Source organism: Gavia stellata, chromosome 32 (genome assembly GCF_030936135.1).
Source record: "Gavia stellata isolate bGavSte3 chromosome 32, bGavSte3.hap2, whole genome shotgun sequence".
Taxonomy (NCBI): domain Eukaryota; kingdom Metazoa; phylum Chordata; class Aves; order Gaviiformes; family Gaviidae; genus Gavia; species Gavia stellata.
Window position 1 is genome coordinate 6221114 of NC_082625.1, and position 137308 is coordinate 6358421.

Consider the following 137308-nt stretch of genomic DNA (forward strand, 5'->3'; position numbering starts at 1 on the left):
TGTAGTCAATTGTATCCCCAGGACAGGCTCTGTCTCCCTCAGCTCTCAGCATTACATGACCTGACTTCAGGCCTCCTGGCTCCGTTCTTCTTCTCCCCTCCAACAGCTCCTGCTGCCGTCAGCCACCATTGCCCAACATCTCCCAGCAGCAAGTGAACGGGGGCTGAGCCCTGCCGACCATCTGCTCTTGCTGTGCCCCTACCCGTGCCTAGCGCTCAGCCAGGAGATACCCGCGCACCACCGCAGCTTGTCCTGGCCCCAGCTCCCCGGCACCCTGGAGGGGTGGCAGCGGGGCCTCGCATGTGGGGGCCAGCAGCAGTCATAGGCACAAGAAGGAATAAGGAGCGAGCCATGGGGTGATGCTTGTGGCTCACCGCTCCTCTCCAAAGGATTTCTCTCCATCTTCAAAAGCTTGGTGCCTGGCTTTACTCTGCCGTTGGGAGTTTGCAGATGCTGTCGTTCAACCTGCACAGGCAGAGGTTGATTCATGAGCAAACCTGGGCTCCCCCCTGCCTCCTGAGCCCTCCACAGGCTTTACTGCAGGTCTACAGCGTGAAGGTATGCTGAGAACCCTGCGAAGGTAATAGATTGCTGCTCAATTTTGCATGAAGACTTTGTTATTCATACAGGAGATCCCAAATGTGGGCAGGACTCCTGATCCGGGGAAGCATTAAAGGTTCTAAGGGGCTTGCAAAGACCAGGAAATACTCTTTCTTATTTCTGGTTTTCAGAGATTTTGTGCCATTTCCCATTGTCACAGGAATAGGTGATGAGGGTATGGGCTATCTCTTAATATAATTTGTTCTTACAAAGTTTACACAAAGCCAGGTTCTGTGAATAGAAGCTCACACAGCTCTAACCTTCGAGAAGCAGCTTTGCTTCTGGGCTTCAGGCAGGATACTGACTGTCTTACTTCACTCAGTCTAGTCTTTCACGTTTTCTACCACGGCTATGCAAGATATGCATTTTAACCAGAACTCAAGAAGTAATTTTTGTGCTAGAGCCCTGGAAATGTTGGTTAGACTGAGCAAGCATCACTTCGTTAAATTTCAGTCCCTCTTCTGATACCGTATTTTAAATTAGCTGACCTGGAAAGTGCTAACAGACCTCCCCCATCAACACTTTTTTGAGGCAATGTTTTAAACATGTGGATGAAACTTATATATGCATCTAAAAAGCTGTCTAAGGGGAAGCATATAACGGAATTGAAGCCTTATTAAATAACCTTGTTACTGAGTACCTAAGTAAAATCCTTCAGAGAGCGCTTCTTGCCTGCGCCTCACTCCCCTTCTTGTCAGCACCAAGAGTGCGTTATTGCTGCAAAGTGGGTGTTCGGTCCCTTGGATAATTGTGGAGCCTCTTGCTCTGCATTTCCTTGTGCCTCCCGTGACCAGAAGCAGCGGGGTACCTTGTGGCCAGTAGCAAGCAAGACACTCTGTATTTTAGGACTGTTACAGAAAAAAAGTCTGAATAATGTTTATTTCTTGATTTGCTGCTTAAATACAAAGGTTTCTGTATTATTTCCTCGCATAGTATTGCAAAGAAACCAGCAACAGTACATTCAAAGTGTGAAGCATAGTTTCCAGGATTTACAGCTGCCTAATTCCCATGGGATTTATTCCCATTGGTTAGCACTGGGTGTATGCTGGTGACCTGAGTGACATTGTAGCATGAGACTTTCTGCCCAGACACTCGCAGGCTTTTCTCGCCTCCTAACAGGGGATTAAACAAACCTACAGTGATCACAGCTGCGAATTCAGAAGGTAAGAGTGTGTGCGTGGGGGGGAACGTGCCAAGAAGGGGGAAAAATGTGCACAAATAAGGCAGAGGGAGAGATGGGAGCTGGGAGCACATGAATGCTTTAGATCCTCAGCCAGTCAGGATTCCTCCAGTGTTGAAAGGCTAGCATTTATTAGTATTACTTTATCATTCATGGTTTGATAGTCTTTAAGTAAGAAGAGACTGTTGTAAGTTGTTTGACCAAATTTATACAAGTTAACAGGTTTTGAGTTAATCTGGGGCAAGGAGAGGTTGTCTAGAGCTGATCACTTAGCAGAGGTGCAAGGAGAGAAAGCATCAGAGGAACCGGTTTCTTGTGCTTAGCTTGGCCGGAGCTGGAGGAGAGGTCAGTTCTGCTGGCATCCCCATTCTGGAGCCTCACCCTTCGTGTCACTCTGCCTTGACTGTCAGCAGTGCTAAAAAAATATTATGAAGCAGAGCAAAGGAGGCAGGATGCTGTTCCAGAGCTACTTCTTATCGCAGTGCTAAACGAGCGCTGAGCAGATAGTGCAGGTATCCTGGCAAATGTGGCACAATTCATGGGAGCAAAGCAGAGCAGCAGCCCAGTGAGCAGATAAACACACCGCTGGCAAGGTTTGCTTCCCAAGCGCTTCAGCATGGTCTGCTGCGATGAAGAGGAGTGGAATTTTCCAGCTGGTTAGTCAGACTGCATGTGCCACACTCCCAGCTCCCCACCGTGGCTGCTTGCGGATGCCCGTTTTGCTGTAGGCTATGAACTGTGAGATTTCTCAGGGGCTTCTCCTAGGTCAGGAACAATCACTGGAAAAGTAGATCAGAGAGCTCACAGAGGAGGTGGCCTGATAAGCTGGGAACGTGCCTTCCCTTTGGCTCAGTTTCTGTAATGAGCTGTGAGACAGTTTGCGTTGGCTCTGTTGACAACGTGCAGCCAGCACCACTCCAAGCTTCTCTGTGCAAGGACTTGGGCCCTGCGTGCCTGCCTGAGCTCAGCCTGACCCCCACAGGCATGTGGGGCCACTGCTTCACCCATCTGCTTTATCAGCCATGATAGGGGATGGGGAGAAAACTCCCTGGCTGGGAACCAGCAAGGATGCTGGGTTAGAGGCAGAAGGGATCCTGTGCAGTGTGATTGCCCTTACATGGCTATGCTGTGTGCTGGCAGGGGACAGTCAGCTCGGAGCGCCCTAAATGCGTGCAGAGACCTTCTGAATCACAGCCCAGTATTGCCACAGGCCCAGGCACCAAATCCATGCAGTCTCGGTGGGTGGAAGGGTGCCCAGCAGACCCTTCTGTAGCACCAAATGGGGCAAAACTATAACTGGGACACCAGCTCTGGAGAATTGCTTGAAGGGAAGGCCATGCTTTCCCCTGAAACACTTCAAAGTGATCAAAGATGTAACAGGAGGGGAAAAGCTTATGAAGCTCAACCTATTCAACTGTTAATGTGAACGTTGGTTGGTTGACTTAGCACTGCATTAACGTACCTACACCTATGAAAGAGTGATCTGGCAGAGATCTTGCTGACTGGACAAGATCCAAAGATAGGCAGATAGCTAAATACAACTTTGATATAAGATACCATTCTCTGCCTACAAAGGCAGATAGGCAAGGAGATGCATTTAATACCACCTGCAGTCCTTTAGAGGAGATTCTGTATCTTTCTGATACAGTTTCCAGGAGATGCTCTACATTGGGAAGATGTGAAGATTCCTGCTGGATCTGGGAACCTTTGAGTTCTCCACTTGGGGGTCTTACGGCAAGGCTCTACCCCAAGGTGAACAGATGTTTTGTCAAAATTAAGAGCCTAGGAAACATGACAGAAGGGTGTCATAAAAAGAGTGAAATAAAGTCTCAAAAGAACAGAGAGGGAGAGCATGCTTTTCTGAGAGAGAACTTGAGAGAATGAAAGACAAAGTCCATCAGGAGTGGCTGAAAGCAGCTGGTTTTAGGGGATTCTGCAATTCAGTGAAGGGAAGCCAAGGGTGAAGATTTCCTCTGGAGCTCTGCTTTCTCTGAAGTCCTGTAGTTTTGAATTCTTCTGCTTCCAGAAAGCCAGTGAATAACTGGATAGACTCCCAAGGGAAAGCAAATTGCAGAATCAGACCCCAGAAGTCAACACAACACCTGGGTCTGTAGTCTAAGATTTCATTTGGGAGGAGAAGAGGAGGAACCACGTGAACCTACACTGAGGGAAGCGACGATTTGAGGGGGCATCTGGAAAAAACTTGGAGGTGCTGCTGTCCCAGTGACTGCTGCAGGATCATCCACCTTGACTAAGCTTTTCATACGCCAGATCTCATTTGCATTTTAACTTCTAAGACTCTCTCTGCAGGTGCTGCCTGCATGAGTGTTTGCATATCCACATGGATTAAGATACAGCCTCTTGGTGTGTCCATGTCAGTATTACCGTTAACATTAGTAAGTTCACTTCAGCAGCTGACTGCTTCTTCCTAATTATCATGCATCATTTCCAGGGTCAGGTAGACCCAGGCTTATATAATTTGCCTGGAATTGTGGTGAATTCATCACTGCCAGAAGAGAGTAATGCAGGTTCAGAAATTTTTCTAAATAGTATATTCTACTTAAAAGAAAATTAATTAACACAGGGCTATTCCTGTCCTAAAAAAGGAGGTCAGACTAGATGATCACAATTGGTCCCTTTTGTCCTTGTAATACATATACACATATACAGTGTAGGGAGCTGTTGGAGAAGAGCGCAACGCCAATGGTAATACCATCCAGAGAATGCCAAAGAAAATGGGCCAAGTTAAATTTGGACAAATATATCATCAGAGCAGCAGAAGTAAAGCATTTCCATCCTGTTTTCCCAGCTCAGAGAAGGCAGACTTAGCCTGCAGTAGTATCAGACCAAGCTATTTGAAACAACAGTAAGGCTTTTTGACTTTCTCCAGTTTGTACAACTCGCTAATACAGGATGCCCAAAAGAAAGTTGCATGCTGTTGTTGGAAAGCCATGCAAGCCATTCCCCTGAAGTAATTAATTGCCAGTTTAGACATTTCAGGTTATTAATACGGAGCAGAGTGTACATGAAGGTGCTGTATCGCACTGTCTCATCCACAGAAACAAACCACGCTCAGAACGAATAATTGTGTCCACTGGTGTTCAGAGGACTGCTGCTGCTGCCAAGAAATATTGTTTGCTATTTTTGTATTGCTTGGCTACATAAAAATTGCAGTCAAACAATATGGTGTACCCTACATGCAGCTCTGCAGCTTCCTCTCAATACAGCTGCTCTTTCAGTTTTGGCCTTCCTGCTGCCATGGCTACCTATGGGATGCCACCATCCTGCACTGAATATTAAATTTCCCCCTCCGTGGCTTCCCAGGGACCTGCTAACATCACTCAAGCCAGAGACTGTTCCAGAGTGATTACTTCCAACCTAATAACCTGTGTTTCCTGAGACCTCAACCCTCGTTCTGAAATCGGGTGGGATTCCCTTCTCCCCAGCCATTCTTGGTTGCCCCATCGTCACCCAGCCGTGGCAGCAGGGAGGCTGGGGAGCGGGAAGAGCAGCAGGAAAGAGCTGCTGGAGAGGGAACAGAGCAGAGAAAGGGCAAAGGGAGAAAAACTCTGTAAAGGTGAATATCCCCAGAAAAGGCCCTGGACCATGGAAGAAACTACCTCAGATTTGAGCCTCGCTATTTGAAAAGCGTCACTCAGAAGGAATCGAGTGAGATCAGACAAGGCAGGAGATGACGGGATAAGAGCAGATCACATTCATTTCACTCTATGATGGCCGTTCAGCTAACCTGCCAGTCTGAATTGCCTCTGGCTGGGCAGACAGCGTTCTTCAGAAATAAGGGTGTGGAGAACGGGACAGGGAAAAGCCCAGCCATCGTATCTACCCTGGCTTCTCCCTCTTCCCAGGGCAGCTGTGGCAAGGCGCATCCATCCTGTGCTGTATTGAACACTACCCTTCTCCACAGCAGCAAATATTCTCATTAAATGAATTTGCATGTGAGAGTTTCAATAAGAAATAATATCTTTGTAAGGGCAATCCCTGAGAGTGATGCCATCCCTCATTCTGGTAGGATGCATTTCATAGTGCTTCAAATCGTGTATGAAGATGGGCCCTGAGAAATGCTTCTCCCTGCTGTGAACTCGCTTGTGAGGTTGCAGTGCACATCTGTCCCTAGAGCAGCCAGAGCAATTGGGCACATCTGGAATTCAGCTGTCAAAACTTATGAGTAAGTGACTGTGAGAGAACTGCCCAGAGCAAAAAGAAGCATCTCATAGTATGCGTAAAGAGTTAGTTAATAGCTAAAACGCCAGTACAGCATAGAAGAAACAGCTCTGGTACTTTACGTTTTATGACTGACCTACTGCAGAAGCAGAAAGTGATTTTCCAGCCATCTTAACAAGAACGCGAACTGCATGCTAATACACAACCAGGCAGCTGATGGCTGTTAGCATCCGTGCTGAAACTACTGCACACAGAAACTGCAACAGTAAACAGGGAGAGAGCTGCAAAACCTGGGAGCATGAGAACTGGGGAAGCTGTTTGCGCCGTGCAAAGCACAGCCCAGCACAGACTGCCGGAGGCAGAGCAGTGGTGGGAGAGAAGGATAGATGCAGTCTGCTCATGGAAGGAAAGAGATGAAAAAACATGGGCATTAGAACTGCCTCAGTGCTGCACAAACAATGGAAGAAAGCTGCATTCCTGTCATGCATAAAATATAAAATAGGGTAGAGTTAAATGTACAGATACAATAAGGCAAGCCAAAAAAAGGTCTTTAGAAAGTACTTACTAATGGCATGAAACCTAAATCAACCCTCTTTCAAATACATCACACAGAACAACTGCTAGGCAGTTTGCAGTGCCAGTAAAAAAGCACGGGCCTGGAAGGAAGAGTCAGAGGTGGATTAGGGCAGGGAAGAAAAGCTAAACAGCTCCTCGCACCTACTGTCACGCTGGGGGAATCTAGGTCTGGGTGAGTTTCCACCAGGCAGCCTTTTGGGGAGGGAGCAGGGGATTCATTCTCCAGTGGAAGCATCAGTAAAGTTTGTCAAACAGTTTGACAAAATGGTCAAAGACCATTTTTAACACTTCAGGCATCACCAGAGCAATGACCTCTGGCATCTGCGGTTCGCACTGGCTGGGCCTGCATAGTGTTAGAGAAATGGTACAAAACAAATCACACAAACTTCCGAAGCAGAACTCCCCCTAGAAGTGTGCAGCACAAGTTCCCTGTGCACCTGGGAGGAACAGGGAGCATGAGCTGGGATTCAAAATAGCTGAAACATCTCAATCACATACACGCTCAGCAGAACCAAGGAGAAAATGAGGGCACTTTTGAACGACAGAAACTTCAGGAGCTCACAGAAGTTTGTCTCACTCATCAGTTGAAACTACTCAGTCAAAAATTAGGGGTAATAATTTTTGTCATTAGATATACCATTTTTTAACTATCACTTCCTTTGTTTCATTGTCCCATCAGAAATTCTAACCACAATGTCCTGGCAGGTGCTGTCAGCGAGAACTGCATCACACGCTCTTTCTCTTTTAGACCTCCTGGCCCTGTTCTCCTTGGCCTTTGCTCACCCTCTGCGCTGCATTGAGGGTGATGCACCATAGCAGCTTGGCTACAGGGGGACGCTGCAGAGTATCATGAGAGTCGCAGTCTACCCAACAAGGTAAAAAAATGATCATGAGAGGCACTCACATGAAGAAATATTATAGCTCAGGTGGGAGTAGATTTACATCAGTCCGATCCAAACCAAAACAGTTCTTTTCTTTCTGAATTTTCCTGAACTTCATGTGTTGCAAGAGTTGAAATTTTGACTTTTTGTTCCAAAATAGGGCAAAAATAAATGTTGAAATATTGGCATTTCCCATAGGAAGGAAATTCCATTATTTGAGCAGCTCTGTGAAACACGAAGGAGATTCATTTGCAGAAACTCTGCTAACTTGGAATGAAGGTCACAGCTGCATAATTGGACTCTGCTCCCTGGGCTAAGTGAGCAGTGCAGGATACAAAATTAATCCCAACCCCCAAATTAAGGTTACTGTAACAAGGAGAACAAGACCACAGAATTGCAAAATCCAGGGAAGGAAGGGTTGAAGGATTGCTTAACATACAAGAAAATCACATCTTTCCCCACGACAATTAGCAACTGGGAATATCCCAGTGGCTTTCTACACAAAAAACATCCATGTTCCTATGACACGTCTAGGTAAGGATGGTTCACATACATCCTCCCAGTCATCTGCATGTTCAGGTGATGGAGCTGTGCACACTCACACCTGTGATTCATTACAGCATGCTCCTTAATGGGGTTTTTTTCAGCAGTTCAGACAAATCGAGCCCTTTCAAAAGGCTAATGCAGTAAGTGCTTATTGGGAGACAGTGGAACCATGGGACAGTGGACACAGCCAACTGCTTGGTTTTTTCTAACGCAGCCCTGCAGCCTCAATGCCTCATCCAGGTTGTGTATAGCAAACCGAATTTGCCATAATTGCATGCTAACAGAGATTCACGTGTGGGTTTTTTCCTTATCATTACCTTATGAATCAACACTTAGCCCATCTTTAGGTGTTTTGCTTTTTAAAGATCCAATAGATAATCAACATCTTACTTAAAAACCAAAGAGATAATAAAGAAGCAGTTGTTCTACTGGACCTGCAAATCTCTCTTTTAGAAACACAAACCCTCTGTAAAAATCTGTCTCAAGAGTTCTTTGCCCAGAACGTCACTTGTTTAGGACTGAGGTCTTTCCAAGTTGGACAGAGATACATCCTAAGGGCATGTTTAAAGAAGAAGTGGGTGCAAAACAAACTGCCCTGTCCCTATGTAACATTTTTAGTCTACTTGTGAGATTAGCATAAATCATTTTGAAAGGTGCTTTGTGGAGAAAATCACCAGAGAGCTGATTTGGGAAAGTTATTCCAGGCTGTTTCCCAACAAGCCCTTCCTTTGTCTTCAAACGACTGTGCAAGGATAGCATCAGAAGACCATTTACAAGGTGACTAAGTGACATGAGGCACAGTTGTCGTGTCTTTTCTCATTGCCTCTTACAAGGGTGACATTGTGAGTTCCATTTTTACCCGTTGTTGATAACTTAGAGTATCACGTGGCCTCTGTGCAACGTGGATGATCAAGTGTGCCTGTCACTCTTGGAAAGAGGAAAGACTTGGGGGGGGTTAGCTCACCCTGGGGATTGTTCCCCCAAGGATTGCTCCACCCTGGGAGGACTCTGCCTGGGCATCAGGCACCTCCATCCCAAGGGAGCGGAACTCTTCACCTCCTCCATAGCTTCAGACTGCTGGTCTGTGTCCTATTTAATAATTCAAAGGTGTCTGGAAATTGCCACAGGTGCAAGTTGAAATGAAACATGGAAAAAGTTGCTGAAGGAGAAGGTTTAAGACGTTTGTCACTGTAAGTTTATGGCTAAAAAAGGCCTAGGGTTATTAACCTGTGGATTAAAAAACTGTGTAGGACTTAGTACAGATCCTAGGAGCAAAGCTGAACCTCAGGCATAGGAAGTGGAAAAGGACAATTATCCACTGTTAGCCAACCATTTCTCCCTGAGGTAGATGCAGGGAGAAATGCGCAGTGGTTGATTGATGGCCAAGTGCGTGGCAGCTCTGCCCCTCTCTGGGTAGTGTCAGAAATGCACTTGTCCAGGCAAAGAGCGCTCTTGTTTGCTGCAGGTCTCCTGAGCTTCCAGCAGACAGCTAACAGCGAAGTCGGGTACCCTTCTGTAAGAAAAGCTGCTGGCTAAGCCACCCAGAGAAGCAGGGGCATGAGGAGTAAGAGCTGCCCTTTCTCTGGGACTGCCCCACCGCAGCCGAGGTTGTGGACCCAGCAGAAGGCGCAAAGGAGCTCAGCTGTGTACCAGGCTGCGCTGCCACAATCCCCCTCCTTTTCCATCTCTGGCTGGGCTGGCTTTCAGCCACATTTCTGCAGGAGTGTTTTGGGTGCATGGTGGAGGCAGAGTGCTGGAGTCTATTCTCCATAACCAGAGACATTCATTTTGGAATAAAATTATCTTCTTGTGTAGCCCATTCCAATATGTGCTTTGCTAGAAAGACGACTGAAACTTTGCAGGGTACAGGGCTTGGGTTTCCAGTCCCCAGATGACACTTGCATGACCTGAGACCTCACTGAACTCGTGCAGCCTTCGATAGGAAGATTAGTGCCATTTCCCCCATTTACATGTGAGCAACCGAGTCGCGTGAAGTCCAAGCAATTTGTTGGGTGCAGCCAGTGTATCCTTGTCTCCTGATGCAGCAATGGCCTGTGTCCGTGCTGATTTGGCAGATGGAGCAAGTTAAAACAAGGGAGAATGCCAGAGGTAGTCAAGACCCCAGGCTTCAAATAGCCTGTCCAGCAAAGTCCTATCTAATCACCGTCCTGATTTACGGTTGGACTCGACGATCTTAAAGGTCTTTTCCAACCTAAATGATTCTGTGATTCTATAATTAATGATGTCTGCAAAAAGCCAGTTGTTGTTGGGAGCTGCTCGTTGTAACCTGGGCTGAAGAGGTCTAGCTCTCCTCTTCCCACAGAGTCTGATGGGGACATAGGGCTCAGAGCGATTGCAGTTCCAGGACTCTCTGTTGGATGTGCCTGACACTTTGGCTTTGACTTACCTCTTGCTGGATGAGTTCAAACTCTGTGGCAAGTTCTGGCTGCAGACACAATGCATCGCTGTTGGTATGCTGAAGCTGGAACATGCAGCAAAGCCCCTGTGCTGCTGCCACCTGAATTAAGTAGAAGGCTACTGTCAGGAAACAACTGGTGTGTCCCCTGTGAGTCACATATCTGGTAGGAGTAGAAGCAGAGGTGCTGTTGTAACTCGGTGCTGGGGCGTGTTTTCTGGACATAATTTTTCACTCTGCCCCATTCAGAGGCCAGCAGTGGCAGTGCAGTGCTCACACCTGCAACCTGACTTGTGTTTTTTGGCGTAGTACATTAATGGAAATTGTAAATGCAGGACTTCTATCAAAGAAACTGCTGCAGGAATCAATATTCAAGAGATCAATGAGTAAAGACTGTGAAAGTTTGCCTGCTTCCTTGAAAGCAGAGTCTGGCTCCCTGACAGGCTGTATTGCTAACGTATTTCCTTTGCACACTCAGTGAATTGATTCCTCCTGGTCACTTGCCTAATATGCCAATGGGATATTACGGAGATTTGGCTGAGGCACAGACACATGTCCATCCCCTCTGGACAAACCGCAGGGGTGTGTCTGGATCTCTGAGGTCCTGCTTACACAGACGGGACTGGTGAAGGACCTGCCCGTTCAGGGTATCCAGCTGTTGTTGCTGGATGGATTTCTGCATGCAGCCACCCTTGGGGAAGGAACAGACTGAGGGGCAGGAGTGGGATGGGGATGAGATCTGGTTCTCATTTAACAGCTTGCCCTGCTCTCTGTTACTGCTAACTCTCTTTGCAGCTTATGTGAGGAGGCAGAAGAAAGTGCAAAACCACTGGTAGTGTTAAATCCAGTATGGGCTCTATGCAACATCATGGTGACAGGTGCTTTCTGTCCTCTCGTCTCCTGCAATCATCGAAGATTTCTTCAGTCTCCTCCTACATGCCACTCCCCCACCCCCTACTGCCATGTATCCTGAGCATATTACAGTCTTCCTTTCCTCTCTCAGGAGGTACTGCTCAGAGCTCTCTGCTAACACTGCACCTTTCTAAGGAGAAAATCCTGCATCCTGCCTTTGAGCTTAAAGAATTAAAGAACAAAACAACTCAGAATAATCCCCCAAGACGAAAAAGACCTGCTGCCCTTCCTGCTTGACGACTGGCACTTGTTCCAGGTGAGTGGTTTTGTCAGCAAATCTGAATGCATGAATAAGAGCGGTGCCAGCTCCAGGGGCTGAAGCAGGACAGGAGGATGGCAGGAGATTTCCTTGGGCATATGCATGAGAGAGCAGCAGGGATAGCTCTCACCCTGCTTAAGGACAGGGGACTGCCCAGAGGGGAGTGCTTTAAAAGTGGGACTGTATGTGCTGGGCTGGGGTGAAATGCCTGGTGGGCAGCTGGAGAGAGACAACCTCATCACAGGACATTAGCATGAGTTGGGAGCAATGGGGAGAACGCACTTGTCCTGCCAGTATTGGACTTAGGCTCCAAACCAGCTGATCACTTTTCACTGTAGAGCTTAGCTGGGCTGAAATTCCTGCCCATTGCAGATTCCCCTCCCCTTAGCTGGTGCTTTATCACAGAGACAGGTCAGTGACTGGACCCTGGGCAGATCCGTTCTCTTCCTGGGTCCATTGGTGTGGTGGGAGTTGGCTGGGAGGGAGCTGGCTGCCAGGTGGTGAGTGGAAAATGGAGATGCCCTAGCACTTCACTGTGCAGAAAGCCCTGCCAGGGGCTGCTATAGCAACACAAAGATGGCTAAGTTCACCCCAGTTGGGCTTGTGAATGGAAATTTTCAGCAGAGGCACTTTGGCTGCATTCCTTTCAGCTTGTACTGCCCTTCCCAAGGGCAAGCAATGGGCCAGGCTGCGAAGGATCCAACAGAATGAGGGGTGAGGATGCCTCCAGCCAGGGGCTCTGTGAGCCCTCTCTATTCTGGTCCTCAGGACTGAAAAAACCCAACTAACAGCACAGTGGCTGAATTCAGTGCTCCTGACCACAGGCACTGAGCTACTGATGGGGGAGAGTGAGGCGGGAGTGGAGACATCCACTCCTTCTTTGCTATCCTTGCAAAGACGGTCCCTGCAAAGCACCTGTTTTACTCAGCTGGTGGTGGAGGGACTGTAGCTTCCTACTCTGGAGTGCCAATGATCCGCACATAAGCGAGTAGGACACGATAGCTCCTAACTGCAATTGTCAGGCCATTGAGCAGAGTCCGGAGGGCGAAGCATGGCCCTGCCTGCCTTCCCTTGAACAGCCTGGCACATCCCTTCCTCACAAGCACTGGGTCTTCCCTCCCTCCACGCAAGGATGGTCTATTTAACTTCTGCCCTCTCACTAGGTGACCAGCACCAGAAGCTGTCCACCTTGGAAAGATTAGTACAGCTTTCTCAGTGCCCCCTTGCCTTGCCCCTCTGTATCTGCCTAGCTTGTGCAATGCTCTTCCCAACCCCTCTCCTCCTGCAGAGATGCCTCCCTCTTCTCCTCCTCGGGGTGCTTCCCTGCTGCTACCTGTGGAGACTTCCCTCCTTGAAAATCCTGCTGGTTTTGATGTTGAACATAATAGCAGAGTTTCCTTGGAGACAAGAGAAACAGTGGGCTCAAAAGTGCTGATTATTTCACAGTCTTTGGCTGGCTTTCAGCAACGAAAAAAAAAGAGAGAGTTGTGTTAGCAGAGGGAAGAGGGAGCCTGGGGTCGCCGTTGTCGAGGCGGGGGACCCCTGACTCTGACATGCTTTTCCAGTGTCATGCCTTTAGCAGCAAGGCTTACCCGAGTGCCACGCTCTGTGCCCATGGCAGTGGTGTGACAGCACACGCTGTACTGAACACCGCTGCTTTGGGATTGTATTGCCACTTTTCCCCCGGTCCCTGGAGGCTGGTAAACCTGGGAGAGACTCTGAGGTGGGCATTTCTAATTCGGCTGACTTCTGTCAGTCCCAGGAGTAAAACTGACTAATTAGATTAACCCGTTGTGTGTTCTACACAGACATTAGCAATAGTGGGACAACGATGTAAAGCACCAACATTTCAATCATTGTCTCCCATCCATTTGTTCTAAGTAGTGACAACTGGGTTTGTCCCAGCCGAGAGCTTGAACCTTCTGGAGACTGGAGCTCTCCTCTGCTGCATTGGCCACACAGTTTTTTGCCTTCCTTGGGGTTGGTTATGTGATATTCGGCTGACAACTCTTGGACATGTTAACAATCAGAAAGCCATGCCAGTGTGCTATACATAGGTGCAAGGAGCAGGGCATGGGCTGACTGCTGATGGTCTGCCTCAGGAGAGAGCGAAGTGCAGGGCAAGAAGGCAGATAAAGTCTTCACTTGAACTTTGCGTTTACTTTCTCCAACCCCACACACCATGGCAAGAGTGCCCTGTAATGCCATATCCTGCCAGTGGCCAGGACCTTCCTTGTCCCAGAGGAGTATCTCACAGAGGATCCACTTGACCAATAGCTCCCCCTCTGCTGAGACACCCCTGGGGTCCAATGATCTGTCCAATAGCCACAAACGGCACTTGGCCACTTACTTCCATGAAGTAGCATTTTCTTGTTTATCTTTCAGTGTGGTGCAAAAGTGCTGTGCAGGGGCTAGAGGCTGAGAGAAGACCATGGCCCTGTACTAATTATACTTATAAATCAGCTCCAGGACACTGCCAGGGCCGGGGTGTGTCAGTGCTGTCTTAAAAGTCCTGTAAAGCCTTGTCTCACAGCGCATCAGCAGAAGATGGAGGGATCACAGCATGGCTGAGGTTGGCAGGGACCTCTGGAGGTCATCTAGTCCAACTCCCCCTGCTCAAAGCAGAGTCAGCCACAGCTGGTTGCTCAGGACCGCATCCAGCCAGCTTTTGAATATCTCTAAGGATGGAGACCCCACAACATCTCTGGGCAACCTGCTCCAGTGTTCAGTCTGCCTTACAGTTAAAAAGCCTTTCCTTATGCTTAAGAAGAATTTCCTGGTACTTCAATTCATGTCCACCACCTCTCATCTGGTCACTGGGCAACACTGGGAAGGGTCTGGCACCGTCTTCTTTACACCCTGCCTTCAGGTATACATTGGTAAGATCCCCCTGAGCCTGCTCTCCTCCAGGCTGAACAGTCCCAGCTCTCTCAGCCTTTCCTCATGAGAGACACTCCAGTCCCTTCATCATCTTCGTGGCCCTTCCTTGGACTCTCTCCAGTGTGTCCATGTGCGTCTTGTACTGAGGAGCCCAGAACTGGACACAGCACTCCAGGCGTGGCCTCACCAGTGCTGAGCAGAGGGGAAGGATCATCTCCCTCGACCTGCTGGCACAAACATAGCAGAGTTTCTGGACCCTGGTGCTGGTCCCACCTGGGACCTCCAGAGAGCTCTGGGGTCCCAGGGGTGATGTGCTGGATGTAGGCCCTAAGAAAAGGCTGCACTGTTGTTAGTGGTTTGCAAGCGTTTAGTTTCATCTGGACCATGTCAAGTAGTCAAATGCATTTCCTCTTCACCCAGCACGACCTAACCCTGACCATTGCCCGGACAAAACCAGACCAAAGATCTGTGGTTTCCCTTCATGCTCAGAAAGCTCGCAGCCCCCTGACCCCAGAGCCGGTTGCATGTGACTGGCGTGAGGGCAGAGCCATGCGCAGGCATGGAGTAGATTTATTTCCTGTAGGCGTAAATGTAGTTTCTGTTCCTGTTGAGATGGAGTGCTACAGCATGCGAAGCTGTCTTTGGACAGTGAGTTTCCCCCGCTGGTTACAAACATAACAGTGAAAAGGGTTCTCTGTTGGCAGCACAAACTGCTCTCGCTGGCAGAAACTCAATGCATGGCTGCTACACCGAACTGACCTTCTCTGACCAGCACCACTGCCCTGACCTCTTGGGAGCTGTTTTCCACATGGAACTGGGCCCTCTCTTAGTTGTGTAGCTCTGCGTACAGCCCACCTCCTCCAGCTCCCCCCAAAATCCTGTCCCCAGACGCAGCCCTACGGACATACAGCATTGGGCACTACATTGTACCAAACACTCCCCAGTTTCAGACGCCGTTCCCCTAGGGCTCTGCAGGGCTACCCCACACACCATGAAGCAGGTAGAGCGAGAGTCCACGTGCCTGCCCAGTGTGCAGACCAGATTCATGGCCCATGCATTCCTGCGGAAAGACTCCCCTTAACCCCCGCTGACAGTCTCACTTGTGCGCTGCTCAGGAGGAACTTTCTTGTGGGCTCCCATGGATGCAAACTGCCTCAATACCGAAGTGAAAAATCTTTCGCCACATGAAAAAAAAACTTAAGAAATGCTTACAGCCTGCTTCTTGATGCTGCTGTTTGAATATCTGAGTGCAGGATCAGTTCAGTGATGGCAGCTTTTAAAAGTCAAACAGTGGTTGTTTTTTTTCTGAAGCTCAGCCTGCACAAAAAAACAAAGCAAGAAGAAATTGAAGGCTTTCACAGTTGCTGTTTTAGAATCTGAGTTAAACACAAAATTCCTTCAGCAAACAACTTAAAATTTGCCCCAACAATTTCTTTTATTTCTGTTGTTGTGACGTAGCAATATTTAAGATGTACATGTGGATTTCTGACTACTAAACAAAAAAACAGTTTTGAGCATTTAATGTTGCAACATAAAAGTTGTATTATTCCCCACAAGCATAATTCATGCCTGGGCACTTTCACTTTACTGCAAGACAAAGTCTGAAATGTCAACCCTATACCCTCGGGGGCCAACTCCAAATATCTGGCCTCCAAGAAAGCCTTGTCAGGGAGCAGCGTGGGCTGGTAGCTCCCAAAGGGACTGGGAGCCGAGCACAAGCAGATGGCCGGCAGGGCAGGGTCTGGCCAGCAAGGACGTAGCCACGTGGTGCTGGAGCAGTCAAGCAGGGCAGGGCAGGGGATGCCACTCATCCTCTCAGAGACGGGAGTATGCTCTATATTTGTAGTTCATCATAAGACCATTTTCTTTTCTGTTCCCTAATTTCTTCCATAAAAATTCCTAGCACTGATTTTCTGTCAGCCTGTGCTTTCATGTGATATTTCCAATATCTTTCTGAGTCACTAGAGTCTACAACTAAGAGTTATTCTTCCTGTGTTTACTGCTTTTCACTTATTTACATAGTAGTTCATCTTCCAGGTCACTTGTGAGCAAATGAATAGCTCAGCACTTCACACGGTTTCTTATTGGACCTCACAACTGACATCTCTCTATTGGCAAAAGTAGCCATGAAATTCTACCCGTTTTGGTTTTGTCTGTCACCACAAGCGATCATAAAGGCATCTTCCCTTCCATCCCATGATATATCCATTGCTTTAAAAACCTTTCATACAGGATCCTTGCCAAAAGTTTTTAAAAAAAATTTGGTTGATCTGACACTGAGGTTATATCCTTACCAAGGTGTTTTTTTCTTCAGCTGGATGCATTTGAAGATTGCATTTTCCTTCTACTGTTCTCCCTAGGTCTCCATTTTAACAAGCTGGCTTCTTCTCTGGGAGCGGGGCATGTGTAGGGACATGGGGGGCTGTGTGCCTTTAAAGAGTCTGTAGTCAAAGCATACATTGAAGATAATATTTCAAGAAGTTTCTCTGCTGTGTGCAATATTTTACTCTCAGTTTCTAAGCTTATTGCTGCTTGGTGCCCGGTGTCTCAGGGGGTAAGCCTCTCCCCACGTGCCACCAGGCTGCAGCGGAGCGATGGATGCAGAACAGAGAGCTCAGCCCATCTGCCGGGGCTCTTTCATCACTGTCTTTACCACCACACTGGATGGGCAGATGCGGGTTTGTGCCTAGCATTCCCCATTGTGCAAATGTCGGACAAACTTGCAAAAAACCACTCGGTATGTTGTAGCATATGGCCTTATTTGCATCCCCTTGTCACAGATCTGAGAAGAGCTAGGATACCCTTTGGAAAATGAAAGGAGTTTCATGTCCTGACATTGCTTATGTCCTTTTTATGATAAAGCGGTATTTAAGGACAAGGGTGCACATGGGGGCCAAAAGTATGCAATTTGTGACAAGGGGTTGCAAATCTGCCCTGATGCTACCACACTTAGCCCTTCAGCTAAACTGCCTCCTGGTGAGTGTGCGATGGCTAGCTCCTCTTTCCCTTCAGCCAGGATTTTATTACCTTCTGTCTTTAAAGCATGCTCATGGGAAGGTGCTGCACACTGGATCGTTTCAGCTTTTCTGATGTTGGCTGCTTTAGCAGAGACAAGGCATAAAGAGAAGGGGTCTTCTTCAACGTGCAGTACAAGTTGGAACAGATGCATCTTAGTTGATTCGGAGATTTCCTGTTTTCTAGCTCTTTGTAGGTCCTTAAGCACTATTGCCCTCCTCCCCCCATACTGGAAATCTTCTGCATGGGTCGATGGGAAGATAACCACACAAAAATCTGCAAAGACCAGGACAAAAAAATATAGTGCAAAAGTCTTCCTTCCCCATTTTTTACTTTCACCGTGTTCTGACTGATGTCCCTAAAATAATCAAAATTCCACTGTTTATGTGAAACCTCATTGCCAGGAACTATGCATTAGTTTTGCAACACTGAACTTTCTTGCAAAATATCCTGTGCTTCCTGGATCTAGCCTTGAAGTTACCTCCAAAAATGCTCTCTCAAATATCTCCGTGCTTCTGGCAGAGTGGAGCCTGGAGGAGCAGCCATGGACGGGAGAACCTTCACCAAGAAAGCAAAGCCACCTTCGTCTTCACAAGAAGCAAAATCCAAGCCATTGACAGATCGTTAACCTGCAAGAGTATTTTAATGACTTACTGCAGCAGTCTGAGAACTTCCAGCTGATGCAATAGAGAATATTTACACAATTTCAGGCCAGCGATGCAGAGGGAATGTGCTGTGGAGGGGGCCGCTGTATTGCAAAATATGCAGATGGAGAAAGGGAGCAAGTCAGCAAGAGGGTGGGGGACATCACAGAAGCAAGTTCTGCTGGTGAGTTCCTTCTGTGCGATAAGTTTTGCTCTGAGAAGGCTGCTGAGCATATGGTGGAACATGGGATCTAATGACTAATCCTGAACTTTCCCATGTCAAAACAGAAATTTCATTTTGTTTGCACAAAAATACGTTTTCCAGTGCACGTGGATGGGGAGACATCTGGAGAAAAGAGCAGGTGAGTCCCTTTATATGCGTGGGTTCTGCTCACATTTTCCCTATACAGGAATTCGTGCCGTTAGTGTGGTATGGTCCAACTCTAAAAAAGGCAAGGTTTGGAGGAGAGATGAGTCTGCGTTTCCGTAGTCCTGGTTCAACGAGGGTCTCCTCAGGTCACCATGGCGAATGGGAAGCCTGGCTTGCGTGTAGCAAGCCCAGGATGGATGATTTCAGAGCTGTCAGTGTGACTGTTTTCACTTCACTGACGAGATGGGAGCTTTATGTGTCAAAGTAAGGTAGCACTTCACCTTACCAAGGTGTGCTGAGCTGTTTGATGAAGAGTGAGTGGTTTGGGTGGTTGATAAAGAGTGAGTGGTTTGGGAGTAAAAAAGAGAGTCTTTGGGGTCTGAAACTTTCTTTGGTGATTCTGCTTTTAGAAGTGATTGCCTTAGGTGGTAATCCGTTCTGCCGTAGGAAGTTGCACCGCATCCCCGCTGACTGGAAGTTAGCCAATGTTATTCCAATCTACAAAAAGGGCGTAAGGGAAGACCCAGGGAACTGCAGACCTGTGAGTCTAACCTCAGCACCTGGAAAAATTATGGAGAAGATTACACTGAGTACTATTGAAAGGCTTTTAAAGAGTAATGCAATCCCCAGGCACAGTCAACATGGGTTCACAAAGGGGAAGTCCTGTTTAACTCATTAGATACCCTTCTAGGATAAGGTCACCCAGGCAGTGGATGAGGGGAAGGCGGTGGATGTCGTCTTTCTGGCTTTTAGCAAGGCTTTTGCTGCTGCCCCTCAGAGCATCCTTCTGGACAAGTTGTCCAAATGTGGGATGAGCGGCTTGATGGGGCGCTGGGTGAAGAAGCGGCTGGCCAGCAGGCCTCAAAGGCTTGCAGTGAATGGGGCTACATCCGGCTGGCGACCAGTCACCAGCGGTGTTCCTCGGGGCTCAATCCTAGGGCCAGTGCTGTTCACTATTTTCATCCATGATCTGGATGCAGGAGGTGAATGCCCCATTGACAAGCTTGCTGACACTCCCAAACTGGGCGGTGCCATTGACTCTCTTGAGGGGCAAAAGGCCTTGCAGAGGGATCTAGAGGCATTGGAGCATTGGGCAATCGTCAGTGGCACGATACTGAACAAGTCCAAGTGCCGGCTTCTGCACCTGGGAGGGAGTAACGCCGGGCACAAGTCTAAACTGGGAGGGGAGTTGATTGAGAGCAGCCCTGCAGAAAGGGATCTGGGGGGGCTGGTCAGCAGCAGGCTCAGTATAGGAGCCAGCAGTGTACCCTGGCATCCAGGAGGGCAAACCGCATCCTGGGTGCATCAAACGCAGTAGAACCAGCCGGTCATTAGATGGCATTGTCCTGCTGTATTTAGCGTTGGTGCGGCCTCACCTGGAGTATTGTGTGCAGTTCTGGGCCCCACCATTTAAGAAGGATGTGAAGGTCCTCAAATGCCTCCAGAGGAGGGCAACCAAGCTGGTGACAGGGCTGGAAGGCATGTCCTCCGAGGAGCAGCTGAGCACTCTGGGTTTGTCTTGTTTGGAGAAAAGGAGGCTGACGAGTGATCTCATTGCTCTCTGCAGCTTCCTGAGGAGGGGACGTGGAGAGGGAGGTGCCCATTTCTTCTCCCTGGGATGCAGGGACAGGATGTGTGGGAATGGTTCAGAGCTGCGCCAGGGGATGTTTAGACTTGACGTTAGGAAACATTTCTTTACTGAGAGGGTGTTCAAACACTGGAACAGGCTTCCTCAGGACGTGCTCAATGCCCCAAGCCTGTCAGTGTTGAAGAGGCATTTGGACAATGCCCTGAATAATATGCTTTAACTTTTGGTCAGCCCTGAAGTGGTCAGCCAGTTGGACTAGATGATCATTGTAGGTCCCTTCCAACTGAAAGAGTCGAGTCTATTCTATCCCTCCAGCCACACACAATTACTTTTCTCACCATAAGGGCAGTAAGCTCTGGGACAGACTTCTGGAAATCCTGCGGACAAAAGAAGATAAGATGAATCACAAAAGGGATTACTCAGTGAGTCTGTGGTGGCAAAGGGTGAGATCTGAGAGGTGTCCTCTTCCTTGTAGGGCCAGTGATGCCAGTAAGTGGCAAGACAGGAGGATACAGGATATGTGAAAGTCCTGGCTCACTGGAACGTGACAGCTAATGATTTTGTTTGTCCAACCCTATATCTGAGAGGCCACTAAATAAATAATGCAAATCTATTCTGGGGCACAGGGGATTGAATCCATAGTTTCTTAACCTACTGTGGAGTTCAGGAGGCAGAAACTCAATGAACTAAAAGAATATGTACTTTGCAGTTTCTGTCTCTCATGCATAGCTGTGAAAAGTAGGAGGACTGGCAGTGAAAAGGAGGAAGACAGGCAAAGTTTTCACCCAGTCTGATGTATATTGGCTCCATTTTACTGTGTTTGCACGGTAACGTTTTGGTAGCGGTGGGGCTACAGGGGTGGCTTCTGTGAGAAGCTGCTAGAAGCTTCTCCTAGGTCCGATAGAGCCAATGCCAGCCGGCTCCAATATGGACCTGCCGCTGGCCAAGGTCGAGCCCATCAGCGATGGTAGTAGCGCCTCTGGGATAACATGGTTAAGAATGGGAGAAACAGCGGTGCAGCAGCAGCCAGAGAAGAGATGGGTGAGAATATGTGAGAGAAACAACTCTGCAGACACCAAGGTCAGTGCAGAAGGAGGGGGAGGAGGTGTTCCAGGCGCCAGAGCAGAGATTCCCCTGCAGCCTGTGGGGAAGACCATGGTGAGGCAGGCTGTGCCCCTGCAGCCCATGGAGGTCCACGGTGGAGCAGATTTCCACCTGCAGCCCCTGGAGGACCTCATGCTGGAGCAGGTGGATGTGCCCTGAAGGGGGCTGTGACCCCATGGAAAGCCTGTGCTGGAGGAGACTCCTGGCAGGAACTGTGACCCTGTGGAGAGGAGCCCACGCTGGACCAGGTCTTCTGGCAGGACCTGTGGCCCTGCGGGGGACCCACACTGGAGCAGTCCATTCCTGAACGACTGCATCCTGTGGAAGGGACCCACGCTGGAGCAGTCTGTGAAGAACTGTAGCCCGTGGGAAGGACCCATGTTGGAGAAGTTCATGGAGAACTGTCTCCCATGGGAGAGACCCCACGCTGGAGCAGGGGAAGAGTGTGAGGAGGAAGGAGCGGCAGAAACAACGTGTGATGAACTGACCACAACCCCCATTCCCCGTCACCCTGTGCCGCTCAGGGGGAGGAGGTAAAGAAAATCAGGAGTGAAGTTGAGCCTGGGAAGAAGGGAGGGGTGGGGGGAAGGTGTTTTTAAGATTTGGTTTTATTTCTCATTATCCTACTCTGATTATGATTGGTAATAAATTAAACTAATTTCCCCAAGTCGAGTCTGTTTTGCCTGTGACGGTAATGGTGAGTGATCTCCCTGTCCTTATCTCAACCCAGGAGCCTTTCATTATGTTTTCTCTCCCCTGTCCAGCTGAGGAAGGGGAGTGATAGGGTGGCTTTGGTCAGCACCTGGCACCTAGCCAGGGTCAACCCACCACATCCATCAACAGATAAAAGCAGGATGATGTACTAAGAAAGTGAATGTGTGATCAAGCTGGAATCAGCGGACCAAAATTCACAGAATGCTGTTTGCTAATCCAGAAGCTTGGGTGACCATAGCAGCACTGCAAGTTTCCTGCAGCAAAAGCCCAGAATCTTTGCCAGTAGCCTTCACATAGCTTAGCCTTGGGAGGGCTTAGAGTGACTTGTTTGGGCCACCTCAGGAGTCTCTCCACTGCTCTGAACCTCATGAAGGCATTAGCACCTTGCAATGATCTTGCAATGTTGTGCCATGAACCAGTTCCTTTTAAGGAAATGCCTTCAATTCATGATAGGCATTTATCTGGGTCCAAATGGCAGACATTAAATGTGTATTTTATGGAGGATGTAATCCCAGTTGTGATGGTTTCTTTGACTTACATTTAGATTGCAAATGGAGTAGCTCTTATTTGACCTGCAACACCAAAAAAAGGTCTTTCAGCACCTGCTGAAGTGCTAAGGTGACTTTGTTCTCCTTTGGTTTCATCTAGCCTTGTATTTTCTTTGCAAACTCCTGGGAACAAGAATAATTTTCAGCCCTTGTATCTGTCAAGACACAGTGACAGTAGGAAAATGGTGCCTGCATAGGCAGGCAATAATCCTCCTAATGATAAGAACTGTTGGATTGCTGGTGCCTTCTAGCACTCCAGAGTGGACTGCTATGCCTGTGTAGCCCCCTTGTTCTTTTGTTCTGAGAAATATGGGAATAATAGTAAAAAATAAACAGTTAAAGAACAGTAGACTGCTCCAGGCCTTGCAGCCAGTAGGTAATGGAGCAGAACCGGTCCTTTCTTTACCTCTTTGGAGTAGGTTTGATCTCGATCTTAGTATTTGTCATGACAGGACAGCAGGTTAACCCCATCAGTGGAGTTTGACAAGAGATACTACTTGAAAGTCCTGTTGTGCTTCAAAGGAAAGTCAGTAAAGCATTATCCTCAGGCTCCACAGAAAGCAAAGGGATTATGTTCCTTTCTGCAGAAAGAGACGGTGCTGCTTGCTGTCATGGGGAAAGCTGTTTTGGTAGGGGCCTGTTCATCTAGGAGGCATGTCAGAAATGTTGTCTGCTGTTTGGTCTTGTTCGGAACAGTTTGTGTACAGGAATGATTTTATCACCAGGTGATAAAAATTCATTCCTGTCCAAACTGATAAAACTCCTAAGAACAAGCCTGGGTGGTTGTGGAGCCCTTTCTGGCTGCCCAGGCCACCACAAGCCGCTCCTCACTGCAGGTTTGGTGCTACAGAGGCCAGAGCTTCTTCAGAGACACCAAAGCACTCATGACAAGACCTGGGTAGCCCTTTAGATGCTTTGCCCCAGGGTCTGCCCCTTGCAGAGGGGCAGAAGAACTCATTAATCAACTCTAAATAAACCTGCTCAGGGACCCAGGGAAATGACCTAAAAATGAAGGCAAGGTGTCGGGTGCTGCAGCTTATGCTTTCCCTCCTCTGCTTCTCCCTGCCCAGCGTAGGCAGAGCCGTGCCTTGGGGACCGAACAGCTGTACTGACCATGAGCGAGCAGAGTCACGTCAACAGCCTGTTCCTCAACGAGGACGCAGCCAAGCGGCTCAATGCCGAGAGCCGGGTGCAGCGCTTCCAGCAGGCAGTGCAGAAGCGGGCAGCGCGGGCCAAGAAGCGGATGCACAGCATCACTGCTGACAGCGCTAAAAGCTTCTTCAGGAGAAATGCCTTTGTCCTCTTCACCATTGCCGCAGTCTTACTAGGTATGGAGCTGGTGACAACACTGGGCACCATTTATAAACGTGGGGAAAAGTTTGTTTATTCTACAAAGATTTTATTTTATCATAATGATTTGGCTAGGGAGGTGAAGCTGACAGCTCAAAATGCTGTCCGAATCAGAAGTATCTTTGTGTGCAAGGACAACAGACCTTGCAGAGGGAGTCCTTGTTGATCCTTACGAACAGTCTACAACAGAAAGGGTTTGATGATCCAGCTCTACCAATCCTCATAAAACATCACCCAGGTTTGTTCAGAGGCTTCTTGTGAGAGCAGCTACAGGCACAAGGGCTCTTCAGATTCATCCCACAGCTTTAGCCTGACAGTACCAGAAGGGGGAACTGATGCACAGGTCTGTGATACAATGGAAACTAAATCTGCCCAGCAGATAGTGGACTGTCCCTAGCTTTTGATCCAGGCTATATGTCTAACTCACTGGCTGAACTCAGCTTTAAGAGGTGGGTGGACAAAGTCTCTGAACTGTGTCGTCACATTTAGGTTAGGCTGGGAGATCATATCTCTGGTCACAGCATTTTTGTGTTCATGAGCTTCCTGGGAACAGACTCCAGAGGTGCAGCAGAAAGAGCAACAGGGAGACCTGTGGTTTAGCACAAGGCTCCTGTGCATATAAATTTGTCAGAGGGAGAGAGAGCATACAGTGAAAACTGGATCATAGCCTTTTAGAAAAAGAAAGAGCATTTGCTCCTTTGGGGAGAGGAGGAGCTGAAAGGACATGAGAAAGAGAAAAGCCACGCTGTAGGACTGAGGGATAGACCACTGGATCACACTGTCCCATTTCCTTTCTCATCCCTTGCTGATCCACAGGGATCATCCTGGCGTTTTCCCTCCGGCCCTACCAGCTGACCTATCGCCAGATCAAGTATTTCTCCTTCCCCGGCGAGCTGCTGATGCGTATGCTCCAGATGTTGGTTCTTCCTCTCATTGTCTCTAGCTTGATTACAGGTGAGAATTGCTTTCTGCTGCTTTCAGTCAAGGCAATAACCAGCAAACACAGATAGCTGTTGTTGGAGTACCCCTTTGTGCCCCAGCTAGAGGTGCTTGGATTAGTTTGGTTAATAGTGACAAGCCTGAACCTGCAGCTGTAGTGAAGCCCTGCTGGCTCAGTATCAGGGAAGAAAAGCAGAAGGCCTTGTGCTTTCTCATAAGACTAGGGAGGACACAATGTGGTGTTTCCAATGCCCAACACTTGAGCACTAACAAGGATTTCATCCTACGTAACCTGAAATGTCAACAAGTTTGTTGCCCAAGTCAGCTTCAGATTTCCTCCAGCCTAAGGAATGTTAATTTGTGTCAGTCGAAAAGAGCTAGAGTTGATCACCAGATGGAGAACTTGTATCATCTAGGTCCTCATAGAAGACATGCCAGCCAGCCAAGCTTTTAGACAGCGGAAGGGATTCTGAAACACCTGCGGAAACATCCCACCATTAGGAACTTAAAGGTCCAATGTACTGGGAGGGGATTATTTCCCTTCTGAGAGCTTTAGGAGGAAACTGCTATATTCCCAAACGCAGCCTAAGACCCACTAATGCTATGCTTCTTCATAACCACAAGCCACACTCTCTCATATCGACATCACCTGGAGCTCCGAAGTGTGCCCCTTGTATGCCACGCTTCCTAGAGGCCCCAGCTCCCCTTCCAACTCATGCAACATGCCCTACACACTTTGAATCCTCCTTAGGCTTCCCCCTTCCCTGTACGACAATAGACCTTCTCACCTTATCTCTATGTGTGACTCCCCAGGAATGGCCTCACTGGATGGCAGAGCCTCAGGGAAGATGGGGATGCGGGCTGTGGTCTACTACATGGTGACCACGATCATAGCAGTCTTCATTGGCATCCTCATGGTGATCATCATCCACCCAGGAAAAGGATCTAAGGACAAGCTTCACCGAGAAGGCAGAATTGAGCAGGTGCAGACCACGGATGCCTTCATGGACTTGGTGAGGTAGGTGAACAAGATGGTCTCATGTTGAGACCATATCAGTGAGATTACATTCCTCCACGGAATGCCTTTTGAAGTGTCACAGCTTTAGGCATACACTCTGATGGAAAGAGGTTTTTGGCTGAGTCTTGCCCAGCCTACTACTTGGGGACGAGTGGCTGGTAAGCTCCCCCCGCAGAAAAGGACCTGGGGGTGTTGATCGACACCCGGCTGAATATGAGCCAGCAGTGTGCCCAGGTGGCCAAGAAGGCCAACGGCATCCTGGCTTGTATCAGAAATGGTGTGGCCAGCAGGAGCAGGGAGGTGATCATGCCCCTGTACTCGGCGCTGGTGAGGCCGCACCTCGAATACTGTGTTCAGTTTTGGGCCCCTCACTACAAGAAAGACATTGAGGTGCTGGAGCGTGTCCAGAGAAGGGCGACAAAGCTGGTAAGGGGTCTGGAACACAAGTCTGATGAGGAGCGGCTGAGGGAGCTGGGGTTGTTTAGCCTGGAGAAGAGGCGGCTGAGGGGAGACCTTATCGCTCTCTACAACTACCTGAAGGGGGGTTGCAGAGAGGTGGGTGTTGGTCTCTTCTCCCAAGTGACTAGTGACAGGACTAGAGGAAATGGCCTCAAGTTGCGCCAGGGGAGGTTCAGGCTAGATATTAGGAAAAAGTTCTTTACCGAGAGAGTAGTGAAACATTGGAATAGGCTGCCCAGGGAGGTGGTAGAGTCACCCTCCCTGGAGGTATTCAAGGAGCGTGTGGATGTGGCATTGTGGGATGTAGCTTGATGGACATGGTGCTGTGTGGTGTTGGGTGGGTTGGTTTTTGGTGTGTTGTGCCTTGTTGTTGTTGTGTGGTGGTTGGCTTGCGTGGGTTGTTTGTGGGGTTTTTTTTTTGGTTTTTTGTTGGTTTTTTTGTGGGTTTTTTTTTGGTTTTTTTTTTTTTTTTTTTTTTTCCCCCAGGTTGGACTTGATGATCTTACAGGTCTTTTCCAACCGTAGTGATTCTGTGATTCTGTGATACTTCTGGCTCAGTCTAGCTAACTGGCTTTGCCACTCTGAGATTGAATGCTTGGCCTGGAGCTCTGAAGTCCAGCCCAAGCATTCACAGGTATTAACACAAGAGGCCAAGGTGTGCTCAGCAAAACAAGTCATGAAAACTACCCATGTGTAGCACTGTCAAGTTTAATATGTAGTTTTTAACCCAAAAGCAAGCAAGGAAAGAAATGGGATTGAGACCTGAGAAGTGTACAAGAATTCAGTCTCATGCAACTTATCCATTGATATCTCAGAAGGTGTCATTTTTCTGACATCGTTTCATTTCCTGCTTGTTTTACCTAAGAGTCTCTCCAGTTTGGGAAGAAAGAAAAGAGCAGCTCACAAAATACCAATTTTGCAAAATAATCTGAAAGGCTCAGCAAATGGTGGGGCTGCAAAAAAGTTCTGTAAAGGAAAGGCTGGAAGCAGGATTAGCAATGACTGCATGCCCTTCAGAAATTCACCCAGCAAAGGCTACTCCAAATATCCATCTTCACTGACCCAGGGAAATCGAGGAAGTGGTTTCTAAGACATTGTCCCTCCCTCCCTTGCTATGACCTTACACAATGAATTGGAAAGATGTACCATCTCAGGCAGTATGAAGCTATGTTTCTGAGGTACAAGATAACAAAAAGCTCAAATGACAGCTATAGAGATGAAGCTGAGACCAAGGCGGTATATTAAAAATTGTAATATGGTATTGTTTTAAGGTTCGGTTGGGTCTGATGATGCTTTTACAATGGACCCATATCCCAGTGCTGTTTGTGTGTAGTCTGTTTCCACAAACCTTCTGGAGTCTGAAAAGATGCAGCGGGAGTCTGAAAAGATGCAGGAGGGTGCCTGGCTCCAGATCAGTATATTCCCATCTTCTGTCAGTCAAACAGAAAGGGCCCATCTGCTCTGTAGCCTGAGCTGGCATTGTAACAGCTGTGACCAGAGACACTGCTCCAGGACAGAGGCATTGACCAGGAAGCCCATGTTTTCTCACTAGTCAAACAGGTCAATAACTCTTTCCTTGTTTTATCTACTGCAGGAATATGTTCCCACCCAACCTGGTAGAAGCCTGCTTCAAACAGGTATGAAATCCCACCTGGCCTATCACTTGCCGTTGTGTCCTATGCCCTAGACCATGGTCCAACATACTTCTCTGAGGGATGGAATAGTGATTGCTTTATACTTCCTTCACACTTCCCCAAGTCTGACTGCTCCAGGAGGCATTGCAGTCATTAGTCTGTATTATAGCATCCCCCACGCAAGCTTTTCAAGCTGTCTGTAGATGAGGGCTTCAACCTCTGTCCCATCCCACACTCAGAGTCAGGAAGGGTTTGTGTCATCTCAGGTAGCAGGCTTGGACTGGCAGTGAAATGAGAGCAGATTCTCCAAGTATTTGTCTCTTCTGTAGTGCTAGCGCCCTTGTAAGCAGTATAAAGGGTTATCAGAGAAGCCAGAATTTCTCGGTCCTAGGGATATAAGATGCTCCAATGCAAGAGCCCAGTGTGTTGTCCTGAGCTCCTTGAACCAGTGAGTGCATCTGATAATCTGTGTCTTTTCAGTACAAGACGCAGTACAGCACCAGGGTCTTCACCAGAACCGTCCTCCACAGCAGCAATGTCACAGCAGGTGTGACAACCACGCAGATCCCTGTGCCTGAGAACTTCACCAGCATCCTGGAGAACGTCACTCATGCCCTGGGGACCGTCTCCGAGGTGCTGACCTTTGAAGAAGTCATTCCCATCCCGGGCTCAGCCAATGGGGTGAACGCGCTGGGGCTGGTAGTGTTCTCCATGTGCTTCGGTTTGGTGATCGGCAGCATGAAGCAGAAGGGACGGGCCCTGCGGGAGTTCTTTAACTGCCTCAACGAAGCCATCATGAGGCTGGTGGCCATTATCATCTGGTGAGGAACACGGCCGGTTGGAGCAGGAGGTCTGCAGGTGCAGTTTCCGCTGACCTGATGAGAAATGGGGTAGCTTTAAGGATGACATGCACAGGAAAAGCAGATGGGCACAGCTCTCCTTTGGCTCCATCAGGCTGGAGGGAAAAGTCTGGATGGGATATTTGTTCACATTTCATTTCCTGTTTTTTTGTTTTTACCTTAGAAATATCAGGTACACCAGGACTTGCTTTCCTTGAGGCTGCTGGAAACGTCCTTGGAAGACCAGAGAGCTGGAGTGGAAGATTTCTTAGCCTTACCAACAGGGGTAGGGTGTGAGGCTCTCCCACCAAAAGCTTTCCTTCCAGCTACGTTCCAGGAGTCTGACTTAGCTATGAATCACAATAACCTACTGCCACTTCCCTGCTACTCAGGCTGGCACCTGTATGCATTAGCTCTGAGAGCTGAGCTGGGTTGACAAGGTCAACTCGAAGTTACTGTCTTTCAATTTGAGGTCTCCCAGATCCCGACTCCTCTAGAGCTCAGCTGCTTGTTGCTTTCTGTATAAGGCTGCCTGTGCTACATGGTCCAGATAAGCAAGGCATTGCTGAGACAAGTCTTCTCTAGAAGGCAGCATTTTTACCAAATGTTGTTATTTTAAGCTCTTTACCCATCTAGAGCTCAAGGTCTAAATAGGAGTTTGTGGTAGGTACTACAAGGCAGGAGATGCAGGGCTGGCCAAACACATGCAAATGACTGACAGGGAGAGGACCTGTCAGCCCCGCACCCTCTCCCATTTTAGATCACTCCAGCTTCCTTTCCCTGGTCTTCTAGTCACAGTCTTGTATCTCAGAGCAACATCCCGGGCACAAGGGAACAGGCCTCACACAAAGACACGAAGGGGGAGAACAACCCTGAGCTCACAGCAGAGCGCTGGGGAGCCCCAACCCTTCTGGGATCCTTTCCTCCACGGATGAGCTGGAACCTGGGGCCTTGCTTTCCTAAGAAGAGATGAGAGTTGCCCAAGGGCACGGAAGAGAGAGCACAAGCACAGTGGAACAAGTAGGCCTGCACACTACTCCCAGAGACAATTTCAAGATGCCTTCAACACCTCCTCCTTCAGTTCCCCTTTACAGTGAAGGAAGGCAGGGTGTTGATGTATAGCACATTGATTACACTCAGGAAACTGCCTGTGCGCATACAGTAGGTAGTGTCTGGAGAGAGCTCCTGACTTACCAAATCCTGCTGCTATAGGAGGCAGGACTGTCAGCTGCAGCCCAGCACTCCTTCCTGAACCCACAGTCTGCAGAGTATCTCCCAGGAGCTTGTTTTTCCTGGGGAGATCTGGTCACTGGCTGCAGCCGAGAATGTCTTCTAAGAAGAAGGTCAGAGGAAATGAAATATTTGTGAAATCCTTTCCTGAAACTTTTCCAAACCTCCCAGGCTAAGTTGGAGTTTGGCATGTGGACCTCTGAGCCTTGTGCATGAATTGCATGTGAGCTCTTGAGCTGTAGAGGCCAAGCCCTGAGAGGTGTGGCCATGGAGCTGGAACTTTCTTTGGTCCAGTTATTTGTCCATTGTTTAGTTTAGTGCCCATGATATTCTCCATGTCTGTGTTATGGCTTCCTTTCTGTGGAGCCTCACTGCTGCTCGTGAGATGCATTGTTATGGAGGGGGAAAAAAGCCGTAAGGAATGGAAAGGATAGCAGTGTACCTCAAAATGGGTTTTTATATAAGCCATGGCTGCTTTCACAGGTGTTGGTGTGCCCAGCCCTTGCTACACCAGCTGTGGATTCTCTATATGTTCCTATTCCCTAAATGTGAACGTCTGAGGCTAGCAAGGCTGATAACCCAGAGCCTATAGGACACTGTTGCTTTGACTCCCTGATTCCCTGTTTCTCCTGTACTTCCCTGTGCATCTCAGTAAAAAAAAGAGCCCAAGCTCTGTTAGGAAAGGAAGGGACTCTGAAGACTCCTCTACATAACCTCCCATATCAATTCTACAAGGAGTGTTGTGGAAACACGTAGGGAACACAGAAGGAGGAGGAAACCTCCAGCAGTGCCCAAGCTGTGCGCACAACAGAGTGCTGGGGTCCCCGAAAGTGCAACAAGTTCTGTTTTTTGACCGTATGGTAAACAAGTCCCAGCTCTCTCCAGGTTTCCAGAAAAGAAACCAGCAGTATCATCCAATGATTAGGCTCAGTGAGCACTTCTGGTGTATTGGGGATTAGTCCCAACAGCATACAGTAAAGCTGGTGTGAAAGTGTGGGTGCCAGTTCTGAGCATCAGCCTTGTGTTTCTGCCACAGGTATGCTCCAGTTGGGATCATGTTTTTAATTGCTGGCAAAATCCTGGAGATGGATGACCTAGCAGTGATGGGAGGCCAGCTGGGGATGTACACGCTCACCGTCATCGTTGGACTCCTCATTCATGCCCTCTGCATCCTGCCACTGCTCTACTTCATCGTCACTCACAGAAACCCCTGGGTATTCATTGCAGGGCTTCTGCAGGCCCTCATCACAGCCCTGGGCACCTCCTCAAGGTACGATGGCTACATAGGAGTAGGGTTGGGACTGGTGTGGATACTCTGGGGCTGCTTCTCAGCACTCCGTTACCCTCAGTGCAGCACTGTGGTCTCACAGTTTCTAGCACTAGCAGCTTTTTGCACTGGTCCAGCCAAGCTCATTTGAGAGTGGAAAGATTCCCACCCCCCTGCTCTGAATCCCTAGTCAGGTGGCCACCCCTGACCATCAGTGCATGGCCCATATTCCTCCTTACCAACATGGCGGTGACTCTGCTTGCAGCACTGAAATGCTGAGCTCAGGACAAATATCAAATCCCACTGAATTGCAGCGTTATTTCCCATGCACATACCTCTCACACACATGTACTCACACACATTTGCACATTTCTCTGTCCCAGGCACATACACTGTATGCAGTTGGCATTAAACTCACGGGAGGCCTGGGCAATGGCATAAACACCCGTGTGTTCAGTAACTCACACAGCCATGCAACACAGCCAAAGCAAGGGATTGTAGGTAGATGTTATATCACTAAGAAATGCTGTGTTTCTTGCTATATTAATTTCCTGGCAAGCACATAACAGACTCCCCCACATGCATTCTCAACACTGAAACACACAGAATTTTTCCTGCTGATGTTCTCTTTCAGAAACAATTATCTGCTTTCTCTGCAAGATATATTCTCACACATGGGTCATTCTCGTCTTATGCACTGAGGGGGGTGAGAAAGGGCTCCAGTTTTATTAATAGCTGGAAAAGGAGTTTTGGTCTTGAGGCTCTGTCCTATGTACCCTGAATCCTCCAGCATCACCTTCTTTTGGTGTTATACCAGCATCATCCGCCTCAGGGTTACACAGCCCCTGTCCCAGCCCCCTGAGGAAAGCCATGTCTGAATGTGCAACTGCAGCGTGCACCATATCTGAGGAAGCCTTGCTTAGACTGTTCTTTCTCCTAGCAGCTTCTGGCCTCTGGCTCACATGGCAGGGTGAAAAAGCAGGTGGGTAAGGTCATAAACCAGGCAGAGGCTTAGTCCCTCTTCCAAAGTCAGCATATACCCAATTCATGTTGTTTTGTAAATTCCTTTCAGCTCAGCGACTCTGCCCATCACGTTCAGGTGCCTGGAAGAAAACAATGGTGTGGACAGGCGCATCACGAGGTTTGTTCTGCCCGTGGGAGCTACAATTAACATGGATGGCACTGCTCTGTACGAGGCCCTTGCAGCCATCTTCATTGCACAAGTCAACAACTATGAACTTGACTTCGGGCAGATTATCACAATAAGGTGACTTTTGAAAGAGTTATGGGACTACAGGGAGGGCTTCAGTTTTGTTGGCTTATGTGACGTGTGGTCAGGTTCCTCTTTTGCTCAGAAGATACAATGAGAAAAAAAAAGTATGGAAAAGAAGGGTGTACTACATCTCCAGGTGTAGAAGCACATGTGATTTGGGCACCACGTCTTGGAGGCTCCACTTGAGCCCTTATTGCACTTCCAGTTCTGGGCCATCCCTTAGCTAGAGCTGCAGTGTGCAGTCTGTTACGGATGGGTGCCTAGCAGGGAGCCTGGCTGCTGTGCTGGTGTCCCATGTGTCACCATCCTGGCTTGGGGATCAGGGCAGAAAGGCTGCCAAGATGTTTTGTAGATGATGAGTTTGAGCTACATCCTGACATTTTTGCAAATGTGACTACCTCTTTTCTTCCCTTTGCTGATAGCTGTGCTTTCCTGTTCCCTCCAGCATCACTGCCACGGCAGCCAGCATTGGAGCCGCAGGTATTCCCCAGGCAGGACTGGTGACTATGGTTATAGTTTTGACATCGGTGGGGCTGCCTACTGAAGACATTACGCTGATCATTGCTGTGGACTGGTTTCTGTAAGTTCTCTGCTCAGCAGCATGCACTGCTCTGTGCTCCCTGCCAGTGCTTACAGAGTTCGTCTGTGCTCCCAATGTCTCTGCTAAAAGCAGTCTCAGTAACCTGTATCATTAAGCTTAAAACACACCTGTATCCATGAGACCTTTATTTACACAGCAGCCCTTTCTGCACATGCTGGAGTCTCTACCACGTACTGCAGTGACCCAAGGCATCAGGGGTCACTTGCAGATCAGCCTGGTCACCAAGTAGAATGTCCTTAGTTTGCTTTATCTTAAAAGGCACCCAGAAACTATGTCCAGATCATCAGGGACAGGTTGTGCCAATAATAAGCAAATTCACACTGCAAAGTGATGGTTCTGCGCTACAGGGCACAGGAGGTGGGATGAGACTGGGCTGTACAAAGTTGAGGAGTGTTTAGATGGGTGCAGCTAGTCAGCTACATTGCTCCACTTCAGCTTTCCTTCCCTTTTAAACCTTGGGACAAGTGATTTCACGGGAGTGCTCTTAAGAACTAGATTGAAGAATGCATTTGAGCACAGTTCTCGCTCAGTCTTCTCAAACACAACAAAATCCTGACTCAGGGACACACTGTCAGTGTTTCCTCTGTTCTTCTGTATCTTGTATTGCTGGTTTGTAGCCAAAGCAGCCAAAGTCTGCTCCCAGCCATGGCTGAGCAGTTGGAAACAGAGTCTTGCCCAATACCTCCACTTCTCCTGTGAACTGTGCATAAGAACAGACCTGGCTGGAAAAGGCCCTGTCTCCTAAGATGCCAGGTTACCTCTTGTACTTACCCAGAAAGGTTAGTTTCAATCAGGTACCAAAAGTCTTATTTGTTGTTTCCGCTGAAGGATATGATCGGTTGATGGACTGGTGTTAGCTTCAGCACTAATGTAGAGTTGTGGTTGCAGGGAATACTCATTGCAAGGGGTGTTTTAGATTTGTTATTTTGCATGAAGAATCTGGTGCCTTGTCTTAGTGTATACTGGCCATGCTGAGGAAATCTGGCTCCACAGCAGCACTGTCATAGGTTTGCACCAGAACTTCTGCACTTTTTGTAAAACAAAACGCAACTCCAGTGTAACACATGTGGCAAGCCTCATCTGAGTCTGCAGAAAGGCCTTAACAGCCCTTTGGAAAGGAAACCGTCCTTGGAAGTACAACACAGCTAAGAGGAAACAGTCCCAGAGGTTCCTCGAGTGTGTGGAAGATAACTTCCTCACACAGCTGGTAAGCGAGCCTACAAGGGAAGGTGCCCTGCTTGACCTGCTGTTTACAAACAGAGAGGGTCTGGTGGGAGAAATGAAGGTCGGAGGCCGTCTTGGGCTTAGCGACCATGAAATGATAGAGTTTTCCATTTTTAGCCAAGTAAGGAGGGGGGTCAGCAATACCGCTACCATGGACTTCCGAAGGGCAGACTTTGGCCTGTTCAGGACACTGGTTGAGAGGGTCCCTTGGGAGATGGTCCTGAAGGGCAAAGGGGCCCAGGAAGGCTGGACCTTCTTCAAGAAGGAAATCTTGAAGGCGCAGGAACAGGCAGTCCCCATGTGCCGTAAGAAGAGCCGGCGGGGAAGACGACCGGCCTGGCTGAACAAGGAGCTTTTGCTGAGGCTCGGGGAAAAAAAGAGAACTTACCACCTCTGGAAGAAGGGGCAGGCAAGTGAAGAAGAATACAAGGACCTCGTTAGGTCATGCAGAGAGGGAATTAGGAAGGTGAAAGCCCAGCTAGAGCTCAACCTGGCCACGGTCGTGAGGGACAACAAAAAAAGCTTCTATAAATACATTAACAACAAAAAGAGAGCCAAGGAGGATCTCCATCCTCTACTGGATGCGGCGGGGAACATTGTCACGAAGGATGAGGAAAAGGCTGAGGTACTTAATGCCTTCTTTGCCTCAGTCTTTAACAGCCACACCAGGTATCCTCAGGGTATCCATCTCCCTGAGCTGGATGACAGGGATGGAGAGCAAAATAGGCTCCCCATGATCCAGGAGGAAGTAGTTAACGACCTGCTATGCCACCTGGACACTCATAAGTCTATGGGGCCTGATGGCATCCACCCAAGGGTGCTGAGGGAGCTGGCAGAGGAGCTTGCCAAGCCGCTCTCCATCATTTATCAACAGTCCTGGTTAACAGGGGAGGTCCCGGACGACTGGAGGCTTACCAACGTGACGCCCATCTACAAGAAGGGTCGGAAGTAGGATCCGGGGAACTACAGGCCTGTCAGCCTGACCTCGGTGCCGGGGAAGATTATGGAGAGGCTCATCTTGAGGGCGCTCACGGGACACGTGCAGGATAACCAAGGGATCAGGCTCAGCCAGCACGGGTTCATGAAAGGCAGGTCCTGCTTGACCAACCTGATCTCCTTCTATGACCAGGTGACCCGCCTAGTGGATGAGGGGAAGGCTGTTGATGTTGTCTACCTGGACTTCAGCAAAGCCTTTGACACTGTTCCCCACAGTATTCTCCTGGAGAAGCTGGCGGCCCGTGGTTTAGACAGGTACACTCTTCGCTGGGTAAAAAACTGGCTGGATGGCCGAGCCCAGAGAGTTGTGGTGAATGGGGTGAAATCCAGCTGGCGGCCGGTCACAAGCGGAGTCCCCCAGGGCTCAGTTTTGGGACCGGTCTTGTTTAATGTCTTTATTGATGATCTGGATGAGGGGATAGAGTGCACCCTCAGCAAGTTTGCAGACGACACCAAGTTGGGAGGGAGCGTTGATCTGCTTGAGGGTAGGAAGGCTCTGCAGAGGGATCTGGACAGGCTGGATCGATGGGCTGAGGCCAACCGGATGAAGTTCAATAAGGCCAAGTGCCGGGTTCTACACTTTGGCCACAACAACCCCAGGCAACGCTACAGGCTTGGGGACGAGTGGCTGGAAAGCTCCCCTGCAGAAAAGGACCTGGGGGTGTTGATTGACAGCCGGCTGAAGATGAGCCAGCAGTGTGCCCAGGTGGCCAAGAAGGCCAACGGCATCCTGGCTTATATCAGAAATGGTGTGGCCAGCAGGAGTAGGGAGGTGATCATGCCACTGTACTTGGCGCTGGTGAGGCCGCACCTCGAATACTGTGTTCAGTTTTGGGCCCCTCACTACAAGAAGGACATTGAGGTGCTGGAGCGTGTCCAGAGAAGGGTGACGAAGCTGGTGAGGGGTCTGGAGCACAAGTCTGATGAGGAGCGGCTGAGGGAGCTGGGGTTGTTTAGTCTGGAGAAGAGGAGGCTGAGGGGAGACCTTATCGCTCTCTACAACTACCTGAAAGGAGGTTGCGGAGAGGTGGGTGTTGGTCTCTTCTCCCAAGTGACTAGTGACAGGACAAGAGGAAATGGCCTCAAGTTGCGCCAGGGGAGGTTCAGGCTAGATATTAGGAAAAAGTTCTTTACTGAAAGAGTAGTGAAACATTGGAATAGGCTGCCCAGGGACTGGTGGAGTCACCCTCCCTGGAGGTATTCAAGGAGCGTGTGGATGTGGCATTGTGGGATGTAGCTTGATGGGCATGGTGCTGTGTGGTGTTGGGTGGGTTGGTTTTTGGTGTGTTGTGGGTTTGTTTTTTTTTTTTTTTTTTTTAAGGTTGGACTTGATGATCTTACAGGTCTTTTCCAACCTTAGTGATTCTGTGATTCTGTGATTCTGTCCATGTGGAACGACAGTAACGTTCTTGTTTTGTGACGAGTCCAAAACTTTTCAGTGAGAAACTGGGAATGCAATAGAGCAGGAATGAATATGAAGCCTGTGCTCAGGGCTGACAATCAAGGAAGGCTCTCTGGGAGTTATTTTTCTGTCAATGTTGAAGTGTCAATTATTAGTGACTTGAAAAGTAGAAAAAGTTTCATTGAAGATGTTTCTTGACATAGTCTTCATTCCCTTAGCTGTTACTAAGAAGCTATATTTCATTTTTCTCTCTGATTTTTCAGGGACCGTCTTAGAACGACTACCAATGTCCTGGGGGATTCTCTGGGAGCTGGCATTGTGGAGCATCTCTCCCGGCATGAGCTAGATGCGCAGGACTGCGAACTTGGTAATTCTGTGATAGAGGAGAAAGAGCAGCTCTCCTACCTGGTTTGCCCTCAGAATTACACCCACAGGCACCCCAGAAGTGAGACAGCACTGTAAAATCGGGCAGCAGAGTGCAGGTTAATGCTGCAAAAAGCCAAGACTTGAAACAGAAGTCCATAGTGGAGGACAGAGAAAGATCCACTCTCCAAGATGCACACTTTTCTCCCTCCTCTGCCACATGCAGTCTTCCCTGATCCCATTTCTCCCTCATCTCTTTCTGACTGGCATTAAAGAGGAGAAAATTAAACTGCAAAGAAAGTTTTATTCCACAAAAGCCTGATTTAGTCATTCTTACGGGGTCCAAGAGTTAGACCTGAGTAAAGAAGACTCAGTGAATGAGCTGGACTAGGCGCTCCTTTGTTTCTGAGCTAAAGTGTGAGCACAACTAAGTGGCAAGGTGGGTCGGGGACACCACCACCTGTGGACTGGCACCAAAATGTTGCCGTGATGACTCCTCCCTGCAGGATACAGCTGCAAAGCCTTCGCTTGGTCAGTGGCTTCCCCCAAGCCCATAAAGCTTTTAGCGTTGGCCATTTGGAGATATCTGGAGAGCCCCAGCTGTTCAGCTCTTCACGGGCAAGAGTGTTTATGATAAACACAATGTCCTCCTTGCTCACAGTCCTGGTGTTTACACAGATATGTGGATGATGCTTCCCGAGAGCTTCTCACGCCTCTGGCAACCCTTCTGGCTGCAGATGTTAGAGTCACCCAGCTCCTGAAAGAATGTGGGACCGTACAGCAGGGACAGGGCTTACTGTGCTGGCTGGTAGCACAAATAGGGGTCAACAGGCTTTTCATTAGTGGAAGCTACTAAAGGATTGTGAAAGCAGTGAACAATTAAAGAATTTATTATATGCATTATTCAGCCTCTGAAACAGCTCTCCCCTCTACCAAGCTCTTCTAAACACCAGTTAACTTCATTTCTCTTTAGCAAACTGTTCTCCTCTTGGTGAAACCAGAAGGGGAAATGCAAAGTTTAAGAACAGTTTGCCCACCTGAGCAGCTGGGTGGTACCTCCATGCCAGGAATGATTCCCTGCCACCCCAGATTTGCTCAGAAAACAGTTTCACTCCTCATCATAAGACTCCTGAGGAAACTGTTCCTTTGCTCATCTTCAGCTATTTTCAGAAGTGACTTCCCTTCAATCACATTGCTCCAGAATGTGCTTCAAAATATCTCGGTCTTTCTCCAGCTCCTTATCTTTTATAGGCAGCACCCCATCACTTCTCAGCACTTGTACAACTTTGCCGGAACCCAAACTTAAAAATTCAGGATAAACTTCTCAGTTCTTATCAAATGGAGCTCAGCTTCTGTTTAACACACTTGGACATAAGCCCACATGACATCTGAAACATCTCAGAGGTTAAAGCAAGAAGTAGGGACTTGCTTCATCCATGCTCTATCCACCTTCCCTGGCATGGCCAGGAACACAGCCTGTATCTCTCGCTCCAGTAAAAAGGACCAGCAGGGCTTGCTGCATAATCTCCACGTCCATGACCACCCAGAAAATGAATGTCTAGACACAACCAGGAAGATCAAAAGTATCCACAGATTTAGGGCCCCTACATTGTAGCTGTCCTGCTTTAGAAATGGCTAAGCTCAGAAACACCAGCAAGCAACCTCCCAGTGCACAGCCGAACTATCTGAACTGGGCAGCTTTTACCTGAGGTCTGCTCATTATTCCAAACCCAGTATATCACTTAAACCCCTCTACCCTAGCTTTCCACACTGATCCTTTTCATCCAGAAGCCCTAGCCATACACTTAGAGGTGCACCTAACTTGACCTCAGGAAGGAAGACCTCAGAGGCATCAGTTGACGTCAACTTTGCCAACCACAACCGCACAACTGCCCACGCTTAGCTCCCCAGCACTAACAAACCTTCCTAAAACACACTTCTTGAGACGTCCAAAGCCAGATCCTGAGGCTCTTCTTGGTCCTTCAGGAATTGCAGGATTATATATTGGTGCTGCCACATTCCACATCCTGTAGGCAGAGTATTCTATTTTTATGGGCTGGACAATTGTTGGGAATCTGAGATAAGCAGACAAATGCATCTCTTTCACATAAAAGTGGATAACAGAGCAGGGTAAATAGAAGTGTATTATAGCTCCATTTAGTAGTAGTTGGCCCCAGACCCTAAAGCAGCAGGCTGTTTCCTGACTGTGGGAGGCAGGTTGCTTATTCTAACAAGAGATCTGCTCAAGCAGGGGGCGAGTGAGCAGGGTAACAAATTATTATCCTCCTCTTTGCAGCATTTTTTTATCTTGTATGAATACTATTATAATGTCTGCTCTTCTCCTTTCTAGACTAAACAGACCCAGTATACCTTCACAGGTAATAATGATTCACATTCCTCTCCTCTGGACTTTTTCCTCGCTGTTCCACATCTTTCTTAAAGTGGAGTAACTAAAATTGGACACGACAATCCAACTAAAGATTTATTAGTGCTGAGCACTGAGGAAAGACTATTTCATGTACATTAAGATTTAGATCTTAGACACAAGTTACCATAGTTTAACAGCATGCTATGCATCAGCTGATCAAGATAACTGTCCATGATGCATACATACAGCAAATTCAAGTCTGTTCATCTTATCTTAAATCTTAGTGAGGTTAGACTCTTACTTTGATGAGATGGCTGTATCTAAAGACTGGATCTTAATCAAAGAGTTTTAAGATACACTGCATTAGCTTGTATCTGTAGTGGGCTAAGACAGCACTAGCTTATCGTTAACACAGCTCAGCTGACATGAGTCTAAACCTTCATAAAGAACAGACCTGCTTATAAAACCCAGTAAAGTGCTTTATTTTTTCACAACAGCATGATAGCATTGACTCCACTCCCGTGGTAATACATGATAATTCCTACATCATTTTAAGCAGAACTGCTGCCTAGCTAGTAATTTCCCAGCCTGTGTTTGTGCAGTTGATTGTTGTTACCTAAGTATAGTAATTTACATTTGTCCATATTGAACTACATCTTGTTTTTCTTTTTTTTTCAGACTATTTGTCCAATTTTTCAAGAAAGCATTGAATTCTAATCCTGAAGAGACTTCCTGTGTATAAAGGGCAAACTGATGGATGAATTGGAAGAAAAGATTGTCGAATTGGACTCTAGCTCAAATGGGAATTAATTCTGGGAAGTCCTATGGCTTGGGTTGTACTGTCAAACGAGATGATCATACGGGTCCCTTCTGGCTTTGTAATATATGCACATGCTTTCTGATTTAGAGATATTGCAAAGAGTCCTTCCAGCCCGATCATTTTTAAAAGCTATCTGGAAGGATCCTAATGATACTTCAATAAAACTCAGCAGGAGTCTAACCTGTTTTCAGTTGCTGTTAGCAGACATGTAAACATATCATAAAAGGGGCTCTCCATACCACATTGTGTCAACATGATCTCAAATGTTCCCACAAAGTAGGACACTCCAGTCCTTGCCACTTGTGATTTCCTGCTTTCAACACAAGATTAATGGAGCACAACAAGTAGAGGCCTCATTTTCAAATACTGCAAACCAGTCTCCCATGGGGAATTTCAGAATTCAGCTGATTGATAGTTTTTAGCTCTGGTGTTTACCCATGTTGTTAACCAGTTTATGATTGGGATTATCTATCTGTTTACAGTACCCGAACAGTAAAGTATTGTCAGGAATTTGCATATATATATATATACACACCTCTATATATATATGAAAGGGGCATATGTGCACAAACATACATACATATACACAGAGTTAATTTTTTTGTTGCTAATCCAAGAAGGAAAGGCAATATAAACTCTCACTCTGTAAAGCTGCATGCTTCGTTTTGATGCCCACCTTGATTTACCCAACTAATCCCATCCTTAAAACAACAGAGGCTATTTTACTTCATTCCAGTAACGAGTCTTGCAAAGCAAGGTTTACCAGGAAGGAGCTCAATCCATGCTGATTTTGAGTTGTACCTGCTAGTGACGTAACGAGAACTCAATGTGTAGAGAAAATTCTCCACTTCGTCTTTGACTTCCCTGCGCGTATCCCAAGGACCCACATCCCCACTGCATCTAACCTGGCAAGGAGCCAGGCTTTAAGAATACAAAAGTGTTTGTACTCCTTCCAAACCCAACGCTGACCTTGTACTAACTCAGCCTTCAAAACTGGGTAACTGAAAGTATTAAATAATTTTATCAACCGCCTTTTTGAATTATCAGATATTTGAGAGTTTATGCAGTCTTTTCTTTACTGCAGTCCTGCTGCTTCTACTTGCATAAACTTTCCAAGTGTCTCCTATTTGCAAACAGATTTCTTCCTAATGATTAGATGGGCAATATTTGGGATGAAACAGAGAGCTATTTCAGTGCATACATACACGAGGAACTCTTGGATTAGGACACATCTCTTCAAAATTAATTTTGAGAGAGAAAATCCATGAAGAAAATGGATTTTCAGATGATAGGCCATGTGTCACATTATGCATGTGATACGTGCACATTGTTTCAGGAGTCAGATCGGCCCATGAAAACTGCCCTGAAATTGTATATCCTTCTTTTGCTCTGCCCAAGGAAGAAAGAGATAACTGGAAATCAGTGCTGTACAGTGTGTTCATAGCATTCTGGCAGTTTGACTATGTTAATTCCCGAGGGCTTTTTCTTCATGCTGTGAGTTTCAGTGTTAATAAAGATAGTTTGCATATTTGAAAAATAAAGGGAATTTTTTCCACAATGCTCTTCCATGATGTTTTTTTCTATTATTTTTCTTCAGGACCATGACCTTACAAAGTTAGGGACGTTACTTTTAGCATTATGCATTACACTTCCTTATCTCCATGTGCCTATGTCATAGGTCAAATACTAAATTCAGATTTTTACAAGGTCTTTCCCTAAAGCTTTTTCTTTGATGCCATCTTTTGCATATGTCCATAAACTGGCAAAGCTGCACGAGGCTTCCTTCACATGCAGTACAGAGCACACAAGCACATACTTCAATCTAGGAAATCCACCCCAAACAAAGGCTATGTGGAAGAGGTCTCCGAGGCTTAAACAATAATGACTTTACATTACTCGCTGAAATGTTGCATTAATGGCATGGTATTTGAGCAAAGTGAGAGCTGTTAGTTCTTCTCCCCTTGATATCCCTTTTTCTTTAATTCTGTTTCCTGAGGGACCGGAACTGAGGTTAATAACACAGCTGATAGGGCAAAGGCATCACCAGTCAGGGCCCAGTCCCACAGTACCCAAGAAAGGCAAGTAGCACAGACTCAGGGATGATGGCCAGGTCCAGCCAAGCGTCCACACCATAAGACAATAGCATGGTGATGAAGCAGGTCTGAGGTCAAGCCAGGTCTGGTGATTGCCGGGCAGGCACAAAGTGACAAGGCAAGGTTTGACAAGGTCAAGCTCTAAAAAAATTAGTCCCGGAACTGGGGTTCAGATCAACAGGGTCCATAGCCAGGCACCGTCACAGCTGTTGCTGAACTAGAGACCTGTACTCCTCCAGTGATATAACTCAGGCTACAAAGGCCCAGGGCTGAGCTTAGAGCTCCTGGGCCCATGAGTGCGGGAAGGGGCCCCAAGTGAAGCTGGCCAGGGCTGTAAAGGCCTATTAGTGCACCTGGGGTGCATATGCAGACAAGCCCACACCTCCTGCCCTCCCAGCCATGCACAGTCTCCTGTGTGGTACAGGTAGTTTGGCTGAGGGATTTCTGGAGATCATCTAGTCAAACCCCTCTGCTCAAAGCAGGGTCAACTAGAGCAGGTTGCTCAGGACTTTGTCCGCTAGGATTCTGAAGATCTCCAAGGATGTAGGTTCCACAACCTCTCTGAGCAACCTGTTCCAGTGTTCAATCACCCTCACAGTAAAAAAGCTTTTTCTTTGTTTAAATAGAATTTCTTATACTTCAATTTGTGCCCTTTGCCTCTTATTCTTTCATCAGATATCACTGAGACAAGTCTCAAGGTTCCCTTAAATTCCATTTAATCCTTCAACAGGCTGGAGAAATGGGCTGACAGGAACCTCATGAAGTTCACCAAAGAGAAATGCAAAGTCCCACACCTGGGGAGGAATAACTCCATGCACCAGTACATGCTGGGGGCCACCCAGCTGGAAAGCAGCTTTGCAGAAAAGGACCTGGAGGTCCTGGTGGACACCAAGTTGAACACGAGACAGCAGCGTGCCCTTGCAGCAGAGAAGGCTAATGGGGGCTGCATTAGGAGGAGTGTTGCCAGCAGGTCGAGGGAGATGATCCTTCCCCTCTGCTCTGCACTAGTGAGGCCATGCCTGGAGTGCTGTGTCCAGTTCTGGGCTCCTCAGTACAAGACGCACATGGACACACTGGAGAGAGTCCAAGGAAGGGCCATGAAGATGAAGAAGAGACTGGAGTGTCTCTCATGAGGAAAGGCTGAGAGAGCTGGGACTGTTCGGCCTGGAGAAGAGAAGGTTCAGGGGGATCTTACCAACGTATATAAATACCTGAAGGGACGGTGTAAAGAAGATGGAGTCAGGCTCTTCTCAGCAGTGCCCAGTGGCAGGACAAGAGGCAATGGGCACAAACTGAAACACAGGAGGTTCCCTCTTATCACACGGAAACACTTTTTCACTGTGAGGGTGCTGAGCACCGGCACAGGCTGCCCAGAGAGGCTGTGGGGTCTCCATTCGTGGAGATACTCAAACACTGTCTGGTCACTGTCCTGCGCAACCAGCTCTTGGCGACCACCAATGTCTCGGCCTACTGAGAAGGTTGGGGCAGCGGCCAAAGACACACTCGCCGGATCCCCTGGGCAGGACCTTTTCTCCAGTGGCAGTTTCTTTCATTTTTGGCCTTTTGGCCGCACACCCCTTTCCCTCCGCGTCTCTCCACTCGTTTCACGCAGGATGGTTTGGCTCCTGCGCACCCGCTACGCCCGGGCGTGGGGCGGCGAGGCTCAGCGGTGACCGGGCTGACGCAACGGCCGCGGTGAGGCGTCACCTCAGGAGGGCGCGGGAGCCCGGCCACCGCCTCCCCCTCAGGAACCCCTCCCAGCCACCGCCTCCCCCTCAGGAACCCCTCCCAGCCCCCGCCTCCCCCTCAGGAACCCCTCCCAGCCACCGCCTCCCCCCTCAGGAACCCCTCCCAGCCCCCGCCTCTCCCCTCAGGAACCCCTCCCAGCCCCCGCCTCTCCCCTCAGGAACCCCTCCCAGCCCCCGCCTCTCCCCTCAGGAACCCCTCCCAGCCACCGCCTTCCCCCTCAGGAACCCCTCCCAGCCCCCGCCTCTCCCCTCAGGAACCCCTCCCAGCCCCCGCCTCTCCCCTCAGGAACCCCTCCCAGCCCCCGCCTCTCCCCTCAGGAACCCCTCCCAGCCCCCGCCGCGCCTCCGCACGCGAGCAGCGCTCGGCCGGGGCGCGAACCCGCAACCCGCAGGAGGGCTCGGACGTGCGCGCCGCCACGAGGGCCCGGGCCGGGGGGCGTGTCTGCGCGCCGCGGCGGGCGGAAGTGTCGCAGGGGCGCGCACCGGCAGCATGGCGGCCGCCCGCTGCTTGCGGCTGTGCGGGCGCTGGCGGCCGGTGCTGCTGGGGCCCGCGCGGCGCCGCCTCTTGGCGGCCGCCTCCTCCGCGGCCCCCTCCTCCGCGGCCCCGCCGGCGTCCGCGCCGCCGGCCCGCGCCGCCTTCAGCACTGGCCCGCGATGGCACCAGCGGAGCCCCGGCGGCCTGGCGGGGGGCGACGCGCTGGAGGGCGGCGGCGGCGGCGGCGAGGACGGTAGCGGCGGCGGCGGCGGGGCGGACGCTGGCGGGGCCGGGCCGGTCATGACGGCGCTGACGCCGCTGCTCGTCCCGGAGCATTTCCCCAACGTCCCTCTCATCGCCGTGACGCGCAACCCCGTCTTCCCGCGCTTCATCAAGATCGTCGAGGTGAGGGGCCGCCGAGCCCGGCCCGCCCGCGGGGCGCTCCCGGGGCCGGGGGCAGCCGTCGCCGCCCCAGCCAGCCCGGCTCGACGGGGCGAGCTGACCGCCATGGCGAGGGGCCGGGGCCGGGGGGCGGGCGATGGCTCCGGGGCGGTTTTGCAGCTGGTTGCCGAGCGTGGCTTTGCCCGGCCTCGGCTGAGAGCCCGTGGCGGGGACAGTCCTTCGGCCGGGTTTCCCGGTGGGCGGCCTTGGCCGTGGGCACAGGCGCACGGGCTTATCTCCCAGCTTCTGGTGATACCGGGGGTGCTTTTCTCCTCAAAGCCACGATCTTTGTCTTTACGGGTTTCTTTTAATCGTAGGGTGCTGGGGAGGGTAGCAAGGGGTATAACGCTTCACACCTTCTGCGTCTTAGGCTGTATTTCTAACTCTGTAGCCTGAACGTACTGGAATAGTGGTTTCTTTTGGGGTGGTCACGGACCTCAGGTTTCCCAAGTATTGCATCAGAGTCAGTAACGCTGTTTCTAACGGGGAAGGTCAGGGAGTCGGGCAGAAACTCTTCCGGCGTTTGCTGTCTTCTCTGTGTTCTTTTGCTGAAGGTTAAGCAAACGCGTCCTTGGTTTAGTTTCGTGGGCTTGTGCCATGGCACTGAGAGCTGTATTTGTGAAGGCGGTGAACTGCGAGCTGCAAGAAGAAAGCCTGAATTCAGCGTAGAGCAACGCTGCTGTGGTGGGAGAGGGTGCTGAGAGATGGGGATGGTAATCTCAAAATTTTGAGTGTGATCTTTCCCCTCTGCACCTCAATATGTATTTTTAAGAGCCATAAATTTGATCATTGATAAGTGACTTGAGCTCACAGGCCATAAATACTTTTTCCTCCTGAAACACAACCATTTTGGAACATGTACTCATATTTTTGCTGCTCACTAGTATTTTACCACTCCGATTTTGGAGTAAATGTAGCAAGAACTGAATGAATAGTTTCCTGTTCCTGTAGTGTTATTTATCATAACCTTATTTCTACTGTAGTATTTTTCTGCATGTCCAGATCTAATATGTGCAACTTTTAGTGTCTTTATAGATGTGTCGGGGGAAGGAGAAGATTATAATTACGATCTTTAGGCATGCAATCATATGACACTTTTATGTATAAGTCATTAATTTCAATACATAGGTCAAGTGTCTTCATTAAGATAATTGTTAAATGCTGTCTCTTATCCTACAAGTTCATTGTGCTGCCTTTTAATAATTTATTTCCTGACAACGTGAAGTCTCTACAGTGAGTATGGCATTATTAACTTTTTTCTTTCTGTTAATTGCCAAGCAAGCATAGTTTTGCAAGACATTGTGCAAAATTAAAATAGGTGTGCCAAGATTAGAATAGGCCAACAAAGGTGGTACTGCTCATGCTGCTCTGTCAAGACCGTGCTGTTTATTGTCAAAAATATTAAGCAATGCAGCTTATGTCCATCACTTTGAAAGAACACTCAGTGGTCGGCAGTGTGAGTTCATGCAATAGCAAAATTCACGAGGAGGTGTTTTCTCGGTTGCTGAGGGCTCAGCCTGCTGTGACAGCAATTACAGTGGTGCTGGAGGTCTTCCCCGGGGCAGATGTGTGGCATCTGGGGAGCAGAGGGGAGTATGAAAGTAAAGCAGGAAGAAATCCTGGCTGGGACTCAAAGCAGGTAGGCTGGTGGGTGTAGGAGAGCAATTGAACAGAGGGGGCATTGGAGAAGAGGATTTAAACTAGAGTGGGTGGGCAGAATTCAGGCAATTGATGGGGAAGATTGGACTAGCTTCCCAGTAGGAGCAGAGAGCTGGGACATACAGGTATGGAAGGGGAAGGAAACAGTGATAGCAACAGAAACTCTTACACAGTGTTGTTCAAGTGACTGAGAGATTTCTTGCTCACAAGACTTGTAAGGATTAGGCTGTTTCTCCCCCTGCCTTCGAGCTTGTTTTATGTACTCAGTGACTTGTTTTAAATACTCAAATTTCATGTTTCTCTAATATTCTTCCACTTCCATAATACTGTCCCCTAATGAGGGCAAGATTAGAAAAATCCGAGATTAGACTTCATAATTCAGTCATAGGGTTTCACCCTGCCTTGCTTTACACACTGAGGGTGCAAAGCTTACAGAAAATCCACCTCTGACTTCATACCTGTTGTTGTCCTAGGTAAAAAATAAGAAGCTGGTTGAGCTGCTGAGGAGGAAAGTTCGTCTTGCCCAGCCTTATGCTGGTGTTTTTCTTAAAAAGGATGATAAGTAAGTCGTTTCTCTTGATCTTTTTAAAAATAAGCTATTTCCATTACTAGGCTGCATTTCCATTAAAAGCTATGATCTGAAATTCCCTACCTTGGATAGTATTACAGAAATTGTATGTAGGCTTGGACCATCCTCTTACCATGACAGCTTTCATTGCCACCGACATAACTGCTAGGAGCTTGAGACTTGCTTTAGAAAAGGCTGATATTATTTGGGAGGGAGATGAACCATTCAGGTGGTTGGGTGATTTGGAAAGGGGCTACGTGGTGGTAACAGTGGGGATAAAGTGAAGTGTTGTTGCTCCTGAGTCCAGTTTAAAGTTCTGCAACCAGCAATTGTTTCTTTCGTTTTCGATCTTAACTGCTTTCTCAAGATTCTGAATATCTACTCCAATTTTTTTCCTCAATAGCAATGAATCTGATGTGGTGGAGGATCTGAATGAAATCTACCAGATGGGAACTTTTGTACAGATTCATGAAATGCAGGACCTTGGAGACAAGTTGCGTATGATAGTCATGGGACACCGAAGGTAATTACTTGTGCTTCCACTGCATCTTACCATACTTCTTCATAAACAGATATATCCCTTTATTGTTTTCACCACATAGCTGCATTTTACACAACTCATGCATGGCAAGCTTTTGCTTTGTTACCACAACGTATACTGATAGTGCTCCGCTGCTCCAGCCCCACTATTCTGTGTACTATTACAGATGCAACAGACTAGCCCCAAAAAGGAAGAGCTAGTGTATGTCATTCTCATATAAACTGTAATGTGATGCAAGCAAGCATTCATTAAGCTGAAGTTTAGCAGTTTCTTTGACAAGTACAGCAAGGTTTAGTAATGGTGGAAGAAATTCTCTGGAACTAATTCAAGCCAGTATTCTTGCTTTTAAAAAAAACAAAAATGTGGTCCAGAACTGTAATTATGTCTTGTCTACATAATCTTGTCCCAGAACTGCATTGAAGAAAATAGGATTATTGTTGGGGAATATAGGTTTAGCTATTTGTGCCAAGTATTTTGAACTAAGACAATATAAAATTGTGGTTTTAAAAGCGTCAAATAATTAATTTCCATTAGAAGGGAAAATACAAGGATAGAAACGTGGTGGGGGAGACAGATTCAGGGTCGGTTTTGCTTTGAAGCATTGCTTTTATCCTCCCACTCACTTTGCTTCAGTTGCATTTTTCTGGACAGCAAAGAATGGGCGGTACTTCTCGAAGCTGAATTTGCCTGAGTTTCCAAGTCAGCTCCTTTCCAAATGAAGTCTTAGACCTCCTGCTGCATTATCAAAGCACAACCCTGTTTGGTTAGATTTTGGAAATAGGCAGCTATTAGTTTTGGTTTACTTGGAATAGAAATATTTCCCTATAACTTGGAAGGTGTTGAGAATTGGTCTTTACTTATTTGGTTCAGGCACAGAGCACTGGTCTGTCATGTCCATAGGAACCACACTGGATATCAGATCTGAGGGGCATGCTGCTTTTATGGGGAAAAATATAGAAAAGGAAACTCTTATATCAGCAGCCAAAATAATGAAATGTGGTGTCCTGCAAGTGTGGGTCCTCTCATTTCTAAATCCCTCCCTTAGCCCTCCCCATGCACCTTCTAGCATGCCTTCTGGGTCAGGGCAGCAGCTTCTGTAGTCAATCCAGAGATATTTCGTAGAGTCATAGAATGGTTTGGGTTAGAAGGGACCTTAAAGATCATCTAGGTCCGACCCCCCTGCCATGGGCAGCGACACTTTCCACTAGACCACATTGCTCAAAGCCCCGTCCAACCTGGCCTTGAACACTTCTAGGGAGGGGGCATCCACAACTTCTCTGGGCAACCTGTTCCAGTGCCTCACCACCCTCAAGGTAAAAAATTTCTTCCTAATACCTAATCTAAATCTACCCTCTTTCAACTTAAAGCCATTATTCCTCGTCCTATCACTACATGCCCTTGTAAAAAGTCCTGCTCCAGCTTTCTTGGAGGCCCCCTTCAGGTACTGGAAGGCTGCTAGAAGGTCTCCCCAGAGCCTTCTCTTCTCCAGGCTGAACAACCCCAACTCTCTCAGCCTGTCCTCCATACAGGAGGTGCTCCAGCCCCCGATCATCTTCGTGGCCCTCCTCTAGACCCGCTCGAGCAGGTCCATGTCTTTCTGATGCTGGGGGCCCCAGAGCTGAACGCAGTGCTCCTGGTGGGGTCTCACAAGAGTGGAGTAGAGAGGGAGAATCACCGCCCTCAACCTGCTTGCCACACTTCTTTTGATGCAGCCCAGGATACGGTTGGCTTTCTGGGCTGCAAGCACGCACTGCCAGCTCATGTTGAGCTTCTCGTCAGTCAACACCCCCAAGTCATTCTCCTCAGGGCTGCTCTCAATCCATTCTCCACCCAGCCTGTATTTGTGCTTGGGATTGCCCCGATCCACGGGCAGGACCTTGCGCTTAGCCTTGTTGAACTTAATGAAGTTTGCACAGGCCCACCTCTCTAGCCTGTCGAGGTCCCTCTGGATGGCATCCCTTCCTTCCAGTGTGCTGACCAGACCACATAGCTTGGTGTGTTGGCAAAGTTGCTGAGGGTGCACTCAATCCCACTGTCCATGTTGCTGACAAAGATGTTAAACAGCACCGGTTCCAATACCGATCCCTGAGGAATGCCACTCGTCACTGGTCGCCACTTGGACATCGAGCCGTTGACTGCAACACTTCGAGTGTGACCATCCAGCCAATTCCTTATCCACCAAGTGGTCCACCCATCAAATCCATGTCTCTCCAATTTAGAGACAAGGATGTCATGCGGGACAGTGTCAAATGCTTTGCACAAATCCAGGTAGATGATGTCAGTTGTTCTTCCCATAGTCACCAACGCTGTAAACCCATTACAGAATCACTAAGGTTGGAAAAGACCTGTAAGATCATCAAGTCCAACCTTAAAAAAAAAACAAAAAAAAAACCAAAAAAAAACCCCACACACCAAAAACCAACCCACCCAACACCATACAGCACCATGCCCATCAAGCCACATCCCACAATGCCACATCCACACGCTCCTTGAATACCTCCAGGGAGGGTGGCTCTACCACCTCCCTGGGCAGCCTATTCCAATGTTTCACTACTCTCTCAGTAAAGAACTTTTTCCTAATATCTAGCCTGAACCTCCCCTGGCGCAACTTGAGGCCATTTCCTCTAGTCCTGTCACTAGTCACTTGGGAGAAGAGACCAACACCCACCTCTCTGCAACCTCCTTTCAGGTAGTTGTAGAGAGCGATAAGGTCTCCCCTCAGCCTCCTCTTCTCCAGACTAAACAACCCCAGTTCCCTCAGCTGCTGCTCATCAGACTTGTGTTCCAGACCCCTCACCAGCTTCGTCGCCCTTCTCTGGACACGCTCCAGCACCTCCATGTCTTTCTTGTAGTGAGGGGCCCAAAACTGAACACAGTATTCGAGGTGCGGCCTCACCAGCGCCGAGTACAGGGGCATGATCACCTCCCTACTCCCGCTGGCCACACTATTTGTGATACAGGCCAGGATGCCGTTGGCCTTCTTGGCCACCTGGGCACACTGCTGGCTCATCTTCAGCCGGCTGTCAATCAACACCCCCAGGTCCTTTTCTGCAGGGGAGCTTTCCAGCCACTCATCCCCAAGCCTGTAGCATTGCCTGGGGTTATTGTGGCCAAAGTGTGGAACCCGGCACTTGGCCTTATTGAACTTCATCCGGTTGGCCTCAGCCCATCGATCCAGCCTGTCCAGATCCCTCTGCAGAGCCTTCCTACCCTCAAGCAGATCAACACTCCCTCCGAACTTGGTGTCGTCTGCAAACTTGCTGAGGGTGCACTCTATCCCCTCATCCAGATCATCAATAAAGACATTAAACAAGACCGGTCCCAAAACTGAGCCCTGGGGGACTCCGCTTGTGACCGGCCGCCAGCTGGATTTCACCCCATTCACCACAACTCTCTGGGCTCGGCCATCCAGCCAGTTTTTTACCCAGCGAAGAGTGTACCTGTCTAAACCACGAGCCGCCGGCTTCTCCAGGAGAATACTGTGGGGAACAGTGTCAAAGGCTTTGCTGAAGTCCAGGTAGACAACATCAACAGCCTTCCCCTCATCCACTAGGCAGGTCACCTGGTCATAGAAGGAGATCAGGTTGGTCAAGCAGGACCTGCCTTTCATGAACCCGTGCTGGCTGAGCCTGATCCCTTGGTTATCCTGCACGTGTCCCGTGAGCGCCCTCAAGATGAGCCTCTCCATAATCTTCCCCGGCACCGAGGTCAGGCTGACAGGCCTGTAGTTCCCCGGATCCTCCTTCCGACCCTTCTTGTAGATGGGCGTCACGTTGGCAAGCCTCCAGTCGTCCGGGACCTCCCCTGTTAACCAGGACTGTTGATAAATGATGGAGAGCGGCTTGGCAAGCTCCTCTGCCAGCTCCCTCAGCACCCTTGGGTGGATGCCATCAGGCCCCATAAACTTATGAGTGTCCAGGTGGCATAGCAGGTCGTTAACTGCTTCCTCCTGGATCACGGGGAGCCTATTTTGCTCTCCATCCCTGTCATCCAGCTCAGGGAGATGGATACCCTGAGGATACCTGGTGTGGCTGTTAAAGACTGAGGCAAAGAAGGCATTAAGTACCTCAGCCTTTTCCTCATCCTTCGTGACAACGTTCCCCGTCACATCCAGTAGAGGATGGAGATCCTCCTTGGCTCTCTTTTTGTTGTTAATGTATTTATAGAAGCTTTTTTTGTTGTCCCTCACGACCGTGGCCAGGTTGAGCTCTAGCTGGGCTTTCACCTTCCTAATTCCCTCTCTGCATGACCTAACGAGGTCCTTGTATTCTTCTTCACTTGCCTGCCCCTTCTTCCAGAGGTGGTAAGTTCTCTTTTTTTCCCCGAGCCTCAGCAAAAGCTCCTTGTTCAGCCAGGCCGGTCGTCTTCCCCGCCGGCTCTTCTTACGGCACATGGGGACTGCCTGTTCCTGTGCCTTCAAGATTTCCTTCTTGAAGAAGGTCCAGCCTTCCTGGGCCCCTTTGCCCTTCAGGACCATCTCCCAAGGGACCCTCTCAACCAGTGTCCTGAACAGGCCAAAGTCTGCCCTTCGGAAGTCCATGGTAGCGGTATTGCTGACCCCCCTCCTTACTTGGCTAAAAATGGAAAACTCTTATCATTTCATGGTCGCTAAGCCCAAGACGGCCTCCGACCTTCATTTCTCCCACCAGACCCTCTCTGTTTGTAAACAGCAGGTCAAGCAGGGCACCTTCCCTTGTAGGATCGCTTACCAGCTGCGTGAGGAAGTTATCTTCCACACGCTCGAGGAACCTCTGGGACTGTTTCCTCTTAGCTGTGTTATACTTCCAGCAGACATCCGGTAAGTTGGAAGTCCCCCACAAGAACAAGGGCTTGCGACTGTGAGACTTCTGCCAGTCGCTTGTAGAACGCTTCATCGGCTTCTACGCCCTGGTCAGGTGGTCTATAACAGACCCCCAGCAGGATATCCGGCTTGTTGGCCTTCCCCCTCATCCTTACCCATAAGCATTAAACCCCGTCACGACGATCATCGAGCTCTATACAATCAAAGCACTCCTTGACGTACAGAGCCACCCCACCGCCTCTTCTTCCTTGCCTATCCCTCCTGAAGAGCTTATAGCCCTCCATCGCAGCACTCCAGCCATGCAAGTCGTCCCACCATGTTTCTGTGATGGCGACCACGTCATAGATGCCCCGCTGCACGATGGCTTCTAGCTCCTCCTGTTTGCCGCCCATGCTGCGTGCATTGGAATAGATGCACTTGAGCTGGGCTATCGAAGAAGCTATTGTAGAAGGCCACCAAATTTGTCAGGCACGATTTGCCCTTAGTGAAGCCATGTTGGCTGTCACCAGCCACCTCCTTGTTTTCCATGTGCCTTAGCATGGTTTCCAGGAGGATCTACTCCATGATCTTGCCAGGCACAAAGGTGAGACTGACTGGCCCGTAGTTCCCTGGGTCTTCCTTTTCTTCCTTTTTAAAAATGGGGGTTATGTTTCACCTTTTCCAGTCCGCGGGAACTTCACTGCACTGCCACTACTTCTCAAGTATGTTGGATAGTGGCTTAGCAACTTCATCCACCAGTTCCCTCAGAGGCATCTCATCGGGTCCCATGGACTTGTGCACTTTCAGGTTCCTTAGATGGTCTCGAACCTGATCTTCTCTTACAGTGGGCGGTAGGAGACTGACGGTATTCTGACTGGCCAGTTGGCTACTGCCAAACTGTTTTCTGGTTGCCCTGCGAGGGGATGTTCTTCTACCCAGCAACTGATTTCCACCACCAGCAATCCCACCCTCCATAAAATGTTTTCGAACTTACTTGTCTGTGACCGTTCTGTTGGCAAGAGTAGCCAAAATTAGTCAAAAGTTGCTAATGGCAGACAGTTGGAGTAGTTGAGGAGGTCTTATTTTTTGAAGGAGATCCCATGGAAAATCAGGCCTACACCCTGCGCATAACAGCAGTTATCCTGTGAGCTGGGAGCCTGCCACACCACAAGATTTTTTTGGACTCCATATTCACAGCCTAGTAAGACAACTTTGTCAAAGGCTATTGCAGTTCTTAAGTGTTTGTCTAGCACTCATCTTCGGTGGGGAAACCTTTTAAGCCAGTGCAGAGGCCAAGATTTTGATCCCTTTCTGGAGAACTGTAGGTCGTAATTTGTATTGGAAACATCTGACATGAGGTTGTATGCACAGCAGGCAAAATTCAGAAAAGTTTAAAAACAGTAACAGGGAAACTAATTGTTTGGAAGGTGATTATGCCATGTGATGTAATCCCTTTTAGGGATTAATAATTATTTGTTGGGGAATAATTGTGGGTTTGATCTCTTTCAAAACCATAATCTAGGAAATCTCTTTGTGTAAGACCAAAATTTCAAATGTCTAGGTATGGAGTGACTTCAAGGTCTGTTATACACATGGTATGTAATATAATACTTAGTATTACAGTAGATAATGCAGCAGATGTGGTTTAAACCAGAGAGATTGATTGCTGAGAATCAGAAGACTGAAAAAGCAGAACATTATATTCAGAATTAAAGTGAAACAGTGAACTTCTTTTCAGGAGAGACAAGAAGAGGGTGTGAATCTGCATCAGAGTTGTTGGTTCACGTAGCTAGAGAAGCTAGCTCCTGATCAGACATGCTAACAATAGTGCCTTATTAATTGTTCTGTTCATGTGCTGCAACTTGTCACTGAGAAGTCAGTCTGTGATATTGAGCTTTGTGTGCATGTGTATGTAGACCAACATTATTTAGATTATTTTTATCATTAGAAATCTGTTTCTATAGTTCTGCAAGTGGTTTAAGCTAACACAGTTTATCATAAAGGTGGTGTCAGCTGCCCTTGGCCTGTCGTTCACACACCACTAGGCTAATTCAGTGGTCAGTTAATTTTTTTTTTGTATGGCAGCTTACTTATTGTAAATTTACTTAGTAAGTCCTGTCAGTATCAACCACTTGATTATTACTGTTTTACTAAGTTAAGCCTTGTTTTGACAAAATGAACCAAAAGCTAAATCTTGTCAAAACACATACAATCAATCAGTCACCTTTGTCAAAGTTTGAAATTTTAGTTTACTCAAAAAACAGCTTAAACTTTTTCCTTTTCATGCTGAAGAGCTGAAATCATATGTAACAGGAGAATTGATTGTAGCTGGTTTCTTCTGGCTTTCAGGATTCGTATAAACAAGCAACTGGAGGTTGAGCCTGAGGAGCCTGAGAACAAACAGAAAGTTAGAAGGAAACAGAAGCGCTCTAAGAAAGAGGCTGAAGAGGAGCCTGGAGCAAAGGACCAAGCTGTGGAAGTGGTACTGGATCCTGTAGCTGCTTCCTCGCAGGAAGTTCTCATGGTAGAAGTAGAGAACGTGGTTCATGAAGACTTTCAGATCACAGAAGAGGTTAAAGTGAGTGAATTAATCATGCAAGCCTGGACTTACCCTGTAGAGTTGCACCTATGTTTCTTGCTCAAAAGGAAGAGTTCTAAAATCAGGCTTTAATTTCAGGCCTCAGAAACCAGTTCCTCCTTCTCACGGTCACTGCATGAGGGGATTATATGAAAATAATTATTTTTCATTACAACAGCTCAATTCCTTAGAACTGGTCACTTTGAAAAGTTGCTGAATGAAGAGGTTGGGCTGTGCTCAAATCCTCTATCAAACTGAGTCTTTGCTCCAAGGTGACTTGAGTGGTCAACCTGATCATATCTTCTGGCCAAGAACCAGTTAAGTTCCGTGGATGCAGGAAGCCAGCCTGTAGCCCTTCTTGCCTTTCCTTGTCTCCCAGGAGGAATAACTGCCCCAATACCATGTACCATTACCGCACACCATAGCAGATGGGTGGCCAGGGGCTGTATTTCTGTGCTCCTGTGCTGGAGAGGTTAGGGAACGTCATATTTGTACTGAGGCCTTGTCTGTCCTTTTCCAGTCTTTTTGTTGGTTAAATCTTTGTTGTGTTTATAGGCACTTACTGCAGAAATTGTCAAAACAATCCGGGACATCATTGCCTTGAACCCCTTGTACAGGTATGTATTTCCCATGCTGCCCTCCTTTGGGAACAGTGTGTTCTTAGGCTGGAGTACCCTGAGATTTTCTATTCCACTTGTCCTTTTGCTGTAATGAAGAAGAGATATTTGCTGAATTGTCACCTAGAATTTTGTTTTGGGATGGAAGCTTTATCATCCATCATTGGAAACGGAGGGGAGGTTTTGAAAACATGATGTGAAGCTTAGATATGAGGTAGGACGATAAGTCCTATGGCAGGTAATCTGGGCCTAAGTGAAGCTCACTGCAATAAGTATCAGGATTTCATCCTGAAATGGTAATATGAAAAGGTAATATGAGCATAGTAAGAGTCTTAGCATACTGGCACACAAAAATTTTACATAACTGTTAAGAGAGCACTTCATGTATTTGGTTTTATTTATCAGCGATCGTTCCTTTTATCAAGTGATTTACGTGTTTGTTACTGAGTATTGGCTTAGTCAAATTAAGAAAAAAAGGTTATTTTGCTATGAAACTGAGCTGTGTTTCATTTCTTTACTCTGTCATAACAAGTAAATAACTCTATAAGGATACTCCCTTATGAATGTAAAAGTTTACTGAGCATTTTGCATTTTATTACCATTTTTTCAGAGAGTCTGTACTTCAGATGATGCAGGCTGGACAACGTGTGGTAGATAACCCTATCTATCTGAGTGACATGGGTGCAGCACTGACAGGGGCAGAGTCGCAAGAACTTCAAGACATCTTGGAAGAAACCAGTGTAAGATGAAGCTTTTAACTAAAGCTGTGCTAACTGAATCAAAAGTATGTCTGTCATATGTCATGGTTTCTTTACCAGCCTCAGTACTTCAGGACTATGTTTGATGATAGGTTAATATCAGTGACTAGGTTCCTGTTGAAGGATATAGTAAGTCGTTAATAACTTACCTTAAGGGAAAGGCTGTATCTTTGGTGGCAAATAGTCTTTCACACATTGGTTGCATGCTGTGGAATTGCTACCCCATTTGTCTTTTTACATCTGCAGGTGCTGGAGAGTTCTCCCAGACAACCTGTTGGAGCTTCTTATTCTCCCTTTCTCACGGGGAGTTGCCAAAAGTACAGTGTCTGAAACCTCATTTTGTGTCTATCTTTTCCAGATTCCCAAACGGCTTTACAAAGCCCTTTCCCTTCTAAAGAAGGAATATGAGCTGAGCAAACTTCAGCAGCGTCTTGGAAGGGAGGTGAGTTTTTCAAGTAACGCATACCTTGTATGTATTTATTTCATGTCCACCACTGTGATGCTTAGCATGGCCGGTGAAGAATTTTAAAGCAAGACAATGGTACACACTCTAAAGGGAGGTTATTTTAGAGTTAAGATTTTATATTCTTCCATTAGAAATTTGATTTTTCATTGACATTGTAAAAATAACAAGACTTGAGGCTACGGCACCTGCTGTTAAAATGTGTCCAAGTTGTAATTTTGTGCAAGCAGGTAAATCATAGAGGACTGCGGTTTACAAAGCATCTGTGTAAAAATATCCAGCTTAATTCTGTATATAGCACATAACAGTGTAAATAGCACAATGTTATTTTAAAAGACTTTCTGCTAACCACTGTGAACTGCAGTAGTTCCTGACTTGTAGGTTTTAATCAGAATACAATAACTGCATCAAAATGGTAACTAAGTATATGAAGTACAAAGATTTGTGTATACTGAGCCAAAAGTCCCTGGGTTTATTAACTCCCAACAGTTGAGGCTTTTAAAATTCATGTTAAGTGCAAAATGCTTTTGGACCATGTAGGAATTGTTGGAGACTTCTTAAGCAAATTGCACACATGCGTCCCATCTGGTCCCACAGACTGCATCCGAGGATGCTGACAGGGCTTATCAGTGTCATTATTTTGTTGTCTCAGTCATCCTTAAAACACTGTGGTGATGGGGAGGTTCCTGGTAAGTGGAAAAAGGTAAATGCCATGCCCATCTTCAAGAAGGAGAATCAGGGAGACTACAGACATGTCAGCCTGCCCTCAATCCGTGGGAAGATTATGGGGAAAATCATCTTGGAAGCCCTGTAGAGGCAAATGAAGGAGGACATGATTTGAAAGAGCCAGAAGGGATTTTCCAAGAGTAAACTGTGCCTCATCAACCTGATCGCCTTCTCTGATAAGAAGGCCTAGAGCACAAAGGGAGAACAATGTTGCATACTTTGACATTGGCTGACCACAACGGCAGCCCTGCTATAGTAGTCTTAACGATCAAATTGGGATGTTACAGACTGGAAGGATGTAGTGCAAGGTGGGTGAAAAAATTGGCTAGACTACTGGGTTGTGATCAGCACTATAAAGTCTAACTGCAGCTAGCTAATAGTGGTGTTCCTCAGGGAGTCAGTAAGAACCTCCTCAAGTTCAGCAAAGAGAAATTCATAGTCCCACACCTGGGTTGGAATAACCCCATGCAACAGGACAGGCTGGGTGCCAACTGGTTAGAAAATAGCTTTGTAGAAAAGGACTTTGAGGCCCTGATGTACAGGAAGCTGACCATGAATTAGCAGTCTGTCCTTGTGGCAAGCAAGGCCAACTGCATACTGGGCTCTGTTTGCAGTTGTGTAGACATCAGGTCAAGAGAAGCTGTTATTCCCCTCTATTTGGCACTAGGGAGATCACATCTGACTTACTCTGTGCAACTTTTGGTCTCCCCAGCATAAACAAAACATTGAAGTATTGAATCATGGTCAGTGGAGACCACCGAGATGTGGAGGGAGCTAGGAGTATGTCATAGAGTCACTTTTTATATTAGAACATGCTGCAAATGATTTCTGAGTAGTATTTTCAGTTGCTGAGAAGGTCATAACTGAGAAATACTAGGAAGCATTTGATGTTTGATGGGTTGTACCATGAACAGAATCGTTACTGTATTTGTTGCTGTGTCTAGGTTGAGGAGAAGATCAAGCAAACGCATCGCAAATACCTTCTCCAAGAGCAATTGAAAATCATTAAGAAAGAGCTAGGTCTGGAAAAAGAGGACAAGGATGCTATAGAAGAGAAATTTCGGGAGCGACTAAAGGAGCTGGTAGTGCCAAAACATGTCATGGATGTGATTGATGAAGAGTTGAGCAAGTTGGGCTTGCTGGATAATCACTCATCAGAATTCAAGTGAGTGCATGGCTGTGTCTTCTGCTATCAGGGTTAGTTGGGAGAATGAGAGAAATCAATACAATTTTGTGAAGCTCTTACCTTAAGAGTTTCTTTTCTTTTTTTGTCATAGTTGTTTTCCCTGAATGTAGCATATGATCACATCCTAGCTATAGGATTGTTCTCCAAATCTCCTACATTTTACTATAGTTTATCTCTTTTGATAATTTTAGGTCTTCTTTTGCAGCCTAATGCTGTGGATAAGAACTGTGCAGTTTGTTCCTCCTTGTGAAATGTGCAGTGATCACTTCAGCCCTTAATTTTGGCTCTTCTCTCTTGTACTTAAGTATTTTCATTAGATGTGAGAGAAGAGAAGCTAGTTGCTAATGCGTTGCTAAGCTACCTGAGGTGGTCCCTGAAGTGTTGGGGCAGGGTTGGAATTGCAAAGGAGTGAATAGCTTTTACCGCATAATGCGTGACATGGATTGTCAGAAACTGAGATTGCTTTGAACATTCCTTTTCTGTTGAGGCGGTGTGTGCTATACAGTACAGTAATCAGCGTACTCAACAGCGCTTTAATGTCCTGGATCTTTGCTTCTAAAACAAAGTATGTTTTATGGAGTAAAAGACTGTGTTTGAGGGCAGACATGTCATTTGGATGAGAAACATCTTGATAATCATATACTGGGAGGAGGAGGGAGGAAGCTAGGAAAGACACACTGGGCTTCACAGCCAGCATAGTACCTTCCCTTTCCCTTAGAGTAGTAACAGTGGTAGCAAGTTTGCAAAGGAAGTACTGGAGAGAAAAAAGCCAAAGCTGTGTTGGTGTGGCGATTGCTATAGAGTGAATCCTGGGGCCAGCCAGATGAGCATGGCAAGGCTGTGCTTCTCTGTGCTCATGGCTGCTCACAATTTACTGTTTACTGCATCTTGCAGACCTCACTGTACGTTTGAATCCCTGATCTGAGTGTCCAAAGTTTTAGAACAGACGAGTGCTGCTTTTACGCACTTGTGTTCTCCTCAGTAGCAGTCTGTTTAAACTGATTATCTCTACTGTTCCACACTAACATCCTTATCTCCCAGTCTTAAATCTTTCTCTATCGTGTTGTACATCCAGCTGATTTTCCTTGCTTCTGAGCCAGGAATCTTTCTTCTTTACATTGTCTTGGTCCACTGGAGAAACAGAGAAAACTGGTTTTCTACCTTTAAGTTTCGTGACCTGATCCAAACAGTTGACAGTAGTGCAGAGCTTACAAACAATCCTGCTAGTCTTCAGACAGGAACCAGCCCCACACCAAAAAGTCATACAGGGAATTTGTGTGCAGAAATCTAGGCCTTTGCATGGTATGTTGAAGGTTCTTTGTCTCAGGAAAGCAAAAGCTGTGAAAAAAAGCTTTGATTTTTTGGGGGGGGAAGGGACAAGGGAATGAAGACCATAACGAAAGGTTGGCAATGACTGCCTGGATAATGGTGTTCTTTTCATAATCTCCCTTCCGTGAGTAGTTTATATCCCACTTGTTCTGGATGAGGTTATTTTGGAAGTCAGTGGAGGAAGGCATGAGCTGGTTGTTGTCAAATCACTGTTATTTGTGTGTTTCTGTCAGTGTTACACGGAACTACTTGGACTGGCTGACATCCATCCCGTGGGGTAAGTGTAGCGAGGAGAACCTGGAGCTGACCAGAGCCCGAGCAGTTCTGGAGGAGGATCATTATGGAATGGATGATGTCAAGAAGCGAATTCTGGTAAGGCAGGAATAGGCAGTGTGTCCCATTTCACACTCTGCTTAGCATCAGGTGTTTTGGTTGTATTTCAGATTGCAGCTCTCCATTGAATTTGTGTTAATTCATGGATCAAACAGAAAGCTGAATGAAAGAACAGAATGTTCTGGTGATCAGTTAATGTGTTTAATTATTCGGGGCAATGAAGGTCATATTCTGATTTCAAACAGCAATATGCTGTTTTACTGCTTAATGCTGAGCAAGTGAATAAGTGTCCAAGGGAAGCAGTCTCTGGATTTTAATCAATTCATTTATTAAAATGGTTCCACTTGACTGGCAAAGCTACTGCCTTTCCAAAACACTGAACCTCTACTCATACCTCTAAAACTAAGAGGGCAGAAGTTAGCGAAGATGCATGTTTGCCTCACAACCTTTACCTATCCACAGAGTTGTGTTGGGGGTTTATAGCTGAAGGGTTTATAGTTTGTGCAATACAGCTCTCATATAAGCAGACAGGGTAGTTTCCAGTGTTGCCTTATTCCACAGCTTCTGTCACTTTTGCCTGAGGATGTTCCATCTGTGCTTGCTGTTGTTAGGGAAGCTGTTTTAGATAAGAGTAGATAACTGCAACAGGTTGTAACAGCTTGCTGTGGGAGCTGCCTTCCTTTCCAGGGGACAGGAATAGGCTCCTCCTTGTAGCCAGCCAGTGCGTTCAAGCAGTGAAAGGCAATCCCAGTGCTGGCAGGATTTGTATCATGCTGGGCAAGTGCATCAAAGTGCCTGGTGGAGGGGAGACAGGTGCAGATACTGACTGTGCATTAACAAATCACGGGGAGGTGAGAGCTTAGCAGATTTGGTGAAGCTGTTGAGTGTAGCTAGCCTTCAACTTGGCCTTTTCTTTCCAAAGAGTGTAGTAAAGCAGTTTTTCATACTGTTCCCACATGCTGTATATAGCAGAGCTTTGCCTTACTTCGGGGACAGCACTGATGGTACGTAGGCCACCTCCGTCATTGTTGTGCACAGAAGCCATATAGGCATCTCCTAAACTAACAGTACGATGTTATATATAATGAATAGTAAATTCTTAGACATCCTGGGATTTTGCTTTTATTAAATTGCTTTGTTCCAGTCTCTTCTAGAAAAAGACAAAGGTTGTGAAGTATCTCTGAGAACCAAAGGGCGCCTCTTTCCCTAGTAGTGCCCAAGACTTGTGACTAAATCCCGCTGTCTGATGTATTGTTTCGAGTGATTTATATTAAGCCTGTTGTTGCACACTTGCAAGCAGGTAACCCCTTTTGAGTATCAGTCTCTTATCACAGAATCACAAAGGTTGGAAAAGACCTGTAAGATCATCAAGTCCAACCATTACCAAAAAAAAAAAAAACCCCAAAACCACCAAAACACACCACCACACAACCCACCCACACCACACAGCACCATGCCCATCAAGCCACGTCCCACAATGCCACATCCACACACTCCTTGAATACCTCCAGGGAGGGTGACTCCACCACCTCCCTGGGCAGTCTGTTCCAGCACTATTCATGCTGACTGGGCCCAGCCTTTATACAGAAATAGATTGAGTTGCATCATACAGGCCTGTGGCTTTGATTATTGATGTGATTAATTCCACATGGAGGAGATTCCCCAGTTGTGGCAATGCAAGCAAGGTTGATGATTTTAAGGTACTGAGAAATACCTACACAGGTTTGAGCCTTAATTAGATTGGTGCTATTGTCCTTGTGTAGTATTGCTGTGAAGTTCAGTGCTGTAGGTGGAAGAGATCAAGGCTCCTCTTTGCTAAATAACTGGCTTGTTACAGGAGAAACACATCTCTCTACCCACTTGCACAGTGATTTCTCCACTGTAAGCGTATGAGCAGTTGAGACTTCAGTTCTTAACCGCGATCTTTTGATTTCTCAACTGCTGAGTGTTATTTGAGGGTTGCCTAGCATAGGGGTGTGAAAAGGTGCAAGTTTAAGTTAGCAAAGAAGTGGTACAGTAGGAGATGCTCACATGTAGCTTGAGAGACTCAGGTGAGAACTAGGGAAACTGGGAAAACTAGAAGTCTGTCTTCCCACTCCAAGACAGTGAAGAGAGAGACTGCTTCTCCCAGTGAGATGAGTGCAGAGCACAAAACCCAGGGACAAACAAGTGCGTAAATAACCAGAGGGAAAAGAGGTGCACAACTATCCTTACTTAGCTTCTCCTCTTGCCCTTCCCAACTCCTTTGAGGACCAGTTTTGTGTATGATGCTTGTTTTGTAATTGTTGCTTGACCTGACAACAAATATGTTTTGGTGTTGCTGCAGTTGCCCTCTGTTCACTATTGATGCTTCATCTGTTCTGCAGGAATTTATAGCAGTCAGCCAGCTGCGAGGATCAACCCAGGGGAAGATCCTATGTTTTTATGGCCCCCCTGGGGTTGGCAAAACCAGCATTGCCCGCTCCATTGCCAGAGCCCTAAACAGAGAGTACTTCCGCTTCAGTGTTGGAGGGATGACTGATGTAGCAGAAATAAAAGGACACAGGTCAGAGTAACTTAAGCAGTTTCTCTATCCAGCAATTTTTACTAATGTTGTCAAAATAGGAACCTAATTGAAGTTGGACAGTGTGTGTAATTTTCATCTCTGTTCTGCTAACCCTTGCTGACAGGAGTTGGGATATAGGAAGAGGTGAAAAGGATAGCAAAGGGCAGAGTTTGGAACATAATCATATTCATGTCTTTAAGTGCAGTTGCTCCCTGCTTCTTGTGTATGCTTATGGGAGATCTTTGAAAAGCTGTGTGAGCTACCCAAAAGCATTGGACTGATGCCAAATGCTAATTCATGTCTGTCTATCAATGCCAGCACTAGAGAATGGTGACAGTTTGAACAGGGTCATTCAGGTGTTCAGGTGAGATTGAGACTTGGTTTCTGAATAATCAGGAGGGAGGTGCTGCATGAGGAAAACTTGGGAACCAGAATATTCATGGGGAGAACAAGATGACGTTAATACAAAAATCAGTAAATCCAACCGTGCCATGGGTTTATTTTCCTTCCACATACACCTGAAAACAAAACTAGCAGTGTGAATTGAACCTGTGAGATTCTGCCCTATATGACACAGAAGCAGAGAGAAATATTTTATATGCTTTTCAGGATGTTCTCTGCTCTGTGCCTCTTGGCATTCACTCTGTTGTGACCCTGTTACTCTGCTTCTGCATGTTCCTGGATGCCAGTTCCCTCTGGCAGAAAGATTGTGGTTTGTTGTTAGCAGTTTGTTCCTTCAGTGTATCTTTTGATTTACACTGATCTTCCTTTTTTGTCCCTACCAAGTGAGGGAATGAAACATTCAATTTTCTAACATTTCTTTACTCAAAAAACAGGAAGTCACTATTCGAACATCTCTGTTCTCAGCCTTACCTCTTTGCTTCCCTCTAATTTAAAAGCGGTTAAAACTAAAGATAAAAACTGCAGTCCAGGAGTATTCTGCTAAAATTCACATCTGATCTCTACTAGACAGACTAGATGGGTCTTGGTGCTTAGTATGGTGATGGAGAATGCTTTTGATAGATGTAGAAGAAATACAGACTTGTTTCCCAGCAAGATATACCTGTTCTGTCAGCTGCATGCTATGTTGTGTGATGTGCGCTGTACTTTACAGTGGTTCTCTAAATACAGTCTCTGGTAAAACAGGAGGACATATGTTGGAGCAATGCCAGGAAAAATCATCCAGTGTCTGAAGAAGACCAAGACAGAGAATCCACTTATACTGATCGATGAGGTGATGTATCTGGTCTTTCTAGTTTTTGCTCTTAAAAACATGTATCAATTCTTGACCCCAATAGGAAAGGTGAAGCAGTAACTCTCCTAAAAATCCCAAAGTTTTTTTTATTTAAATGAGGCTGGGCTCTCAAGTTCTTCAGATGACAGTGATACCTTAGACCCTTTGTTTTCTCTTCCTGTAACAGACTTCAACGTTAATATTTCAGTTGTGCCCTTCTCATTAAATTGCAGCTGTTTGGATTGTGAGAATCCTAATGAAGCTGGCTGGATATTCAGAGGCTTCAGCTCTCGTGTTCCCTGCCTAGGCGTGGGTACATTGTTGTGCACAAAAACACTATTGCCCATGTGATTATTAGAGAGAGTCACTCTCTAAGCAGGTCTAAAGCAAGACTATGAGGAATAAGATGCTTACAGTCAATTTGTGGTCTGATTTGAGAATAATAAATGAGACAGGGCTACCAGCCTACTGCTTTGTGGAAAGGCAAATAAGGACAGGATATAATAGCAGGTGTTCACAGAATTACGGAATCATTAAGGTTGGAAAAGACCTGTAAGATCATCAAGTCCAACCATCAGCCCAACCCCACCGTGCGCACTAAACCATGTCCCACAGTGCCACATCCACACGTTCCTTGAACACTTCCAGCGATGGTGACTCCACCACCTCCCTGGGCAGCCTGTTCCAGTGCTTCACCACTCTCTCAGTAAAGAGATTTTTCCCAATATCCAGCCTAAACCTCCCCTGGTGCAACTTGAGCCATTTCCTCTTGTCCTGTCACTACTCACTTGGGAGAAGAGACCAACACCCACCCCTCTGCAACCTCCTTTCAGGTAGTTGTAGAGAGCAATGAGGTCTCCCCTCAGCCTCCTCTTCTCCAGACTAAACAACCCCAGCTCCCTCAGCTGCTCCTCATCAGACTTGTGCTCCAGACCCCTCACCAGCTTCGTCGCCTTTCTCTGGACACGCTCCAGCACCTCAATGTCCTTCTTGTAGTGAGGGACCCAAAACTGAACACAGTATTCGAGGTGCGGCCTCACCAGTGCCGAGTACAGGGGCATGATCACCTCCCTACTCCTGCTGGCCACACTATTTGTGATACAGGCCAGGATGCTGTTGGCCTTCTTGGCCACCTGGGCACACTGTTGGCTCATCTTCAGCCGGCTGTCAATCAACACCCCCAGGTCCTTTTCTGCAGGGGAGCTTTCCAGCCACTCGTCCCCAAGCCTGTAGCGTTGCACGAGGTTGTGGTCAAAGTGCAGGACCTGGCACTCGGCCTTGTTGAACCTCATACAATTGGCCTCGGCCCATCGATCCAGCCTGTCCAGATCCCTCTGCAGAGCCTTCCCACCCTCGAGCAGATCAACACTCCTGCCCAACTTGGAGTTGTCTGCAAACTGACTGAGGGAGCACTCAATCAGTATAAAGGTCTCTCTAGCCTCCTTGTGTGCCATGCCTGGGAAAGACCAGCAGCAGATGTCTTGGGAATGGGATGAGGGACCAAGAAACTGGGTAATGAGTTGCAGTGTAATGTAACCAATGAGTATCTTGATTTGAAAGGTAATGAAACCTGTAGGTCATGGCACTTTTACTTAAGTGGTGTGTTGGTGAGGAGCCTTGTGTTGGCCGTAGTAACAAATTGCATTATGTCCCAATAGTTAACGCTACTTTTTAGGGAGAAAAAGCAGTGGAGAGCCCTGTCATGACCTCTCTTTCTGAGGACATGAACAATTATGGACGAGACAACAGCCTTGGACATGGTCCTGGGCAGCCGGCTTGAGGTGGTCGTGCTAGAGCAGTGGGGTTGGACAAGATGACCTCAAAGTCCCTACCAGCCTCAATCATCATTTCTGTGAAAGCAGCAAAGGTCACTAGCTGAGCTGTGACGAGCGGCTGTGTATAGGCACTTTGCACCTTGGGCAGAGTAGGGAGCGTGTCTTAGCTTACATATTAGGGAAGCGGCATAAGCTAGGACCCTGTCTGTAGTCCTCCCACGGGGGAGTAAGTATTCTGATCTGTGACTATAGCTTAGCTTATCTTAACGAGTAGTGGCCCACTAATCCACAATAACTCACTTGCTTTTGATTGTATGCACACTCCCTGAGACTTCATAGTGCTTCTCTACAACACTGTTAAAGTCCTGTGTCTTGTCCGGTGTGTCATGTGGTCATGCGTTAGGATAGTGGGGACTTGGGTGAATGCACAGAAAACTTACAGACTGGTAGTGGCTGTTTATGAACAAACACATGAAGATTTTCAGATGGAGCTTTTAAAGAATCTTTGCATGAGAATTTATTGTGGTGAGAAACTTTTTTTCCCATAGGTGGATAAAATAGGAAGAGGATATCAAGGGGATCCATCCTCAGCCCTTCTAGAGCTGTTGGACCCAGAACAGAACTCTAACTTCTTGGATCATTACCTTGATGTTCCTGTGGATTTATCAAAGGTATTTCTCTCTTCTGCAGAGGTTGTAGAGCTGGAATGTATGAATGTGTATCAATGCAGAGATTTCCTGTCCGTGAAAAGACGCTGACGTTTTAGTCAGTTGGAAAGTCAGACAGATGTGATTGAGACACGAGTAGTATAGGGCGGTCTCCGCAGGAGTTGGCTTTAACCAAAGTGTCTGTATATACTTAAGAGAACACAATCACCAGCATACATTCTATAGGCTGTATGCTTTACGGTGTCCCTGTAGAGCTAGGGACACAAAGATGCGTGGTCTTAGCTAGAAAAGGCAGGCATTTTTCCACTGTGTAATGATTGGCAGAGTTGCTATCAAGTGAGGTGGCCTCATGCTGCTGTCAAGCTTTTCAAAATCATTGTCTTTGCACACTGTTGCACTTTTTGTGCAGCTTACATTAATTGCAGAATTGATGGATTAGAAATATATAGCTATAATTTGGTCACTTCTGTGCTAACTTCATAGAAGGTAGAAATAACTTTGAAGTGAGATCTAGATCTCCGCAGGCAAATAGTTTCCTGGTCCATATCGGACCATTCCAATTTCCCAATTTGTGCTGTGTGTATTTTTAAACATTTATTTTGGGGGTAGGGAACATCCTACTACATATTTCTAAAATCCAAAACTTTTCCTGTAATAAAAACTAGATTTCACAGAGCAGATGATCTTGCTCCAGCCCTTCAGACAGACAAACACAGAACTGAGGAACTATTGCTTGGAGTAAAGCAGCAGGTTAATGAAAATGATTAATAGGATCTTGTAATACTTCCAGGTACTTTTTATTTGTACTGCCAATGTAACGGAAACCATTCCAGAGCCACTGCGGGATAGAATGGAAGTGATCAATGTATCAGGATATGTAGCAGAAGAGAAACTTGCAATTGCAGAGGTAAGAGAAACCACTGATGTGCTGTGAATTACATCTGATAAAATGTTTTTGGCAGATTCAGGCTTACATATTTACATCCAACCGTGTCCAAAAAAGTTAGGCACGTGGCATTTTGGACAGAGTTCCTCTGATTTGAACACCCAATTAAAGTAACTCCAGTGTTCCATAGGCTGTGGACTCCAGAAAATGGCATTGAGCTAACAGCAGAATGAAGTTGAGTGAATTGGAACCACCGGGCTTTTGTCACAAATACTAACAGAAGGATGTGGGGGATGATTTCTTTCAGAGGTACTTGGTCCCTCAAGCACGAATTCTGTGTGGCTTGGATGAAAACAAAGCCAAAATCACATCGGATGTCCTGACTGTTCTCATCAAGCAGTACTGCAGAGAGAGTGGGGTGAGGAATCTGCAGAAACAAGTAGAAAAGGTGAGGGAAAGTTGTGTGTAACCGTGACCACTGTGCTTCAGCCTTCTCAGCTTTTTCTACAGAAATGAATTACTGTCTCACTCAGGTATTGAGGAAATCTGCCTATAAAATTGTGAGTGGAGAAGCAGAGACTGTCCAAGTAACACCTGAAAACCTGCAGGACTTTGTAGGAAAGCCCATCTTCACTGTGGATCGCATGTATGAAACCACTCCTCCAGGAGTGGTGATGGGTCTGGCCTGGACAGCTATGGGTGAGACAAAATGACTTTGGGGTTAATTAATGTCTACACTTCCATATAATTTTCAAAACTTGAATGTGATAGTCAAACTGCATTTTCCCTGCTGAGTCCAGTGAAGTTCTACTGGCACCAGTAAAACTAACTTCTGTGGCCTTTTAGATCCTGACGACTTCTTCCCTGAAGAAGGGACCCTTTCTTAATTCCCTTACCCAGGCTCATTTTAGCGTCAGGCCAGCATGTTTTCTCTTTATCCTCCATATCCCATGTGAACCACACACATTAGGAACAGCAATGACTAAAAGCATAAACCTTTTCAGAGAGGACAAGACCTTGTCTGCTTCCTTAAAAGCAGGAGGTGCCGTTCTGACTTAGGGCACAGCTGAGGCATGCTGTATCTCTCCAGTGATGTCACACCACTGACTTGGCTTTCGATATGTTCTGGCATTCAGTTGGGGTGGGTGCAGTTGCCTAGTTACCGTTCATTGGATTACTAGTCTAGTAACTCGGGCTTATGTGCACCACAGTATGGAAATCCAGCACACAGCAAAGGATATGACCCCTGCATACTCTAACTGACCTTGGGCAGAATTGAAGTAGTTAAGAGGGAAATTATCAGTATGGTGGAAAAGGTAAATAGATGTCTGATGCTGGGAAGCTGAACTGGCTGTAAGTGTGTCGTGGTATGAACTCATCTTAATTTTTGGCTAGGAAGAGCCTGAAACCATTATAAGAACTGATCATTTCCCCTAAACAGGGGTTGCATCTATATTGGTGGAGTGTGAAGTCCAAAGAAGTGATGAATGGAGACTGTCAGCACAGTGCTGTTGAGATTTCTAGCTAGCCTTCCCGAAGGGATTCAGAGAGCAGGTTTCAACTGCTCTTTACCCAAGAGTTAGCATCTCATCAGAGAGCCCCAGTTCCAAATTCCTGACATTGCTTCTACATCACCAAAACCTTCTGGTTTGATTTTCCTTTAACTTTTCTCAGGATGTTGTTTTTTTCTTTCTTAGGAGGTTCCACTCTGTTTGTTGAAACATCCCTGAGGCGACCCAAAGACAAGGAGAACAAAGATGGGTCCCTTGAAGTAACAGGGCAACTGGGAGACGTAATGAAAGAGAGTGCCAAAATAGCTTACACATTTGCAAGAGCCTTTCTGATGCAGAAGGACCCCAACAATGACTTTCTCATGTCTTCCCATATACACTTGCATGTGCCAGAGGTAAACTGCTGCCGAATTTGCAGAGCATGCACAGGGCTCCCCTAGAGCTGCTCCCCTAGACATGAAGCTGGAAAGCACTTCATGTTGTGCAGAATGCCCTCTTTTAGCAGTATAACCTAGAAAAGAAGACATTTTCCTCACGATCCTGTGGCAGCATTCTTCTGAGCTATTTTTCAGTTCCTTTCTGCGGCAAGCATGTGGCAAGAATACAGGGGCTTGGATAATGCTGTACGGACTCCTAGACTTTTGTTGTAGCTCTTGGCCCTGTTGTGCAGATGAGGAAACCATGGCATAGAGATAAGTCATTTGGATAAAAACTTCCATGCGGCTACAAGGAAACCAAAGTTTAGGTCTCTGTGTTACCAGGCCTTCATAAAGGCTTCAGGTTACTTACACATAATTGAAAATACTAGTCTTGGTCTCTGTGCCATGGTTTCTACTCCATCTAATGGCAATGATTGCATTTTCCCAGTGTTTGGGACTGAAAATAAATGCACACAGTGCTCTGAGGGGCTCATACACTGTGTAACAGGCTTTGGGCACGTGCTTTACTGAAGGCAAAATTTGTGCTATCACTGTGCCCAAGCTTTGCTTCTGAACTATTGCATGCTTTAACTTAGTCCACAGTCTCCTTGTTGCAGCTTGCTTTGTGTCTGTCCAGGTACTGGTTGTTATCTGTGTGTTCGTTTCCTGGAGGATCAGAAAACAGCAGACATTATCTCTGCCTCTACCCCCTCTCAAACATTAATTTCTTCTGCTCTTACCTCAAAGATCTGTTTGATCTTGCATAAATCCAGACTGTCACTAGTTTAGGCATGGATTTTGTTGGGCTTTCTAAACTGTATGATCTTTTCCACCTTGAATGATTTTCCATGTTGTCCTCCACTATTTTGTGACTCTTGATGCTCTCTTCCCTTGTGATGCTGACCTCTGTTACTTGTTTCCATGGTTGGCTTAGGGCAACAAAAAGCTTAAAAGGATTCATGCTCTGTTTTTTTGCTCACGTTGCTTATTCAGAGTCCTGAGCCTGATGAGTATTATGGTGGCATCAGGCCAGAAACCAAATTGTAGACTCATGGATTGTTCCTCCTGAATAAGGTGAGGACTGACATAGTTGTTAATAGATCAGCCAATTCAAATAGCAGGATTCCATCAGTGACGCTTTCGCAGAAACCTTTGTGAGACCCCCCGAAATTGGGGCCATGTTAAAACGGCAATGACAAAGGCATTGTCTGGCTTTGCTACTCATTGAATGAGCTAAAGGCAGGGTGTTTGTGCTTTTTTTTTTTTTTTAAAACAGGGAGCAACACCAAAGGATGGACCAAGTGCAGGGTGTACCATAGTAACCGCTCTGCTATCGCTGGCCATGAATTGCCCAGTGAGGCAGAATGTGGCCATGACTGGAGAGGTGTCATTAACTGGAAAAATTCTTCCTGTTGGTGGAATCAAGGAGAAGACTATTGCGGTAAGAGCTCTTATCTTGTCTCCATGCATCATCTGTTGAGAATGAGGCCTGGATTGGGCTCAGCAGTGACTGGGACAAGCAGAGTGATTGCTCCTGTAGTGGGAAAGGCGGTGATTCAATATGCGCTGTGGAGAAGCCTGCTGGGGAACCTGGGAATCTTGCCTGTGTCTCTGCTGTGAGGAAGGAGATGAGACCCCAGGCTTTGTGCCAGGGTGTCTGTGGTGATCTAGTTACTGGACAGTGTAATTAAGGGTGGAAGGTATCACCTGGCTGGTAAAGCTGTCTTCTCTGTCACAGGCTGGTGTGGTCCAATAATCTGTGCTGGCTTGAAGTGCCTGTTTAAGGAGGGCATCCAGTATAGATTTGATGGTGTCTATAAGGGATCATCCTTAACATTAAGGCTCTATTCCCTAGTTCCAGCTTGAATTGTCTGACTTAAAATTTTGTAGAGATATCCCTATGTTTTTCTGTTTTAGATGGAAGGAACTTACTTTTAGTGTCTTGCACTTTTCCCTGTGAAGTTTCTTTGTACATCATAATCAAGTTAACTTAATCCTCTTTTTTTTTTTTTACTAAGCTATATAGACTGAGTTCTCTGAAGCACTCTTGCAAGCACTGGATTTATAGTGGTGCTTGCTTTTTTGGTTTCAACCCTTTGCAGTTTTCAGAATTCTTTTCCAAGCATCGAATCTCTCTCTGTATTTCATCTGCACAGCTGCTGCCTACATCAACCTTGCACCACACACATTTTTCTGTCTTCAAGAATGGTATTAGTGCTTTCGGTAGCTTGTTGAGCTGGGGCTTCACATCAGTGTTCTGTCCTCAAATCCGTTTAGGCTACAGCCTTGTGCAATGATTCCTTTTCCTCGTGTGGCTTTAAAATGGCTAATTTTGCATTCTGCTTTGTGGTAGTCATTACAGAAGGACTAGCATATGATAGGGATGTCTGTGGCATTGATGAATGGCTGCACTTGCAGGAGTGTGAGTGGCCACACAGGGGTAAGTGCAGTATCACCCATAAAGTGAGTGGGTACAGACCTGCCACTTGATGAGTGCGCTCCACTCACTGCACTCCTTCCAGAGCAGATGTCTGTATCAAAAGGTTCTGTAGAATGGTGCTATGGGTCATGCACATTGATGTGGTGGGTTGGTCTGATAAGCTGTTTCTAATTCTTCCTTTGATTCTAGGGTTTATCCTCACCCAAGTTAGAACAGACTTTTAAGTCTGTAAAATAGTATGAGTTGTTCTAAACAATCCCCTGATGTGCTGACATAGTCCTACTAAAATACCTCCCACTTCAGCTCTCCCTGCAGCTGAGAAGGTGGGACTGGAGAGTGTGTCTTCTGGGGGCTTGGGCAGACCTAGAACATGATCCATCCATAGTAACATCTCCTATAAGTAATGCCCTTGCTGCTCTCCAAACAGAGTAAAGCCAGGTCATGCTCCTAAATAACTGTTCTTGTTCTTGCTTCTAAAATGGGAGAATGTGTTTCTAGTAGACTGATGGATTTCTAGGACTCAGCAGACTGCTTACCTTTCTTTTCCCCATAGGCGAAGAGGGCAGGTGTTACCTGTATCATTCTGCCATCAGAGAATAAAAAGGATTATTACGACCTTGCTGGATTCATTACAGAAGGACTAGAAGTGCATTTTGTTGAGCACTACAAAGAGGTATTTGATATAGCATTTTCAAAGCTGGATTCTGCTGGAGGATGATGTTCAACAACCTGATGGCTGGAAGGTGTCTGTCCCTTAATGCTCAGCTCCCACCCAGAAATGGGGTGACCTGGGGGCAATCCTGAAGTGGGACATGGAGGTATTGCTGCTGCGCAGCTGCTGAAATGAATTATGGCTTTGGTAGAATAAAGTATTTCTCACTGTTGAATTATGATCCGTGTTAAGTATTTCCAATAAAAATGTGAAATTTTACCTAAGGAACGTGCATGCCATCGGCCACCAGCAGCAGAGCTAGTCTAGTCTCTTCCAATTAAAGCTTTCTCAGTTATTTCACTTAATTCTGAATAATGCTTATGGAAACCAAACAGAGCTGGGGCTACCTTTTACATATATAGTGTTCCTGATGTACTACTGGTAGTTAAAGTAGCTCTGAGAAACCTCTCGCTGTCTTGGCTTATAAGCCTGTCCTAAGCTGAAGGGGAAACTGAAATTCTAGGACAGTTCAGCAGAGCTAGCACATTCAGCTGCAGGGGGACATGGTTCTCCAGATTAATCACAGGTCAATACCATCTGAAACTCCAGGCTTAGAGAGCAAGCAGACCTGGACAAAAGAGCAATGTGCTCAGTATCAGCAGTTAGCACTGCACTCTCCACCGTAGACTGTCTGCCACTGCAGCAGCTGTATGATGTTTGCTGAGTGAAAAAAAGGAATTAAATGTCTTTAGCATAACTGTTGTACATCAATAAACACAGGCTTGGGCCAGAGAACTTGAGTACTTTGTCTTATGGCACATGCTAGAAAAAATTAATTTAAATAGGGAAAGAGTAGTTACCTGACGTCTTGTTGAAATGCATTTCCTTGTGCAGGAAGAACAGCACTTGTCCTGCCTCGCAGCAAGGTAGCCCTTAGTGGAGAATAATCATTCTGCTGAAATTCAGGGAGCTCTTACTGACTGCAGTTCTCTCATGATTTGGGAACGCTACAGAAAGTAGGGCACGAATGGAGGGTACAAGGGGAAATGCATGCGCCAGAAAGCTGCACAAAGCTGAAGTGCCATGGAGAAGGAATCCAAAGTTGTTACTATTTTTAAGAGCAATTTTTGTCTACCAACTCTCTAGGTTTGGAGACAGACTGGGAGGTGGAAGGTATCACAGCCTTCACAGGCTTAGCTATTGCTCCCACAGCCCGAGAAAGGCTAGCTCTGCAAGGTCTGGAGGAGGAAGATTTCCCCTCTAGACTGTATCACAGGCCAGTACCAGGAACTCCAGTATCGGCACCTCCAGCTGCAGGTAAAATAAAATAGCAATGCAAATTCTGGATTACTGCAGTGGAGGGCCTTGCCAGCAGTCCCTCAGCATCCCCAGGAGCACCCCATTCCTACAGGCTGAAGCAGATGTACCATCACCAGTCACTACGCTGTTTTTGTGAGAAAGGACTTTATTGAGTTACAGGCTGTACAACTCAATCCTTCTTTGCAGCAGCTTTCCTCATGGCTGCCAGGACGTTACTGAGTTCTTCCCGCTTTCGCTTGGCCCGAATGTGAGTGCCAACCTGCAGGGGAGAGAGGCGTGCAGTCAGCATTCATCCCAGCAGAGAACAGGTAAAACCTCTTGGCTGCTTCAGGCATTCACTGAAGACGCTTTACTCAAAACACACGCAGGATGGTAAGGTCCTGGTAGACATGGACTCAAACCCCATGCACCCCAGCTGGCCAGCTAGGAACTACTTGCCATCACATCTCAGGAGTACTTCTACTCAAGAATTATTTGGGGCAAGGGAGAAGCTGCTTTCAGCTCTCACAGATGCCCTCAGTGAACCCCATTTCAAGTCACCTGGTTAATGGTACCCAACCTCCATCAGTATTGCTCTCTTCTTCCCCCCACCAGATTTGCAAATAAAGCAAAAATAGCAAGGCAAACCTGGGTTACCATAGCTCAGGGCCTTTTTGGCAAAGTACCTTTACGTCCATCTCCCCCTCTCCCACCCACCCCAAGGAGCATTCCCTCCACTCCCTCAGTAAGTCTCTAGACCAGTAACTCCCCAAACAACTGAAAAAATAACAGCATTAATTAAAAAGCAAAGTATCCCTAGTTAAATATAGTAGAGTTTTTGCCATCCTCATGAAGATGTCGGAGTGACCTACCCGTTTCTTTATGAACTTCAGAGCACGTTTATCTTTGGAAACTTTCAGCAATTCCATAGCACGTCTCTCATAGGGTGCAAAGCCACAGACTTCCCTGATCATGTCTCGCACGAACTTGGTGTGTTTGGTCAGGCGCTATAGCAAGGGGGGGAAATATACGGATCACAATGAATGTCGGTGCTAATTTACCCAAACTAGACCGCAAAGGGTTGTGGCGAGCTCTGGGCTAAGGCCCCAAAACCAGCTTACGCTATTAGCATGTCCCAAGGAAGTATGATCCCCCAGTAGGCACTACGCAGCACGGCGGTCTCGACAAGACGTGCTCGTCTGTTTTAGCCACAGTGTGGGGTATTTTACACATTTGCATGCACCAGCGTTTTTAGAAAAAGCAGGACCATTAGATATCCAGGGTGTGCATTGCTACGCATCTCAAACACATCGAAGCACAGCTTTTATTCAAAGTGGGCTGAAAGATGCAAACTGAATTAATCTCCCATGTTTAACTCACACATTCATTTAACCTGGATAACTCCCAGTATTTATCATTATTGGGCAGTTTTGTGGGGGACACCTGTTGTTGCTACCAAGAAGCAGACTAGGAGGGACTTCAGAAGTCACCCAGCCTATTTTCTATTTCACTGCTAATTCGATTTAAGTGGTGGTTGAAACACATCTATCTTAATTCTTCCACTACAGACTGCTCCACTGCCAATTCCCCTCTAACCAGCTATTTCACTCCACGCCCACCTTTGCAAATTTTATGTTTTGCATGATTTAAGCCCCTGCTCCATGTGTAACATCACCAGCTTTCTCAATCCTTAAAGCCCTGTGCTTTCCTGCAGGTTTTCCGGTGGTCCCAGTCGCTGCAGTTCAGGGCCAGAGAGCGCTCTGCCGCCCCGAGCCCCCAGACGGAGAAGACCCACCAAGCACGCGTTTTCACAACCCACCAGAAAGAGCCATTCACTGCCCAGACCCGCTGCTGCTACAGAGTCACCCACCTTGCATCCAGCCAGTCTGCGCCTCCGGGTAAGCCTTAGGGTGAGACGGTAAAGCAGCAGCCGGCAAGCGCCCACCCCGCTTCCCCGCTGTCACGCTTACCACAGCCACGCCATCACGGGGCGGCGCGTGGGCTCAAGCCCACGTCCCCGTCTCCCCTCGGCACCCAGAGAAAGAACCGAGCTGCAGCACTGCCCCTCTCCCCGACCACGGCCCTAAGCTGCTGCGAACCGCAGCTCACCCCTTTCACCCGCCCCCGGGGCACGGGGACGGAGGCGGATCGGCGGGCCTCCTCCGGCGGCGCCGCCGTGCCCCGTTCCACGCCGGACACGCGACCGCGCGAGGAAAAGACAAGGCGCGCAGCCCAGGAGCAACAGGCCCCTGTCCGGAGCTTCCGCCGGCCGCAGGCTCCGGAAGGGCAGCAGGCCTGCGCCAGCACCGGCCCAGCCCCGTGGCTGCCGGCAGACCCTCTCCCGGGGCCCGGCCCCCATTTGCCTCATACTCACCCCGCGGCGGCGGCACTGCCTGGGCTTGGTCACGTTCTTCGTCACCTTGTAGCCCTTGTTGAGGCCAACGGCCATAGGGTAGCGGATGGCCATGTCTGCGGTGAGAGAGCGCTCAGCCCCGCCGCGGATGGACGCGGATCCTCGGCCCCGGCCCTTGCCCTCACCTGCCGCTCTGCTGATGGCGCCGCACCGGAAGGCGAGAGCGCGCGCGGAACGCTGGGACGGCGCCTCTTCCGGCCCGCCCACGCGAGGCCGAGGGCGCTCTATCTCGCGCCGTGTCCATAGAGGCGGGAGGGGAGGGCGTCCCCTGGGGGCGGGCTCTGCCCTCGCCGCCGGCGGAGGTACCGAAGGCCGCGACCCCGCGGGGGGGCCTTGTGCGGCGTCCCCGGCCCGTGGGGATCCCAGCGACACGGCGGGTCACCCAGCACCCGCGGGGAGGGCCCGGCGGAGCCGCTGGTTTAGTATCAGACGGGGCGGATCAGGCCGAAGCCAGGATTGCCGTGGGCAGGGGGCCTGGACGCGCCCGCCCCCAGCAGCCGCCCAGCCAGGGCCCTCTGAGCGGCCTGTCCTCGGAGAGGGCCGCTGTTGTTTACCGGCGGTGGTTTGTGAAGACACGAAGAGAAAACAAGTGCAGGAGGAATTCGATTTTTGCATGAAGCCCCCGGGAATACAGGCGTCAGACCCACCCCGTGGCTGGCCTCGGCGCCTGGAGACCACCGCCGGTAAGGGCAGCGTCAGCAGAGCGGCCCCGCTCTGTGGCTAAGCCAAGCTCTTGTGGAGTGTCCTCCCACAAACTGAAACTGTTGTATTGCTTGGCCATGATTTGGCCATGTTGGATAGGGGAAGCAAAAGAAGCAGCTTAAAAGATTTTGTTGAAATGAAAGAGATTGGGTTTTCTCGCCTGGACAAATCCTTACCTCTGAGAAAGAACTGAGGCGAACGTGTTGTTCAACCCAATGAACTTTTTCCTGCTTTCAAAGGCAATTCCATTTAATTTCTTAAGATTGAAAATAGTGACTTGAAAATACAAATTTAATTGAAAAATTGAAACACTTGAATTTTTAAACAAATTACAGAATTTTACATTCTTGCTGTTAAACACACTATAGAACTAGTCTTTGTAGAACTTGTTCCTGCTGTACCAGGGCAGTTGTCGAACTAACACACAAGGTCTCATCGGACTCTCTGTCACCCAGCTCAGGGCACAAATTCAAGCAGTGAGGAATATTCGTCCCTTAGATCGTGAAACGGGTCTAGCTCTAATGCTTTTCCCCACAGGAGGGCGGAATATTGACAGACATTTGCAGGGCGAAGATGACTGTCCTATACAGACAGAAGGAACCTCTATCTGCTTCACTCTAACATTTCTGGAAGTCAAGCAATAAAACTTAGGAATGCCAAATTTTTTATCTGCACCTCTAAAATCAACCCGACTTTGATGTCATCTTTACTAAAGAGAACTATCATATGGGGCAGCTAAAGGTCCACCCATCCACAAGCTCTGGTTTTCCTTCAGAAGGAGCTGCCACACACCCCAGGCTGGAGGAGGTGTTACCTCTCCTGCCACTGCCGTTGTGCCTGGAGCTCTCTGCTTACATCAGCTCTGGGTGTGCAGAAGAAGGGGGTCCTACCTGCTTTGTCTCTGTGACCACCATCAGGCACGGTGCCCCTGAAATAAACACTTGCACGGAGGAGGAGGCTGCTGCTTTCTGCTGCCTGGTCTGCGAGCACAAACCACGCAACAGAGCGTGCTGCAGACATGAGGCTCTTCCCCACTCACCCTGGCTATTGCTTGTTCCACTCATGACATCTTCTTCTTTTCCACTCAATGTACAAACACATAGATGACAGTTCCCAAACTCTCCTTGGGTTTCTCCTCATTTTACCTTCCTGTTCTTCATTAAACACCCCCCCCAAAACACTGCCTTTCCCCCAGGAAAAGATTCTTTCAGACCCTTTGCCTCCCATCATTGCCTTCACAAGTCCCTACTAGAAAATCCAGTTTTTCAGTTTCCAGAAGCTTTTGCCCCATTCCAACAGTGGTAAATGCCTTCTCCCCCATGCCTGGTATTTGCAAATGGTTTGCATCTCAGCTGAATTTCCCCCTTTCTTTGAATTCTGCATTAAGTCCCCACACTCTTTGCCTTACTACTTTCCCAGAGCCGTTACAAGCAAAGACCCTATCAGGTGAGCATGGGAGGGAGAAAAAGGGGAGATAAGGTAAAGGAAACCACGTGACTGGGGCTGAATGGGAAGCCCCAGGTTGGGACTGACTGCTCTGCTGAGAAGGACATGGGGGTCCTGGTGGACAATAGGCTGAACATCTGCAGCGTGCCCTGGCTGTGGTGAATGTACTGGGCTGTAATACCAGAAGTGCTCCTGGTAGGTTAAAGGAATTGATTGTTCCCTTTGCTCAGCATTCATTAGATCACATCTGGAGTACTGCGTCTAGGTTTGGGCCCTGCAGTGCAAGAAAAACATTGATAAACTGGAATGACTTCAGAGGAGGGCCGTGAAGATGTTTGAGGCCTGGAGCATATGTCCTGTGAGGACGGTGGAAGGAATGAGGCTTTTTCAGTGTGGAAAAGCAGAAGTGAGCTGAGGTAGATGTGAAGCAGCCACCTAAATTTCTGATTAACCAATGGAGAAGAATGAGGATAAGAACGATCCATCCAAATGTGCCAGAAGTCGAGCAAGCACAGCAGGAGGCCAGGCCAGCTGAATGGGGAATTCTGAATTGAGTTTAAATGCAAAAATGAAGAGCGTGGAAGATGGAAGCAGCATTGAGCTACCCAAAAGACATACACAAGCATTGCATGGACATGCAGGGACAGAACTGGAAAAGCCAGAGTTCAGCTGGACTTGGCTGAAAACCAAGGGAAGGAGGAAGAGTTCAGCATGTGAACCCCTTGCCCTTCTCCCATCTGTTCCAGGCTTATAAAGAGAGAGCCATTCTCTGCCACAAGACAGATGAGGTTTGTCTTAGTGTCCCTCCTCTTTTGCAAGTATAGAATCAGCACAATCCATGATCCACCTCACAGAGGCGCAGGATACACAGCCGAATGATGATGCCTCGGACCCCATCGTCTTCTGAACCTGAAGCTCATTCTGCTCACTGCAGAGATATGGGCTTCAAGGCAGGCAGCCAAGTCAGGTCCAAAATTATCTCCACCCTCTTTCAGCTAGCCCCCTGCATGCTGTCATGGCCAAAAAGCCACACACTTTCTGAGATCCACCACTTGCAACCATGGAAAGACAGAGCTCCCTTCCCTCCTGCTAGGGGAGCCAGAATTCCTGGAGGGTCACTGTGGAGCCTACAACAAGCTGTTGTGTAACATTGGATTAAAGATGCTCTCACAGGATGTGCTCCCACAGCTGGCACAGTGGTGGAGGCCCTTACCCAGTAATTCTAAGCATGAACTTAATCGCCTCCCCAGAAGTGAGGACAGTCAGGAAGTTGTAGCCTGCTGCTGTCCAGCAGCGCTTCACCTTCCTGTCTTACCCCTCCTTGGCCAAGGCCTTGCAAGATGCAGATGTTTGCATTTGCAAAGATCCAGCCATGTTTTTCTACCTGCTGTCTTCTAGCAAGCAGCGTGGGTCACTCTGTGAGCCAACAGACCTGGGGAGGCTGGTAGGTCAGGGCATCGGGAAGGCAAGCAGGAGACAGGCTCAGCCTCATGCATAAATACAGGCCACTTTAAATTCAGAGGCTACTGTCTTATGTTAATTAACAAAAATATGCATAGCAACCAGTGTGAAAGCGTTTCAGCACCATTGCCATTGACAGCCAGAGGCCTCTCCTTTGAGCTGAGACCTTGTTGCTCTCAGTGCACTGGTTTCTTCTGGAAGTGCCCCTTCCCCTGTGCTTCCTGGCTCTGCCGCTGGAGGCTTCTGGACCTCAAACACCTGAAAGTCCCACTCACTTCTGCAAGGCTCAGGGCTGCTTGATTCTGCACTGAGGTCTGCTCTGTGTTTCATTAGTTCAACTTCATGTGTTCACGCAGGGTGTTAACCCAAGTGATGGAGCCCCACTGTCTTCCAGGAAACAATTACTCACAACAACCAGCAAAAATCCCTGCACAGGGTTCATCATACGCAATATTTCTGCAACTGAGGCCCTCACAGTCAGGGATGGAAATACCCCCATGCACCAAGATAGAACAGGGCTCTGAAAAGAGGAAGTGGGGACAGCAGAAGTGATAACATCTCCCTCTGCCAGCTAAGAAGTGGCTGTGGCTGTCAGACACAGAAACTTGTGATTATGAGCAAGGCCCCTCTCACAGGCACGCAGTGCCATGCTGGCACTGCTTGGGTACTTGGTAGTAGTTGCCACCATTGCTCCCCAGTGCTCTTTCGAGGGGGCTAGGGAAAGGGTCCATCCAGCCTCTGTTGGTGAGATGCCAGAGGTGGGAAGAGTCCCTGGTGTGTAACGGGGCTGTCCAGGGAGCCATCAGAGCCAAACGAAGGTGGCCCTTCCTTGCTTAAGCTTCTTGGGAGGGAAGTGAAGGTCGCTGCAGAGTCCCTGCTGCTACATCTTTTAATAAAAACAGGCCTCTCCCGCTGGAATGACTCCGCTGCCTTTGGACGCTTTGTCTCTCTCCTACATAGTGTTTGCCAAGCAAGGCTCAGCGCAGGGGAACGTCCTGCATCAGTCCCAGCCCAGCCAGGCTAACCCCTGGCTGCCTTCTGCCAGACAGTTACTGTGTTGCTCACTGTCTCTCTCACAAAGTTTTAAAGCCCTTCTTTGAGGCAATCAGAGACTCTAGCCACTTTCTTTGATGGTGGTTTATTAGTTAGGTTTAAGCATATTTTTAAACAAACACAGCTTTGCACATCACAGGGCAATTTTCACATTGGTCCTTGGTTCTTCCAGCTGAAGTAGTTTGAACCTGGCTTTAAAAAAAACTCTGGTCTTGGTAAGTAAACTGGGGTCCAGACGATATCCCCCAGAAGGATTTTGTAACTTGCAAGACTTTGCACAGCAAAATCAGAAACCCACAGCCTCTACCACCGAAACCAGGAGAGGAAATAGTAAGCTAAATCCTTCTCCTACATCACTCCAGAAGCAAGGGCACCAGCTGCTCCACTCGAGCTGTGGTCTCCCCTCTGGAGCAGCACGTGTGCATGGGCATACAGACATGCACAGAGAAGCCACAAAAACTGCACTCTTGAGGGAGGAAAGGCAGACGACCCTGCAGCAGTTCCCCTATCACTACGTGTAACACCAATGAACAGGGAAGGCTATGTGTATTTCTAATGTTATGTTTTGTGCAAAGGCTTCTTTTACAGCACAAGTGCACCGCTAAAACTGTCACCCATGCTGCCACAGACCAGCATCTGTTCCTGAGTCCACCTGCTCCAGGAAAAACTGGAAAACAACCCCTCCTGTTCCTTGGAGCTTCTGCTGAATGACGGTTTTCGTCCACCTGGCCAGTCCAACTGCCTGCTCTGCCTGAGCAGAGGAACCATCTGCAGCTGCCTGAGCAGGCAGGCTGCTTCCAGCTGCTGAAGGAAAGGATTTAACCCTTCTGGGGCTGCACTGGGGCTTGGAATTTTCCGTCTGGACTAATCTACTTCACCTCTGTTGCCATGCAACGGAATGCTTTAATTTTGTATCCACTTCTGCAATTACAGGTGCTTCAGATTTGGTTTTCCTTGCAAGTTGTTCATCACTTCCAAGTGAAAAGGATGTGCTTGGGTAAACAACCTTTATTTCTGTCATTGAGAAGCAAATTTCCTGCCTTCCTGTAGGGAACCACATAGAGGAGAATCTCACTTTCCCCTGCAGCCGCTGTACTGGTGTATCATGCGCTGCTCCTCCCCTGTGCATGCACACCTTTTAGTACGACCATAGTGACTTACCTTCCTTTCCTACTTGCTGCTGTTGCTGAGGATGGAAAAGTTTCACCCTTATCAGGTGGGAAAGGGCATTTACAGCCCTATGGATTTCCCTCAGAATCAGCCACTTTGGACAGATGCAACCACCATTTGTGTTACTGCTGCCTTTTACAAGACAGCCAACATTTTGCAATGACTGAATGCCAGATAAGATACGAATGGCTTCCACGGGGATAAGCCCATGCCCCAGTTCCTTGGTGGGCCAGTTGAGTGTCACTGCAGGCACAAGGGAGAAGGCTGGATGATGTGGTTGGGGCAGCGAGGGTACATTGTCCCTTGGGGCAGCACTGGGAGGCCAGACGAGCTCAACCCAATCGTCAGTCTGGGCCGGTGGGGTCTCGGGCTGTCCCAGCCATGAGGAGCCTCCCAGAGGGAGGCAGAGGCCCAGACTGGCATCTCAGTGGAGCCTGTGAGGAGCCCGGGGTTCAGATGGAGGTTCGGAGCTGGCCCTCATTTCTAGTTCAGCAGGTGCTTGGCCATCTATGGCTTTCCTTTACCTGGGCATGATGTTCTGGACTGAGAGGAGTGCTGCTGCAGGCCCAGGGTGCAGCTCTCGTCTGTGCAGTAACAGAGCACGGGAGAAGGGGCTGCCAGCACAGAAGCCTGCGGGGAGGCCCTTGGGGTGCCGAGGTCCCGGCTGTTGAAGAGGAGGGCAGAGGGGAAGGTGGGGTGAGGTGCTCAGTCTGCAGCATGGACAAGAGACACGGGCAGCAGTCACAGCCAGCGAACAGGATGATTGCTGCGAACTGCTGTGCCTTGTGCAGGTGGATGGGTGTAGGTGCTGCAAGGGAAGGAGACATGTCCCAGGCTGTGGAGCGCCTGTGTGAAGGACCCTTTACCTCTCTGGCACAGGCTTTCCCACAGCCCTGCAGTGACCTGTGCATTTACCTGAGCACCCTGGTGCTTCTGGTAAGAGAAGCTAACTGGCACTGTCTGTTGTTGGACACTGCCTGCCCAGACCTGGTCCCACTAAGCAAGGGCACGTCTCTTACCCACCCCAAGAGGGCTTTGACTGGCATGCCCTGGCGGAAGCAAGAAGGGCTCCCCAGCATAGAGGTCCTTCATTTCTCCAGTGACACCATTCCAGAGGAGCAGCTGCGTGTGAGCTGGCTCTCAGCTGTGCTGTCTGCTTGCATTGTATCCCACCAGACAGCTACGAAGCATTTTTACATGACTGATCTCATGACACAGCATGTTTAGCAAAGGTTTGGAGCTCTAACATTTCCCACTCCTTGCTTGCATGGATGGATTACCTGCCTCCGCTTTATCCTTGGAGACTGGGGACATCTGCAGAGTCCGGGGCATACCTGTGACCTCCTGCAGGGCAGGGAGCAGCCACTGGTCACAGAGGTCCTCAGGCTGAAGGAAGCCAGAAAAGCAGTAAGAATGATGCAGGGGGAAGATGGGGGGAAGATGGGGGGACTGCAAAGGGGAGTCCTTCCCAAAGTTCTTTCAGAGGAAGACCCACCAACAGGCCAAGGATTGCAGGGACAACCCTGCAAGACCGTTTCCTGAGAAGGGAATAATGGGGGTATCCACCTTCCAAGGAGGTGTCAGTCCTTCTTTGTATGTATGCCAACAGGAGAGTCAAGTAGAAAGAAAATGTTGCTATTTCTTTTACATAAGAAGGCATTTTTGACAAGAACGAACAGGAAAATTGGTCATGAGTTGGTTGGTGTGGCCAGGGTGCTGCCTGTTGTTGACACCAAAGGAGAAATGTGCAGGGTGGGGAGGAGAAAAATATTTGCATGAAAAAGTAAACAGAATTCAAGAGATTTGCGTAAAGACAGAGCAAACGCAAAGGGCTAAGCAGCCATACTGCCCGGGGTGGCCCATGTAAGTGTAGATTAGTCACACAGGATTTTCTCCTTGTGGGAGTTCTGCTTTCTGGTCATGCAGCCAAAGAAGTCCTGACGTTGGCTGAGGACCTCTGGGCACCTGAGGTGCCCAGTCACTACACTGGAAGGACTCCCAGCTCCTTGCCAGATGTAGGGTGGAAGTATTCCCCTCTCTGGCCTCAGGCCAGTCCTACAGACCCAACACCTGCCACTGGGAAACTGGGTGGGGTGGCCACTGAACCAGAACCACTGAGCCAGGTATCATCAAAATGTATTTGCTTAGTGGGAGGGGTATAGTGGGTGGATGATGATTTCTATTCTGCAACACGCAGACATGACAGGCTTGCACAGATCAGAGCTTCTGCCCCTCCAGACCAGGTCAGATCAGCACAATACAGGCACAGGAAAGAGGATGCTCACTTCCAGCCATCAGCATGCTGAGTCCTGCAAGTGGAGGTTCATCTACATGATGTCAGCCATGCATGTGGTGTTCCCCTACACGGACGCGTCACTGACTTAACTCTTTACTGCTTTTTAAATTAAATTGTCGGTATAAAGTGCCAACGGCCTCACTAACCATGTAACCCCACACCAATCTCTCCACCTTCCTCCATACCTGAGGGCATTTAGCAGTTTGCAGTTTCTTAGCACTCGTCAGCCTCCCACTCCAAATGTGTTATAAAAATGCAAACCCAGCAACAGTTGCATAACGGTTTATCAACTGCTTCTTTATTATTCAGCAGATACCAGATTAATCTCACTGGTTAAAGCTGAGCAGACAGAGTCCAGGTCTCACACATCAGGCAGGTGTTTTCAGGTAGACCACTCCCCAAGACAACCACCAAAGGGGTGCCAGACCCCAAGCAGGCATCAAGAACATATCCACATGTGCCATGGGGGTTGCACGCATCTGCCCTGGGCTGTGTACACTGCAACAGGGGGAGTATGCCTGGGGCTAGCATCTCCGTTAATGGTGTGAGCAAATCCCCAGAGACTGATGAAGCCCCGAATCATTTATGATGGCGGTATCACAGACCCCTTCAGAGCACCTGCCAATGCTACTGAGAGTGACAGAGGCAGACCCCATGCTGGTAAACTGAAGCAATCTTTCCTGATGTACTCAGGGAGAACCGGCCTGGTCTCTTTGGTGCATGGGAAGAACTGTCAGCTAGTGAATTCATGTCATTTATTATTTCTCTGCAGGTTGGGAAGCTCAATACTTCAAACTCACCAGTTATTTCTCTGGATTCCATGGAGTTATATATAATCTTTGGCACTTGAGAGAGCTCAGAGGTTCAGTCAGAGCAGGCCCAGCTTTGAAATTCCTGCACTTGGGCAACAACATCTCTCCAGCCCCCACCATGTAATGGCCCTGATCTTTCCAGTGGGCAAAACTGTCTGCCATTCTGTCCACACCACCACGCAGGGCCAAGCAGAAGCTGGTTTTCCTTTTACATGCAAGGTTTCTGCAGATACCGTAAAACAAATTAAATCCTACAAAGCTATGATATTCTCATACCCAGAAATTAGCAGTGTTGAGGGAGCCTGCAAATATCTCCGTCAACCTAAAGCTCCTCCTAATTTGCTGTAGCTTCTGCTCATTTATTCCATCCAAGCAAATCTCTTTCATGGCTGCCCAAAACATCCGATTCTTGCACCTACCCACTCACACCCACCCACAGTGCGTTGGTGGTAGAGGAAGAAGTGACGTGATGCTGCTGACCTTCAAAATTCAGTGCACGGCATAGGCTGCAGGAGAGTGGGGTAGGGCAGAGTCTCTCCTGGTTTTTACAGTCAGGTACCAAACTCAAGACAGCAAATGGCTTCCTGTTGTAGGTCCATGGTCAATCAGAGCTGTCCCTCATGTTAAGGACATGCAGCTCCAACACAAGTAATAACTGAGCGTGTGCTGCGGCACTTCACTGCTATCACCAGCTGTGGACTGGAAAAATGTTTTCCAATGGGACAGGTGCATTGATAGGACCTGAAAGCCAGGTCCATTGAGCTACTCCATGAAGCTCAAGACACACAGACATTAACTGAGTAATCTTAACGGTCATCTTAATTTCATCGCAAGATCATTATAAAGCTTGATAAATTATCCTTTGTAAAATACTTTGAGGTCTTGGGTGGAGCGCACTTTGGAATTGCAGAAAGCATTCCTTTCATCTCCTTTATTAATCATGTAATATGCACAAGAGAGATTGATCCCATGCACATACCTCTTTATCTCCACAGACCTGGCTTCTCCCCTCTCACATACATTTAGTCTGTAAACTTTACCTTTGACAGAGGTTCTCTCTTAAGGCATCTCAGCACTCCTAGATGTACGCTCACGTTGCAGTGTGTGATGGGCTGATTATCTTTCAAAGGGGAGCCAAAGGTTGCTGCTTTCACCTTTCTTTCCTAAAAACTGAGCTTCTCACACACTGGGGGTTTGTTGGTTTGTTTAACAGAATAAAATTGAAATCTTAACCCATCTCCAGTGAAAGCATGACAGAGGCTGAGCCAGCCTGGCCGGACATGAGGTACGTAACAGGTTGCTGCAGCTGCTGGAGGAAAACATGTAAATAGCTCTATGGTGATGGGCACTGAGCCAGCTGCCGTTGGTCTGTGGATTTGAAAATTAGGCGCCAAACGGTTGTTTTGAACAAACCACTGGGTTTGTTTTCATGCCAGGTTTTATGTAATACCAGTGCAGGGGTGTGAGCGCTGCACACTCCCCTCCCACAGCTCCACTGGAGTAGCAATGATCTAAGTGATTCTCAGAGCAGAGCTGGGATTGCTGCTGGCTGATAAAGCAAGCTTAGTGAACTCAGAGGAACCTCATTTCAGAGCCAGTCCCCACCCTCCTCCACTACACTCTCCAAACTGCCAAATGGCTAAAAGATTAGGGGCTTGCTTGTGCTATGAGGGAACCTGAACGCCACGGAGACCCTGGGGCTACCCTGGCAGGCTGCAGAGGAGTCTTTTATCTTTGGATCCCTGAAAGTATAACTAGAATGAGATTCAGCTCTGTATGTGAAAGTCAAAACTCATGTTAGAGATTATTGGCCCAATATTTCATTAAAGGTGATATGAATAATCCCTTCCTTGATCTTAGATTAATTTTGCTATTTACCTACATAAATAGCAGCTAGTTATGCACACGAACGCCCAGGGCTCCCTCTCCACAGACTCCAGGGCTGCCGGCAGTCTGACTAGAAGGAAATGCTGATATTGTTTCTACCTGGCCACCTCATCTGTTTTCAGTGGTGTTTTCACAATATTTTATTGCCAAGAAATCTGTCTTCCTATTACTTTGGAAGCATTCCTGAGCTCTGGGGAGCCAGTGAGGGGAAGACTCAGTAGCTAATGCTATGCTGAAGGCTGTGGTGTATCACACGCTACAACGCTTCCTTTGCCTGATAAAGGCTGTGAGTGAGTTGCACTGTAGAAAGCCTCTCCGTTGCACTTGTGTTACAGACGTGGCTCTTTTTAGCATGTGGTATTATCAGCAAATCACTGTGTGGAAAAGTGACAAAGTGGAATTGTGGAAAGTTGAGGAGCCCTGCGCACTGACCCCCCTCCACCCCCCAGCTTGTTCCTTCGCCACTTTTCTGTTGAGATGGGGTGGAAAATATGAGAGTGTTTTTAAATGAAATTCTCGCTTCTTTCTGGTCACCTGAGGCCAGGGTCCGGTTCCAATACAAGTGTCTATAGGGCCACCCAGGCCCTCCTGACAATGAAAGTCACTCACCTTCCTGCCACAAAGGAGTGAACAATTCCAAGCACAAACCTGAATTCTCCTCCCCAGGCTGGGTTAACGCTTCCCCCAGTGTGACAGAGGTTGAATTCTGCCTCAGTAAGGAGGTGAATGCTGTAACAGAAGAATATTATTGTTCAAGGCTCCTGCCAAACTTCATATGCCTGGAATTAGAAATAAATATGCCCTCTACATGTTACAGCGTAATGTCTTGTCTTGGAAAAAATCCTTGTTCTACATACAGCGTGCTGTCTATTGGCTTTAATCCCACAGCTGTGCACTGCGTTACTCTTCTTAGCAAACTTTCTCATAGCAGATGAGGAAGATGTCATCCATGACACATGACATACTATTAATTTTCTCTACTTGCTTTCATGCTTTCCGTCCTGACGCTGCTGCAAGCAATTTCATTCAATGAAAGCTGAAATTCTGGAGCAGAAATCTGTGGTGAGGTATGAGTGCTTCTTCCAGACTTGCAGTCATTGCTAGCAATCTTTTAAGCACTAATGCTGAGCTGGATTGAATTTGGACTGATAGGAAAATGTTCTGTGCTGTATGTTCAATCCCTGCTCCTTCCTGAAATTAATGAAAATATCTGAGACAATCGATTAACATTGACAGGCTGTTCAGAGTGAGATAAGGAACATGAGGCAGAGGACAAGTTAGGCGACTACAGAAAAGACAGAAATAATCCTGTTATTAAAGACATACAAATAATAAAGCATAGAACGAGAAAGAGGAGGGCATGACAGCAGCTGCTGAGAAACTAAGGCAGTTGAGGTAAGAAATAGCAGTGGAAATCCTGCGTCCTCAGATTCGTGAAAATGTCAGAGTCATTATGAAATCCCAGACAGCATCAGAAAACTCGTTACACCCAGCTGTACAGGAAACTGGTCAATGACTGAGAAGATGCTCTGCATCAAAGCACATGCGAGGTTTTCCTTTGTCTTTATTACGTACTGTAAGTAATCTCTTCATTTATCTGATGGGAGAAGCACTCCAGTGCTAGGTAGAGCCTATCACTACTGTCTGTGTTATCTGACATCCCAAAAATTTATTCTTATCCTACCCAGACAGTCAGATATATTGCAAGTACCTTTAAGCTAGAGCTCCGATACTGAGCCCAGGGCACTTCCAAGTTCCTGACTTTCTATCAGGGTGAAACCTGTACATGTCCCAGCCTTCTCCTGTGCTCTGCTTTCCACGAAGAGTAAACCTGGGGGAGGCAGGAGCCTTGGTGTGCTCCGAACAGGTTCCCAATCTGAAAAGCCCAGGGAACGCAACCCCCGGGATTGCCATGGCCTTCTGCAGCCCCAGTCAGGTAAGGCTGACACATCCTTAGGCTGCCCCTTTGCTAAACACTAAATGATTGTGTCCTGGGCTAACAAATCAATTCTACCTTCTGAAAGCAGAGAGGGAGTTTATTATAAAATTGGTTTGGGTAGCACTGAACTGTCAAGGTCCTTAATGGAAAATTAATTGCTAAATATTGAGAGACAAATGACAACACTGACTCTGATTCAATACTAACCTCTATCATCAGAGTGATCCAAGAGGACTAGTATTTGAACAGATGCTAATTCCACGACTAAAGCATGCATTGTACTCCCTGTAAAACACAGCTGTCTAGTGAGCTCTCAGCTTTTGCACTTCCCCTCCTCCCTTGATGCTTTCCTTTCCCCATCCCACCCCCAAACTATTCTGTTCTTTTTAGCCGAGATAGGAAAAGTGAACATAAATGTTCAGTTAACAAGGAGGGGAGACCAGTGCCAAGGACGAAAGTGTGCAAGCGTTCTGGTTACTGCTAAAGAAAGACACCTCCTAAACAATGTAGAAAATATTAGGTATTATTACTGAGGCATATTTCAGGAAGTATATTTAGAAAAAAAGATTTTACTGCAACACAGTTGATATCAGCACTATGAAAATAACTGGTAAAATTAGAAGGGGAAAAAAAAACCAAAACCTTTGAAACATTCAAAGTTTCTAAGACATTATCTAAAAAATCTGATGGACAAAATAATGGGGGAGTTTGGGCTAATCTTCATGAACTAAGGGGATTTACATCTGGATTACATTATCAACCAAAATTAGGCAAAAAGTTTAAAAGAATCTCCAAATTATGACAGATACGCAGAGTATCACATCAAATCACGAGAGAAGAAATGAGCTAACCCAAAAATGCTTATACAGAGGCTTTCAGCATTCCTAAAATATTTTTTTCTGGCATAACGTAACCAAAGTTTGTAACTGGTCTTCCACAAACTTGCTGCTGTTGGAAACTGCATGTTGAGAGAGAAAAAGTTCATTCTAAGTGCACGGCTTGCTGCTCACACGCATTTTTTTGCTTTGCTCGGGGGAAGGCGGCGATGTTTGAGATGACACAGATTGCATGCAGGCAGCTCCGGCAAGAGGCACGGGGCTGGGGGCTGGAGCCGATCCAGGAGCAGTTGGGTTACAGTTTGCAGACAGGCGCCAAAATTCAAAAAACGCACTGCGCTTCAAATCCAGAGCCGCGGACGAAAACAATGAGGAAGGAGGCGGCTGCAGGGGCTCCTGGGCTGGCCTCGGCGTGGCTCTGTGCCCTGAGCAGGCAGATGGGGCAGGATCTGACCTCCCTGCTGAGCAAAGAGGCCACAGCACTCTGGGATTCGTAGTCTCTTCTTTCTGCTGCCTTTTCTAAAGAAATTCAAGTCAAACCCAACTTGAATTCAGTCAGAAAGCTGAGTTTCACACCGAGTTGTACATCATATTATCAGATCTTACTGATAAAGATCTGAGAACAGTGACCTTCACATAGGGAGGTTGTGTAAATGCCTACAGAAAGGGCACGTGTAGTGATCTGTAGGCTTATTTTCATTTTAGCTATCATTCATAAACTCCCTCCAAGTAACCCACTGACACCCCCAGCTTCAGAGACTCGGTGTGGAAATCCCTGCCCTCTGCTCTCTGCAGGAGATAGAGGGGAAGGAGCAGTCAACGTTGTCCGAGGAGAGATGATACCCAAGCCAGGTGGGATGGGCACTCTGCTGTCTACAGAGGAAGCCAGGACAACTCTTTTCAGATTTTATGCGTATTTTTAAACAAATGCATTCAGGTGAAAACCTGCGATTTACATGGGTCAGCTACTAAAGATACGCAGTGTTTGCAAGAGGGACTTGCAGCTATTTGCCGACAAGGGCATTGAGCGTCCAGAATTCCTGGATTTATTCTGAGGTTTTCCAGTTTGAGGTGCACTTGATATTAGGATCCCAGATCCTCTAACATGAGGATTGGCTAGCTTCTATTTTGAGGATAAAACCATTCACACCTATTTGTTCAGCCTGGCTCCCTAAGTTTCTTTTCATATATCATGTGCAGTATTTTCTTGCTCTCTTTCCTGTTTCTCTACCTAGATCTGTACCCCCGCTCATGCACAGCGCTTCTTTGCATTATGCTCATGCTGCTTTTTTTCTTTGCTGTCCATGTATATGGACGACAGACTTTAAATCTGATTTTTCCACTTCTCAGGGAGAAAATCTCCCTTTTCTCAGCCTTCCCTGGTAGTCGAAAGGCACAACAGCAGTAAGGGCTTTTAGCCTCCGAAGTTTTGGGACATGAGGAATTAGCTCATGGGAATGGTAACGCAGTTTATACAGGTTAATGCGCAAGAACTGAGAGAAGTTGGGGTATATTCAGTAGAAATACATTTTGGGGAAAATAATACTGCAAAACTTTAGGAAGGGAAAACTTCCCAGTGGATTTTAGTTTGTAAAAAATTTGGCTGCATTCCCTGGGACTGCAAAAGGATTTCAGGATAGCTTCCTTCTTGAACAGCCTGATGGGACACCGGGAGGCATTGCAACCTCTCGGTAAAACTTCAGAAGAAATTTCTAAAAGCTACAAAACAGCACTCCTGAAAACTCATCCTTGAAAACAGCTGATCGGTATTTTTTCTGAGACTCCTCACCCCCGATTTAAGCAAAGAGCAGGGCCCTGGCCTGTCAAACTTAAGTGCTAACAGCAAAGCAGGGCAAATTCATGAAGAGTTCAAACCAGGGTTATGTAACGTTTTAGACAGCTGATGTGAAAACAGACCCTGTAAGAGAAATATATCCCATATATCCTGTAAGAGAGACACTGCACGGGTTTCAGTGAAACGGTGACCAGGAGCAGCATGGCGGCCCTTCGAATCGGCGTGGCTCTCCGGGCGCGACGGCAGTCGAGGCTTGAGGCGGGTTCGGGGCGTGCGGGGCTGAGGGACAGCCTCGCGCACCGGCAGGCCGGGGGTGCGCTGCGGGGGGACCGGCGGGGGGACCGGCACCCACCAACGCCTGAGCGGGTGCTCCAGCCGCAAGCGGGACGGGACGCGGCGCGGCTGCCGACAGCCGAGGAGCGTGTGAGGAACAAGCTTGGTGGGCAGCTCCGCTCGCTCCCGGCTTTATTACAAACAAAGACCTTGCCTTCAGGACCGGGCCCTCGCTTCCTGCGCTTTACCCACACTCACGGCAGCCTGACTGGGTATGTCAATACGCGGCACAAGCTACGCTTCTGGATGACGGGCAGACTCCGGCCCGCCAGGCCTCCGGCCGCCCACAAAACGCAGGGCGGCCCGGACTGCACCTCCCAGCGCGCCCTGCGGCGCGGCGCGGCCATCTTGGCGACGAGACTTCATTTCCCAGGCGGCGCGGCGATGTCCGCCATCTTACCGCTCCCTCCTCCCCCGGTGCGGCTGGATTGAATGAGCCCGCTGCCCGCCCGCCCGCGAATTCAGCGCCATGTCAGGCACCCCGAGCCGCGGCACCCCCGGCGGGACCCCGCTGTCGCCGACTCGCATCTCCCGCCTGCAGGAGAAGGAGGAGCTGCGGCAGCTCAATGACCGCCTGGCCGTTTACATCGACCGTGTGCGGGCGCTGGAGCTGGAGAATGACCGGCTGCTGCTGAAGATCTCCGAGAAGGAGGAGGTCACCACCCGGGAGGTACGGCCCGGGGCGGCCTGCGGGCCCTCACCTGGGTGTCCGGGGCGGGAGGGCGAGCAGCGGCGGCCCGTTGGAGGCGTTTCGCCGCTCCGTCCCGGGGAGGGGGGGGGGGTCCGCGGCCCAGGGGCTCGGCCGACCTGTTCCCGCGCGGCGCCTCCGCCTGCCCGCCCGGCGCGGGGCGCGCTGTGGCGGCTCCGCGCGGCCCCGGGCTCGGCGGCGCCATGCGCGGCCCGCCGCGCCGTTCCCGCCTGGCTCTGGCCTCGGGGCGAGGGTCGCCCCGGGGCGGTGGGTTCTGGCAGTGCCCGGGCGTTGGGCTCGGGGTTGAGGGCGAGAGCTGTGGGGGCCGCGGGCGGAGCTCCGGGCGGGGAGGGTTGGGGAGATCCAGCGTCTGCCTGTGTCTGTGTGGCCCCTCGGGGGCTGTTGGGGGCTCTCTGGCCGCGACGTTGGGCAGAGAGGCTGCTGGTGACACGCTGAAGGCGGCTCAGGCCGGGATCGTCACCGAGTGAAAATTCGGCACCTGTAACGACCCCGGTGCCGGTGGCGGGAGCGGCACGGCGGCCGGCCGTGCCGGGAAGCGGCTCTGGGCGGCGGGGCGGGCGCGGCGCTCCTGTGGCGGCTGAAGCCGCACGCTGCCCTTCATGTTTCGGCCCGGTGGGGCTTGCAGCACAAACCACCGTTCTCGTGCTCCTTTGAGTCTTTGTGTAGGTCTCATCCCTCGCGGGCTGGCTCTTCGCTGTAGTTTGTGGTCTGTTCCCCATGCAGGCTGAGCCTTCTCGGCGTGCGGAACCCCACGCTGAGCACATGCGTCCTGTGAATTGTAGCAACCCGAACGTTACTTTGTCTTTACTCCCCCTATCCTGACGGCTGATGTGATGAGATGAAAAATTTGAAAGGGTTTAGACTAACTTTGCTTCTCAGCGCAGAAAATCTTTCTTAGTCTCCACAAATGCCAGGAATTAAATCCTTGTAGTGTGAACTACCCTGAGCCGTTTCCTGTGATCTTGGAGGCAAAACTGGCTGATCCTTTTTCCTAAGCCATGTTTTGCTTTTTCCCTCTTCTGTTGTATCTGCTTTCCCCCAGGACTCTCCTTCCCATATGGAGGAAGGATGTAGTCAGTGACACAGCTGGGGACAGTCCCACCCATCCTGTACTAGCCCAAACCCCCTCTACTCCATCTGTTGGAGGCAGTCTGTAAGGTAAGGTGTCCCACCTCTGAGACGAAGTTAAACTGCTGTGGAAAGCCTGTAGATAACAGCCTTTACTGTAACTTGTGTGATGCAATGGATTGCTATGCCACTGTGTAAGCTTGGTTTTTTTCCCCTATAAGGGTCTGGTTTGATGATGCTAGGGGTGGTGGGAGGAGGGTTAGAATTATTTAGTTTAAGCAGACCAGCTATGATAGTGTCCTGTTTGGGGAGTGGTTGGCCTACCTGCAATTAGTATACACCCAGGACTGAAGTACCTTTAAAGTCCCTTTGCACCACTTAATGATATCTTGTAACTTCCATGTTTTCAAAATAACTAGATATTTCTAAATGTAAAACATGGCTACATCACTTCTCCTATGAGGAAACATGCTATAAACAAAGTAACCGTATCTGGTTCGGGGAGCTTCTAAATTGTAGCTTGCTGGAGGCTAGAAGGAGTATGCATTTTAAATGTAGGAGGCAGAATGTGATTCTATTGACAGCACACATGTAACAAGAGTAAGAACAGGACAAGCAGAAAACAGAGATATAATCTCATTATGTTTTTAATATGAACATAAACCAACTCCAAATAGCAGTTCTATGTGTTATCAATTCTGAAAAAATACTCTGATGCAGTAATTGGAAAATAAACTTGAGGATTTTGATCTAAGTATTTTGCTTACTTTGCCCTTGAGCTTTCCTTCTTTGCTTTTCTTTCAGACTTCAAAAAAGTCCTCATTCTTAGACATATCCTAACAATCTTTGTCAGGATTCCTCAAGCCCTTCTTTGGCACGTCAGAGACAATGTAAGATACTTTATCTGGTCTCTGGACCACATTTGTTAAATGCTTCCCCCATCACTTTAGGACAGCTTATTTATTCTTTACATATATCCAGAAAAGGAGACTTTGTAGTCTTACTGTTTTGATGCAGGATAGTGTACAGCAGTTTAGGACTGTGGGGGTAGTAAAACTTCAGATGGCTGTCAGATTTCGGTTTACTGGAATGGGAGAATCCTGTCCTTTCACTTTCAGGACCAATCTAGTAAACTGGATTTTCTGCTGACAATTCAGTTTTCTTTTTACACTGTTAGAATTTGTGTTCATAAAATGATCAGGCTTAGCATGAAATAAGATAGTAATTAAAAATAAATCCTCCAAACTCCACAAAAAACCAAACAAGCCCCAAAGCAACTCTAACTTTTGTGTTGTGCACAGTTAAGCATAGTCCAGTGATATTGGCATACTGCTCTGGCTACATCATTATATCTTTATATTAGCTCTACGTGCTTAAAATAGACTATTTTCTTTTCTCAGGATGTTCAAGATGAAAATTCCCCTTGGTTGTCCTCAACTGTGTGTAAATTTGGCTGTGATTTTTTTAATATTTTTTTTTTAGCTGTCTAAATATTCTCATATTTTTGACATCTCTGGTAGTGGCAGGGAACATCATCTGCCACTGTGGTAGATGGCATGTTGTGGGATGGCAAGCAGGAGGGACTGCTCACCAGTGGGCTCTATGTTAAGACTTTTGCCTTGATTGCAGGTGATGGGTCCATAATCCAAGGCAAATGGGAGGTTGAGGATTGCTATGACAAGCAGTAGACAAGAGCATGGTATCAAGAGGGAGATGTTTGTCCATTGCTTGTCACTCCAGTATTGCACAGTGACCATGCCTAAGAAAGGGGCTGGGGTGAGACCATTACCAACATCCTCTCCCCCCACGCCTGCATGCATGGGAACAAAGGGTTGGCATTTCTGATCTTGTTCTCAAAGCTCTGGTTTAGGGGAATATCTTCTAGATGAGAGGAGTTCTGCTGATGTTGTTCAGGCAAGGACCACAGTCACTGTTCTGCCAGAGACTCTAATCATCACCTGATCAGGATGTTCTTTTTCGTCGTTGTTTTAATCACCAATCTGCAGAAGATAGAAGAAAGCAGCTACTTTCTCCTCCTCTGTTGGGCAATCTCCATAGTTTTACAAACCACAGCTGCATCATGGTCTTGGAACAAAATAACTCCTGTTGCTCTTTTTGAGGAACACAAGGCTGCCACCTTTTAACACTAGAGGAGAAGAACTTTGCCGAAGTTGAGATTCATCTCTAGTTCTCTACTCATTATAGCCCTTTTTCCTGCTTTCCCTAACCCTGTCAAATGCTGTTCTACCTTTACTTGTATGCAGTAGGCCTTTAGAGAAATAGAAATGTATACAGTAAGCCCTCAGACAAATACAAAAAAGTACATTGCCTGTGTAGCTGGGGGAACCTATAATTGTCCTCATTCTTTCTCTGCTGTCTTACATGAATCCTCTTGTGTAGCTTAGCCTATGACGGAAGAGAAGTTTAGCTCATCCCCTTGTTTTTCTACCTCCCTAGTATATGGCTGATGCTATTCTCACTGTGTTGGGGTGACTGTTACAATAACCTAATTTGTGAGGCTGGGAGGGGGAATACTGGAAGGGCTAAGAGGATAAGAATCCTAGAGCTCTCCTCAATTCCTTTTTTACTAACTCCTTGCCTTCTCCTGCAGTGTTTGATTGCAGCCTTCCAGAAGAGGTGTTTTGATGGGTGTGGGAGGGGTTACTACACTGTTCTGAGGACATCCAACTGTTCTCACCCACAGAAAAGAGAAGTAGGGAGGAAAAAAAGAGAAGATCCCTGGGAGCCTCGGCCACTGACAGCAATTGCCCTTGTGACAAAAGCAGTATCTACAGGGGGTTCCCTCTTCACCTATGTCATCCCAGCTCTGTGGATGCGATTGCAGGTGGCTGCAATCTTGTATGTCACAACCATTAGAACTTTCACTGTAGTCTTACCTGGTCTCGACTTATCTGCCAGTACTGCAGCTACTGTGCCCTTTGTGTGCACCATGTAGTAACCAGAGCTACTGTCGTGACCAGGATATGGGGGTCTGGCGTTGCCTAGTTGCCACCTGCAAAATACGTGTTCAGGTGCTGCTGTGGATGGTGGGTCCGTCAAGAGTTTTAGCCCCAAGACATGGGGTTAAATGGTCTTCTGGCACTACAGACATCATCTAGGAGGTGATGGTGATATGCAACACACATCTTCATTGTTCTTGAGAGCTTGACTGATGTTGTTGGTGAGTATGAGCCATAGCTGACTGGCAGTCCTTCGTCAATCCATAACTGGGTGAATAAGAACATATTGAGCCACACCTGGTGGGAATACGCTTATGTTTTGCACATTAATGCACATTAGTGAGATTAATGCTTCATCACCAAATTTGTCTCAACTCACTGGTGGTTGGAAGCTGCGGGCTTCTTGCCTAGCATGTAGGTTTGTTGCCTTCTTGGCATGCTCTCTGTGTCTTCATTGAGTGATGTCTTGCAGCTCTTCTCAAGTGATTGCTGTGGGAGGGCCTGTGTTCGTGTGTCTATCTTTGAGCTGCTGCACCCAGAGCTTTGAGTGCTCCCAGCACAGGTTGGTAGGTTAAAGAGCATCCGGTAGTCCTGCCTTTCAGACTGTGCTATGGAATCTTCTCTATTTGCTCGTTCTTCACATGCTCTATTCCCTTGTTCCCTGTGTTGCCCAATTACAAACTTGCAGGCTCTTTTGCCAGCAAAAGAGAGGAAAAAAGTGAAAGCACATTCATAGTGCAATTTGTAGGGTGTCCAGCTTGGCCTCTGTGCAGGAAGAGTTAGGCTTGAGTGCATGTTGACATGTAGTGGATCAGGCTGCAGCCTGTCTTCTGGTTCCTGCTGAACTCCGTTTTGAGGTTTTAGCTTTTATTTCTTCCATCGCCTTCAGATGGCGGGGGGGGGGGCGGGGGGGCTACATTTTCAGAGTGCAGGGACCCATTTGCTGGCCTAACCTGCCATCTGGGGAGGTTTGCTTCCCAGGGCCTTGCGTTCTGGATGTTGTAGAGAGGCTACTGAGGCTCACTTGGCCGTATGACTATTATCCCTGCTGCACTTCCATGTAGGCATCAGTGATACTGGCAGGGGTGACCTGAAAAGTATCAAACATGACTACATGGCTCTGGATGATTGTTAATGGTGTGGGGGCCCAGGTGGTGTGGGGAGGGGGAAGGGTTTGAGGATGGCTGAGCAGATCCTGCAGAGTGACACTGGATTGCACAACTGCTGTTGGCAACAGGATTTTGGTTTCTACGACCACAGAACCATCTTTCAGGATAGATGACTGCTTCAAAGAGATGGGATCCACCTGATTAAGTAGGGCAAATGTATCTTTGCCAACAGGGCTGGTCAGCCTGCTAAGAAGAACTTTAAACTGGGAATGATGCGGGAGGGAGAGATTCCTCTCGGGTAAGATCAGGTGAGGAAGTGGTGGATGGGGTAAGCAAGTCAAAGGCTTATGTGAACAGAAGAGAAAGCAACAGAAAAAGAATGAAATGGAAACACCCCAAGCACGTAAAGAAGGAAGTGCCTACGGAACAGCCTTGTGGGGAAAGCTCTCCTGCCCTTCCTGGGGAATCTTCACGCTTGGGTGCCTCTCTGAAATGCCTGTAGTGTTAATGTATGCAGCACGGCGAACAAACAGGGGGAATGAGAAGTCTGTGGGCAGTTACAGAACTGTGTATGACCTCATTGGGATCAGGGATAGCTCACACGACTAGAGCGCTGTGACGGATAGGTACGGGCTTTTCAGGAAGGTGAGGAGTGGGAGTTGCCCTTTATGTGAGAGAGCAGTGGGAATGCCTGGAGCTCTGCCTAATGACAGATTATGAGCTAGGCAAGAGCTTGTTGGACAGGATTAGTGGGCAGACCAAGATGGGTGACATTGTGGTATGTGTCTGCTACTGACCTGATCAAGGAGAAGAGGTAAATGAGGCCTCCTTTAGTCAACTGAAAGAAGCCTCACATGCCCTAGTCTTCATGCTCTGTTGGACCTAATACTTAATAAGTAAGGAAGAACTGGTCAGGGATGTTAAGGTCAAGGCAGTGACCACATGAGACAGCGGAGTTTGGGATCTTTAGAGGGTGGAGCAGAGCAAAAAGCAGGACCACAACCTTGGATATCAGGAGAGTAGACTTTAGCCTCTTCAGGGCTCTGCTTGGAAGAATCCCATGGGTTACAGCACTGGAGAGAAAAGGGGTCCATGAAAGCTGGGTTGATATTAAAGGATAACTTCCTCCAAGCTCAAGAGTGGTCCATCCCGACAATCAGGAAATGGAGGAAAGGTGCCAGGAGACCTGTATGGATGAGCAAGGAGGTCCTTACTGAACTTGGACATAAGGAAGGCTGATGTACTCGATGCCTTCTTGTGGTCAGAGCAGCCTTCAGGAATCCCAGGCCCCTGAGACCAGAGGGAAAGTCTGGCACAGGGAAGACTTACTCTTGGTAAAGAAGGATCAGCATAGGGAACTTCTAAACAAACTGGACATAAGTCCATGGGACCTGATGGGTTGCACCCATGAGTGATGAGGGAACTGGCTGACATCATTGCGAGGCCACTCTCAGTTATCTTTGAAAGATCATGATGATTAGGAGAGGTTCCTTAAGACTGGGAGAAAGCTAATGTCATGCCCATCTTCAGGAGGGGCAAGAAGGAAGATCCATGGAATTTCAGGCCAATCAACCTCACCTCAGTTCCTGGAAGGTGATGTCTCTTTATGTCTTTTTTCTTCTCCATGCCTTCTTGGACTCTGCGTGGCCTCCGTAGGAGCCTTTGGTGGGGGATGTTCAAGACTTCTGGGAGTCCAGGCAGACTGGCTTAGCTCAATTTCCCCCTTCTGAATTCTTGTTGACTGTTGAAACCCTTGCTCATGTGCTTGTTCCCTTGTCCACTGCTTCCCTTTAAAAAAACTCATACTGTGTGACTCTAGATTTTCTTCACTTTGTTGTGCTTATACATGTACCCACTACTTCTCTTCTTTTTTTGTTTACTGGATCTGTCGTGAATACCTGCTCCCTGGTTGACTGAGCAAGTCTAGTAAGTTGTGAAACATTTATTTTGCACAAATCATATTGATTCTGCCTCAGTATGACTCTTAACTCGTGTGCCCTGTAATTCTGTTCTTCAGGTTAATGTCTACTGTACTGCCATAGACTTCAGAGTTTAGTGATAGGTAGTTCCTATTTTAGAAACTTGTATGGCGTGAGCCATCTTCTAATTCTGTAGTACAAAGTGAACTCTAAATGAGAGCTTAAATAACATACTGATCGATTTAGTTCAAAAAGTGGGCTTTTGAAAGCTGTTAATACTTTCTAAACGTGATGGTTTGTTACTACTTGTTTTGTTGGTCTGTTCTATGATTCTTTCAGCTGATGTTTAAGTGCAGAAATCTCTTAAAGATTCCTCTAGTGCAAATATAAGTAAAAAAAAAGGCATGTTTTCACCACACTTTTTTGGTGGTTCTTCTACATAAACTGATCAACTTGGGGCTGTAGACTCTCATGTATGCCTTTTTCATGAGCAGACCAAGAGTAATTACTTTCTACACTATTCATGTTGTTCTTCAAACTTCATTTTTTGGCTTGCCCTGTTGTATCGTGATTAACAGAAGTCATGATCAATTTTATTTTTCTCGTCTGTACATGACCCCAGCTTTTTGAAAAATGCTTTACCATATCTCATACACTCCTTGTTTTGATAATCTTAAAATATTTTGTATATATGGTTGTTTTAGTCTACGATGATGTCTTTATATAATATCTTGCTTTCTAGAAAGATTTTATTCCTAACTCCTTTTTTTACTTGTTTTAACAAATACCTCGGTGTTCCGTAGTTGCCATGCTGAAACAATTGCAACAGTCGTAGAACTTTTTTTTTGCTTCTCTTGCTTCTGCAAGGATGCTGAAACCAAGTCAACCGAGGTTCTTGATGGTATTTTGGCAAATCTGCTCCTATGTGCTGCTGAGAACCAGGTGAAGAATTGCTTTCTCTCTTCTGGCTTCCTGGATTAGCCACTCCATGACACTTGCTACTAGCATATGAAAGTATCGCTCAGGTATCACCTCCTGGATTACAGCTTGGGCTAGTTGAAACCCGTTAGAATTACTGCGTTTTCTGCCTCTTTGATCTCCTGTAATGTCCCTGTTTTTCTTTGTAGCTGGTGGTCAATAATCACTGTGTAAATCAATGTTGCTTCTGTATTCTGAATGCTGCTTGCAGTTCACTTAACCTATTTTAAAACACCTAGAGCTTGGAAAAAGTGTGTAAGGAAAAGGTGACAAAGACAAGCAGAGCAGCAGAATAATTTCTGACCAGGAGCAAATCTGGAAAAGAGATGAGGAGAAACCTGAGGTCTCTAAGTCACGAGTCCAAACAAAGGAAATATTCCTTTTGTCTAGGAAGCAAATATTCAGCATTTCTCACAACACAAAAACTAAAGGCATGAAATTAATTTATCAAGCAGTAGGTCTTAATCCACCAGTTGTGCTTGTATGATGCTCTTTGTTGTGGAAACCTAAAGAGATTTACAAAAGGATTAGACAAATGAACAGTATTAGATGACTACTGTTTTTTGGTGCCTGGAAGCAATTTTTGGCTCAATTTTTTTTTTTTTTTTTAATTTTTAGAAGCTGGGAGTATATGTAAGTGAAGAATCATTGTATGTTTGCCTTGTTCTCTGTATTTTTTCCCTTCAGCATTTGTTACCAGCTGTTCTTCTTACTGGCTTATACTGGAAGGATTGGCATAGGCTTCAAGGATGAGTTTATATCTTTCTCAGATGTGAGCAGCAGGAGACAATGGGTTGTGGTAACCCAAGCAAAATGATGAGAAACAACAAATGAAGGAAGGAATTTGAATTGATAGATGCTACTGATGGAAGATGACAAAATCTGTCTATGTCTTCCATTTTATCTCTTGCATCCAGTATTCTTTGGGTGTGTTCAAGGACAGGTAGACACTGTCTGGTGGCACTCTGCTTAGAAATGTGATGAGACAAAGAACCAGAAGTGGGCTTCGCGGTTGCCAGATGCATCTATTCAATGTCCTTCTCTTGTGGCTGTGGATACTGGCTGTTGTTCCTATTGACTTTTTTTTTTTTTTGCCAGAAGGGGCATGTGAGGTGTACCCTAGGAGGTCCTGCTTTGGTTTAACAGCAGCTTTTTAAGAATGTTGGGAAGTGTCACTGTACTAGAGACCAAACTGAGCAGCAAATATAAAGTGGTTAAAGGGAGTGGGGCAGAAGAGTGTCTGTAGAGTCAAAACAAAGCAAAATCATAGGTGTACACTAAACAGGCACTTTTGGGATCGTACTTCTCTGGAGAATTTCAGAGAGTCAGTAGACTCTAAATTAAGTTCCTTCCACCAGAACAGAGTTTGAGGGGTGACAGTTTCAGGGAACAGAAATACTTTCCAGAACTTCTCTCAGTGCTGGGGTAGAAGGGTGCTTTCAATGAATAACCATCTTCGGCTAGAAGTGTTGTCAAGCACGTAGCTGAACTAGCCTGGTGTTAAGCTGGCACTACTTTGCTTTGAGCCTACTGCTGCATTTGGTTCTCTCTTCTCCGCTTGACCAGTGCTGAAAATAAACAAGATGTTATTTTTTATGATCTAGAAAGACTGTCCTCCAGTTCAGTTGGATCATATAAAACTTTTATCAATGTTGTCATGAATTCATATTCTCTTTGCATTCTGTTGTTAGGGTTCTGGTGAGGGGCTGGTTTTCTTTTGCAGTGATTGAATGTGTTACTGCTCCCAGCTGTCTGCTGCCTCCCTGTGCTGGAAGCTGCAGTGTGTCCTTATGTCTCAGCTATTTCTGTCTGCTCAGTGCATTAGCTTAAAATTCTAGTGAAAGTGGCTTTTTGACTAACACTTTGGACTGTGAATTGGACCTGTGTGTTTCCTTGTCATGTTTGTTACTAGAATAAAACAGAGAAGAGGTTAACATGCTGCAGAAGAAAAATACATACTAAGCTACTGCAACAGGTTATGCCGTGAATGAGTCAGTCCTTTCTAATTAAGAAGCACAGCCCCTGGTTCTCTTTTTACCAACAGGTTCTGAAACGGCTTTCATCGTGCAATTTTTAATTCCATCTAGCTAGAGTCTCTCTACACAGGAATTGCATTAAGTGTTTATTCTCTGTTCAGAATATTGTTGTTCTGGTGTTGTTAAGCTCTGTATTGTCTGTAATGCTTCAAAAGCATAAATTATTTAATGCCTGTTGTAAGTATCACACCAGCAACACCTTTTTGTGACAGTATTCACAAAAACCTAGGGAAAAAAGGCTTTCTTCCTTTGTACCTTGACATGCAATTCCAGTTTATGCCCTGGAGTACTGGGAAGGGATTTGTCCTTTTGTCCTGCACTGTGATTTAGAGTATTTCTCTCTGATCCTACAGCAACACAGCCCCAAGTTCCTGGTAGATGTCCCAGGGCAAGGTTTCTAGCACATTTAAGAGTTGAAAGGCAGATGGTCTAAAGAAGGGCTGGCATTAGAGAAGGAGTGCTGTAGATGCAATACCTGATGGTGCAGAATCAGTGCTTGGCCTTTGGGCAATTGTATTTTGTATTGCCATTTGCAGACACTGTAGTTTCACTCAAGGGTCATCCATAATGAAAGGCTTTACAGCCTTAAAATGTCTAATTATCTCGGCATTGTGGAGTGCTGTATGAAAGAGTTTAGCATAGTCATGATATACTTCTTTGTAGAACTTCCTAAATTTTGTAACTGATGGTACAGAGTTGTGTTGGCTTGTGCCATAGACAACCTCTCACTATCAGCTATGGAAAAAAAAAAAAACAAACCACAAAACAACCCCCAAAACTTAAGTTGAATAAAGCTTGAAAGAATTAATCTTTAAAGAAAAGAATTAAGATTGCATGGATAGACAACCAAGTCATTGCTGGTATGTGGTATGATTGTAAACTAAGCCTTCTCAGCCCTCATACTGTCATATTTTAGTTAATTTCAGAAGTTTTATGAGAGTATATTCTATCAGGAACTTCATTATATCCTGTCTGCTTTTAATCAGTCTTTTTGAAGATCAGATGGTTGAGTCTGTCATTGGTGCCACTCTGATGTTGAAATAGGCACTCCTAGGAATAGCATAGTTTGCTTTCTTGTTTCTACATCTTATGCTTTGTTATCAAATTTCTCTTCCTAAAGTTGGTCCATTATGCTTTTGGCTCTGTTCACTCCCCGATTGCTCTGTTTCTGAATTTACATTAGTCATAGTTGTTCTGGTATCCTTTCATAGAAGCAATAGCAGCAATCTTACATGGTCTTGATATTTTGGCTATCTGATATACCTTTCAAGAAATCCTGCATTCTAAAAAGTATAAAGGTGTGGAAGACTTTGAGGTGCCTTGCTGCAGTCTGAATAGCTGATTAGGTAATATATTGAGTTGGGACAGGGAGAAGCCTGTAGATCCTTATCCTCTGAGGTAGAGAACAGGAGTGGCAGCTCATCTCTGAACAGTTCACATTTCTGTAGTTGATCTAGTTTCAGATACTTTTTAGCTTTATAGTGCAAGAGCAGCAGAGTCAGATTGGGCCTCAGACCTGTGCTCCACAAAACAAGTCTATCATCATTTATCTTTAAGTGATACTACTGTTTAAAAAAATCTCCCAAAGCAGCCGTATTGGAAATGAGGGTGAATAATTTAAGATCTGATTGTACGATACACTGATCTGCTTCAGTTTATCTCTTTGGAAGACCTGCACACTTCAAACATAGTATGTTTTGTTATGTCCCACTGGGAATAAAAATTAAATCTTGTCTTTGGGACTAGATCACATCTAATTGTATGGGCATATTAATTGAAAATGTTTGATATAGAATGTTCTTAGACAACAGAAATCTTATCATACACCCTTTTTTTCAAAGAAAGCTATGTGAAACCTGGTGTGGTGTTTGAGTTCTTTGATAGTTACTCTTTGGGATATTCTCATATCTGAATACTTTTTTCCCCTTAGGTGAGTGGAATCAAGAGTCTCTATGAGTCTGAGCTGGCTGATGCTCGAAGAGTTCTGGATGAAACCGCCAAAGAGAGGGCTAGATTACAGATTGAAATAGGAAAACTGAGAGCAGAACTTGAGGAGTTCAATAAAAGGTAAGGAAAGTCCTGCATGATGTATTATTATTTTTTTTTAATTAGAATGGGCAATATTTGCAGTGGGAATGATACTATTGACTCTTTTTAAAATACCTTTTGGAAGCACTGTGGGTCAATGAGAAGATACAGGCTTGTCAGAGGGAAATTCCTCAGCTTGTTGGTACAGCTAGTCAGAGCAGATAATCTGACCAGTATATACACAAATGTATTTGTAGATACAAGATTAATATACTGTGATTTGAGCAATTTGGACATCTAAAGACTGAAACGATTGGTTGTGCCTGCTGCATATGTCCTATCGTACCACTCCTTGTGTAAGCATGCACAGGTGCAGCTACTTGGTAAACTGGGTTGAGAAACTGATGTAGATTAGAATTGGCCCATCCGTGAGGGTTAATTTTTAAGCATTATCAGTTGTATTGACTGATGGCAGAAATGAAGGAAAAGGGAGCAATTTGGGAATATGGAAACAGTGTTGCCTTGAATGCCCATGAAGCTATAATGTAAGTGTGCTGGAAAAAGACCTTGTACCGAGTTCACTTTAAAAAAAATGCAGTTCAGTCTGCATCAAAGACAATTGACCTAATAAACTGGCTACTGAAGCCAAATGTAATCCATTATTTCTATTCCCACTAGGGAGTTCTTGTAATCAAATACTGTTTAGCAGTTGAAACTTCATTTTAAAATGAGTGTGTATGGTGGCAAAATTATTTTTTTGTTTCTGATTTAATTTTGGTACCTATTTTAGTAGATAAGATTTGTGTGTTAGAGATTTTTTCCTGAGCACGCCAGAAAGTACATCACCTGTATATGAACGTTGTTGGTCATAAAATTGCTTTTAATCCAGCAGTGCCAGTACAGGCCTGCTGTAAGTCTCCCATCTCCCTTCATTTGCTTCTAAGTGGTTACAAAAGGAATGAAGTGTTTCCCTCCCTTGTGTTTTTTCTGACTAGCTAGTTGATTTATGATGAAGTATTTCTTGTTTTCTCTGTAAACTTTGCTATATCACTGAATCTTCATTTTCCTGTGCTGGGCTTTCTTGTTAAAGTCAGCCATTGGAGATATTTTGTGGACTTTGGCCCCAAAATAACTGTCCAAGTATGAAATAGCTATAGTGTATGCATCTCTATTTAAGTAAGTCACTGTAAAGCCTATTGAACTTGGTGCACAGTTCATACCAGAAGATATGCCTGCATGTGGTCAGACGACCTGTGCGGTAAAACTTAGACTAAGTTAGCTGGGCCTTTTTTAACCATAAAAAGACCCTATGGTAACTAGGTCAGACATAAACCCCTAAAGTTAAGTGAGACGAATACCACCCAACCCTACTGTGATGTTCCTGTTGGGACTGATTTCTCTCTTAAAAGCCTTAGGCCAGCAGACTAGTGTTTATTTCAGATAATATTTTGTGTGGCAGTTGGCATTACATGGCCATCAAGGTTGTCTTTCTTGTCTCAGTGATAGCAAATACTCTGCTTGCTTGGCTTTTAAAGCAAGCTCCAAAAGACAGCAGTGGTAACTGGGAATTTGGTTCATCTCTCCTGTTCTTATTTGTAGGTGCTTATTTATGTATGTTGATTAAGGTATCCTTGTCAGAAGTATTTTCACTTGGCAGCTAATGAGAATCCATGCCAATTGATTCTGGTTCTCTAGGCTTTTGATAATGCTAAGAGATTTTGTAAATACCTTGTTGTAGAATGTTGTGCACTTAAAGTGATGGAGAAGGTATTTTCCCTTGGGTCATCTCCCTTGTCCTTTGTTTGGACAATTGAGTTGCCCCATACCAGTCACTTCAATGACTGATTAATTCTGCCAGACTAATTTAAAACATTTTTTTTGTTGTTTTCTGAGATAGACTAAATATGAGGAAAATAGACCTGCTTTTCTGGTTTTCTCTCTGTTCTTACAGTTCATAGGAGTAGAATTTAATTCTTCATTGGCTTGAAAGTTTCTTCTGCCAGTTTGCTTCCAGTCCCTTGAGACGCTTGCAATGCGCTTGGAGTGTTCTCAGGGTGCCTAGCTTGGGTCATGTGGAAGGTTATGCTTGTGATGTGGCCAGCTTTTAAATGTGATTCTTGCAAACGCAGCTTTTAAAAGTCTGTTTGCCTGGTTTGCATGGTGTCCACTTGACGCCTAGCTCATGTCTGAAGTCCTCCCTGCCCATGCTGACAGCCAGATGGTGCTTCTCGCAGGCCAAGCTTGCTTCAGTGCTTTGAGAACTGTGTATAGTGGAAGAGTAGGTTAGTGTGTAATTTTATGTTCACTATGATTACCTCAGTCTCTCTTTCAAGGTCAAGACAGAGGAGAGGCTTAAGGATGCCCGCACAGTCTGGCCAGGAGGGATCCCAGACATTGCCACTTCATTGTTTGCTTGGAGTAGGTTGGGTTGCTGGGACAGGACATAATAGACTTCCATTTTGGGACATTTCTCCTCTGGTTTTCCTTGTGAGAGAGGGAGAAGAGAAGGGATAGTTGGAGTAGGCAGAGTAGAGAAAACATTGGCTTGAAAGGATATCTGGGAAATGTTTCCTCAACATTAGACTGAACTGAATTTTAGTTGCTGAGCCACAGACTTGCAGGCCTTTTCTAGCTGTAGCATCCAGATATAGCCAACCTACTGCTTCAAGAGCTGATTTCCCTTTTCTTTTTTTTCCTAAAGCCTGGGTTTGTCAATATGGAAAGCCCTTTCCTGAAGGCACTGAGGATGCTCTGGGGAGGCCACAGGGTGTGGTTGGGTGTGGTGACATCAGGCCTAGTTTGTGTCCAAAGGAGCCTGAGGCTTACCCTGGTCTTAGTTTGTTCCTGAGGCGGTCTACTTGCACAACTCCAATGGATTTGGGAAGCAGCTGACCAAGCTGCAGCAAGACCCTTGGTTGGTACACAAGGATTTGAGATGGGGCCTATGGTCTAGGAAGGAACATGATTTGTCTATCAGTGTACTGGACTTCAGAGCAAGCATTTATGCTTATGACTTTCTGCAACCTGTTCAGATACTGACAATGACACTACCCCAGTATTCTGTGCGAGTACAAATTTGACTCTCGGGGTTTGGATGCCCTGGCACATATTTTGGTTATTTCAGATTTTTGGTTTTTACTTACCGTGTTACTGATATTCTAACATTTTTCTGGTTTTTTTAGTGCTTTGGATAATTGGACATCATCTTGCCTAGTAAGTCAACAAGAAGCATCCCAAGGCATTTTCTAGAGCAGTTTGTATTAGATTGGACAAAAGGTCCATCTAGCTTGGTAATCTGTCTCTGTTAGAAGCCACTCATAGGCATCTAGAGAAGAGTATAAGAAGGGAGAATGCATAACAACGCTTCTCTGGAATACTCTTCCAGCCTTCAGCAATTCCCTTCAGCTAAGGGGCTTCCTGAGGTCCAGCTGGATTCTGTGTGGTAAGCCTTCATGGGTTTTCATTTCATAGTGTGACCAGTATCCCGAGGCCATCTGTTTATAGTGTTCTTAGACTTAGCCAGGGGGTTCTGAGCTTGCCTACATTTTGTATGAAGAAAAACATGTCTTTGAATGTGCCAGCCCAGTTCCATTTGTTCGTTTATCCCCTAATTTTTGTATTGTCCTTCTTTATATTTCCCAAGATGTTCTCTTTAACGATATCTTTTTTCAAGTGGAAAGATCTTGCCTACTTAATTGCTGCTTCTACGGAAGCTGCTCTGTGCCTTCAATCAACATTTTACCCTCTCTGTCATTTTTCCTGTTCTAGTGTATCTTTTTGGGGAGGAAGGCTGCAGAATTGGAACTTCAACGAGTATTCAAGTTGTGGTGGTACCTTAACAGTGTTCAATGGCTTGTTCTGTATTTTATTTACTAGTAATTTCTTAAATACAGTTGCATTTTTGAGTGTTCCTGAGCTGCTGATGTGTGAAGAAGGGTAAGCTCCAGATAGTCTTTTACATCAGACTGAGAGATGTCTCCCAAGACCTTTCTGAGTTGCATGCGTTCTACAGAACCTAAAAGTGTTTTGTGGTAACCAGATCTGCCATGGCCTCTTTGGGCAGAGGTGAGGTAAGGCCCTCACAGAGCCCTGCTGTGCAGGGTTCTTACCCCTGCTTACCCCCCTTCCCTTCCTTTACAAAAGCCAAATTGACTCCAAATCTTCAAATTGTTTTGTGCTTATGCGTGTGCCCACTACTTCTCTTCATTGATGCCTTTGTCTAATTTTATGCATACAAATATCAGAGTCTGAGTTCCTCCATTTGAAAAATTGGTATTTCATTTGTCATTTTCCTTCTTTTAACATACTGTCATTCTGGTCAGGTCCTGCCAAAGATGCCTTATCTCCAGGCTGGTCAGACTCCTTTCCCTCAGCCTCTTTTAACAGGGCATGTAGTCCAACTCTCTGACCACCTTGGTGGTCTCTGCTGAACTTGTTCTAATTTATCAATGTCTTTATTGCACTGGGGGGTCCATAACTGGACACAGAAGTGATCTGTGCTGATCAGAAGGGGATAATCGCTTTCCATGATTGGCTAGCCGTGTTCCTATTAATACAGCTCAGGATGCCTTTAGCCTTCTTTGCTTCTGTGCCCTGCTGGTTCATAGAATAGTTTGGGCTGGAAGGGACCTTTAAAGGTCATCTAGTCCAGCCCCCCTGCAGTGAGCAGGGACATCTTCAACTAGATCAGGTTGCTCAGAGCCCCGTCCAACCTGACCTTGAATGTTTCCAGGGATGGGGCACCTACCACCTCTCTGGGCAACCTGTGCCAGTGTTTTACCACCCTCATTGTAAAAAATTTCTTCCTTGTATCTAGTCTGAATCTACCCTTTTTTAGTTTAAAACCATTACCCCTTGTCCTATCGCAACAGGCCCTACTAAAAAGCCTGTCCCTGTCTTTCTTATAAGCCCCCTTTAAGTGTTGAAAGGCTGCAGTAGGGTCTCCCTGGAGTCTTCTCTTCTCCAGGCTAAACAACCCCAACTCTCTCAGCCTTTCCTCATAGGAGAGGAGTTCCCATCCCTCTGATAATTTTTGTGGCCCTCCTCTGGACCTGCTCCAACAGGTCTATGTCTGTCTTGTACTGAGGACTCCAGAGCTGGATGCAGTACTCTAGGTGGGGTCTCACCAGAGCGGAGTAGAGGGGAAATGTGAACATAGGAGTAATTTAATCCAGGAGAATGCTGCTTAAACTTCTTAAAAATTCTCCTCATCCGTTGTTACTAGTTTGCCAGTTGTGTTAATCGGGGGGGGGGGGGAGGGGTATGCTTTCTTTGACCTTCCTTTTCTGGCTGACATAAATATAGAAGCACTTCTTATTATTCGTTGTGTCCCTTGCCAAGTTCAGCTCCAGCCACGCCTTGGCCTTCCTGACCCCATCCCTACACAGCCGGGCAGCGTCCCTATAACTCTTCCCAGGATACCTGTCCCTGTTTCCACAGCCCGTGCGTTTCCTTCTTGCCCTTTAGTTCCACCAACAGGTCTCAACTCAGCCATGCTGGTCTCTTGCCTTCCTTTCCTGATTTCTTACACCTGGGGATCGAGAGCTGTTATGCTCTATGGAATGCATCCTTAAAGGTCTGCCAGCTCTGTTCTGTTCCCTTGTCCCTGAGGGCAGTTTCCCAGGGGGTCCTATTGACTAACTCCTTGAACAGCTGGAATTTTGCTTTCCTAAAATTCAGGATCCTGACTTTACTCTTCACCTGACCCATATCCCTCAGGCCTGCACATTCCACCAGTGCAGGATCACTGCAGCCCAGGCTGCCTCCAATCCTGACATCACCTATTAGTTCACTTGCGTTGGTAACCATCAGATCCGGTATCGTATCCCCTCTGGTAGGGCTATTACCTGGCTTAAGAAGTAATCCTCAATGCACTCCAGGAGTCTCCTGGATTGCCCACAGCTTGCCGTGCTACTTTTCCAGCAGATGCCAAGGTGGTTGAAGTCCCCCAGCACGACAAGAGCCTGCGAGTGCAATGCCTCCTGTAGCTGGAGTAAGAAGGCTTCATCAGCAGGCTCCCCTCGATTGGGCAGCCTGTAGTAAACACCAACCACAAGGTTCCCTTTGTTGCCTCAGTCTCTAATTCTTACCCATAAGCTTTCAACCTGCTTGTGGGTATTCTTCAGAGACAGCTCTTCACAATCCATCCATTTCTTGACTTAGAGGGCAACCCCTCCGCCCCTCCTTCCTTGCCTGCCCCTTCTGAACAGCCTATAGCCATCCATAGCTGCGCTCCAGTCATGGGACTTGTCCCACCAAGTTTCAGTAATGGCAAATAGGTCATTGCTTTCTAGCAGCATGGTGGCTTCCAACTCCTGTTTGTTGCCCATGCTGTGAGCATTGGTGTAGAGGCACTTCAGCTGGGTTGTTGGCTGTGTCACCTTCTTAGAGGAACACACCTTAATTCCTTTCGGGTATTGCACTGGTGTTTCCCTGTTGGCTCCTATTACCTTAGGAGCCCCTGGCTCATCTCGGTGAGAATTCCAGTGTACCCAGTGCGTCTCGGAGCAACAGGCTGAGGGCTCTTGCTGGCATACTGTCCCTCTAACCTTGGTGTGTTGTCCCACAGCTTGTCATGGGCAAGCCTGATGTTATCCGCTCCGCCCCCCGCCTTCAAGTCTAGTTTAACTTTAAGTAATGTTCAACTGTAAATGCTGTAGAGGGAGCTTTGTCACAGAGTGAGACTAGTTGTGGTTCCAAATTATCGATTCATCTGCAGAAGATAGGGAGGAGCTGTTGATTAAGATGTTAGCATCCATACATGCTTCAATTCCGTTTGCAAATGAATAATGATTTCCTGATATTACATGTGGGATTCAGATGCCTGAACATCAATGTCTCTTGCGCTGTAGACATTGTCAGTTATCCTCTGCTATGGTATGAACCTCCCACGGGTCCTTTTTGTCATACATGCCAGTACAATGTGGATGTTGCAGATATCCAAGGCATTAAGTTGAAGCATCCAAATCTTATCTTAACTAAACTTAAAAGGGTTTCCTGTGAGGGAGGTCTTCTGGGAAAATATCTTAATTTTCCAATCATTGCCTTCATTGTTGTCATAAACAATTTAAAAAAAAAAAAAAAAAAAAAACACAGGCAGTTTTTTGTGTGGTGGGTGTTTTCTGTGGGGGTTTGGGTTTTTTTTTGGTGTTATTCACAATACACATAATTTCAATTGTCCTTTACCGTGTTCTTTGATCAGCGATCAAGTTACAATCAATCAGGTTTCAAATGTAAATTAAGAAGCAGAAAACACTTTGAGGTAGGGGCCTTCACACTGCTTAGGGCAATTGTTTTGCAATGAAAACTAGTAGATAGAATCGCATATGTTTATTATTTACAGCTTTTACTTTTGTTGCAAGATGCCAGAAAAATAAGAAAGAAACATCCTGAAAAGAAATTGAACATGAGACTTGTTTAGGAAAAAAAAGGCACCTTTTTTCTAATGTGAAAAACACATGTGGTGTGGTTGATGCTCTATAGGGAAGGGATGCCATCCAGAGGGACCTTGACAGGCTAGAGAACTGGGCCCATGCAAACCTTATGAAGTTCAACAAGGCCAAGCACAAGGTCCTACACCTGGGTTGGGGCAATCCCAAACATGGATACAGGCTGAACAGAGAATGGATTGAGAGCAGCCCTGTGGAGAAAGACTTCGGGGTACTGGTGGATGAAGAACTGAATATGAGCTGGCAATGTGCACTAGTGGCCCAGGAAGCCAACCATGTCCTGGGCTGTATCAAAAGAAGCGTGGCAAGCAGGTTGAGGGCGGTGATTCTCCCCCTTGGCTCTTGTATGACCCCACCTGGAGTTCTGCGTTCAGCTTTTGGGCCCCCAGCATCAGAAAGACATGGACCTGCTCGAGCAGGTCTAGAGGAGCGCCACGAAGACGATCAGGGCACGGGAGCACCTCCTGTATGGAGGACAGGCTGAGAGAGTTGGGGTTGTTCAGCCTGGAGAAGAGAAGGCTCTGGGGAGACCTTCTAGCAGCCTTCCAGTACCTGAAGGGGGCCTCCAAGAAAGCTGGAGCAGGACTTTTTACAAGGGCATGTAGTGATAGGACGAGGAATAATGGCTTTAAGTTGAAAGAGGGTAGATTTAGATTAGGTATTAGGAAGAAATTTTTTACCTTGAGGGTGGTGAGGCACTGGAACAGGTTGCCCAGAGAAGTTGTGGATGCCCCCTCCCTAGAAGTGTTCAAGGCCAGGTTGGACGGGGCTTTGAGCAACGTGGTCTAGTGGAAAGTGTCGCTGCCCATGGCAGGGGGGTTGGACCTAGATGATCTTTAAGGTACCTTCAACCCAAACCATTCTGTGATTCTATGCATTTTACAACATGTACAGTAGATACATAGATGTACAATTAGTACCTTGAACACAACTCATGAATTTAGAATTTTTTTCTATTGAGCCAAGTTCATCACTAGGTTCATAAAGCAGTTGGATATCTTCAGGATGTTCTAACACTGTTTATATGGTGTAAGGAATAGCTTAACTTTTTAAAGGCATTTGTATCAGGAGTAGGGATGTATTTTTAAATCTAGGATTAAAATATTTGTCTAAGTATAGAGATTCTGATATCATTCTGAAGCAAGTATGGCTCTTTCCTATATGTTATGTAACAGCTTCCAGTGCTTTTGTGTACATCTTTAGCTGCTTCACAAAACTTTTGACTGCTTGAGGGAGGGATGGGATGAGTGGAGGAGGTATAGATGGTAACATTTAATTTACTAGTGAGATGCACAACACTTTTGCTTTGGTGGAACAGCACCCTCCCACAAGACTGCTGAACCAGACCTGGTGTAGTGATCAGGGTGCATCCAGTCATAGCAGAGGTACCTTTGGCCTGGTTAAGGAAAGTCTCCTGTTCTGACGTTGATGAAGTGTCTGTTCATATCTTTACCAGTGTCACAGGTCCCCAGGTCAAGCAAAGCCTGGACGTAGATATATGTAGGCCTCATCCATCTGCTCCTTTTAGTAGTTTTCCTGCTTGAGCTGCAAGCTCCCAGCTCTGAGCTGTGCGACTGTCTTGCTGTGGCTTCCTCTGCCTGCTACCCTGTACGATCACTGAAATATTTCCCTTGAGCAAACTTGGCTGCTTTCTGGAAAAACGAGCTCTAGAGGGTTACCCTAACCTGGTGTCCTTCAAAGAACATTGGCACATCTCAAGAGACACATCGACTGCAGTTTGTAACTTCCAGGCATCTCAAAGACCCCCAAAAGCAGGTTGCACCTTTGTAAAGCCTTCCGTCAATTTTTTGCATGAAGACAATAAACCAGTCTGAAATTAGAAATGCAAATAAAAATTTGAATGAAAGCAGCTTGGAGTGCCTTCCAGTGGCAGCGCTTATGAAGGAGCAGAAGTACTTACCACTGTCAGGAATGCTTTGTGGTGCTTTGTCAAGCTGTACATTGAACACTCCTGTTCATTCCCATCTCCCTGGGAATACTTGCATGCTGCCTGGCTTCTGCAGGTGAGAGGAAGCTATGGGCTGTGTAAGCATACACTGCTGTTCATACTCAGTGTGAAGTGGCACTTGCCCTTTAGGTACTGCACAGACAGAAGGTTTCCAGACCTGATTGTCTGTGACACATGCACCGTGGCTTGTTTTACTATGTGACACACGTGATGCAGGGGCATGTGTCTGGAGAGTCTATTTTGAAGACTTTCTGGTTGCTGCTAAATAACTATTTTTCAATAAGAAGTCATGTTTTGTCTATATGCATCCTGCAAGTTGCTGAGCTTGAAGACACTGCACATATGTTGCAGAACAGGATTCACAGTGACAGATTGGACCAATGATTAAGAAAAATTGGTTACAGTTAAATGAAAACAAACTCAGAGATCTACACCAAGGAGAACACATGAGCCTCGTAGCTACAGCATATCACAAAATAAGTGGGTCGATTTATTCTGTAGTTAGAAAAAGATGCATGTCATGCTGAAGCATGTAAAGAAATACTGCCTGTAGGGCACACCAATACCCCGTAAAGCAGGATTTTTGTAAAATAATTCTGAGCATTGCATTTTGTTAGAGTTATGAGCAAATTAGAAATTCAAGAGGACAGCACAAGTGATCAGAAGTTTGGGAACCAAGACTCAGGATTTGGGCTGGGGAAGCAAGGTTTGTATAATCTAAAGCAGTGGTTTTCAGCTTTTTTTTTTTCCTTTGTAAACATAATGTTTTTTCCATGTTTGGAGTCGCAGACCAAATACAGAGCTTCTAAAGCCTATAGGTAGTAGGACTCCTCTTCAAAGTTATTTCTGTGGGCCCTTAAAAGCAGCTCACTGACCACAGGCTGAAAACTACAGATCTATAGAAGAGAAGTTTGAGGAAAGGTAAGGAGGAAAATTAATTTTTAAGATGGCTTACGAGAAAAAGACAAAAAGCTGTTCCCTGCATTCTTAGTGGTGTGAGACTAGAATAGCGAGCTTAAACTGCAGCAAGGAAGGATTACTTCACATAAGAAAATGGGTTTTTAATAACATAACGCCACACACCTAGAGAAGCTGCAGAAAGTCAGTGTTAGAAGAAAAGGTAGACAAATACTTGGTGGGCAGGAGGAAGATGACCTCAATGATTTCTGTGACTTGGATGTAACAGCTCAAATAATCATATTTAAAGTGACCAGAGTTGCTTTGCTCGTGATGAATACTGCTGAAGAAATACTGGTTGATTACTGAAAGGTGACCACATTTCCATAGTGGATTACTTTACTACTTTGTGTTGGGAATACATCCTAGGGAATGGGCTTGGCCACATCAAGTACAAAACACTGGGAATGCTCACGGGCCTCTTTGGGAGATGCATGCGCTCTGCTTCTCTGGGGCTGCAGACCAAAGTGATAGATCTCAGCAATTAAATGTGCTGTTACAGCAGTGAGATGAAAAAATACACTTTACACCTTGTGTGTAAAGCAGCTTTATCTCTTAGCTGTCAGAGTTGCCTTCTTGTTTTTCCCTTGCCTGCCCATGACATATGTTCTTTTTTAGGCAATGCATTTACAACACATTAGTACAAGCTGTGAGTGTTAAGAGGTGTTTATGATTACTTTTATTAGCTGCATTTGCCGGTTACTCTAGAAGCCACCTAGTGGTACACTAATCCTAATAAAACATGTATAATAACAAAATAGCTGTAGTTGTAACCAAGACATGCTCAAGATGTGTGTGCACCCACGTATAAATATAATTAACTTTTGTTTTTTCAGCTACAAGAAGAAAGATGCAGATTTGTCTGTGGCTCAGGGTCGCATTAAGGATCTTGAAGTGCTGTTCCACAGAAGTGAAGCAGAACTCAATACTGTCCTGAATGAGAAACGCAGTCTGGAAGCAGAGGTGGCCGATTTGCGTGCCCAACTTGCTAAGGTATGGCAGTGAATGCTTCCTTGCTTTAGCACAGGAGAGACTGTGTGTTGTAAAATTTGTTATTTTTCTTTGCAGTTAGTTTATAGTCTGAACATCACTGATCCAGCTCGCTTTCTGCTGAACCTTTGCCTGCCCCTCTTGGATATAAAACTAAATAGTAAGAAATCTCTGTAAAACAACCAAAGCAACATGATGTTTTAGAAATTTTGCTAGTCAAAAGCTTTTATGTAAGAATTTCTGGTAAGTGTTTCTATATTTGTGAGATATCAGATTACTAAATGTTGTCCTTTGTAAGGTCCTGTATAATTTTAAACTTATGCTGGAGTACCCAGCGGGACTACTGGGCCTCTCAAGAAAAAGAACATGCAACATGTTGTGCTTGAGGAATTAATAATCCTCAGCTCCATTATCACACTGTATTGAAATAATACTACCTTTTAAATAACTGGTATACAAACATGAAAGCTTGTCTTAAATATTCATAAGCACACACACACACTCTTTCTTTTTTGTTGTTTTTTTTTTTTTAAAATCAGTGGCTTGATGTTAGATTTGTTGTTGTGAATAATCGGTCCAAAGATGTCAAATGAAGACCATAAAGGGATTATGGAGATGGAAAATAGGGATCCAAAATTAAATCTTTACCTTTAAAATTCTTTACTAGGCTGAAGATGGTCATGCTGTGGCTAAGAAGCAGTTGGAGAAGGAGACACTCATGCGTGTGGACCTGGAGAATCGGTGCCAGAGCTTGCAAGAGGATCTGGATTTCAGGAAGAATGTTTTTGAGGAGGTATTATCAACCTAGTAATCTCATCATAGTCTGAAGTTTATGTAGCTTTTATTCAAACTGACTAAGCAATTGCTAACTAGTCCAGGCAGGGAAGATCAGTATTATCCTTGCTATAAATGGGTTGAGTAATAAAATAGTTAAAGGTTTTGCAAGAATTACTTGGTAAATCAGTGTTGGAGCTGGCATGAGAGCCAAGTGACGAGGGTATTGTTCCACGGGCAGGTGAGCTAGTGTAGCAGTTGACTGCTGTGGGAAAGGGAAAGTCTTGTTCCCTCTCTCTGGACCTGGTTGCATGGCCCTGCTCCTTACTTGCACCAGCTTTGGTGGCTGTTGGAGCTGACTACAATCTCTTTTCATTGACGAGAACAGTATGCAATTACCCTGCTTTCTGCAGGGGTAGTGTTCTGCCTTTTTAGTGAGTTGAGTTGGCTCACAGTGGTTCTAGTGAGGACTAGAGTTTTTATAAAGTAAATAGTGGGAATGCAGAGGTGGGGATTGCGGGACTGGGAAAGGGAAGCATGACCTCTCTGTACCAGATGCAAAGTGTTATGTCAGTTTATTCCATCTTGTGAAAACCAACCCTGATCTTTGATTCTTCTGCAAGCTCATTCAATTAGTGGTTGCTGAGCAATTGCCACATGCTCCTCCCCTTCATCTCGCCTATGCTAGTTGTGATGTTTGGCTGACCATGCACCAAACCATTTCAGCCTGATTAACTAGTAAAATACTTAAGGCTTTTTGATTGAGTTTTGTTTTTGATAGCTTAGTGGCGGAGTTATGTCTTACCGTGGAATCAAATGAGTGCCCAGACTGGATTAAGGGATGGGGCAGGACTGTGTGGCTAAGGACAGGGGCTGGAGCAGGGCAAAGAAACCAACCAGGCAGATCACCCTGAGTTGTACTGACCATTGTCTCACTTCCATGCCCTGGAGTAGCTGGATTGCTGCATGCGACTGCAATGACAGACCCTTGCTTGGTTGTAGGGCCTTATAATAACTTTGCTTCCTGAAGAGAATTGTGTTGCTACTGTCTAAAGGTGAAGCTAAATGAGATGGCAGAAGCTAATCTTAAAGCTTGCCATGCTGAAGTGGGAGTGTTCCTTTAGCCATCCCTGGAGCTCTTTGATCCTTGTATGGACCAATTCAACAACGAAATAAAAAAGGAATTGGTTTCCTTTAGGTTAGTGAATTCATTTGGTTCAGTGAAGGGTCCAAAGTTCCGTTAGAGTTAGAGCGTCATGATTGGGAGTGTGGCCAGTGAAGCCTGCTTATTTTAGTGCTGTTGAACTGCTAGATCAGCTCAGCCCTTCACCTGATACTTTGTAGTCCTCCATGATACTTTTGTGGCCTCCGACGGGTCATTGCCTGCAGTTACTGAGAGACTACTGCTTGCTGGTTTTCTTGGCATAAAAATTCACCACAGAAGGGAAAGCTTCCTCCAGATCACATCAGGACACATTGCTGTGAGTAGAACGGCATGTTTCTAAGAGTCTGTTTTTAGATGTAGAGCATTTCTGCAAAACAACGTGTAAAGTTGCTCTGAATTTGTGTTAGCCTGCTATGACTCCAGTTTAGGCATGCAAAGTGAGCCTTGCTTCACTTGCCTGCTGTTCCTTCTCACGGCCCTGCTACTACCTTCAATGCTCAGAACCACTCCCTTGTTGTTTGTACTACCCTGAAGGGAGAAATTGTTTCTTTCTTATACCACGCATTCAGGCCTGGCCAGGTCTCTGCAGAGCTCAACATGAATAAGTGCATGAGTAAGTCTTACCTCACTAGTTTGGGAACAGTGTTCTAGGCACACAGAACTAATATTTCTCTAAAAATGAAAATTTCTTAGTACAAACTCTGACCAGAAAAAATATATTTATGTCTTCAGGATTGCTTGCATTGCTGCTTTATTACTAATGTAATCAAAATCTAATGAGTAGAGTAGTATATAGAAAAAGGGAGAAGATCTGCATGTGCTTAAAAGCGAAATTTGAAGATGCAGTTTTTCTTTATAATGATTATTTTTTCAATATATGTCATGGTCGCAAAAAGTGTTCATTTTTATCTGACTCCTTGTAGACTGCTATTGTAATGTGGGCATGTATATTGAGAAGGAAAGGGTTTGTAGTGCAGCACATGGAATCTCTCTTTTCTATGTGAATATACATGTTTTCTTCTCACCCCTTCCCCCATTTTGACTTTTGTAGCATAAAACAGCTCCTTACTTAAATTGTATATGAATTTTTTAAACCTGTTTTGAAGTCAGATCACTTCTAAGAATTATATCCTTCCAGATGAGAACGGTGACTTGCATTTGTTAGTACATGCAGCAATTCTTAGGCTTAAATGCCTTTAGCACTATAGCTCCTATATACTAAATAATTAGTACTGAAACAGTTAATTGTTGTCCGAATGTAATTGGTGTACTGTTTGCCCTAATGTGGGTATTTGTTCCCATTTTTTGTGTGTGTGTAGGAAATCAGGGAAACAAGAAAACGACATGAACATCGTTTGGTCGAGGTGGACACTAGTCGCCAACAGGAGTATGAATCCAAAATGACTCAGGCCCTGGAGGATCTGCGAAATCAACATGATGAACAAGTCAAACTGTACAAAATGGAGCTTGAGCAGACCTATCAGGCTAAGGTAACTCCTGCTATCCACAGCACTGTCTGACAGGAAGTCCAGTTGGTGAGATAAAACCATTTCCGTCAGCCCTACTGTCTTTAAGGAGACAAATCGTTATAATTTGAAGAAGCTTTGTCCCACTGCTGAAATGCCTCCTCTGGTGCTTATGCACAGATTCATTTCCAGGGAGGTTATAGCCAGAGGTAATAGCGAGGAATAGCTTTAGTCAAGAAAGGCCAGCTTGTGAGAAGACACATGGAACTGTTGGTCACTGCGGAGGACACAATGGGAATAGTGGATGTCATGCAATAGCTGATTAGACAATGTCTTCTGCTATAAGGGCTTTTTTCTTGATGTCAGTGGATCCAGTTCTTCCTCCAAAATGGAGGTGGTGGAGGAGACTTGCAATATGTTGGCTCTAAGAAGACGAATACCTGGAGGGATGGGTTGGAGAGCTTGGGGAATGGCTGCATTTCAATACAGGCTTTTGCCTCGATGCGGTGAGCTTGCAAACTAATATAGACATACTGAGAGGGGCTCCATGTCTAAGGTTGCGTTGTCACTTCACGCTTACTGTGGCCCTTGCAATGTTCTTACTAGCCCCAATACTCTTTTAAATGTGTGTACACCTTATCACGTTTCAATGCTCTAAGTTAGCTCTGGATTGGAAAATTAGTAGATGCAGTGGTTTCATTGGTGGCGGGGAAACTTCAGGCAAGGTATTGGACCTTCTTTGACCAGCTTTGGTGATGAAAACCATGGTATACAAACTGGAAATCATAGAATGGTTTGGGCTGGAAGGGACCTTTAAAGGTCATCCAGTCCAGCCCCCCTGCAGTGAGCAGGGACATCTTCAACTAGATCAGGTTGCTCAGAGCCCCGTCCAACCTGACCTTGAATGTTTCCAGGGATGGGGCACCTACCACCTCTCTGGGCAACCTGTGCCAGTGTTTCACCACCCTCATCGTAAAAAAATTTCTTCCTTGTATCTAGTCTGAATCTCCCCTTTTTTAGTTTAAAACAATTACCCCTTGTCCTATCGCAACAGGCCCTACTAAAAAGCCTGTCCCTGTCTTTCTTATAATCCCCCTTTAACTGTTGAAAGGCTGCAGTAGGGTCTCCCTGGAGCCTTCTCTTCGCCTCATAGGAGAGGTGTTCCCATCCCTCTGATAATTTTTGTGGCGCTCCTCTGGACCTGCTCCAACAGGTCTATGTCTGTCTTGTACTGAGGACTCCAGAGCTGGATGCAGTACTCTAGGTGGGGTCTCACCAGAGCAGAGTAGAGGGGAAATGTGAACATAGGAGTAATTTAATCCAGGAGAATGCTTCTTAGACTTAAAAATATTTGCACTCCTCTGGTCTATCTGCCTGTTGTTGTGGATGAGTGGAATGCACCTCACTCAAAAGAGAGAAGCAGCAATAGGTTTTATTGAGGTAAAATAATATTTTGACAGAGTTCAATAAGTTTGATGGAATTTAATTAGGTTTTAACAGTGGTTTGACAAGGTTCAGTAACTTTGATGGCAAGGTTCACCTTACTAATTACTGCATGGAAGGAACATACAAAGGAAAATTGAGTTAGAATGATTCACACAGAGACCAGAGATGCAAAGAGTAAGGAGAACCTTCCCATTGAGTCACAAGGTTCAGAGTGGACCTCCTTGCTTTCTGAACTCCTTTTGGAGCCTAGGTGTGGCTGAATCCAATCTTAGTCTCAGACTTGGTCAACGGTTTATGTCTAATGGAATTATCCATACAATGTTTATAACAATATTGAGTAGCTACATGGATTAATAATGTTTCATAGTATTAATTCAGCATGCTATCTGTGACTTATGGAGGATCTGTTTCGGGTAAGGGATCTCTCCGCCTTGGGCAAGGAAGAGTGTCTTAGTCTCAGGTAAGGAATCTCTAACCTTGAGAGGTGTCCATTCTCAGGAGGAGAGTCACCTGGCGCGCAGTCCGGCTGCAAGTCAGGGAGAGCTCAAATTGGGCCCATCTTGCTGGAAATATTTATAGGATAAAGAGTTGGCTGCTAGTTAATAGTGTAGACAAGATAGACATCTTTTGTTTTAGCTCTAGTATCTTGTTCTGTGCTTTGGTTACCTTGCACTTTTGGGTTTTGAAACCACCTTTTGAAATATTTTTCAAGACACCTTCTCTCCCTTGTACGTGAGCCAGGGGCTTTCCAGCTTGCAACTCCACCCTAAGGATGTGTGAGGCCTGTCGCTCCTTAGTCAGCCTGAACCAAAGTACAGCTAGGGGTCAAGTGTATCTGTCACACATGTGCAAATCCTGAGTTAGCAAATCCCAGTTTATCCAGCACTGAGGACAGGGGAGGAGTAGCAGCTTTGTTACTGCTACAGTTGCTTGTTACAGGTTTGGTTTGGTTTTTTTAATATTCATTGCCCTACCTGAAGGAATTGGGCAGCTGCCAGTTTTCTGGTTATTGAAAATACTTGCCAATAATTACAGCCACTTCTAATTCTCTTGCGGTGGAGAAGTTACGGTGCTGCTAACATTGTTCTCCCCCACCCTTCACTGAGACTCCCTTTGAGTTCTTTGGTTTGATGATTCACAGTTTGAGAAACATTGATCTACAAGTATTTAACTATTGCTTACAGCAGCAACAATACTGTAGATACTACATTCACAATAATAGATACTAAAAATTAAGTACAGTTACCAGTCTTGGCATTATTCACGGAAGTTAGGAACATATGATGTTTTTATACAATGAGATATTTGTATTGACTTGTCACAGTCTGAAGAAGATCCAGCGTAGAAGATGCTTAGCAGGGGGGAAAAAAAAAGGTGCAAAATACAGACTTAGAGAATGAAAAAGTGACAAGATTTGAACAGGGGGATGAACAGATTAAGCTTTTTTTCCATCACATAGAAGATGGTTGTTGTTATGGATGAAGTTGGAATGTGAAGGAAAAAACAGGCTTAGCTTAGTGAACTTAATTTTGTGGATTTCTGGATAAAGATGTGTCCCTGTTCAGAGAGAGACTGAGCTGTTAAGGAATATGACGTCAAAGCGGATTGTTAAGTTTAGCTACTGAACTTCTCCAGGGTGAGAGGGTCTTGAGTAAAAGCTCACTTCTTCCTCTGACCATGATCCTTGATAATAAGCAATAGAAATCCTAAATCTGAGGATTTGGCACTATGCCAGCATAACTGTAAGGAAGTGAATCGTTGTCAGCATTCAAGTAATTTTTAATTTTAAACGGTACAAGAAGTGATGGAGTATATATTTGACTTGAAGTTCCTTCAAAACCCTTAGCCTAAAGAAGGCTCTATGTGTGTTTTCTTCCCTACTCAGAACCCTGTGAACAGCACAGCTAAAGAAGGTTGATTTTATAAAGCTTTGTGCTGTGTGGCTAAAGAACATGTTCTGCTTGTAACTGTTCCTAGAATTGGGGCAGTTTAGCTCCTGGGCGGATTCCATGGTGTGTAGCAGAATTGTTGAACTCCAGCTGCAAGGCTTGAAAAGGATGCTTTTTCTAGCTATCTTACTTTGATGAAACTTATCACGTAAAAGCTTTGAGCTCCTTTGCTCTCTCAGATTTGGTTAAAATTAGCCACTAGAACTGAAGCTTGTTCACTAGGTGAACTTAACAAAACTAAAAACAAATTGAATGTTGGCAACTGTTAGGGAAACAGAATACAACCAACAGCATTGTTTTGCCTCTGGGGCAGGATGTCATCTGGAGCGCTGTGGGGTAGTTTCAGTCCTTCTTGAAAACATAGTACAGAGTAATACAGAGAAGACTGACAAAGACAATTTAGAGTATGAAACAGGTCCTGCATGAGGGAAGTTTGAAATAAAACTTCACCTGGGAAAAGAGATGAGCTGAGAGAAGGGGAAGATGCAATGGATGTCTGTAAAAGGATAAATAGCACGGAGAAGGTGAATGAGCTGTCCAGTGGCAGATTTGGAAGAAACAAAAGAAGGTTGTTCTTCATTAATATATAGCTAAACTCCTTGCCCCATAAATTCTAAAAGCAGAGACAAATTCCTGCCTGAAAAATCCTCTGAGAGATAGTAAGCATCAAAATACTGTCTCTGCCTTGGGAAGTCCCTGAGTTGCAAACGGCCAGCTGAGACATAATACCCATGGAATATTTTATTGAGCTTAGTCCCTGGGCATCCAGGGAACTGTAGACCAGAACGTGAACTTTGCTCTGACCCAGTATGATTGTTCTTAGGACAAACAGGCAGATAGTGTGTGTGGTCACGTGAACCTCAGTTTTTGGAAACTCTAAGGCTGCTTGTATAATGGAAGGGCTAATAGACTATTTTTTTTTCAATAGCATAAGCAAATCCTATAGGAATAGGACTGAAATAGATTTTTCTGGTCCTTAGGGCATTTCCTTAATATTATGCAATTCTTATCATAAACTTACCAGATTTCCATTTAAAATCATTTAAGATTAAATAGCTTCTATTTTTTTAGCAAAAGGATATTTTCAGGATATCTAACTCAATATAAGTGACATGTATAAAACTTGCCTTCCAGCTGGAGAATGCCAAACTGTCCTCTGACCAAAATGACAAAGCTGCTGGTGCAGCTCGAGAGGAGTTGAAGGAGGCTCGCATGAGAATAGAAGCTCTCAGCTACCAGCTTTCTGGCCTTCAGAAACAGGTAAAGGGACTAAATTTGCTTTCACCTCTAATACAGAGCACTGTATTGTTTGGATTTATTAACATTTCTGTCCCTTCATATTTTCTGAATTTTACGGAGAGAAATCTGTTATGTTCATTTGGGAGGCAGATGAATGTTTAACATTTTTACTGTACCGACATAGATGCCAACTGGGTTTTCCATTGCGCTGTCTACCTAGGCTAGTGCAGCAGAAGATCGCATTCATGAATTGGAGGAAATGATGGCTGGTGAGCGGGAAAAGTTTAGGAAGATGCTAGATGCAAAGGAGAGGGAAATGACAGAAATGAGGGACCAGATGCAGCTGCAGCTTACAGAGTACCAGGAACTGCTTGATGTTAAATTAGCACTGGACATGGAGATCAGTGCTTACCGAAAACTCCTGGAAGGAGAAGAGGAAAGGTACGTACAGATTCCACATTCTTTTCTTAGGACTAGCAGGTGTTATTTTAATTTCTTATGCTTATTTTTTTACCATCTGAGCAGGAATGCCCAGATTCTGTTTCACTGAAGTCATACTGGCTTCACACCACAATGTGTTGCATGGAACACTTGCAAGTCTTCTTGTCTGAACACCGTCTTTATTTTATTTTGGTTTTTATGATGGTCTCAGAGTAGGGTGGACTATATCATCTGTGCTTGACATTCATCTCCTCTTTTTATTTAAGTGCTTATACTTCTGTGTTTTCCTGTTATTAAATTATGTGGCCCAAGAATAATGTGTTTGGTAGTAGATACATTGGAGGGGAGGGTTAAGTGATCTGTGTCGCTTTCATTAGCACTGCTTTCCATGTCACATAATCATGCTACCAGAAAATTTCTCAGGGATGGATAGCCCCTCCTTCTCTTCTATGCAGTTCTCCTGCACACGCAGTAAGGCTGCTTTCAGCCTTGGGGCATATTACACTCTGGTTACTGAGTATATTGTAGCATTATTGCTTTGTGTGTAGTTCCCTGGATGAGTTAATTAAAATGCTTGCTTCATTGTGTTAAGGTTGAAGCTCTCCCCAAGTCCCTCCTCCCGTGTTACAGTCTCTCGGGCTACCTCCAGCAGCAGCAGTAGCAGTACTTCACTTATTCGCTCTTCCCGAGGCAAGAGAAAACGTATTGAAGCAGAGGAGCTTTCAGGCAGCGGAACAAGTGGAATCGGCACTGGAAGTATTAGCGGCAGCAGTAGTAGCAGTAGCTTCCAAATGTCCCAGCAAGCTTCAGCTACAGGAAGTATCAGCATAGAAGAGATAGACCTGGAGGGCAAATACGTTCAACTGAAGAACAACTCTGAGAAGGTGAGTGTCAGCAGAACTAGAAAACAAGGAGGAGGAGCTAAATTGAAATGTTACACAGCCTTTTGTAGCACAAGTAGGTGGAGTCACTTGGGGAGCAGGAGCAACATGTCAAGGTGCAGCATCCTGCAATAATTAATGGGGCATTTGAAACTTGAACGTTACAGTGTGCTAGCACAAGCGTAATGTTTGCTGCAGAAAGAGAATATGGTTTGTGTCCCAAATGTCTAAACATGTGTGCTGGTACCTTGCTCATGTAAATAGCCTTGCTGGCTCTAGCAGAACTTTTTTGTGTGAAATGTTGTTCATTTAAATTTTTCATGTTAAGTTAGTTTTCATTTAAACATTCATGTTAAATTTTGCTGAATGACCTTATGGGATTTACACTATTAGTGGGTATAGTAAAATACTTTCAAGTTAGAATGCAGTTGTCTAACAACCATGCAAATAAATTTATATTCACATTATTTTGATAACAAAGAGACCTAGAGAAAGCTCTGATGCCTGTTTTCTCTGTTTTGCTCATCCTAAATAACCTTATGACTCTCTCTATTAGGATCAGTCTTTGGGTAACTGGAGACTGAAAAGACAAATTGGAGATGGAGAAGAAATTGCTTACAAATTTACTCCGAAGTATGTCCTCAGAGCTGGGCAGACTGTAACCGTAAGTTATACTTACAGTATGTCAACAACATATTCTTTTGTTGATGCTGTGGCAGTTGTAAATCTGACGTTTGTTACAGCCTGATTTGATGTATAACTTCCGGTTTTGTGGATGTCACTTTAGAGGAGCAGGATTTCAGTTATAAAAATGCAGAACAGAAATTGAATTTCTATATTAGCATTTCAGTATTTAAGGCCATTTTGGGCACAGAGAATGTTGAAGAAAAAGGTATTTTGGAGAGCAGGTCAAGGGCTGTTTGTTTTCAAACACCTTTGCCCAGGTTTGGAACACTAATCCTGCTCAACCTCTTAATGAAATAGGAACATTTCAGAGCATTCATTCAGTCTAGTAGACTTTAGTTATGTTTAAGACTAGATGTTCTCAGCCTTAACTGTAGTAGAACAGCTGCTTTTCCATATTTTTTTATTTTATTTTCAGTCTGCAACAGATGTTCTTTCAGAAGAAAAAAATGGCTTTCTTTTTAATCAGTTCCAGCTATTTCTACTTAAGTATCAATTGCTCAGATACATATAAAAGATTAAATTGATATACTACAAGCTGCATTTTATGTCTTGGCTACATACAGTATAGTCATTGAGACAGTGGTAGGAGAAATTTATATATTCAGAAAAGAATTGATGGCTGCAACATTAGATAATTTTTTCTCTTTTTTTTTATGGCTAGTGTTACTTTTTGTTGTAGACTGAGAATAGTATCTTACTACAAGTAATGCTGTAGGTAAAAGTAGGGTAAAACTGCCATTGGAATTCAGAAACAAAACTGGTATGTAGAGAGAAGTAGGAGAATTAGGGGATTCTGTATATTTAAAAGTAAAATGTGCATAAATAGATAATTACAGAATGTCTTTCTCACTAGATTTGGGGTGCAGATGCAGGTGTATCTCATAGCCCCCCATCTGTTCTCGTGTGGAAGAATCAAGGCAGCTGGGGCACTGGAGGAAACATCCGCACATACCTCGTAAACTCTGAAGGAGAGGTAGGCTGTGTCTGTAGAAAAAAGCTGTGGGCTGGGTTACCTCCCAAACTCTTTAATTGGGGGAGGCAGGGGCGACGATGACAAAATCCTGGGTTTAAGATCTCCCCTGTTGTCTTCTAAAATAAGACAGTTTATAACAATGAAATAATTAAATATCTGTACGTATCTCTGAGATTTTTTGGAAATTTTGGAAAACGGTGATCATCATCCTGATTACATCCATAGACTTTTTTCCCTATTCTAGAAAAACACCCTGATAGTAAAGAATTTGTTTGGAATTTAAGTATATATTTTCAGAAGAGACATCAAAAAAAAAAAAGTATTGCCAGCCATTCAAAGTTACAGTATATAGAACCTACAATATTCTGGGGTGCAATGTAAATATTAATGTAGGAAGATAGCTGTCCTTTCAATGTTGGAAGTATACCAGAAGTTTTCATTTGGCATAAATTCCTGTGTATCCTGCATTGTCCTACATTTGCCCACAACTGATTTTTTTAAAACCATCCTTGCAGAAGACTCCTGCAAGGGAGGATCGTGCTTTGGCTGTTACTCATAAATGTGCCCTTATCCCAGTGATCTGATAGAAATAGGAAAGTGAAACAGACCACAGTTGTATCAGTTTTCGTGCTGCCTTTCTTGCTGGCAATTCTGTGGAAGCACTTTGTGCAGGCACAGCAGCACAGGACAAGGTAGGCGAGAGGGTCATTTGTACAAATAGAAAGCTAACTGGCTTAGTATTCAAATAGAAATGGTTAAACGAGTATCTGAAAAAATTTCAAATCCATGTCTGTTCCCACTGTGATTATCTTTAGTATCTCTGCTTAGAAGTGTATGTTTAAGGCAACTTTTTCCACAAGTAGAAATTTGCACCTATGATTTCAAGGGTGCAAGAGTACAAGAATTTCTTGCTACTAAGAAGTGTTAAAAATAATTTAGTAATAAAGGAAGCTTTCTGGGGTTTTAGAATTCTTTTTAGTGCCTGGTTTGGAAGACCTTCCTGATAACTGATATATGCAATTGATATAGAATATTTAGTAGAAATTAGCAATATTCTTAATGCTGTGTAATCATACTGAGAAACTTCAGTTTCTCACATTGCAGTATGTCTCAGACAGCTCCTAGCTGGGTGTGCTATGAGCTTGTATAAAACTGAGTAACGACCACCTGAAACGTGGCTGCTTCCTCTCAAATCCCTAGGTAATGAAAAAAAATTCCTGAAGCTAAATTACTTTACCATACCTTTTAGTGGATCGAAATAGGAATGTTGTTGTGGTTTGCATGATATTACCAGTATTTGCTTGCATAGCTCATGTTAAATCTAGGGCAAGATGCTTTAAACCCTCCAAAATTTAATAGGGGTATTATATTGATGGTATAGCAAAAACTTAAGAGATCGATACAGACTACTGGCCATCTCCTTATCTGTCATTTTGTGTAGGAGGTTGCAGTGAGAAGTGTTACTAAATCAGTAGTAGTGCGAGAGAATGAAGAGGAAGAGGATGAAGCAGAGTTTGGAGAGGAAGACCTTTTCAACCAACAGGTAATAAGATGCAGACCAGATGTTTAACTTGTGCCTTGTTGGTTGGATTAATCAGGCATAAGATTTAGGGGTGTTCCTTCAACTTTTGCCAGCTCTGAGCTTCCTGGTCCTGTTTTCCAATGGATGCTTGCAGAGGATGATCTCAGAATGGCTTGCAACCCTGCAGCATTACTACAATGCACAGAGAGAGTATAATGCGAGCGATTCTTCCAGGAGTTGCTGCTTGAATCAATCATGGCACAGCTCAAGCAGTGGTTAATGTCAGGTCAGGATGCTAGGGTATCTATGGAAGTATGTGAGAGATCACAGATTAACAGCATTGCAATGACGTAGACTATTTTTAGGGTTAGTAAGATTAGTTTTAGCAGTCAGTGTTCCTCCCATTCCAGTATTTGCTTCTGTATAAAAAAACAGTTTGTGGTAATCTTTCTGTAAGCAGAATATAACCATTGGGGAAATATAACCACTAAAAACCAGGAAAGGGGGAGTCCTGTTGCTGCAAGCTTCAGCTTATTGGTTTATTTTCTGATAGTATATACCTGTTACATCTGAAATAAAAGTGTTTTTTCTTAGTAATACCACATGTATGTTTTCATAACCCTTAGTTAAGTACTGTGAAATAACTGACCAGCAGTCAGCTGAGTGAAAAGGAGAAAGATACTTCATACAGGTGATACCGGAAAATATTTTAAATTTATTTCAAACTCAAGCGATTTGTTCTCCTGATCAGTGGCCATTAGTAGCTCTTTTCACAAAGAACTCATTCTGTGCAGGTTTGAAGTTGAGTTCTGAAAGCTTTTTTGGTCTCCAGGAGATTGAGCAGTGTATTTGTAGTATAAAGCAACTGAAATTTTTTTTTTAATCTAAAAAAGCAGCTATGCAGCATAGATTTCTCTTAAATGGAAACATAATTTGAAATAAGGGAAGGAACTTCCTGTTCTAAAGCTAATGACATCACAATTTTCATTTGTCATCTGTATCAGTGTTGAAAGTATGGAGATTAACCAATCAATCCATCGTAGAAAACCACAACCAGCGTAGCAGTGTCTTAATCCTGGCAGTGGACTGTGACGTGTGCTATGCTTTCTCTAGAGTTGTGGTGTTCCCTGAATATAACTCAACTACAAAAAAAAAAATGTTTTTAACAACTGAGATGATAAACCAGAGTCTAAGCTTACAAGCTAGTAAGAATTGAGTTCACCTATGTCTGTCTTATTTTAGGGGGATCCCAGAACCACCTCTAGAGGATGCTCAGTGATGTGAAGAAAGAAAAAAGAAACTCTTATTTGCTAATTTTTTTCATTTACTTCCTTTTATTTTTGCTATTCTTTTTCCCTCCAGAGCCACTGAAAACTATTTTTATATGCATCATCTGATTTCTTTAAAGTTTACTCCTTGGTACATTTTTATAAAAAAAATTCAAAAAAAACCTTTACTGAACAAAACTGCCAGAATTTTTAATAGATTTCTTTATTTTTCCCTCTTTGTTGAAACACTATATTGGAATACAACATTTTTCCCCATACAGAGTTTGAAGTCTTGTGTACAAATCTGCAGCAGAAAAGAAATCTTTAGCTAAAACGGGATGAGACTCCTTGAGTGTATGGTAAATCTATAATTGCATATGTAACCAGGATAACTAACTAAGTAAAAAAAAAAAAATTGTAAGAAAATGTTCATCTGCAGGGCCCCAGGAGAGATTCACAGTAGCGTTCCTCCATCCTTCCATCCTTTAAGAAATGGTATCCTCAGTAGTGCCCAGCTTAGGAAAATTAGACCCCAAGTTCATTAAAAATGCTACTCCACCAATGAAAGTAACAAAGGCAAGCTGTATTTTAGCCATTCTTGGCTCAGGACCATGGCATCTCGTTTGACAGCCTAGTGGTAAAAACATGTAAGTCTGTCAAGACCTTAGCTCTATATCATTATTTGAGAAGATGGAGAATGATGGGTTCTGCTTACTGAATATATATGCCATCTTAAGCTATGGAAGTGTCAAAACCAGAGTTTTAACTGTTTTGTTTTCAGGGGATTTTCTCACTGTCACAAATGAGACCTTGTTAAATCATGGACGCGAGTTGTGATCTACAGTATTTATGATGTTAATCACCATGATTTAATGCTTTTGACATACTCAGCATTAAACAGAATGGGTAAGATTTTAGATGTTAAAAATATTTTTACTTTTGGCAATGATAAATATTGGGGATTTAAAAGGTTATCCTGTGTAAATATTGCCTTTTTTTAATCAGAGCTAGATGCAGCTTGTTCATACTTCTCTTATATTCAAAGGGGCATTGTCCAGTACCTTAAGGGGCAGTATTTACAAAATAGTACAGAAATAGTTCAATGACTTTTTAACAAGTTAAAAGGAACTGCTGTTGTTTAGGACATAAGCATTGCTTTGCAATGTTCAAATGCTCGAAGTAAAGTCTACCAGTGAGTGAAGGGAGAATAATGCTTTTTATAAAAAATGCTTTGTATGAGCAGCAGGTGATTTTTATTTCAGTATGATGCATTTTGTATATGACAGTGTCCCTTTAGCTTAAGGTTTCTTCTGCCGCATTTCTGTGGGGATAACTCTGACTCCCATAAATGTTAGTATTCATATAGTAGTGCATCTTTAAGCACTAGAAAAAATACTTGACTGCTCCAGAGAATGTATTGGCTACTGTACAAGCGAATGTTTTTTCCACTAGTTATTAGTTTGGATAAAAAATTTGGATACCATTCAACGCCAGCACAGAATCCTCTTTTTACCTGCACTCTTGAACTCTGATCTTGTCATTCAAATAGATTAGACTCATCAAACAAGCTACAAGGTTTGGATGTTTTCGGTGGCTTTTGGACATTATGTTCTCTGAACAGTATTGTGACTGACAGATATAACCTAGAAAGTCAGTTTAGTGGCTTTGACTGATGGCTTTGTAATGCAAGCAGGGTGGGAATAAAAGGGGATTTTTAAGCTTATGGATTTATTTTGCCATTTAAAAATAAATCAAAGATGCTACTTTTCTCTATTTGAGTGGGATGACTGAATTACTGAAGTTAAACTAATAGAAATTTAGAATTATGTTTTAATCCATTATCAGAAGAATCATTACAGAAAAGCAATATGAAGATTTGGCTGTTTGGGCTAATAGAATAACTTTATTGATGTACTTGGCCGTTTTTCTAATGTAATTTTCCCACTCTGCTTGAGTAGAAGGTTAAATATGTAGTAAATCATGTCTATCTCTCTGTAAAATGTATCTAGTGAAATTATGTTTCTCAGACATACTGTTATCAATTACCTTTTCTAAATTTGTTGTTACACAAATGAATTAAATCAATGTAAAAGTATTTTTGCAATGCACCTTCCAACCACTGGACAGCATTTCCCTTTCTGACCCACAGCTTCTATAATATGCTTACATAATGTTTGAGGGCTTTTTGCTCTTTTTCCTAAAGATCTGTTTTTTTTTTTTTTTTTACTTTGGCCAGTTTTCAGATTGCTTATTCTTTTTTAAGATTGTCCTGTAAATTCAAGATTGTTCTGTGATCTTAATACTAAAGCAATGCATTTTTTCTGTGATTTTTTTTTTTTAAGAATGGGCTAGGAAAGGCAGCTTGACTGAGGAAAAACCTCTTGCTACCTGAGCCATAGTTTTCTTAACAGCTACTGTATGGGGAACGTGTCGTCTTGTAGCCTTAAGGACTGGTGCTTGCAGATCTTTTGTGATAAGCACTGTACCCTTCAGTAACAGTCTGCAGAATTTGTCCTTAGATTTGGAACTGTGTCCTTTAACTTTGGAAACAGTTTATTTTATTCTTCAGTACCATGTTTAGGTATATACAGGTGTTCATATAAAACAGTGATTGACACTGTAGGAAAAGCTGAATGCCACATTTATGTGGGTGATTCTGTCACCACAGTGCTTTCTAAAAGGCTACTAAAAATATGAGAAATAATTCCTAGCTGTAAATTACAAGAAACAGAAAATCTACTGTATTCCACGTACTTTTTTTTGTGTGTGTTTGTCTTCTCTAGACACCATCCTTTCCTCTTGCTTTTGACGCTGAGCTTCAGTGTAACGGCACTATCCCTTTGAAGTTGGTGCTCCATAATGGCAGGTTTTTTGGCTTTACCAAACCAAAAAGCATTGTTTCTTTTTTTCCTGTCTTTCAAAGATTTTTTTTTTTTCAGGATAATTAAAGCTTTTTGTTCAAATAAAATCCAGTGTCCCCTTGCCCTCTTTTCCTGTTTGATCCTGCATGTGAACCATTCTTGAAGAACTTGGAGGATAGTCAGCGTTTCTACTCCAGTGTCTGGTATCAGGTGTAGAGCTTGAAGGAGAAATAGATTTGACTTGTCAGGAAAAAAATTATTTTAAGGCTTCTCTGATTAGGGAAATTAACCAGTATAGCTTTTATCAGAGTAGTTACTTGAGTGTAACTACCCATGTGGATGTTCTTATTCCAGAAAAATAAGCAAACAACTTTATTCTAAATGAAATAGTAAAAATTATTCCTAAATGATTCTCACTGGTTAAGAGGGGGAAGGAATAACAGCATAACTGCAGCAGAATAGTTAAGCCAATCTTTTCATTGTTCATAACAGAACATCATATAAAATATGATAAATGCATAGTACCTAGTCCAAGTCTGTACCATGTGAAAATGCTTGTGTCAGAACAAGTCCATCCATCTGCAGAACCATCGGTAACGTGGCGTCCTGCAGAGTGAGATACGGTTACAGGGAGCCTCTGACACTTCATGCCACTTCTTTCTCCCTCGCTTCTGTATTTGCTACTTTAGCTGTTGTGTTGCAGTGACTTATTCCAAGTAATAGAGTGGCTGTGCCTCCTTTGTTGCTGCACTGCTTTGTTTCCCAGCGTGTCTACTTAGGCTAGTTCGGGACTCTAGATTTGCCCTGGCAAAAACAATAGTTTACACTGATGCATTGATCACTTGTCTTCAGCACTGTTTTGCCATTAGATGGGAGTTGGCTGGCATAGTTTGTGTTTGTAGCAGGAACTACAAGTCTCAGGAAGAAAATAAAGATCTGCTTCCCATGACCTGTAATGTAAAGCCAGACGAGCTTGTCTGCAGCTTGCATTAGTCCTGAAAATTGTATTGCAGTGTGAAGCAGACCGTACTGTGAAAGGAGATCACTTAATGTGCATGTTTATCCTTGAGCAACAGGACACCTCATGTTCAGTTCAGGGATCTTACTGGTTTTTATACACCCTTTTTTCTTCTTTTTAATGCTCATCCTGTACAAAGGCCCTTTAACTGCAACCTGAGTAGGGGTTACTTAGAGAGGATTTGTACAAGCCTCTTCTACACGCCAGAACATTGGAGAATCTGTTTCTTTTGTGTGCATCAGAAAGATTTTGATGCTGTATGAAAACATGCATGCTGTGTATTTTGTATCTCTTGTAGCCACTTCTCTCACTTCCTCACTGCTAAGCTATTCTCTCTCTTCTTTCTGTATCTTCTTTTGAAAGTCTTATCTCTAAACAAAGGCATATCCATATTTGATACTGGATTTTATTGCCACTGTTGGGTCCAACCCCTGTGTGAGCCGGAAACAAAGCCTTGTTGTAAACCAGTGAGTGGAAGGTGAGATAGTGATTGCATTTTTCAAAGCATTGTTTTAGCTGAATGTCAAGAAAAATTATATTGGAGAGTTTCTTTTCTCACTTAAAATGGCCTGGGAAACAGAATTTTTATTTGCCCTTCAATATGCTTAGCTTTAAACCAGTTTAAAATAATTTAAAAGTGGGGTTTTTTTTATACAAGACCATATTTACATGCAATTATTATTTGTAAACATAATGCCTTTCTTGAAATGCTAAGGTCTAGAGAGTGAACAGGATCCTTAATATTGAAAGACCCCGTTCCGAATAGCACAAGCAGTGAATTGACTTGGAGTTCAGGAAGACAAAATGTGTTTTATTGAACTTCCAAATTTTCTAGTTAGCTTTTAATGAAGTGATGATTCTGTGTTGCTAAGGTAGATGTTACTGTGTATTCCAGCTACCCAGATCATCATTACACTAAAATTACAAGCAATAAGCTATTTTAAACAAGTTTAAGCCAAAATGCTTTCCATTTGGGCACAATAGTACCTTCTCAGTTGAACTCTATTTTCGTAACAGTGACGCCTTGTGACTTGAATTGTGATTATTTTTATTTTTTTAACACAATCTTTATTTAGACAGCTCTAGTTCTAGGTCACGGGTCAGTTTAACTAACCACCTCCAGTCAGCTGCTGCAGACGAGTTTCTGGAAGGGTCAAGTTATTAAAATAAGGAACTGTGAAAAAGGCCGTAAATTGAAATACAAAAACAAAATGATGAAAATGTTCACAGGGAACTTATGAAAACTAAATAATGATCTAGACTTTATCATTTCAAAGTGTTTTTTTTTCTTTTTAGAATATGCATGCCAAATGTCTTGTCTTTTTCAATGATTTGTAATATACATTTTATGACTGGAAACTTTTTGTACAACACACTCAAATAAATGTTTTGCATTTTATTTGTTTCCTTCTTTCATTTAACCAATACAGAGGCCACATGGACTGTTTGAGCTGAATCATGTGGCGTGTTCCAGAAGCAAATGCACGCTTTCCTTTACACTGTACACAGACGCAGTGCTCGTGGCAAGTGCTGTCCTCTCTGATCAATAGCACCACTCCCAACGAAAGCAGCAGGAAGAACTTGAGCAGCTGGAGCAGATAAAGTTCCCCTTCCTTTTTCATCACCCAGCTGACCTCTACAGCCCCTGCACTGAAGGGCTTGTTTCCATTTAGCCCACTTGATCCTGACTTGAGAGAACAAGAGCAGATATTGAGCCCTGGCAGTGATGGATTCTTAGGAACCAGGAAATGGGCCAAAGCATGGCTGTGAGCTGCTATGTTCACCATTAGCCTAGCTCAATTTCTCATCCACTTCTTTTCACTAGTCCGTACTCATTATAAAATTGTACCGTAGGCAACTACCACAGCTTTAGCGCTAGCTGATGACAATTCTGCGAGGTGTAGGAATGGTTTCTTTTTCAAGTGGACAGACCCACGGACAGGATGATATGGTTTACAGTACTCCCTTCTGAGTGTGGGCTCTAGATAGTGAAGATGAGAGTTGTTCTGGCTTTAGCTCTGCTGTAATGCTCAGTTCCTCATCTCACATAGAGGTAAGCAGCGATCTCCTTTCTGCATGTCACATCTACTCCTAAAAAAGCTCCGTAGCATTGTACTCCCACAGTATTCTTACATTCTTAATGGAGGATATACCACGGTGGAATTAATGCAGGCTCTAAGGGTATGAGCCTCTTACCTGAGTCAGCTAAGGCAGAGGGAACCATCATCATAGCCTCAAAGGACGGAAGAAAATTCCAGAGAAAATTCACCAGGGAGTTGCTCTCTGTAGGGAGCCCGGATCATAATGCTCATATTTCATGTCAGGATGTAGTTGTGCAGTGTTTTTCTCTGTGGTAAAGCCCATTTAAGTCCCTTCCTCTTGCCTCAGTGCATGGGGCTACGCTTAAAATCTGAAACCCAAATGCTGTGTGTTGTGTTAAAAGGAATGTAGTTTTGAAATTAGTCTGTCAGAGTTCCAGGACTTTCACTGATTCATTTATCAGACCCCAGCAAAAGGACTTGAACTGAGCAGATGCACAAAAATCTCAATTAGTTATTTTACTGAAAGCGACACAAACAGATTCAAGATTGCTGTTGATAAATTCACTAACTACAACAGTGCTACTAATTAAGGTTAATATTGCTAGCAAACTTGATAGTAGTACGACAACCTGGGGATAACTTTCACCCGGAGGGTGAGAGGTGCAGTGCTTACCCAGAGAGACGTCCCTGCCTGGGGTGGAGGAAGAGAACACAGCCCATCGGCTGGTCCATCAGGTATTGAGGTGCTTCTCTCCCACGTTAACAATCATTTTCTCTGCTTTTTATCCCCAACACTACGAGGTTCCCCCCCCATATGTGACGTGTAGCATGATTTGGGTGGAGAGACGAGTGCTATAGTCATATATGTTCAGCATGACCTCTATAATCTCCATTAGCATATGCAGGGTGTGAGTTGTAATATGCATTTCACCGGTAATGAGGCAAAGGTCAGTTATAGGACACAAAGCCTTTTCGAAGAAACAAAGGACCCCTCACATTCCTGTTATTTTACTGTCTTTGCTGACCACACGCAGGGCTGTCCTGCCTCCACAGGGCCCCCTCCTTATCTGCACCCTGTGTTAACCAGGCGAGTCTCCACTCCCCCGGCTCGCACAAGAGATGGCAAAGTCAATCTTAACGGTTCTTTGTGCACAGGAATCCCACCTCGTTATCAAAATTCCACACCGTGCTGCATTCAACCTGCAAAATGCCACACGTCTGGCGGACGCTTCAGCCCGGTGCCCGCTGCCGACCAGGAAGCCGGGGAGTTACCGGGCAGCCCGGGAAACCGGCTCCCCCGCCCCGCCGCTGCAAGCGATGCAGGCGCCTTTCCAGCCCCA

General features: G+C 45.9%; 4 protein-coding genes across 8 annotated transcripts; 3 read left to right on the forward strand and 1 right to left on the reverse strand.

Annotated features, from left to right (window-relative positions):
* Window positions 1–11486: 11486 nt before the first annotated feature.
* LOC104250577 (excitatory amino acid transporter 4) lies at window positions 11487–40378 on the forward strand. Of its 5 annotated transcripts, XM_059831855.1 has the most exons (12): window positions 11508–11549; window positions 23486–23743; window positions 24582–24719; window positions 25518–25722; window positions 27776–27818; window positions 28296–28636; window positions 30921–31154; window positions 32224–32418; window positions 32870–33004; window positions 36911–37014; window positions 39361–39388; window positions 40057–40093. In XM_059831855.1, the coding sequence occupies exons 2-11, from the start codon at window positions 23530–23532 to the stop codon at window positions 39363–39365; spliced, it is 1614 nt and encodes a 537-aa protein (XP_059687838.1). In that variant the 5' UTR covers window positions 11508–11549; window positions 23486–23529; the 3' UTR covers window positions 39366–39388; window positions 40057–40093. The 5 variants fall into 5 exon arrangements, with proteins under 5 accessions (XP_059687840.1, XP_059687839.1, XP_059687838.1 ...); XM_059831857.1 differs by lacking the exon at window positions 39361–39388 and having other exon boundaries at window positions 11487–11549; window positions 23491–23743; window positions 40057–40378; XM_059831854.1 differs by lacking the exon at window positions 39361–39388 and having other exon boundaries at window positions 40057–40378.
* Window positions 40379–44788: 4410 nt separating this feature from the next.
* Window positions 44789–72902, forward strand: LONP1 (lon peptidase 1, mitochondrial). The gene is made up of 18 exons (XM_059831701.1): window positions 44789–44919; window positions 47088–47176; window positions 47586–47705; window positions 54853–55081; window positions 55637–55698; window positions 56309–56438; window positions 56815–56898; window positions 58590–58810; window positions 60394–60532; window positions 62860–63038; window positions 64185–64272; window positions 66596–66718; window positions 67506–67622; window positions 67909–68049; window positions 68135–68300; window positions 69299–69507; window positions 70808–70972; window positions 72525–72902. Exons 1-18 carry the CDS (start codon window positions 44815–44817, stop codon window positions 72687–72689), a joined length of 2532 nt encoding a protein of 843 aa, XP_059687684.1. The 5' UTR covers window positions 44789–44814; the 3' UTR covers window positions 72690–72902.
* A 1173-nt stretch (window positions 72903–74075) lies between these two features.
* Window positions 74076–76477, reverse strand: RPL36 (ribosomal protein L36). Its single transcript, XM_059831897.1, has 3 exons — window positions 76297–76477; window positions 74795–74929; window positions 74076–74202 (listed from the first exon to the last, which is right to left on the reverse strand). Exons 1-3 carry the CDS (start codon window positions 76387–76389, stop codon window positions 74113–74115), a joined length of 318 nt encoding a protein of 105 aa, XP_059687880.1. The 5' UTR covers window positions 76390–76477; the 3' UTR covers window positions 74076–74112.
* Window positions 76478–92507: 16030 nt separating this feature from the next.
* LMNB2 (lamin B2) lies at window positions 92508–130123 on the forward strand. The gene is made up of 12 exons (XM_059831684.1): window positions 92508–92735; window positions 104775–104911; window positions 116083–116239; window positions 116904–117029; window positions 119495–119665; window positions 124171–124296; window positions 124496–124716; window positions 125309–125600; window positions 126154–126261; window positions 127138–127257; window positions 128699–128800; window positions 130022–130123. The coding sequence occupies exons 1-12, from the start codon at window positions 92535–92537 to the stop codon at window positions 130061–130063; spliced, it is 1803 nt and encodes a 600-aa protein (XP_059687667.1). The 5' UTR covers window positions 92508–92534; the 3' UTR covers window positions 130064–130123.
* Window positions 130124–137308: the final 7185 nt, after the last annotated feature.

Excerpts from the sequence above, each read along its gene's own strand:
- LOC104250577 (XM_059831856.1), top strand. The coding sequence starts at position 23,530 with ATGAGCGAGCAGAGTCACGTCAACAGCCTGTTCCTCAACGAGGACGCA. Across the intron at positions 24,720-25,517 it reads TGTCTCTAGCTTGATTACAG|GAATGGCCTCACTGGATGGC; the intron begins GTGAGAATTGCT and ends GTGACTCCCCAG. Across the intron at positions 32,419-32,869 it reads GGGCAGATTATCACAATAAG|CATCACTGCCACGGCAGCCA; the intron begins GTGACTTTTGAA and ends TGTTCCCTCCAG.
- LONP1 (XM_059831701.1), top strand. The coding sequence starts at position 44,815 with ATGACGGCGCTGACGCCGCTGCTCGTCCCGGAGCATTTCCCCAACGTC. Across the intron at positions 56,899-58,589 it reads AGCAGCGTCTTGGAAGGGAG|GTTGAGGAGAAGATCAAGCA; the intron begins GTGAGTTTTTCA and ends TGCTGTGTCTAG. Across the intron at positions 64,273-66,595 it reads CACTTATACTGATCGATGAG|GTGGATAAAATAGGAAGAGG; the intron begins GTGATGTATCTG and ends TTTTTCCCATAG.
- RPL36 (XM_059831897.1), bottom strand. The coding sequence starts at position 76,389 with ATGGCCATCCGCTACCCTATGGCCGTTGGCCTCAACAAGGGCTACAAG. Across the intron at positions 74,930-76,296 it reads GGCAGTGCCGCCGCCGCGGG|CGCCTGACCAAACACACCAA; the intron begins GTGAGTATGAGG and ends CCCTTGCTATAG. Across the intron at positions 74,203-74,794 it reads TGAAGTTCATAAAGAAACGG|GTTGGCACTCACATTCGGGC; the intron begins GTAGGTCACTCC and ends TCTCCCCTGCAG.
- LMNB2 (XM_059831684.1), top strand. The coding sequence starts at position 92,535 with ATGTCAGGCACCCCGAGCCGCGGCACCCCCGGCGGGACCCCGCTGTCG. Across the intron at positions 124,297-124,495 it reads TTTCTGGCCTTCAGAAACAG|GCTAGTGCAGCAGAAGATCG; the intron begins GTAAAGGGACTA and ends CTGTCTACCTAG. Across the intron at positions 127,258-128,698 it reads TCGTAAACTCTGAAGGAGAG|GAGGTTGCAGTGAGAAGTGT; the intron begins GTAGGCTGTGTC and ends CATTTTGTGTAG.